The sequence below is a fragment of the Mustela erminea genome, chromosome 1, assembly GCF_009829155.1.
Source record: "Mustela erminea isolate mMusErm1 chromosome 1, mMusErm1.Pri, whole genome shotgun sequence".
NCBI lineage: Eukaryota > Metazoa > Chordata > Mammalia > Carnivora > Mustelidae > Mustela > Mustela erminea.
The window spans coordinates 72629219-72773397 of NC_045614.1; the positions used below are offsets into that span (position 1 = coordinate 72629219).

The 144179-nt window shown below is 44.1% G+C and overlaps 1 protein-coding gene and 1 non-coding gene across 3 annotated transcripts; one reads left to right on the plus strand and one right to left on the minus strand.

Annotated features, from left to right (window-relative positions):
- Positions 1 to 9837: 9837 nt before the first annotated feature.
- On the minus strand, positions 9838 to 114597 carry CMTM8 (CKLF like MARVEL transmembrane domain containing 8). Of its 2 annotated transcripts, XM_032320530.1 has the most exons (4): positions 113676 to 114137; positions 23585 to 23758; positions 11877 to 11993; positions 9838 to 10280 (listed from the first exon to the last, which is right to left on the minus strand). In XM_032320530.1, the coding sequence occupies exons 1-4, from the start codon at positions 113820 to 113822 to the stop codon at positions 10197 to 10199; spliced, it is 522 nt and encodes a 173-aa protein (XP_032176421.1). In that variant the 5' UTR covers positions 113823 to 114137; the 3' UTR covers positions 9838 to 10196. The 2 variants fall into 2 exon arrangements, with proteins under 2 accessions (XP_032176421.1, XP_032176325.1); XM_032320434.1 differs by lacking the exons at positions 9838 to 10280; positions 11877 to 11993 and adding an exon at positions 21801 to 22783 and having other exon boundaries at positions 113676 to 114597.
- Positions 107248 to 107394, plus strand: LOC116581135. The gene has a single exon (XR_004281927.1). It is a non-coding gene; the product is annotated as a U4 spliceosomal RNA (small nuclear RNA).
- Positions 114598 to 144179: the final 29582 nt, after the last annotated feature.

Sequence of the window (144179 nt, forward strand, 5' to 3'; positions counted from 1 at the left end):
GTTATTATTCCAGGAGTGCCTGAGTGGCTCTATCAGTTAAGTGTCTGACTCTTGGTTTGGGCCCAGGTCGTGATCTCATGGGTCATGGCGAGGAGCCCGTCAGGCTCTGAACTCAGCAGTCTGCATGAAGAGTCTCTCTCTCCTCCTCTACCCTCACTCACACACACATGCACACACATGCTCTCTCGAATAAATAAATAAATCTTTTTTTTTTTAATTATTATTTCAAGGGGTGCCTGGCTGGCTCAGTTGGTAGAACATGCAACTTTTGATCTCCAGGCTTTGAGTTTGAGCCCCATGTTGGGTATACAGATTACTTAAAAGTAAAAGAAAAAAGAAAGATAAAGAAAATTCCACGTCCAAAAGGTTGCACTGGAGAGGCCCACCAAATATTCAAAAGTAATTATTCCTTATGCCCTTGTGTATTTAAACAAGAAGACGCCACCACCTGGAGGCTGGGGGACCCCCAGCAGGTTGCTGTTTCCATTAACCATAAGCATCAGAGACCATTTCTAAGGGTGAAATAAAAGACTTCTTGGATCTCTAATAAGATGTCAGACAATCTGAGTAACTGAGAGTTTCTGGGGGAAAATTTCACTGGGAAGGGGAGGAGGGGGAGAAAGAAGATTTACTTAGTTATTTGTGACTCATGTGTCATGACCCTTCCACATGCCAAGCAGAACAATTCATAGAAGAGGAATTCCCTTACCCAGGGAGTTTGTAGCCAGTAACAGTATGGGGGAATGGAGTCAGGTAACAGAGGGAGCTGTGATTGTCAACTCAGGGAAGGCTTTCTGGAGGAGGGGCCATCTTAACCACACACGAAAGGATAATGAGCCGTTAACCAGCCATTGGTAGCTGGAGAAGAGAGTTCAGATAAATACTCAGAGGCATGATGTATCAGAGGACATGAAGTTTATTGAGGCTTGAGCACGGGGGTCCAAAGGAGGGGAAGCCCCATCATGTTAGATGAGGCTGAAGAGGTGGCGAGACAACATGGCAAAGACAGGCAGGTCCCCTCCTGTGTGTGCACCCAGTCCTGCACGTACATTGCAAATGTCTTTGTGCACCACACTTCAGGCTTAGCTCTCTTCCCAGACTGGAAGAGCTTAGCGGGAAGAAATTACTTGTGGAAACTCCGCAGTCAAGGTCATGCTGCCTTGGGTTTGAATCCTAACTCTGCCACCTACTAGTCTGTGAATTTGGGAAGTTTCTGAGGCTCCCTGGGACACTGTTTCCCTATCTGTAAAATGAGGATGAAAACTTGGACCTATGCTTCCTAATCCAGTTATCACCTGTAGCATAGCCAGCAACCCAAAAGGTTAGGGACTTACAGGGGTGCCTGGGTGGCTCAGTGGGTTAAGCCTCTGCCTTTGGCTCAGGTCATGATCCCAGCATCCTGGGATCGAGTCCTGCATCAGGCTCTCTGCTCAGTGGGGAGCCTGCTTCCTCCTCTCTCTCTGCCTACTTCTCTGCCTACTTGTGATCTCTGTCTGTCAAATAAATAAATAAAATCTTAAAAAAAAAAAAAAAAGGTTAGGGACTTACAAACATTCATTACTATCTCATATGGTTCTCATGATTTGACCTGGCTCAGCCGTGCCATTCTCCCTTGGAGTCTCATGCAGTGGGAATCAGATGGGAGTCAGAGCTTGAGTCATGTGAAGGCTCAATTGTGCTGGATGTTCTAGAAGTTTCTCTCCCATGTCTGACAGTTGATGCTGGCTGTGGACAGGGAGCTCAGCTACGGCTGTCACATGGAGTGCCTGCATGTAGCCTCTCCACGTGGCTTGGGCTTCTCAGATCACGACAGCGGGGTTCTGAGAGGGAACACTGCAGCGAACATTCTAAGAGGCAGGGCAAGGACGATGCCAGGCCCATTAAAGGCTACACCTGGGACTGGCACATAATCGATTCCTCCATATTCTACTGGTTAATGAGTTCACAGGACCTGCCCAGATTCTAGAAGTTTGTAAAATAACCTCCACCATTTGATTAGGAAGTTGTACGGTGACATTGCCAAGCCATCTTTTGAAAATACACCCTGCCATGCCTTCCATGAAGATTCGATAAATTAAAGCATGGAAAACTCTCGGCACTATGCTGAGCACACAGCAAGTCCTCTGAAGTACGTAGGCTCTTCTTGGCCTTTATCCTGACACCCCCCAGCACTAATCACAATGCCCGGCACAAAATAGTGCATCTTTATTATTTTTCTATTTGATAGTAGACAAACTACTTACCACTTATTTATGTTTAATTGCTAGGCAGCCCAAGAATAATTGTGATTCTCATTAAACAGGTCAGATCAATTTCACTGTTGTATTCAAGCAAAATCAAGTCTGAACACGCATGCCCCGTCTGCATTCTTCGTTGTGCATACAGAATCATCCTCTACTTGGCAATGGGGAAAAAGTGAGAGAAACTATGTCTAGAGAGTCAAGAAAAGAGCAGCACGGAAAGAGCATTGGACTCAGAGGTAGCTGTCCTTGGTGTCTAGGCGCCTTGGAGCGCTCTGAGCATGAATCTCCGTATCGGCAAAGCGGAGGGCAACGCAGCTTTCCTCCCAAGGCTGCTGTGAGGCTACACTGCAAAATGAGATTATGCTTGTTTGGACATTTGGTACAGGTTAGTGGAATGTGAAACAGGCTGGGATGAAAGCTGGTTGGGGCTGGCAGGTACGGGCACTGGCAAACAGGTGCAAACAGCATTGTAAGCCAGGACCTAGCAAAAGAAAACAAAAGCAAAAACCCAAAAAAACCCCACAAAAACCAAAAAACAAAAACCTCAGGGCTGCCTTTGGTTCATGATTGCCCACTTGCTTATAACCCTCATCCCATTCAGGTGCCTTGTCCCATGTCCTACAGAACACCAAAAGAGAGGTCCGTGCATAACTGAGACAAGAACGACTGCTAGCGCCTGCTGGCCCAGCTGTTTGTCCTCCGTTCCAGCCTGCATTTGAGAATTTGGCTTGAAACTGCACAAGTGGCTTCTCATTCTCTCCCCCTCCTGCACAGCGTGTTTCTAGAAAAGCCACCATATGGTGGGTTGTCATTGAGCAGACTGATAGCCACTGATGTTTGTCTACTCCAATATGATTGGCGAGGTGAGGTCTGCTGTCGGCCAGTGCGCACACGGTGACATTTCACGCATCAGGCAGTGAAGCCTGGTCTGGGAGAGTTTTCTCTCATTTTGTTGATTTCCTATGTGCTTGCCATGCCTCCTTCGTACGGCTGTAACTTACAGACGAGCAGGTTCCCCATGCTTTGCGGCTGTGCATTTTAGGAATGGTCGGGCAGGGGCAGGACACCTTATTTCCTTATGTAGTGGAGGGTCTTCACAAAGCTCCTGGTTTTGTTTGCTTGACCTCTGGAGTAAGGGCATGGGAGTCTGGCTGCTGGTCTGCCCAGAGGTGAGGCTGTCTGAAGGTCAGCGTTTCTCTTTGTTAAGGAGATGGGTACCGCCTGTCTTTGGTAATAAAGTAACATAAAAATACAAGGAATAGTTTGTTTTTCATGCTAATGTTTTCTACCAGAATCACTATTCCTTCTATGAAGTTATCAGGGGGAGGGGGACGGGAGAAGAGGTGGGAGCAGGTGGGAGCATCCTACTTTCTCCATGGAATCTTTCATAAATGAGAGACATGGTGGCCAAAGAGGATTTTGCTTCCCTTCAAATGGAGACGGACGATGCGTATAGTCCCCTGAATGGTTTTCATGCAATTGGTCTGGGGGCCACGGGTCCACCTTCATAACCGGGCGGTGAAGATGTTAATTCTCCCACTAATCATGAGGATCCTGGTTTTTCCAACCCCCTTGAAACCGCTGCCTGCTCTTGTTCTCGATCGAAAAATATTTGCTATTTCCTGATTAAGAATGTATTTCCTGCTCCTTATAGAAAATTTGGAGAGATTCAAAACAACGAAGAAAATGAAAATCACCCCATGATCCCACCACTCTTTATAATTTGGTTTGCTCTGCCTTTTGTCAACTCCAAGTGATACTATCGATGCACTCTAATAAAAATTCCCCAGTTTTCAGTCGCAGCATTGATTTGTGTGTTCATAAAGGACTTATTTTTCTCCATTATGTAATTTTAGAAAGACAGCCCTTTAACAACTGATCTTCAATTTAATAACCAATTTAGCAAGCACAGTTCAGCACAGCTTGCGAAGGGTGTTAAAAATACAAAGTTAAATCATTAATGATGGCGCTAATCAATTCTGGTTTGGAATAAATTTGAGAGGGAGTGGGTTGTAGTGCATTCATTTCTAAAGGCTCATTCAATGGACTTATTTATTTAACCATTCTTCTGTTAGGGTTTTAGGCTAATGCCTTTTTAATTTTTGTTTTTATTTTAAGACAACTGTATGCCACATGCAGAGCTCAAACTCACGACCCTGCAAACAAGAGTTGCATGCTCTACTGACTGAGCCAGTCAGGCACCCTGTAGTTTTTTTTTTTTTTTTCCTGCCATACATAAAGCCAGGATTAACATCTTTGTGCATGAACCTCAGGCTCTTAAGAGAAGCATGCCCAAATCCAAGGGAGAGAGTACTTTTAAGGCTCTACATACATATTGCTAAAGAGATTTTTGGGAATGTTGTACCACCTCATTCCCCCACGCTGTGCCATTTCCACCTTCTTCTTTTCCTCCCACTACTGATTTTTTCAGGTGGCTGGGCTGGGGGAGCTGCAGACTAGGTAAGAAGGCCTGCAAGATGTCAGCCCAGGCTCTTCCAATTACTCGCAGGGTAACCTAGGACAAACCGCGGATACCTAATGAAGTCTCAACTGTCCTTATCAGATAAATGCGGCTGTGGACACCTGCTTTTTCTAAGACACAGATGTTTTGAGGACAACCGACACCTGTATGAAAGCAACTCATCAAGTATAAAATTGTAAGCTGACTCATATGAAATTTCTGTAGGTCAAAGAGTCTAATTTGGCAAGTTCATGAGTTCAACCCCAGGCTGTATCATTAAGTGGTTGGAGATTATTCGGTAATTAGTCATTTATGCCTTCCAGAAACCAATCAGCTTGTTGTGTGTTTTCCCAGGTACCTCGCCCTAACCTAACCAGCCAGTGGCTCTCATGACTAAGTGCTTTCTGACATTAGTTTTCAGGCACCATGGGTGAAGCCACAGATTCAGCTCTTCACCTGCAGGGAGGTCCCTGGCTGCCCACTCAGTGCTGGGCCCCCTGCATGCGCAGAGCACTCACTTGCCCAGCCTCTCCCCTCTCCTGCTCCCACCTCTTCTCCCGCACCATCCCCCACCCCCGATAATTTCACAGAAAGAATGCTGATTCTGGTAGAAAACATTAGCATGAAAATCAAATTATTCCTTATATTTGTAAGTTACTTTATTACCAAAGACAGGTAGTAACCATCCACTTAACACTGACAGCCCCGGCTTCACAGCCACGCTCAGCCTCTTTGTCTTCTAACCTATGGATCCTTCGAGGTCTTCTGGGACTCCGCAGTCATGTCCCAGCATCTTCACTGTGGCCGGCATTTACTGATCATGTACTGTGGTCCACGCAACACGGTGAGCTCCAGAGGGTAGATGGAGATGAAAATGTACTACCTTGCCCATGCAACACATTGCAGACCAGATGGGAGAAAGACAGGAAAAAACCACTCAGCAGTATAGCAGAGGAGGACAGGGGCCTCAGGACATTTCAAAAGGCCCCCTAGTATTTTTCTTTTAAAATTAACTTCACCTTTTTAAAAATAAATATAATGATAATATATAATGTCAATATAAATAATGACAGAGAGAAAGAGAGCACAAGCAGGGGGAGTGGGAGAGGGAGAAGCAGGCTTCCCATCAAGCAGGGAGCCCAACACAGGGCTCCATCCCAGGACCCTGTGATCATGACCTGAGCGAAAGGCAGAGGCTTAACCCACTGAGCCACCCAGGCTCCCACTAACCCTTACTCTTACTGGGTTAGTTTCTTTGGCACTAAGGGCCAACTTACTTCCAGAGAAGGAAGCCATCTCTCGATGGCTAATTAGATGACTATTGTCTTTGAGATGCAACAAAGGAGAGTTTTCATTATAAGTTAAAATGATAGGAGGTCATACTGTTCATGTTTCCTTCATAGGCGGTCTTAATATTGCAATGACCAAAGTCAGGTCAAACTCCTTTGAGTGTCCATTCCCCTGCTGTTCCTCTTCCTAGGATCTTTCCATGTTATCACCATCCTTAAACAACAGCTTTGGAAAGGCCTGAGTCAGTCTCTCAAGCAGATTCTCAAATCTTCCTTTTTCTCCCCCCACCCTTCTTTTAAAGATTTATTTATTTGAGAGCGAGAGAGAGCTTGGGCACATGTGGGGAGGGGCAGAGGGAGAGGGAGAATCCCAAGGAGATCTCCGCTGAGCACGGAGCCCATCCTGGGGCTCAATCTCATGACCCTGAGATCATGACCTCAGCCGAAACCAATAGTCAGACGCTTAACTCACTGTGTCACCCAAGGAGCTCCCTTTTTCTACCTTTCTACTCCTAAATAGTACTGGAACTAACATTGACCTACACCATCACTACTGTCATCTCCTTAGAGCCTGTGGCGACTACTAGAAAGTACATCAGAACGAAGGCGTTACACATTTGCTTGAAAGCCATGTGCCAGGACGTCCTCCTGTGCATTGGTTAGGGTACCTGCTGTTGGAAGTAACAAGAATTAGTTTAAGCAAAGTGAGTATAATTGCTCATGTCATTGCAAAGCTCAGAGTCTGACAGCATGGATTCAGTGGCTCAATGATGTAACCAAGAAGTTTCTTTCCATCCCATTGCCCTTATTTCCAGTCACCTTCATCCTATGACTGGCTCCCCCTTGTGCTCACAAAATATTCACCAACAATTTGCCCACCTACTCATTTCCTCAGCAAGCCCTGAGTCACATGCCCATCCCTGAACCAATCGGTGTGGCCAGGGGGTACAATTAGCTTAGAGCCACACGTCCCCCATTCCAGGGTCCTGGTGGAGTCAGCTTCCCCCAAGAAGCTGGGGCATAAGTGGGTGTGTGTTTACTGAATAAAAAAACCTAAGACGAAAAGAGGATGGAGAAGAGATGTGGGCCAGGCAGTGATGAGGTCCACTACTTCCCGTATTTAGTTACTCTGAATATTCTAGGGAAAAAAAAACCCCTCTGTCATTGACATTCAAGTTTTCTCAAAACATACCTTCCCAACGCAATGTCTCTTCGGTCAACAACTTTCTTGTTGGCCACATTCCTCAGTTTCTAAAGTCATCACCTGTTGGTTGCCAAGCATTTTCCCTCAAGCCCGGTCCTCTTCTGTATAGCAAACACCTAAGTTTACCTACCCTCTAACTTGTAAGCAGATTTGTTCTAATCTTGCCCATTACTCTCAGTCAGCCACATGGGGACAGTCCTCCTATCTTCCTTCACAGGAACCCAAGGTTGGCAGCAGCACACTGCCAGAAATTCCATGTAAGGCCAAGTGAGAAAATGCTTCTTAGGTTGTTGTCCTACAGGGTATGTGCCTGCTCACACGTCCCAGCTTTATACATCTGAATTATTTTTTTCTGCGAAAAATCCATCTTTACAATTAAAATGATAATTATCTAGGGAATAGAAATACAGACTTTAAATTGATTTTCTACCCAAGGCTGTATCTTCCGTTAGTATTTCTGAGTGTCTGTGCTCTATGCAGAGATCAATTTATGTATTTAAATGCTTTTGTGTGCTGATAGCTTGAAGGGATTTTTCTGTGAAAGCAGCAACTTTCAAATGTACAAAAATAATTGATATTGAAAAGTCCTGTCTCTAGGTTTTCTTATAGTTTTCAAATATTGGCTAAATATTTATCCTTTGAGGGCTATGAGTTGGACCTTGCAATGGAGAGAGATTAACTGCCCAAAGTGTGTCACTGATTGGCCATAAGTGAGTAAATACATCAAACTCAAAACCCACCCAACTCCACCAAAGAGGACATGATGGTTTGGGGAGGGTCGCTGGTGAGCACGGACGACCGAGAACAGTTGAGCACATTTTATACTGTGCCTGCGCTAATACTTTTCAAACTCCAGAAACCTATTCTTTTTGTTATGTTGGCTGTATTGCATGTGGCTGTTTGTTTTTCTTTCTTAGGAGAAAAACTGAAGCAGTTCAAAACTTATAGCTTCATCTGAGCAACAGAGAATCATTTTGTCTAAAAACCCACACTTAAAAATTCAAGAACAAAGTCAGTATTCAAAAGAGGAAATAAGAATTTCCTTTCAGTTAAAAAATCGTGTATTTCTGGGTTTTGTTCTGTTTTTGTAGCAAACGTTCAGGACCACACAAATGGTCAAACTCCTGAAAAACCACGAATACAAACACCAAGTGCCTCCGCATGGACACAAACAAGTACTGTTCTCTTGAAATCGATCTCCTTGGTGCTACTGGTTCAAGAAAGACCTATAGCTGTGGTCTCTTTGGAGAACATTTCAAAGTGGTTTATGGAACTTTTCACTGCAGAAGTTACTGCCTATCAATGAGGCCATGATTACAGAAATCACACACACACACACACACCCCACAGCGGGTAGGGAGGACATAACACAGGCTTCTTTCTTGATGGCTGTTTCCAGAAGTTTCCAAAAATAGGCACATCTGGAGGTTACAGTTTGTCTGCCTTGTGTGGAGCTTTGGTTGCAATGTGACATACTTAAAAACACCCAAAGTATATGGAAGACGGATATGCCTTTGTGAGTGAGAGAGAGAGAGAGAGAGAGAGAGAAACAGAGAGGCAGAGCCCACCAATTCTGGCTAGTGATTTCAGCTTTTCTTGCAAAATCAGGCAAGTTGAGAGGGTGTCCTGGTGATGGCTGGGGATGCAGCTTCCCTTGGACTGCAGCCCAGGTCATCTGCACGTTGGACTCAGAGTGGCCCCTTGTATCCCCCCAACACCCATCCACTCCCACCCATCGGGACCCCACACTCACCTTATGCCGGATGCCCCCCCTCCCCACTAGCTATATGGGTCCAGAACTGTGGGTTGGTCTGTGGTGGGTGTTAGTCACTGAAGCAATCTCAACTCTCCTATATAGAGGTAAACAGAACTGGGAGAAGAACTTACACTTAAACAGGAAGACCCACCAAACAACTGACAGGGGAGAGAAACGGCACTGGGAGAGTAGAGGCCATGGGAGTTGTGCCCACAGAGAGCGAGCAACTAAGACTTTGCACTGTCGTCAACTATACTAATGTTTCTGTGGTTTTTTGTTTTTCAACAGAAGCCCACATTGAAAAAAATCACCCAAGATACACTGCCGTGCCAGCAAGAACCACCCTGCTTCAACACGCACCTGCCTAGCTGCCTGGGGTTCTTCCCGTCATCTGACAGTCTCTAACAGTGTGGCCACAAAATGTAAGTTGTGGAGACTGGAGACATCTTGGTCAGGTATTTTCCACAAAGTACGGTACACGTGTCACTGTGGGGTCAGCAGGTACCTTAAGGTACCTGCAAGTATTTATCGGTTTAATGGTTATACACTTATTTTAATATATATTAGGAAACAATAACCACACAGCCCATCAGTCTGGGCACTCGGCAGCATCACTCAGGGGGAGCTTGTTACCGAGCTCCAAGGCCATGTCTCATTAGATGCCTTCTGGGCCAGCTGGTTGGCATGTGGGAATTGTGGCCGCTGATGACCCCCCCCCAGCCTCGGGGAGACGGGTCTCTTCTACTATCCTGGCCTGGTGGCTGTGGACAAGGGTGTCTGGACAATACTACCACTAAGCAGCCTTGTGAGGATAAAGATTTCCCACAGCCCCCAACCCTGGGCTTTGGCAGTAGGTCTCCTTTCTCAAATCAGACACCTTATCCCAGATTTTGAAACATTTAATTCAGAAAAGAATCTGGCATTTTAAAAGTTAAGTTTACAAACTTGACACAGTCTTAACATCAGCAATTTACCTATTTATACATTGTCTAAGAAAATAAGGTCCATGAAGACATCAACAGGATATTTAAGAGTTCATTATAAGCTACAACAATTTGCAAGTAAGTATCCAGTTTAATTGTAACAAGCCACTGTGAGCAAATTTAACTAAGTATATAAAACCATTAGTTAAATACAATTCTCTGGAAATATACATTATACCTACAGTTTGTTGTTGTTGTTGTTTTTTACAGTGAGATTCTTCTTGTTTTCTCCTTTCTTTTAAAATTCTCAAAATGGCAAATCACTGTATGGTCCTGGATCTCCAAGCTATAAAACTGAAATATGTGTTTCCAGCATAGCAGATGGTGACCAAAAAGGCGAAGAACTGGAGAAAACAGAGCATAACAGAAAGAGGGCTTAGGGCACATTCTAATTAGCAGAAGTTATCATTTCACCTCCATTGAATCAGGCACTTATAGCATCCCTTGACTCCAGGCTTTCTTATCTAAAATTGCTTTATTGGTTCAATTACCTTCCTTCTGAAATGATCCCTGGCTATGTTGGTTGTTTCGGGGTTTTTCTGTTTTGGGGCTTTGCTTTTCTTTTTGTCTTTCTTTTTTGGAAACATATCTGGAAAGCTTGTAGTTTTGCTCAAATAACCACAGGGTGTTCACTTCGGGGTAAACATGGTGGTTGTGTATCTGAGAAAAACACATGTATTCCTAATTTAGTACAGACAGTTTTAGACCAGGGCTTAACCTCAGATTGCTATAGGGTCAGTTAAATAAAGGAGTCAAGTGTGTGGGAGGAAGTGATGAATCCACGGGGTATGAATGGTGAGCAGGGAAAATGCAGGCCCTTTGGAAGGGGCAGCCATCAGGCATTTCTGGCTGGTTCTTGCTGCATGATAGCTGGAGCCCAGTGCTGTTAAAGCTTGTGATTTAATTTTTTTTTTTTTAAGTCAGCTCCATTCCCAGCATGGAGCTCAGTGCAGGACTGAACTCACCAGACCCTGAGATCAACACCTGAGCTGAGATCAAGAGTCAGATACTTAACTGACTGAACCATGTGCACCATGCTCTCTACCTTTAAATAGAGGCTTTCAAATATAAATATAAGACTATAAGAAACAGAGGAGGAGGGTTGCCTGGGTGGCTCAGTCAACTGATCGAGCGTCCAGCTCTTGATCTCAGCTCGGGATCATGAGTTCAAGACCCATGTTGGGCTCCACAATGGGCATGGAGCCTACTTTTAAAAAAAAGAAGAAGAATATAATGAACGGTTGTATATCATCAATCAGTTTTAACATGATCATTTTGGTATTCCTGTCTAACCTCCATCCCCCCAACCCCATCCCCACCAATTACTTCTTTTGGGAATGGAATATTTTAAGGCCAATCTTAGAGAAACTTCTAAAACTCATTTTTAAAATCGAACTACAATACACATTTATGGTGTAAATATGCAAAGAGTATGGAAGCACATAGAAAAAAGGCAGAAGCCCCTCAGGCTGCTCCCCCCACCATCCACCCAACCATCTCTGGAAGGAACCTCTGCTGGCGTGTGCTTTCCTAAGCATTCTCATTGCATAAACAAACATCTCCACTTCTTAAGTAAAAATAAAATCATAGTGTGCTCATTTTTTTTTTTTGCAACTGTCTTCCCACTTGAACTGTGGTCAGTAGAATTATTCTCAGACTGTCTCAAATATTTTTTCTTCCTCAAACACTTATCTTGTTCTGCCTATTTGACTTTCACTCAAGCTGGGTCATTTAGCCCCTGCTCACTTCAGGCCATCAGGAGGCCCTAGTAATTTTTGCAGCTTTCCAACCAACAAGATAATTGCCAGAGTGTTAGGAGCACAGGTGAGGCTTTCCTGCCCCCACAGACGGCTCGGTCCTCCTCCTGGATCACCAGCCCCTCTGGGAGGAGAAGACTGTGACCCTGACCACAGGGCAGGTGAAAGGGCTTGGTCACTCACCGATGAGGCTGCCCAGCTGTTGAAATTGTGGCTGTCCCTCTCGGGGGAGACAGAAGATGCATCCACCACAGCTGCCGAGAGGTATAAGACGAAGGCACTGCCATTAAAGCACAGACCCTGGGGGAGACAGGGAGGTGGGGAGGTCAGGGAGCGTGGAAGGTCTGGCACCTCTGGATTGCTCAAGAACTGCACACCAGGTCTGGTAAGAGGTGCATCTGGACACTTGGAGGGGGCAGGGATGAGGGATCTGAGAAGCAGCTTATCTGTGCCTCCGGGCAGAGGGGGCTTCCCACCAGCTTATACACGGCACACCCAGACACCCCTCACCTGTCCCCAAGACCCCCAGGCTGCCTTGTCCTTCGGCCACCTCTCTCCCTTTCAATTTGCTCTTGATCCTTGCTTCATCCAGATTTCAGACTTGGCAACCTACTGGCTGAGGAAGGCCGGAAGCTGGGGGCCTCCCTGTGAGGATGGTGGCCCCAGCTGCCATGGCACTTCAGCACCTGTCCCGGACCCAGAGCTGGGAGACAGCTCTTCCCAAAGCAGCCCCAGCCGATCTTCTATTCCCCTCAGGCTAAGCAGCAATCCTAGCAGCAACTTCTTAAAAATGAAGAGAACACTATACATATTAATAGAGCCCTCTGGAAACTAATCTCACCCTTGGCTTCATCTAATTTTTTCCTATTCTTAGAGAAGAGAGAGATGTAAATCCAAGTAGATATTTGGTTTTCGGTTATAGTTAAACTTCAGGAAATCATACTGTGAAATGTGCAAAACTTGATCCTGTCTGTAGAACAAGGGGGAGAAGTGGGGATGGGATGGGGCAAAGCTGAGGCAGAAAACCAATGCTTTTTACAGGTAGGAAGAGGATGGCTCCTCTCCGAGGTCAGCCACCAAGGGTCTAACAGCTCTCCCTCCGTAATTCAGAGAGACAGGAATGGGTAGGGGTAAGAGGGAAGCACTATCTTTTTCTTTTAGAAGAAAGAAAGGCACGAAGAATTTTCAAGAGGCAGGTCCTCACATTCTGAGGTGGGCTGTGTATCCCTCCGACCACCTCCACACTTTGCTGATATTGTTCTGGGTTAAGGAGATTAACCTTTATGATAAGGGTCAGTCCCAGGATTCAGGCTGCCCATGAAGATCGCCTGCCATGAGAGACGTGCCCCCTGGGGCGTCTGGGTGGCTCAGCTGGCTAAGTGTCGACTCTTGATTTCCACTCAGGTCATGATCTTAGGTATCTGGGATCAAGCCCGGCACTGGGCTCCCCACTAAGCAGGGAGTCTGCTTGAGATTCTCTCTCTCCCTCTCCTCTCCCTCACTCTCCCTAATAAAGAAGTCTTAAAAAAAAAAAAAAAAAAAGTCCCCAGGAAGCCCTGGTTTCCCTGGATGATTCATTATGTTTGCTGGTTGTGGGGTTTTCTTGGTCCAGGAACACATCTGTGCCTTTTTTAAACCTCTAGTGTTTTTTTTTTTCTTTTTTAAATTGCACATTACCTCTAGAGTTTTGCACATATATTATTTGCCAAGTAAAGGACTTCCTTTTTTTTTTTTTCTTAAATGCTGAAACAGTTCGATGTCGTTATCTTTGAGGGGTGTGAGACTTCAGTTTCCATTTTGCAGCATTTTATGGGTAGCAGTTAAGCTTATTCATTTAATAAATTAGCCATGTAGTACATTTAAAACATTAAAATGCATAAGAGAAAAAAAATTAAAAAGTAATGCACGTTCATGGTAACCAAACAAAATCCCGTCTGGACAGAATAATCTGGAGTAGAAAGTCAGTCTACTCCTTTCACCTCAACCCTTTCCTCTGAGGTCTACACAAACACGCACTCTTACACAAACAGAGCCATAGAATCAGGAAACTCAGTGGGGTTTCTCTGTTTCGTTGGGATTTTTTTTTTCTTCATTGAGAAAGATACCAGGGACAATTTCACATGTCAGTACAAACACAGGGACCTCAATTCTTGTCATGACATGAACACCTTCGAATTGAACTTTTCACCTGTTGATAGGCATTTGATGTTCCTAGTTTTCCCAGGATTATAAACACTGCTGTGAAGAATGTCTTTAAACATGGATTTGGGGGCACTCCTGCATGTCCAGTCCCCATACAAGGGGAGAAAAGAGTGAGCGAACTCCTGAGAGGCCAGCCTGGCCAGGACCGCCCTGACACAGGCTCGGGCCCTTGTCCCCGCTGCTGCTCGGCTGCACAGGGAGTGGGAACACGACTCTGTACTAAGTGTGGCCCAATTGATTTTCGCAAGGAAACAAGAAATTCTATTTCCCTTGGAGAGAAGTGGGGAAGAGTTTCCTTCCCCCACACACCACCCCAAAGGGTCCCAACGGGTTCTCACAGCCTCTGTTCGGCTACTTCAGAGCCAAACCTAATGGCTCCCCCCATCTTTCGAGGACTCCCAAAATAAGTATGTCTGGGGGAACACCAGGTGTGGGAAACTAGTGAAAATAGGTGGAGAGAGGAAAGAAAAAAGAAAGGCAAAGAACCTGGATATGAGATTGTTATAGAGGTTGGAAAAAGAGATCTGTGGGACTACAGAAGGGAAGGAGGGCAAGGCAAAGAAAGCTTCAGCGGGTTCTGGAACAGCCCAGAGTGTTTCGGAAACACAGTCCTCCAGAGCAATAGGACCTGAGTTGGAGACTGTTCCAGCTGAACGACCATTGAGCTCCTCCAACTCAAATGACAGTTCTCGCATCCCTGGACCCCAGGGGTCATTGAACAAATACAGTGCCTTCTAAAAGGTTTCCAACTGACAGATGCTGGCGAGGATGCGAAGAAAGGGAAACCCTCCTACACTGTTGGTGGGAATGCAAGCTGGTGCAGCCACTCTGGAAAACAGCATGGAGGTTCCTCACAAAGTTGGAAATAGAGCTACCCTACGACCCAGCAATCACACTACTGGGTATTTACCCTAAAGATACAAATGTAGTGATCTGAAGGGGCATGTGCCCCCGAATATTTATAGCAGCAATGTCCACAATAGCCAAACTATGGAAAGAACCTAGATGTCCATCAACAGATGAATGGATAAAGAAGATGTGGTAGAGATATACAATGGAATACTATGCAGCCATCAAAAGAAATGAAATCTTGCCATTTGCAAAGACGTGGATGGAACTAGAGGGTATTATGCTGAGTGAAATAAGTCAATCAGAGAAAGACAATTATCATATGATCTCCCTGATATGAGGAATTTCAGAGGCAATGTGGGGGATTTGGGGGGGGAGGGAAGGAAAAAATGAAACAAGATGGGATCTGGAGGGATATAAACTATAAGAGACTCTTAATCTCACAAAACAAACTGAGGGTTGCTGGGGGTAGGGGGAAAGGGAGTGGGTGGTTGGGTTATGAACACTGGAGAGGGTATGTGCTATGGTGAGTGCTGTGAAGTGTGTAGGCCTGACAATTCACAGACCTTACCCCTGGGGCTAATAATAATTATATATGAATAAAAAAATTAAAAAAAAAATAAAAGGTTTCCAGCTATTCCCTTTTGGGGAAGGTGGAGGGAGGCTATTCTTTTCTGAAATTTGATCCCTCTTTGGTATAAAATGTCCTCCCCACCCCATAAAGGCACCCATAGATAAAAACCCTCAAACAGCTAGCCCCTTTGTTGACCCTCCACACTGTGTTATTGGGATCTGCCACTGACCAAACCTAACTGTCAAGAATGCTTCATTCCTTCCCAGTAGAGGGGAGGCAGTTTCTTCCAGCGAATTCCTAAAGACTAGAACCAGGGCACTTGTGTCCCCTGGGAGCCAAGCAGACTCCAGGGCTGACAACTGCGGTTGGCCTCCCAGGACCTGCATCCCATTCCTACAAAAATCCTCTAATGTCTCAGTTTCTTTACCCGCCAAACAGAAATAATCCATTCCCTCTTTGCAGTTAGTGGGAGGTGAAACACTTTAAGATCTGAAGGACCCAGCATGACCTCTGGCACTCAGCAGGGATTTCCCAATGATGGCTGCAGTTGCCCACAGCAGGAGGCCACGCCCACCGGCCTCTGCCCTGTGACCCCTGTGGTTCCGAGTGCTTGCAGCGAAGCCAACAGGGGTGAGGTGCAGAGGACGAATCCTCAGAAAAAGCTTTTGTGGAGGTCCTGGTGCTGTGCTCTGAGGACAAACTGTTTTGTTCTGCCTTGAAGTTTGAGCTCAGACCAGATTTGTCAGAAAGCACATTGCAGCCTCTCCGGTAGATGATACTGCCCAGGAGCTCAGAGGTGCTCTCGGGAACCCGCTGTGGTTCCCGCTCCATGTTAAGGAAGGAGACAGTAAATATGCACCTGTATTCTCTTCATATGTGTTAAGGAAAATGCCTATTGTCAAGCCAAGTCCAGTGCAAAGCTCATGCCTTGTCAAGCAAAGAGATATAGGGCGAAACTACCACTCTGTTTTTTGTAGTGTCCCTTGGGAGGTCTCCCAGTCAAGCTTCCAGGGGACTAAAAGGGATCTACTGATCCCTTCTCTGAAATCTTAGATATTCCCCAAATGCTCCAAAAAACCAAAAGTAAATCCCAAAGTCACCTGACAACGAAAACTGTCTAGCATGGACATGGGAGCAATGCAGTCTTTATCATTCCTTTTAGCAGGAAAATGCCTATATTTTGCAGAAATATTAACATGTCTGATTACAGTGCTGCCCCCAGACTCAGGAGGAGGGGTCAACTTATGTAATAAATGCACCAGATTACTTCTTCCTAAAATTTGGAAAAAGAAAAATCGTGATTGCAAACATATCTGGCCTAAAGCTTCCAGGGAAGAGGTGTGGACCCGTATTATCTGTAAACCTGTGTTTTCTACACATTAGGTGCCTAAGAATTATCTGGAAAGCTTATAATAGAGATTTCCAGACCCTCCATAGAGCTTCTGATCCAGTCGGTCTGGGGCAGGGCCAAAGATTTCCAATAAGCTCCCATGTGATGCTACTGGTCCAGGGGCTGCACTTTGAGCAGTCAAATTCTAGAAGGCTCAGTCTGGCACCAGAAGCCTATTGGCTATCTCTGGAAAGTCCCGGTCCGCCTGACCCCTGTCATGCTTCAGTTAGTGTGGGACATACAGTGGGGGCTAGCGAGCGTCCAATCTAGTCTGTTTCTACATGAGCCCCTGCTGGGCGCAGGTAATAAAAGACCTGAGACCTCCACTGTTACACGTGAAAACTTTCTGCAGACCCCACTCAGGATGTCCAGTTAACACTGCTCAACCCACTCGCGATTGCTCGGAGAGGTCGCAAAGGGGCTTCTCAAAGCAGGAAATAGAAACCCCCTCAACCCGAAGTCAGACATGTTTGACCTGTAGCATCTGCCAGTAACAAAATAAGTTTTTAAAATTTGGCTATAAATATTTTAAAATTGAAAGAGTTCACACAAAAGCCCAGATTTCTGGATTGCCTTAGGGAGGGAAATAAACAACAGATCTAACAATTCTGAGAGCCCGTTTGCAATTTATTTCTTTGGGAAGTGAAGAATATTCCCCATTTGGTTAAGATGCCTCCAAACTGTTTCTGGGTGGTGAGAATTCAGCACTCACTGAATTTACACTCACTTGCATAACCCGTCTGGTCTTGGCCCACATGTGAGTGTGCAACCTGTAGGTGGAGGCTGACGGGCTTGCTTGATAAGATGAAGGATTCAACAACTCTAATGGGTCTACAAGTCCTGGTCTCCTGACTGCTGGTTGGGTTCTTATACATTACTCAGGCAGAGGCATGCCTGGAATGGAACAAGATCAGAAAAAAATGCTGGATGGAAATAGAGAGAGATGGACCCCAGCTGTGTGTGCATCTGGGAGAAGTCATGAGGCTCTAAATCTCCATTTTCTGGCTTAAAAAAGGGGGACACACTTCATTATGATGAATTCTGATCAAGCAAATCAAAGCATTTTAAAACTAGGAAGTGCCAGAAGGGAGCATTGTTAATTAAAAAAAAAAAAAAACCAAAAAAACAATATTTGAGGGTGCCTGGGTGGTTGAGCAACTGCCTTCGGCTCTGGTCATGATCCTGGAGTCCCGGGATTAAGTCTCAAATTGGGCTCCCTACTCAGTTGGGGGGGGGGGTGAAGATGTGGAGGGGGGGTGTCTGCTTCTTCCTCTGACCTGCCACCTCTCATGCTCACTCTCTCTCATTCTCTCTCTCAAATACATAAATAAAATCTTGAAAAAAAAAATAAAAGCAATACTTCAATTTTATTTTTTTAATTTTAAATAATCTCTTCACCTAACATGGGGCTCAAATTTACAGACCCAAGATTAAGAGTCTCATGCTCCACTTGATGGAATGAGCACTGGGTGTTAGAGGCAAATGATGAATCACTAAATTCTCTCTCTTAAACTAATAATACAGTACATGTTAACTAATCTGAATGTAAATAAAGAATTTAAAACTTTAAAAATTATATATTTATAGAATTAAAAATATATAATTATATACAATGTATAATTAAATATAATTCATATATTTATATACAAAATTATATATTTATAATATATAAATATGTAATTAATTATATAATCATATAAATATATATATGTGTGTGTATATATATATATGCCAAGCCACTGGTCTGTGGACCATCCAAGCAGGCTCACAGAGAGGCCATGTGTAGGTACTCTGACCCTGGCCAGAGCAGTATCAGCTGCTAGTCATGTGATGACTCCAGCCTCCAGCCACCTTCAAGCCATCCCAGCTGATGAGGGAAGCAGAGCTAGACTGTCCTATTGAGCTCCTCCCAAATCACAAATTTATGAGCAAATCCAATATTGTTATTGCTTAGGGGGGAAACAAAGTCTCATGCTCTACCGACTGAGCTAGAGCATTCTTCTAATTTTTAAATATTTTTAATATTAAAATTATAATTTTTTCAATTTTTATTTTAAATTCTTTTTTTTTTAAGATTTTATTTATTTATTTGACAGACAGAGATCACAAGTAGGCAGAGAGAGAGGGGGAAGCAGGCTCCCCGCTGAGCAGAGAGCCCAATGTGGGGCTCGATCCCAGGACCCTGGGATCATGACCTGAGCTGAAGGCAGAGGCTTTAACCCACTGAGCCACCCAGGCACCCCTCAACTTTTATTTTAAATTTAAATAAATAATTTAAAATTTTAAATTAATTTAAATTTTTATTTTAAATTTAAATAATTAAAATTTGAATTTTTATTTAAAACTTTATTTTTAAATTTCAAAATTTTATTTGAATTTAAAATTTATATTTTATATTTTAAACCACTGGGTAGCTCAGATGGTTAAGCAGCTGACTCCTGATTTCGGCTCAGGTCATGATCTCAAGGTCTTGGGATGAAGCCCCATGTAGGGCTCCATTCTTAGTGGTGAATCTGCTGGGGATTTTCTCTCTCTCTCCCTCTGACCCTTCCCTTGTTCTCTCTCTCTAAAATAAGTAAATAAATCTTTAATTTTAAAAAATTTTAATGTAGTAAGACATTTTAAATATTTTAAAAATATAAAATAATAAATTAATGAAAAATAAATTAAGACAAAAGAAACTATTTTAAAATATTTTGAAATTTAAAATTTTTAATGTAAAAGTCAGTGGAAGTACTTTTGGCTTAGAGAAGAGAGAGACCAGAGATGATATGGAGCAGAAGTCAGCAAACTATGGGCATAGGCCAAATCTGGCCCACAGCCAGTTTGTAGGAATAAAGTTTTACAGGAAAGACTATCACGTTCATTCATTTGCAAATTGTCTACAGCTGATCTCAAGGTGCAAGCAGAGCTGAGTAGTCATGACAGATTGTATAGCCCCCCAAAGAGAAAATACTTACTATCTGGTCCTGTATAGCGGAAGTTTGCCCAGCCCTGATCCAGATAACATCCCTAGGAATTGAGACTCAGCAGGAGTGGAATGCAAGGTACGGCTCATTCCCGCATTTACCCACTTCCTCTCCTGTGACAGTCTCCAAGTTCTCTTCTTCCAAGTTCCAAGCACTTTGCTCAAGACACCCTTTTAAGACCCCTCTTTCTCCATAACAGCATTCCTTACATGCCCTCGCCCCCCTGGGCTGTATGCTCTCCCTGTGACTGCTACTTCAAGGGGCTCCCCTTTTTTGATTCCCCACATCCAAATGAGTCTTTCCTCCCGGTGCCCACCCAGGGAGGCAGGACCCCAAATCCAGCAAGGCTGGTTGTGCTGCCCCAGGTGGCTCCGGGCACATCGACTGGTTTTACTTTCAGAACCACATTTCTGAGAATCGTAGTGGAGAATCCTCCCTTTTGTATTTGGGAAAACCGTCAAGAGGCAGTGACTGTGTTTTGTGAAATCGAATGAGACCTGCTTTCTTGTGGGTTGACTTAGCTCTGAAGGCAGCTCCCAGGAAGAACAAAGCCAGGTACATTTTGAGCAGTGATGGTGCTGTGGGCAAGGCCTGCCAAGTTCATTTCTGTCTACAACCCACAAATACGCTATACTTCAAATCTGGTTTATCAACCAGTTATTGGGAGCTGGATATTTTTCTGATATATTGGTTGAAAATAAAAAGAGAATATCACTCTAGAGGTCTGTTTCATACAGACACATGTGGCACTAAATGGGGTTCTTTTCTTAAATCATGCAGCTACTTCAAATTCCCCAACAAGATTGCAAATGCTCCAAGGCAAGGGAGACCTCACCTTTTATCTCTGTGAGCTCCCCTTAGGATGTGCATGCTCAGTCTTCAAGATGACACTAAATGCTGGCTCCTCCTGGAAGAGTTCCCAGCTGTCCCAGCTAAGATGGTAACTTCCGTCACACTTTCTACAGGGTACCATGATGATGGGATGATTTCGTATGTTAACCTGCCTGGGCCACAGATACACAGATATTTGGTCAAACCTTATTCTGGGTCTATCTGTGAGGGTTTCTGGATGAGACTAACATTTGAATCTACAGAGTGAGTAAAGCAGACTGCCCTCTCTAAGTGGGTGGGCTTCAAATCAGTTGAAGAACTGAATAGAACAAGAAGGCTGAGTAAGTGGGAAGTGCTCCTGCCAGACTGCCTTGAGCTGGGACAGCAGTCTTTTTTCCTGCCTTTAGGCTTGAATTGAAACATCAGGTCTTCTTCAGTCTCAAGCCTGGTGGCTTTCGGACTAGAACTTAGAGCATCCCTAGTTCTCAGGCCTTTGAACTCAGCCGGGAACTACACCATCAGCATTCCTGGGTCTCTGGCTTGTGGACAGCGGATCTTGGGACTTCTCAGTTTCCACAATCATGTGAACCAATTCCTTCTAATAAATCTCTTTATACACACACACAAACTAAAGCCCGTGCTTCTCTAGAGAACTCTGAGTAATACAGAATTTAGAACAAGAGTGGGGTAGAGAGATTTTGGAACCAGGAGTGGGATGTTGCTGTAACAAAGATCTAAAAATATAAAATTGGCTTTGGAACTGGATAATGAGTAAAGGCTGTAGAATTTTGAAGAACATACAAGAACTATGGATGCTGAAGCTGATTAAGACTTTATCTATTTGTCAAAGAGAGAGAGAGCACAAGAAGGGGAAGCAGCAGACAGATGGAGAAGCAGGCTCCCTGCTGAGCAAGGAGTGGATGCAGGACTCGCTCCCAGGACCCTGGGATCACGACCAGATGCTTAAATGACTGAGCCACCGAGGAGTCCCAAAAACTGGATATTTAAATGAGGAGATTTTTTAAGCAAAGTGTTCCTCCTGTTTATAGTAAAATGCACAAGGAAAGAGATGAATTAAAGAAGAAACTGTTGAACTTGAAGGTTTGGAAAGTTCTCAGCCATCCATATTGCAAAAAAAATAAGAAAGCTTGGGGTGCTGGGTGGCACAACTGGTTGAGCATCCAACTCTTCTTGGTTTCAGCTCAGGTTGTAATCTCGGGGTCTTGGGATCGAGCCCCATGTTGGGCTGTGCACACTCAGCATGGAGTCTGCTTAGGACTCTCTCTCCTCCTCTCCCTCCATTCTTCCCCCCAACTCTCTCTCTCTCTAATAAATTTAAAAAAAAAACTACTAAAAGAAAGAAAGAGCTTGCTCCAAAGAGAACAGTACAGGTGTGGCCAAACAACCATTTGATAAAGAGATCATGGATGCAAACCACAGATCTAATCATGTGTCAGCAGAAGCCAGGAACGGCTAAGGGATTATACCTGTGAAACTGCTGCCATTTGAACGAAAAGGGTGGAGATGGGACAAAATAAAGAATTGCTGCCGACTTCGAACCACAGAGCCATTTGGCTGTGAATACATGCCAGTCTTCCAGAAAAAAAAATGAATCACCGAGAGGCTGATGCAGAGATGATCAGGCCCCAGGGAAAAGTTGGTTACTCCTCAGTTTCAAAGGGTTGGCCTGCCTCTCTGGGTTCTGTGTCTCAGGGGCAGGGTCACCCAACAGATGCATAGGGGTGACAATGCCACCCCAGGAGGCCTAATGGCAGAGCACTGAACCAAAGAGACTTATTCTGGAGACTTAAGACCCAATAGAATTTGTCTTGTAAGTTCCGGGTTTGCCTGGGACTCACCTCCCCTTCCTTCTTCTCTATTTCTCCTTTTGGAAAGGGAACATCTATCCTGTGCCTGTCCCACCACTGTATCCTGGAAGTACATAACTTGTCTGGTTTCACAGGCTCGCGGCTGGATAGGAATTCTGCCTGAGGATGAACTGTACCTCCAATCTCATCATACTTGATCTCGATGACATTTAGGCGAAACTTTGGATCTTAGACTTCAGTCGATGCTGGAACGAGTTAAGACTTTTGGGGAGGCTGAGATGGAATGAATGCATTTTGCACATTCGAAGGGCATGATTTTGGGGAGGCAGGGGCAGAATATTATGGACTGAATGTCTGTGTCCCCCCAGGTGCACAGAAGCTCTACTTGACAACATGGTGCTATTTGGAGATGCAGCATCTGAGAGGTAATCCGGGTTCGATGAGCTCTGGAGGGTGGGAAGAGATGAAGGAGAGCTCACACTCTCTTTCTCTTCCATGTGAGGCCCCGGCAAGACAGCAGACACCTGCAACTCAGGAAGGGAGCTCTCACCAGAGACCAGCTCTCCTGACACCTGACTGCATCCTCTAGAAGAGTGAGAAATCCGTTTCTGTCACTTAAGCTACCCAGTCTGTAGTGCTTTGTTATGGTGCTGGAGCCAACTAAGACAGGTGCATTTGCTTATCTATTTCATCCCACACCATGTGTTCCTCTTAGTTTATCCCACACCCAGTACGGCGTCTGAAGCCAACACAAGCATCCAATCATCCTTGACTGCACTTGCTTCCAATTATGAAGACACCCATTTATTTGAACAGCAGTTCATTTTTCGTTCTAATTCTGCACACACTGTGCTCCCCAACATCAAAGAGGTCTGTGTGCAAAAGGCTAAGGTTATGGCCCCAGGAGGGGTTCGAAGGAAGTGAGGTCTGCTGAGGCTGATGCCCTGATGTGCCTGTTTCTAGGTGATGGTGTTTATGGGGAATGAATGAAGAAGTGAACTTCTCTCTTCATTCAGTCTTCCGAGAACCGGTTTGCTATTTTGACTAAAAGAAATTCCTGGATGTTCCAGCATGGCCAGTTTCATACCCAGGTATAAAACACCTGCTGCACTGGGTTCTCCCTGGCTTTGTCCCCTGCTTTGCTGGCAGAGCAACAACCCTGAATTCCAACACTAAGAACTAGGAAGGACTAAGTTCCACCCTACCTAGTGGGCAGTGGACAAGACGACGACCCCTGGCTTCCTTACCACCGTTGTCCAGGGCACCTGGGGAATCCTGGTGTAGGTCATTGTAATGTAGATGATGAGGAAGAAGACGGTGAGGACCCAGTAAAATACAGCTACGAACATGACCCAGCCAAACGCAGGGACCCGGAAGTACTCGGTTCCAGCAATCAGCGTCCACACCAGCAGTCCCAGAACCTGTAAAATGGCAGAGGCAGTTCGAAAGAAAAGGAAGACACAAGAGGAAGGTAAAGAAGGAAGCAGGGAGAGAGAAAAAAAAAATGTTAGGGTGCCATTTACAGCTTTTGTTCATATGCACACACACACATGACTTACGAATACAAAACAGGGGTTGCAGACTCAAGTTTGCAGACTCACGTACCCACAAATGCCAGGGAGGTACAAGAGATGAACGTGGTTGGCTGAACAGAGACCAGAAAACAAGAAAAACTGTATCTGTTGTAAGGGGTGGTCTCTACTTAGCTCCAGCCAACTGCTCTGGGCCAATCTTTTATTAAGTAAACTCTAGCCCCCAAGGTGGGGCTCGAATTCATGACCCCAAGATCAAGAGTTATATTTTCCACTGGCTGGACCAGGCAGGCTCCCCTATTGTGGGTCAGTTTTGCTAGATTGTCATCTTTATTTTCCCCTCAAGAAAACACAGAAAGTCAAGTTTGTACAGGATCATCTTGATTTTTAAATGTTGGCACTAATAAGGAGTTCTGAAGCACTACGAGGGGAGAAGCTACACACACCTGCTCACAGGCTGATGCTTTCAAGGAACAAGACTGCAGGTCCACTTGAGGTGGTCCACGGAACTATCTTCTCTCAAGGGACGAACTTCTGAGGACTCCCCACCTGCCACCGCTGCCCTCTCTGCCCTGTCCCCTGGCAGATGGCAAATAATGCATGGCCTGAGAGAATTTTCAGAAAGGAGAACACCCAAGGGCCCAGTGCAGATGCCGGCATTGAGCATTTTAACATAAGCTGTGCATTTATTCCAGGAAGAGCCATCCAAATCTTCACAGCTGATGAATAAGACCAAGCCCAAAGCCAAATCAATCTCCAATTGACTAAAGGAAGATTTCATCAAGGGAAAGGAAACCGATCTGAACTGTGGGCATCTTTAGTCCTGAACAAAGGAAGGCCAGCACAAAGGATGCATCTCATATTCCAGCACCTTCCAGGGACCAGGACTTTATTCCTAGGTCATGAAAAAGTTAGTATCCCAACCATATCCCCAGGAGTCCAGGGCTGGCTCTAGCTGTTCAGGCTCAGGACAAATTATTTCATTTCTCTTTTAGCTTTCTTTGTGGCATATGGAACAAAATACTACAGGAATTTTAATCACAAATCTAGGAAGATTGTTTTCACTTATTTGTTTATAGCCTTTGAGAGCACTAAACTCTGCCAAAGCTTCCTGCTGTGAGGCCCCAAGGATGGGTGGGACACACATTGAACCAACCCTGTGGTTCATAACTTAAAGTCTAGTGGGGAGAAATATCTGAATAATTGTGATTGTGGAAAATGCTATGAAGGAAAATGAAGTATGAGTGTATAATAGAGAGATACACCCTTGTTGCAGGCATGGGGAGTGTCAGGGAAGGCCATACTGCAGAATATCCTGAAGACCCAGGAAAAGCTAGCGAGACGGACAAGCAAGAAGACAGCAAGGGCAAAGGTCTGGGGGGGGGGGGGGGAAGGGCTTTGCTGTATTCTAGAACCTATAAGAAAGTATACTAAGTTAGGACACTGGTGCAAAATGTTTGAGAGGTCGGAGAGGGTGAGGTTATATGGGCCCAGGAGGCCTAGGGATTTTGTACCTTCTCCTAAGGGTGGTGACAGGTTGGAACAAGACAGTGATAGGACCAGGGTAAAGTTTTAATACTGTCACCAGCTAGACCCCAAGACCTGACCTTTACTGCTCACCTGCTTGTAGCCACTGACCTCTGTCCCACATTTTTCCTTAAGCTCTGCTTTCTAGCTTATCTCTTAACTGAGAAAAAAGACCGAACGGGTACAACATCCTGTGATGAAAACTGAGACTACCCCTCAAGCAACAGCGAATGCTTGGACCCAGAGTTCTGGTGGCCCAGAACCCCCAGAACAGTTTGAACTTAAACCCCACTCATGCCTCTACAGAGAGCCCACAGAGTGACCCAGGGAATGACTGACAGATACCTTTATCTTATTATAATATTACATCTCCAGGCACCTGGGTGGCTCAGTCAGTTAAGCGTCTGCCTTCAGCTCAGGTTGTGACCTCAGGGTCCTGGGATGGAGCCCCGCATTGGGCTCTGTGCTCAGTGGGGAGCCTGCTTCTCCCTCTGCCCCTCTCCCCTGCTCATACTCATTCATGTGCTCTCTCTCACAAGAATAAAAAAATCTTAAAAAAAAAAAAATTTCCCCACAAGCTCCACAGAGGAGCCCCAGCCTCATTTACATAACACACAATGTATGTACAGGCAGGTTTCCTTAGGGCACACACGCAGCCTTACACTCCCCTCTACATGCAGTGACAAATCTAAATATTCATCCTCACCCTAAATAAAAGGAACCCCTTCACCCTTGCCTGGGGAGTTACGGCGTTGGAAGTGATTCCCCGTGATCTCCTTATTTGCTGCACGAGACCTCCGCCTGGTGGGGTTTCCATCCGTGTCTCACCATGGAGAGAACGCACATTAGTTTGGCTACAGTACTACTCTGGCTGCTTGGGGAGGATAGGCACGTGGAAGGGAAGGGGGTATGTGTGAGGAGACAAGCTCACAGACTGTCACAATAGTCCCAGTGGGAGAAGATGATGTATTCAAGACCAAGATGGTGGCAGCGACTATTGGGAAGTGAGGGAATTCCAGACACACATCCCAAGTGGCCAGGGCAGGACCTGAACAAATTTAGTAGGTTAGGACAGAGTGGAAAGATATGCAGAGTCTCTGGAAAGATGTACGGTGTATAAGAGGACTGTCACTTCCTCACCTGAACAATGAAACAAGAACAGGTGAAGGGGCGGATCTACACCACAGCTTCAGAGCTCCGTTTTCAACCAACCCAGCCTGAGGCGGGCAGGACCTCCAGATAAGGATGACAAGTGGATGCTGCAGGGACAAGGGTGCAGGCCCCTCTTTTCAGAAGGAAACTTACTGTGAGGTCATGAAGCCCGCAGACAGGTTTCCGAGGGACACTGCCCACTGCTCACTGTGAGGAGACCACCTATCTGCTACAGTTTGGATGCTGTGCCAGGGAGTTCAAGACAGACTCTCAGTGTTGCTGCTTCCCCTTTGGAGGTGAAAGCTGCGGTTCCTTTTATCCATTTGATACTGTATATGATTCCAAAGCAATGCTTAATGGAGACGTGTTTTTACGCTTCCATTCGTGGCAGCAGAATTGATCAAAAGTGAAGACGTGCAAAATGAGACAGAATTCCAGAAAGTGCTAAGCCTCACACGGACGGGGTTTCGGCCTGAATTCATCATAACTGACAGGTAATCTACACACAGAGAGATCCTCATCGGATCAGTGAGACTGATAATAGATGTAATCCAGCACGGTGGGGTCTGAAATAACATCACGGGATTCCTGATTCCAACTGAAGGAGTCAGAACAGCCTTTTGTTGGTGATGCACAGAAGAAACATCACTGTGTGAAGAAACACAGCAAACAGGGTCAGGTTGTCCCCCAAGGGGAGTGCAAGGGTTTAAAAGTCTCCAGCATGAGCCTGTGTCCAGGTCGACCGGCTCCGCTAACAGCTCTTGGCTCTGAATGCAAAGACGTTTTTCATTATTAAAGCAAGCAGGGCCCACTGTCCAGAGACGCTTTGTTTAACAGGCTAGCAGTGCTCATCTTTTACACACGGGGACAATTTCGTTAACTGAGTCATCTCTTTAAAAGCAGGAATACCTGACCCATGACCTCACCCACACAGTTAAAAGAATGCCCCCGTCAAGAAAAGAATTCTACCCAAGTGAATTTCCTAGATAACAGAAACAAGAAGCAAGCCTTTCGTCTACCACTATACCAATACTGACGAAAATCACTCTACAAAAATGTTAGTCCTCCCCTGCTGGCTGTGCATGTGTGTATTTAAGACAAACTCTAGATCTCTAGATCTTTATTTGCTTAAGACAAACACTAAATCTTTATTTGCTTAGACTACAAAAATACTGTTTGTTTTTTTCACTGATGAGCATTTTTTTTAAGGCTAAGACTTTTTTGAATAGTAAAGCTAGGACTTAAAAAAAAAAAGAATTCCCAAAGTGATCAATGCAGGTAAAAATTTAAAAAATATAGAAAGTATATATAAAATATACAAACAAGCAACAACCCCCAACCACTTACAAATTTCAAAAGAAACCAATACAAAAAATTTAAATCTACTTTTCTTAACTTCTTTTCCTTGCATCTGTAACTACCACCTGAACATCCTTTTCTTTCTCTCTTGAAAATATGGATCAGGCTGTACACGGGGCTTGTGACTGGCTTCTCTCTGTGAATAATATCATGGGGGACCTCCTTTCACGCCACTACATACAGATCTACACCAATTTTGACAGTTGCCCAGTTTTCTATAACTCGTGTAACCAGTTCCCGATGGAGAGAAATTGAAGTTATCTCCTTTACGCTTGTATAAAAATGCCCAGGGAACATTCTTATAATATACACCTGAATTCCAGGAAGGATTCTGAGAGGCAGAATTTCTAGGCTATTTTAAGTATTAGAGATACTGCCAAATTACTCATCAAGGCCTTGTGCTAACTGTACTTATACTAAAGCATGCTTTTCCCTTCAACCCCAGGTACCCATGTTTTAAATAATTTAAAACCCAATTTAAAAAAAGAGATCATTGGTCGAGCCCCGCATCGGGCTCCCTGCTCCGCAGGAAGCCTGCTTCCCTCTCTCTCTCTCTCTCTGCCTGCCTCTCTGCCTACTTGTGATCTCTGTCTGTCAAATAAATAAATAAAATCTTAAAAAAATAAATAAATAAATAAAAATAAAAATAAAAAAAGAGATCATTGAGGCATCTGGCTGGCTCAGTTGGTACAGCATGCAACTCTTGATCTCGGGGTCATGAGTTTGAGCCCCATATGAGGCATAAAGAGGACTTAAAAATCTTTAAAAAAAAGAGAGAGAGAAAGATCTCATGTTTAACCTTGCCCTGCTTCACTGAATTGCAGCATAGAGAAAAATGTACAAATCCACAATGAACAACTCAACGAATTTTCACAAACTGCACAAACCTGTAGAACCAGCATCCACGCCAAGAAACAGAACGTGACCAGTGCCTGGAAGCTTCATTCTCACTTCTAGTTACTCCTGCCCTCCTCTAAGGGTAACAATCATCCTGATTCCTAACACCTGAGTGGTGCATGTTTTTGAACTTCATATACATGGAATCCTACAGTAGGTATTCTTGTGGTTTGGTTTCTTTCACTGAGCATGGTGCGATTCAAGCATGACACTGAATGTCACTGGTTCATTCTCCTGGTTACGTGGAATCACTGGCCCGGCTTGTGAAACCACAGAGGGCTGGGACCCAGTCTCTGAGATTTTTCCGTAGGTCAGCAAGTCCCAGGTGGTGCCAATGCTGCCAGTCCAGAGTCCACACATTAAGAATTGCTGGTGTATGGGGTGCCTCGGTGGCTCAGTGGGTTAAGCCTCTGCCTTCGGCTCGGGTCGTGGTCCCAGGGTCCTGGGATCGAGCCTGACCCTGCCTCTCTGCCTACTTGTGACCTCTGTCTGCCAAATAAATAAATAAAATCTTAAAAAAAAAAAAAAAGAATTGCTGGTGTATGGGGTTGTGGGGGGGGGTAGGGAGAGGGTGGTGGGGTTATGGACATTGGGGAGGGCATGTGCTATGGTGATTGCTGTGAAGTGTGTAAACCTGGTGATTCCCAGACCGGTACCCCTGGGGCTAATAATATATGTTAATAAAAATTTTTTAAAAATCGCTGGTGTACAGCACTCTTTTTGTTTTAGCTTACGTTTTCCTGATTAGTGGTGAGGGTGTGATAGCACTTTTTCAAATGCTTATTAGCCATCTCGAGTTCCTTCCTTATTTATTTATTTATTTATTTTATTATTTTTTTTTTAAGATTTTATTTATTTTTTTGACAGAGAGTGATTACAAGTAGGCAGAGAGGCAGGCAGAGAGAGAGAGGAGGAAGCAGGCTCCCTGCTGAGCAGAGAGCCCGATGCGGGACTCGATCCCAGGACCCTGAGATCATGACCTGAGCCGAAGGCAGCGGCTCAACCCACTGAGCCACCCAGGCACCCCCTTCCTTATTTATTGATATGTTTTTAAAAAATCACTTTCTTCCTGATTTGTAAAGGTTTTTAGAGAAGAGGCATGGTAACGCCACATGTGGCAATATTTTCCCCACCCAAGTTTGTTTTTTAACGGTTTTGTAACAGTCTTTTGTCTTGCGGAAGTGTTAACCTCTTATGTAGTTAATGGGTCCCCCTTTAAGCCTTCTTCTATTCCCACCTTAGGAAGGTCTTCCTCAACCCAGGATTACGCAAATATTCTCCTGTATTTTCTTACAGCTTGTATACAGGTTTAGGTCTTTAATCCAACTAGAATTGTGTTCTCTATATGGGGCAAGGAAAGGCCAATTTTATTTTTTCTAGCAACTAGTCGATTGATCTGTTACCACATATTGGTGACTTTTCATATATTGGGTTAGTTTCTGGAATCTTTATTCTCTTCCACCCATCTGGGAGACGGCGGTACCAGTGCCAGCATGGTAGCTTCAGCATGTATTTTAGGCTTCTGGATAAAGATGTCAAATTGAACACACGAGTCTAATTTTGCTCCTTCCCCAAACCCTTCTAAAATTATCACGAGAATGGGATGATTAGGAAAGGAGACAAAAGCGACACAGTTTCAGCAGCTTGGAACACGTGGATGAGGGATAACGGACTTGGCCACTGTGAGAAAGCTGGGGTCTAACTAAGCTGGTTCATGGGGAAAGGCAAGAACCAAACCATGGTCGCTGCAAGGTCTGAAAAGACTCAGGCACCTCTGGGACTAGAACAGCGACTGAGAGAGAAGGGGGGAAGGCTAAAGTCGTGGAGTTGCAGAAAGCTGTTTTAAAGTAGCTGGGTCCTAGACTGCTTTAAAAAAAGGGGGCGGGGCACTTGGGTGGCTCAGTGGGTTAAACCTCTGCCTTCAGGTCATGATCTCAGGGTCCTGGGATCGAGCCCTGCCTGCATCGGGTTCTCTGCTCAGCGGGGAGCCTGCTTCCCTTCCTCTCTATCTGCCTGCCTCTATGCCTACTTGTGATCTGTCTCTCTCTGTTAAATAAATAAATAAAATATTTTAAAAAGGCGGGGGGGGGGGCACCTGGCTGGCTTGGTCAGTGGAGCGTGTGACTCTTGATCTTGGGGTCATGAGTTCGAGACCAAAATTGGGCACAGAGGGAAGAAGGGGAAGGGAAGGGAGGGGAGGGGAAGGAAGGGCTGAAATGACTCTTCAGTGTGAAGACTTCCCCATCCTTCCACTCCCTAACATTTTCCCCTCCACTGGGTTCTTAGGGCACTGGCAGTGAAGCCTTCACTCACCCAAGAGAAAAGACCTTGGGGATTCACCAACACACAGCTTGGCCCGGCCAGTCCACAACGGAGTTCCAAGTTGATAAGCCCCACCTATGTGCTTAGAGCATCCGAACAGCTTTGCATTTTCAAAACGCAGGCAGACAACCAAGGTTACCAGATCTATGATGACAAAAAAGCCGTATAATGGGGCAGGGAGCTGAGACCAAAACACAAACTGGAAGAAAGTAACTTTGAAGAGGGAGAGAGAAAAAAAAATCGGTATCCTCAGGGAGAAAAGATATTACAGTAGTGAAGCAGAAATAGGTTATAGGAAGGACACAAACAGTCCTGTGGGAAGAAAATTCGCTTTTGAAATTACAAATAGGCTAGCAGAAATTAAAAACGCCTGAAAGTGGGACATAAAATTGAGAAAATCTTCTAGAAAAGATGGCAAAAAAGACAAAAAGATGAAGGAAAAAAACAAACAAACAGGAAAAGAGGACAATTAGAGGACGGGTTCAGGAGGTCAGGTGTCTGAATGATACATTCCAGGAACAGAGACAGGAGACAAAGGAGGGAAAGAAGTCAACCACAAGATAACTCAAGAAACCTCAAAATTTAGGACATGAATTTCTACATAAAAGAACTCCCCTGAGAAGCCAGCAGAATGGATGAAAATAGACACAAATGGAAAAGGTACAACATGAAATTTCAGGATATCAGGTACAAAGATTTTTTAAACGACCAAAGAACAAACAGGTCACCTATAGACCTGAATAGCGTCAGAAAGAAGAACAGCTTTTTTTTTTTTTCTTTTTTTTTAAGAATAGCTTTTGAACTTTACTAAAAGCAATAGGATACTAGGATATTAGAAGACACAGGCAAATGCTTTCAAATCGGAAAATGACTCCTAACCCAGAAACTACCCAGAAAAATTATCAATGAAGAACAAGAGGAGAATACATTTTTCCCCCCAGACATGCAGTGTTGGCTATGACTCACCAAAACGAGGGCACAAACTCTAAAAAAGGAAACGTGTAGGCTGACCTGTAGACTTAGAGTTAACACAGGAGGGAGGTAAGGGCAATCCCCGAGAGGAGCGGAAATCAAGCAGGACAGGCGCCCCGGGCCAGGCTGGTACGGTGACTCAGAAGACAGGCATTACAGATGTGATCATCTCCTGCTTTATGTCACTTTATTTTCTTTTTAACCTGGCAAGGCAGCTAGGAAACGAGCTCCCTGAAAATAAGGGAGGAAAATAAGAAACAGGAAGTGAAGTGATGCCAGGAAACAAAAAATTCAGCCCAACCCAAAGGCAGAGGGAATTCCAAAGTGAAGGAAGATCCCCGGGAGAAATTCATCCAGGATAAAAATTAAACTGTGATGATCTGATGTGACTGCCCTAGGGGGAAACCTTCCTGAGAGGCTGTTATAGGAAAAATTGGGGCAAATTAGCTACCAAAAAAACGCCCTAAGCAAACAGAAACAGCAAGAGAGACAACAGTACTACTATTAACTTCGGTAAAAAACAAAAGAAACTACAAAAGTTGTTTGTAGTTAGATGTTCACTACAATACTCCATCCTAAATGATATTTGCATAGAGATAATAGTAAACACTAAACATTGACTTAAATGAATTATAATACGGAGAAGGGAAACAATGGGAGTGGTGCACTGGACGGACTTGTGTCCCCCTGCCAAAATTCCTATGTTGAAGCCCTGACCCTCAATGTGATAGTATTTGGAGATGGGGGCCTTTAAGAGGTACTTAGGTCTAGCTGAGGTCATGAGGGCAGGGTCCTCAATGATGGGATCAGTGCTTATAAGAAAAGGTACCAGAAAGCACCCCCAACCCCACCTGCCTCTGCTATGCACTGAAGAAAAGTCATGCAAGGACTCAGGACGAAGGCAGCTGTCTTACAACCCAAGGAGAAAGGTCTCACCAGACACCAACCCCACCAGCACCTTGATCATGGAATTCTGGATACTGGAAGCTACCCAGTCTACGGTCTATTGTTATGGTGGCCCAAGCTAAGGCAGATGGCAACAGATAGTTACCAGTTAACTTGTAACATTGAGTCAGAAGATGGCACTGCCCACATTATTTGCAGCTATGGATATGAGTAAAGGCAGAGGTGTCCCAAGTGGCAGTCTCTGGGGAGGGAGACCCTGGAGTAAGTAGGTATGGTGGTGAGAATGTTTGTTATAAGCCCTTCTGATCTCAACTGCTTCCCTAGAATTTTCTGGCTAAGCCATCTACAATAACCAGTTTTGATGTTCTCCAATATTTCCATTACTTGTCTTTCTTGTGTTGCATTAACTGGAATCTCCAGAGCCATCTTCTACCACATGATAGTGACCATCCTTTTTATTCTACTTTGTTGTTCATTTGATGTTTACATTTGTACAAGGTCTGTTTTTGACAGTGGATGTATATACCCTTGGTCAAGCTGAAGAGTTTCATTTTTTTAGCAAACTAAGGTTTCTTCTCCAACCTCCCCCATGAACAAGAGGGCAATGCACTCAGTTTAATGGATTTTTTGTATCTCCCTTTTACAATTAAGTGGAGTATTCCTAACACAGCTAAACCTTTTAATGACCCAACCCAGGTCGTTAAGAGCACTATTTTGATTACTGCCTTGTGCTTTGGCATGAGCTTACCCATCTCGACTCTAAATGGTACCAGACACCTGTGATTTATTTTCATTGAAATCATCAATGATTACCTCTTGAGGCTCTCAGTGAGCTGATTCCAACAGCCCCTCCCCTGCCCTTCATTTGTACATGCCCACACGTTATCTTTATTGAAATATCCTATGAACCCAAGAAAACAGATGCCGTAGACTTTAAAAAATCACACCGAGGGGCGCCTGGGTGGCTCAGTGGGTTAAGCCTCTGCCTTCGGCTCAGGTCATGATCTCAGGGTCCTGGGATTGAGTCCCGCATCCGGCTCTCTGCTTGGCAGGGAGCCTGCTTCCTCCCCCTCTCTCTCTGCCAGCCTCTCTGCCTACTTGTGATCTCTCTCTGTCAAATAAATAAAATCTTTAAAAAAAAAATCACACCGAAAGGCAAAATAAAGTTTGTGAGGCTTCTCCTGTGAAGTCAAGTCTACAAAGCCTGTGAACGTTGGGACAGCCATTCTGCCACTCAGAGGAATTACCGGATGGTGACGCTAACGGCTTCCATTTATTCAAATGTCCACTGGGCATCTAAGATGAGCTGGGTTTCTCTAGCGCCTCTAGTAGGGCAGGACTACATAGGGGCACAGGTGGCGGGATTTATTTCTGCAATCAGTCTTGACTGGTACAAGCACCATCACTGCGTCTGTATTCAGCCTCGAAGGCAGATAGGTGACTTCTGATGATTAAGGAAGCTACCCTAGGAGCAAGGTACTGGTTGTTTCCGGCTGGCTCTGCCCTAGAGGGACTGCCTTGCTCCAGGCGTGAGCTCAGCACACCTGTGCTACACCTTGCTGCGCTTTCAATCATTTACCATTTTAATTCCTTGCAATGGAGTGGCACTGGAAATCTGCTATTGTCCATCCACCCCCTGCCCCCAGAGTAGATGCCTCCGTGAGTATTTAACTACAAACTGTGTGAGTCCTATATAACAAAGGAGGCTGATACAGCAATGTCAAAGCCTAAGGACCCAGCCAAGCCTGCACGGTCAGAGGAGATCTGACACTGATCAGTGAATGGGAGTCAGCCAGGCAAAAATGTGTGGGGTAGAGGGCATGTGAACACGGAGACAGCCACCCCAGCTGGCCTGGCGCTGCGAATCTCCCAGAGCGTCTGTCCGAAAGCAGGAATATCAGCGGGAGGTCCAGCTCCAGAGCCAGCTGACCTGGGGCCCAGCACTTGGATAGCAGTCTCCTCCAGACAGCACCCTTTCTCAAAGTCAAGGCTCATTCTGAGTCTGCGGGCCAAAGAACGTTTGCGCTGGAAGAGAAGCGTAGGAGGCGCTCAGAAGCAACGAGCTTACGATCACAAAGCTAGGCAGCAGTCAAAGCAGAACCAGCATTCAGTTGGGACTTCCGGTCCAATGATGCTTTAAATTAATTGTACTGTGAGGTCTTGATTTCTTTATTCTCCCACTTCTTCCTTCTCCTTCCCCATTGTTAGAGTGACGCTACCACTCGTGGTAATTCAGACTGAGAGGCAGAGTACCTCAGTAAGGGAATCATGGACTCCGGAGTCAGCCAACTGACGTGGAGAACCAAGGCCAAAGAAAAAAAATTAAATCTCCTTACACTTTACAATCCGCTGACAAGTCCTGAGACAGGCGGAGTGACCTTCCTTTAAGAGCTCAATTGCCTCAATGTTGATCTTTGCTAAGGGCAAAAGGCAATCTTAGCTTAACATTAGCCTGACTTCCGGGATCCTCTAAGTCTTCTTTAACATATAAAAATTCCTTTGGGAAACTTCATCTCCTCCTCCCCCTCCAAGATACCTGTTGGCAATCATGCCCCAAGCATGTGACCCACTGATACATATCTGAAAGGTCTCATAACTCAGGTTTTACTAGGCAGTAGTAAATGACCTTTTCCTAACAACAGTGAGATCCTGGTCCAGAAATCTTGCTTCCAAATTCCTTAGAGACTTACGCTGTCCCTGACCCCCTCCCACCTTGGAAGTATATATAATCTGACACTCCTTACAGCCCCACTGCAGCTCTTTCTACCCATGGGTCCTGCCCCCATGCTTTAATAAAACCACCCTTTTTGCACTGAAGACTCCTCAAGAATTCCCTCTTGACCATTTGCTCCAAACCCCAACATTTTCACATCACTAACCAGAGCCTCAGTTTTCTAATCGATAAAATGGGGATACAGAAACACGCCTCACAGAGGGTGAGAAGACAAAAGATTTAAGTAATACCCACACAACAGTGCTTGGTACAAGCTAGGTGTTGTGTCTGTTATAGCTATTATGCGAGCATTATTAGGAGGTTTACAAAGACTCAGGAGTGCCACCTCTCTTCCATTCTTAGGCAAGAAGCAGCTTTTTCTCTGTAATTCAGGATCTTTACACTTGCATGGAGCCAAGGAGCCCTATCTCTCTTCCAGCTCCCTGGATGTATGGCTTGAACTTGAGCGCTCTCCCATAAGCACAAATACCAACAAGATGGCAGGCTAAGTGGACTCCAGCTCTGTCCTCCCTGTCCAGTGTGGACACCTTCAGTGTCACCATTACTGTGTCCTGTGCGGTTCACTAGTATGATGCCATGGCTGTCTGGCCTGGTAGAAAGATTCAGGCTTTGAATTCTTACCAGCTGTATGACTGTGCAAATTAATTTATTTACCCAGTATGTATGGAGCAGTTACTCTATGCCGGTCCCCCCCCCCCCCGCCCGCAGGAGTGCCATCATGAGGTTGGCACGGAGCTGGTCAAGATCAGGCCTTTTTATCTACTTAGTCTCACATGGGACACCTTGGCTCATCTTAAAGAAGGAAAAGTAGGAAGAAAATAGGGATGGCAGCAAATCCTATTTGCTCTGATGGTTTAAACCCCCAATTCAAAGAGTGTGCTTTTAACTCAATGAATTCCAAGAAATCCTGGAAGAAAGTTGCTACCCCACAGAGGTCGACAAAAGAGCCAGCTTGGGTCAGCAAATGTGCTCTGAGCCCTTATTACGTGCCAGACCCAGTGCTGGGTGGAGGGTCCAAAGGTGGGCAAGGCACGCAATCACTGCCCCTGAGCAATGTACCATCTAGCGTGAGACAAACACAGCTCAGTACACTCTTCTTCACCAGGGCGTTGAGAACTATGGCCTGTGGCCTCATGCCCCCCACCCCGATGTGTGCAAGACTTCAACACAGCCATGCTCTTTAACCTCCATGTTACCTATGGCTGTTTTCGTGCTATGATGGCAGAGTACCATATGTGGTCCTTGGCTGCAAAGCCTAAAGTATTCAAATTTGGCCTTTTATAGGAAAAAAACAAAAACAAAGAACGAAAAAACCTAGACACTCCTGTTGACCAGCACCCACACCACCCTCTGCCCAGGAAAGATACATGCACTTAACAGTTTTGGTTCCTGCACTGTTTCAAATAAACAAGATTATTACTATGTTGAGCCAGCAGAGACGATAGGATAAAAGCCTGTACCCTTTCCTGCATCATCAAAGAATGACATTACCCTCAAGCTGACTGCTGCCTACACCTGCTCAGTATTTTCTTTATGGAGTCAAAGGTATCTTTAACCCAGGCATTTCCATGCCCCCTCCAGATTATAATCTGCCTCCAAAAAGCAAACTCTTCTGTTCAGCAAGCATGTGATCTTCTCCATTTATCCACTAGAGGGTGGCCAGACACTGCTTATGAAAGATGAAGGCGCTACGCTGCCTGTTCCTCGGAGAGCCAGCCAAGTCACCATCAGTCTGCATGAGTCCCTACACTGACAGCACATTCCAGAGGTGGCAGGACTTGGAAGAATAAACATGGTCTGGTACTCACCCATTAGAACCAGACGTTGCCTGGAAACAGATCTGACAAGAAATGTAGCCACCCAAATGAGATACAGATTAATTAGTCAAAGACTCAGAAGGACAAATCCACCAGCTCATGGCCTTCTTCGTATCCCCTGGAGATTCTACACACAGTGTGTTTATTATTCTCCAGGAGGAACTGTGGGAAGTACTCGCTAGTGCCGCCAAGGGGGCTCAAACTCTGCTGCTTTCTCCAGGAAGAAACTTGGCCTCTCTGGGCTTCTTCTTTCCAATCAGGGAAATGGGAAGAATGGGATAAGAAAAGCAGCTTTTCCATGGGAGTGGGGAGGCCAGCATGGAGGAGGAGCATATCTGAATCACCTGGGGGACTTCACAGCACGTGGTCTTCTTCCTACTTTCACACACACCATCGGAGAGTCTCCTTCTGGCCCTCCTTGAGCCTTCCTCAAGTAGCATGGTAGGAAATCCCTGGGTGCTCCAGAGCAAATCAAAGCTTGAGACCTAGGTGTGGCTAAGATTTGGTGACTTGACCTTGCTCTTACTTAGAACTTCATTCTATGATCAACTAGACCTGCCTAGAGATAAGAACTCAGGACCCCAATATTCCCAGCAGGCAACGGAATGGAAATCTGCAAACCAGGCTGGCTTTCAAATACAACCACCAATTTTTTGACACACCCCTAGAGTGTAGGCTCCTCTTGAACGTAGTGACTTGCTTCTGATGAACAATGCATAGTAGACATGATGCTATGTGACTTGGGGGCGCTAAGTCATCAGCTGCCCCCTGTGGTCTCAGTCTCAGAGAGTGTGCTCTACAGAAGCTAGCAGTCACGCCAGGAGGACACTCAGGCAGCCCTGTGGGCAGGCCCACGTGGAGAGGAACTGAGGCCTCCCACCAACAGCCAGCACCTACGTGCCCCCCAGGTGAGTGAGTCGCCTTGGAAGGGGATCCTCCAGGTCCAGCCAAGCCTTCAAAGACTTCCACCCTAGATGACATCCGACTGAGCCTTAGGAGAACACCTGAGCCAGAATGGCCCAGCCACACTGATCTCGAATTCCTGACCCATGATAAAATGTGAGCCGTAATAAATATCTACTGCTCTTTAAAGCTAAGTTTGGGGGTAACTGTTACAGTATTAGATGACTAATACCCCAAGTTAAGTGCAATTTGGGCTCACACGCAAGAGGCAGTGTGGTAGGCAGAAAGGACAGAAAACTTAAGTTTGTCACTAACTTGCTATGTGAACACAGGTAAGCCATTTCTCCTCTGGGCCTCAGTGTGCCCCTCCATAGGATGGGTACAGCACCAGCTAGGTTTTTGCGGGATCTCGAGGTGTTTTGTGATATGCAAAGATCTAGGTGAACAGCAGTGACTACTAGTCTCATGGTTTTTCTTCCAGGAACTATGACTTCATGGTCAGGATCCCTGGCAACCTGACAGTGAGGGACCTAGAGCACTAAACCACTGAAGGGGATGGGGGGGCCCGGGCCTGTAACCAGAACCAGGGTACTCAGTGTACTGAGGGGACTGCTAGCGCAGGAGTTGGCAGACTTTTTCTGTAAAGGGCCAAATAGTAAATATTTTTGGCTTTGTAGGCCATATGGTCTCTGTCCCCACCACTCAATCCCACCACTGTAGCAGGAAAGCCACCACAGACAATATGCAAATGGATGGAAGTAACTGTATCACTAGAACTGTATTTACAAAAACAGGACGGGCAGGATTTGGTAGGCAGGCTATCATTTGCCAGCCTTTGCCTCACGAAGTGTGTGGTCCCCGCAGCGGCAGGATCAGCATCGCCAGGAGCTTGCCAGAAAGGCCGACACTCGGGCCCACCCAGCTCTGCCGAATCAGCCTTCGTGGGGAGGTGGCCACCCAATGGGTTTTCCCAAGCACCCCCAGCAGCTCAAGTTTGAGAAGCCCTAGCTCCCATCCCTGCTTTCTGCCTGGAGCTCCAGGCACCAGGGACTTCAGAGGACTCTCAGATGGCAATGACCTGACCAAAGATCTTTTCCAGTCTCACCAAGAACACAAAATATCTCAATATTCTCCACGAATCACTGAAAAATATTCATGGTCCCGGGGCCACCAAAGCAAGGCAGAAGCCAATCCTAGCTGAACAGCTTAGTCTTCAAGGAGCCAGAACAAGCTGTGGGGTGGAGACACTCTGGAGGCCAGGGGATGGGAAGTGGTGATGGGTCAAGGTCGTCTCTGACCCCATGACCTGGAGGCAGCCCTTTGTGGTCAGGTGTCAACCTGGCTCCCCGCCCAACTCGCTTCTTTAGGCAAATTTAGGGGAAGGCTGGTTTCCTTCTGTTTCAGTGAAGTGTGGGGATATTAAAGGCAAAGAGGGAAAGGACAAAGGATGTCTTTTAAGGAACAGGAGATGAAAGGTTGACAGGAAAGAAGCAACAGGAAGGGGGATGAGCGGGAAACCAGGGCAAGTAGAGCCATTGTAACATCACATCTTTCATTCTCACGTGGGAGATGCTGGATCCCAGGACTCTCACCGTCTTGCCTCCGAGCACTGGATCTACCTAAAGTATGTTACACACTCTCATCCCATTTAGACACACAGCCGCCCCATGATGTATACAGTCACTGTCTCCATTAGGGCTCTGGGGCTCGGCAGTGATGGGCCATGTCCAACACCATACTCCACACAGCGGGTGGCGCCCTGGGTCAAAGCCAGGTCCAAAGACTCCTTTCTGAGACAGAACCTCCCGGCACTGCCCACAGGCCCACAGCTCCCTCGTAGGTCAAGGAGAACGCTTACAGGCACACACCTTGATCTGTGCCGCACGCACTCCATCACAGGTGCCCTGCAGGGACGGCTGGCAGGGTGAGCCTGCTTCCACCGGGGACAGCTCCACCCCTGGCCTTACCTTTAGGCACCAGGGAAGGAGGAGATCAGACCGAAAGGTTCAGAGGCAGAGTTAAACAGTATGATATCAGAAGTCACACAGCCACACTTTCAAGTTGATCTCAAAAGGACTGAAATAAAAATCAAACAGGGAGGACTAGAATATGCTTCCCTGCACCAAAGATGCTGGGTGTGAAGGGCCAAGCCCTCAAGTGGAGAACTACCGTACCCCAGGCAGGAGGCTCTCTAGCCCTCTCTGTCTGGGCTGCTGTTGTCTGGGCTCCGCTCACCCCCAGCCCTTTAACCGTCTCTGAGTGTGGAATAGAAGATGGTTCTTCTTCGAGTGACAGTTCTGGTTTCCTGTCCTGCAAGCCTCCTTGCCTCCATGGAGCTGAAAGGGCTCTAGCCAACACGCTTTCCTCTCAGGAGTCTACACTCCTTTGTTGTGTCCGTTCTTCTTAATTCTGTGCTTCCTGGATTAGCAGGCCTTTCTGTTTCAAACAGCAGGAAATGTAGGCAGCCCTAAACCATATGGTCTGCCCAGGAAACACCTGGAAACAGGCCATCTTCAACACATCTGTGCCATCCATCTCTGCCCCAATGGCAGCAGAAGCAGCAAGCTCAGTGGGGCCAAGGGCATGTGCAGTTATGTCACAGCAGATATGGAGAAAGGTAGCCATCTGGCTCTCCAAAACAGGTTTAGAAATGTCAAGGTGTGGATTAAGGTGAGTCTGACCTCCGTATTTTTATACAGCTGGTTTGCTTCTGATGGGAGGGCCCCACTCCTTGTCAGCTTATGCTCCTGACCCCAAAGTAATAGAACAGTCCTCCCTTGTCTACACCTGTCAGAAGGTAGGCACAAAACACACAGGTGGGGAGAATGGCATCTACAGGAAGGTATCACACCACCCCAGCTCTCCCAGAAAAGGCATGGTGTAGAGGGCACAGCCCAGTCAGACAGACCCGCGGGTGGCCCTGGAGACCAAGGCAGGCCCTTCCCTTCCATCACAGACAGAGAAGCCCTGAAAAGATGGAGGTCATGCCCCTGGCTAGGCCTCCACCCTCCTGACAAGCATGGAGTGTGGCAGGGGTAAGCTCTTGCCTGGGAATCATGCAGGCACTTAAGGAAAGATGGAGTCTCCAAATGGGGCACTTAAAGAGACACATAGCCCCCAGATGGGCCAGCAGACTTTCCTTATCCTCCCCCTTGCTCCCCAGATAACCCAGGGGCTGCCAGGGGATCGGGGTGATTCTTCTTGGAATGTTTGGTAGAATTCTCCAGTGAAGCCATTGGGCCCTAGACTTTATTTTTGTTGGGAGGTTTTTGATTATTGACTTAATCTCCTCACTAGTCACAGGTCTGTTCAGGTTTTTAATTTCTTCATAATCCAGTCTTGGAAGGCTGTGTGTTCCTAGAAACATATCCATTTCTAGGTTATCCTAAACGTGTTGACATACCATGGTCCTGTCATCCTTTTCATTTCTGTGGCTTGTTTTAATGTCTCCTCTTTCATTTCTGACGGTTTTATTCGAGTCTTTCCTCTTTTTTCTTAAGTCTAGCTAAGGGTTTATCACTTTTGTTGAACTTTTCAAAACACTAATTAGGTGCTGCTTTCTTGATGGCAAAGATCACATGCCTTTATAACACAGTTATCTGTACATACCCACAGGTTCTAATGTTCGGGCAGGAGAGAATTGCCACGAGAAATCAGAATCTGTGTGGAGAAGGTGGCCAATTTGCCATATTACTGAAGACTGCCCAGGCAGTTTCCCGTAGTCATATATTCCACACTTCAGTCTTTTTGACCTGCCATAAAAAATGCGATTTCTACCTTCATTAAGGAAGGCTAGGAGAGGCTTCGGTATGGTTTACACCATTTTGTAGTTCAGAATGAAACCCCCCAGTTGCCCTTCAAAAACACCTCATGTGCCAAATCTTCTAATTTGCAACTAAGAAAAACTCAGTTGGGGGCACCTGGGTGGCTCAGTGGGTTAAAGCCTCTGCCTTCTGCTCAGGTCGTGATCCCCGGGTCCTGGGATTGAGCCCCATATCAGGCTCCCTCCTCAGCTGGGAGCCTGCTTCCTCCTCTCTCTCTGCCTGCCTCTCTGCCTGCTTGTGATCTCTGTCTGTCAAATAAATAAATAAAACCTTAAAAAAAAAAAAAAAAAAAACTCAGTGGGGTAATTTTGGCAGTTTTTCCTGAGAGTCTCAAATTCAAACTTCAGGGGTGCCTGGGTGGCTCAGTCTGTTGAGTGTCTGCCTTCAGCTTCGGTCATGATCCCAGAGTCCCGGGATCGAGTCCCATGTCAGGCTCCTTGCTTAGTGAGGAGTCTGCTTCTCCTTCTGCCTCTGCCACTCCCCCAGCTTATGCTCTCTCTCTTTCTCAAATAAAATCTTAAAAAAATATATATATATCAAACTTCACTCCCAGAGTGAAAAATCAAACCCTTCAGGCATTCAAAACAAAACAAAACAAAACAAAACAAAACAAAAAGTCAAAGTAAGACAACCTCCTTAAAGATAAAATTCTCCTTGGCAGATAATGAATTCTAAAATAAGCAGGCAGCTTTTCACATTCAGACAAATGGTTCCCCTACATACTACTTCCCGGAAGCAACTAGAGACAAAATTCTATCTTCTATGGCTCCCGCTGTTGCAGGAGGGGACTGCCAACAAGAAACTGAATAGCCACGGGCTGAGGAGGGGACCCACCACGATGGCGGGCACCACTGGATTCTCAAGGTGAAGGGTAGCATGACACTTGACGGAGGAGGCATTCGCCCCCAGCACATAGACTGGTGAGAGCCCCAGGCGAGAGGCCCACCTTTCCCCATGCTCTATACTCCAGCCAGCATTCGGAAGTTCAGACAAGCCACAGCTCTGCAGTGAGAAGCCAACAGAGCCTCCACCAGGAAAGGAACATCTCCCACAGCGGCGTCTTCCGGATTCAACACTGTCCTGATTACAGACTGGCTTGGTTTCTCTCTGCTGGGACCTCGACTGGCCGTGAGCCCCAGGATCTTGTCAGGGAGGGCTTCTCCGGCTGGCCATTTTGTCAGACTCAGCACGTGCACCCCAACAACTTGTGTGAGTTTGGGAACTTTGTTTTTACTTAGAAGGGAGGCAGGCGATGATACGGTAGAAAACTTGGAAAATCGAGGAAAGCATTAAGAAAACAAAAACTAATCTTCCATAAACTTTTTGAGTCGGAGAACACTCTGGAAAAGGCACTTCAAATGCTTGAGAATGTTTCCAATAGGGAACATTAGGAGCATAATACTTAGCGCCACTCTGAGAGGTTAAGGGCTGGTATTTGTAAGGCTCTTGGGAACCACGCCCAGTATGGCCACTTGCTGGGAGATAATGGGGGCATTATTAGAAATGCAGATATCTGGGTACACCCCAAACCACCAAAGCAGCATTTCTGAAGGCCTGGGCATCTGTATCTTTTTTTTATCATGTTTCTTCCCTTTATCATCCTAACAATCAGTTGAGTTGAAGCGTTCAGCATTCAGGCTGCTACTGGAAGCTACTGTTGGCAGCTTCCTAACGAAGTCCTTTATCTAAAAATGCCTATTTTGCCTTTATACTGCAGTTACAATCTGGCTGGGTAGAGAATATATTTTGCCCCCAATAACAGCTTTGAGCTACAATTCACATAACACAGCACACAACTAAAAGGAGCCTACAATCCAATGCAGTTTCGTATATTCACAGAGCTGTGTCAGCAGCACCACAACCGATTTTAGATCGTTTTCTAAAAGGAAATCCTGTGGCCACGAGCAGTCCCCCCCCGTGGCCCCTCAACCACACTCCATCCCAGCCCCCAGTCAACTTTCAATCTACTATCTCCACCCATTGGCCTGTTCTGAACCTTTGTCCACATGGTAGCATGTAGCACTACTTTCCTCCTTTTTATTCAAGAACATTCTCCCCCACCCCCATGGACATGCCACATGTCATATATCCATTTACAGACAGCTGATGGACACTTGGGTGGTTTCCTCATTTTGGCTATTAGGCGTAATGCTGCTATGAATATTTGTGTGTACGTGTTTCAATGTGGACAAATGTTTTCAATTCCCTTGAGCATGTGCCCAGGAATGGAATTGTTGGTCATTAGTAAGTAACTCTATATTTAACCTTTAGTGGTAACGAAAGTCTGTTTCCCAAAGTGCCTGCAGCGTTCTACATTCCTACCCCAGTCAGTGGAGGGCTCTCATTTCTCTCCATCCTTGCCAACACCTGTTGTCTTTTTGATTCTGGCCATCATAGCGGGTGTGAGTGCGATCTCACCATGGCTTTAATCTGCTGTTCTCTGATGGCTAAAGATGCGAACACTCATCCTTTCATGTGTGTTACCGGCCATTTGTTTATCTTTGGAGAAAGGACTCAGGTCCTCTTCCCATTTTGTAGTTGGATTGTCTTTTTATTATTGAGTTGTAAGAGTTTATTTTTAAATTGAATGGTCATTAACATTTTCCTCCTAATACCTTTCAAAGATGCGCCAACAGCTAGGTTTTAAATATAGGGGAGCCCCAACCTTTTAAGAGCATTTTTCCTCGAAGATGTTTACAGGTTGCTGTAAATCAAAATTTATTTTTAAAAGCCTTAGTGAAGTGTTATTCACAAGAGGATGCATAAAATCCTGTTTGGGAGAATAACTGCCTTTCTAATTTAGCTCCTATGTAAATTCAAATTTTCCTGGATGGCATCTATTTATAGCACATCTGCATAAAACTCTATTTTTCATTCTCCCAGCAGCTGAAAGGAGGTCACAGAGGTTACCAGACACCGGGAGAGCCAAAGAGACAGGCCCTGCACGTGGGCTGGGCACTTGAGAAAGAGGACATGGCTCTTTCCCTTGAAGAATGCTCAGTGTGGTCAGGGAGATAAACAGAAAACATACCTCACCTGTGGCACAGCCAATGGTAAGGATCAAAGAAGTACAATCATGTCATGAAATGCGGGATGATTCCTTCAAGGGGAGCAGAAGAGCAATAAATATTCTGGGTACTCCGAGGGGACTAAGGGCATCAAGGAGGACAGACCTCACAGGAGTAGCTGCTCTCTAGGCAGGGGTGAAGCTGGGAGGTACCTATCTGCTTTAAAGATATGGGAAAAAGACCAGAGGGTTGGCGACACTTGGGAGGGCAGTAGGAGTTGTAGACGGAGAGGGTGGTGGGGGTCACCCTATGGAGAGCTTGGAATGGCAGCTTAAGGAGTTCAGAATTCATTAACCAGAAAGGCATGATGGACCAGAGGCAATTTTTTGAAATGGGTATTTCTGGCATCAGCTTTTCAGAATTAGCACATCTTTAAAGGTTTTATTTGAGAGGCAAAGAGAGAACCATGAGCACAGGGGGTGGGGCAGAGGGAGAAGCAGACTCCCCACTGAGCAGGGAACCCAGCATGGGGCTCGATCCCAGGACTCTGGGATCACAATCTGAGGCAAAGGCAGATGCCTAACCGATCGAGCCACCCAGTCGCCCCGGCACGTCTTTAAAATCTTCTTTGGCAATGGAAGAACCAGTCACGTGACTGAGGGTGGGCTAGTCCTCAGGAGGCTTTGTTTTCATGCCATGCTGCCTAGAGGGCCAATGGATGGGCAGAGTGTGGAGCGGGAGCTCTGCCAGGCTGGCCTCTAGACTTCTCCTGGCTGCCTCTGCAGACATGAATTCCTGAGAGAAGGTTCTAAGCCAGATGTCCCAGGTTGGCTCATTTCACAGGTCCCAGTAAGGGTCTCCACCCTAGTACAGGTCACGCTCCTGGGGAAGTAACACTCCTCCGTCTGGTGGGTTCAGATGCTCAATCGAGCATTTTATCATGAGCCCCCGGTCTCTAGAGACTTCCCCAGAGACTGGGTGATGAGAAGGAAGAGCGTGCAGCACACAGCTAACCTTTGGGAAGGACCTGACAATTTGCTGGGAGTATGGGAAGCCACATCAGCTTAATCCAAAGATCTGGGGGTGTGATGGGGAAGAAGTACCATCGCAGATAAATCCCTCCACAGCATCTCCTCAGATGGGATCTCTGTGCTTCTCTAATAGTCCCAAGTGGATGCCTAATCCCCAGCAGGACAGTGCTTGGAGCTGGGGCCTTCAGAAGGTGATTAGGCTCCACCCACGTGAATGGGATTAGCGTCCTTGTAAAAAAAGAGGCCCTAGGAAGCTCTACTCTCCCCTTCTGCCCACAAGGACACAGTGAGAAGATGGCAAACATGAACCAGGAAGTAGGCCCTTTTTAGACACCAAATCTGCCTTCCTATTGGACTTCCCGGGCTCCAGAACTGGGAGAGGGACATTTCTGTTGTTGGGTGCCTGGCTGGCTCAGTGGGTAGAGCATGCTACTCTTGATCTCAGGGTTGTGAGTTCGAGCCCCAAGTTGGGTGCAGAAGCTACTTCAAAATTTAAAAAAAAAAAATCTTTTTTTTTTTTTTTTAAGATTTTATTTATTTATTTGTCAGAGAGAGAGAGAGAGAGAGAGAGCGAGCGAGCACAGGCAGACAGAGTGGCAGAGGGAGAAGCAGGCTCCCTACAGAACAAGGAGCCCGATGTGGGACTCGATCCCAGGACACTGGGATCATGACCTGAGCCGAAGGCAGCCACTTAACGAACTGAGCCACCCAAGAGTCCCTAAAAAAAAAAAAAAAATCTTAAAAAAAAATATTCTGTGGTTTATAAGCAACCCAGTGCATGGAATTCTGTTACAGCAGCCCAGACTAAGGGCCTCTTCATTGGAAATCAAAACCAGAAATATTGCCGAGGCAAAGACTGCTCACAAGAATTTAAAAATAAAATACCAACTCCCTTCCCAAGATTTTACCTGGGCAGCTTCGGGCCTCATCGTCAGATCCCTGAGAGAATGAGTTCACTCTCAGAGGTTTGGGATATTTTGGTTGAAAACCGTGATTAAACCCAGGCTTACAGAAACAAGACTCGTTAATTTAGACACCTGCTGTGACATTTTTCTCCCACTGAATGTGGAGAGAAGACAAGCCCCCTCTCCGACTGTAGGAGCAAGCTTATTATTCATGGCTCAGCACAGACTTTTCTCAGAAGAACAGGCGATCGTGGGGGCTTTTTCAAGCTTGCCAATGACAATGCATCTCTATTATTGGAACTTCTTTCTCCCCCTGTGACTGAGTTACACCTCAACACCCCTGGCTCTGCTTCACAATTTAAATAGGCATGTAATGACCCACTGGGGATGATCATAAATCAGTGCTCCCATTAAAGCTGGGACAAGATGCTGCCGCCAGCTGGGCTGAGATTTTAAACGATTTGCTAAACTCCTTCCTGGGCAACACAGTGGGGGAGACCCCAGTCTCCTTTGCCTTAGATAAGTTTAACAATAAGAATTCCCTAAAGGAGGGAGTAAGTCCCGAAATGAGACTGCTATCTTCTTCCTCCGTCTCTGAGAAGCGTGGGGCACAGCTCTGTGTCAGAGAAGGGCCACCCCACAATGAGCCAGCAAACTCGAGATGACTACACTAAACGGTGGCTTGCCCACTGGAGGCAGAGGATTCTAACAAATACATAAAGCAAATACATTTAATGCTGTTGTACTTCAGAACACACGAAGTACAGGTACAGCTCCCAGACTGGAAACAATAGTTTTATGTTATAAGCAAACAGCTTTACAACCAGACTCCGGACACCATACTTTATTGTTCTTTGTTTTTTTATTTTTAAAGATTTTATTTATTTATTTGACAGACAGAGATCACAAGTAGGCAGAGAGGCAGGCAGAGGGAGAGGAGGAAGCAGGCTCCCTGCTGAGCAGAGAGCCCGATGCGGGGCTCGATCTCAGGACCTGAGATCACGACCCGAGCTGAAGGCAGAGGCTTAACCCACTGAACCACTCAGGTGCCCCAATACTTTATTGTTCTTAATGGTGCAATGCGCGTTGTTGCAAACCACCGGTGAAATCAGAAGTCTGGTCATTGTAAACAATACAGACATGAAGGGAAGCAACAAGGGGGCTGGCATATCAATCAAAGTTTGCCAGAAATCCTCAAAATTCACTTCACAGTTTTCAAAGTCATTCGTGACTGCATCCACCTAAATGTTTGCAACTAGCAAAACTGGTCAGCCTTGGCCTTGGCCTGCCTCATTCTATAGAGGAGGAAAAAAGAAACAGCTAGCTATTCCCTGAGTCCATACCATGAACTGAGGATTTCCAAGTATCACCACCACTTACTGCAAGAGCTTGACAATGTGGGTAATTTTGTCCACATTTTAAACATGGAGATGCAGAGGCAAAATTGGCAATTTGCCCAAAGCCAGCAAAGGTGGAGGATCTGCACCTGATTTTTCTGACCTCTAAAGGCCATACTCACGTAGAAGATCTTTGACCACCTCTTCTCAGTTATGCTCAAAAGCCAGAAAGGGATATAGCAGTGTAGACTTCTTGGGTAACAGACACCATTCAGGGCAAACTCAAGCAGGAAGGGGGCTCTTGCCACAAAGCTCTCAGAGTCTCTGGGTTATAGAGCAAAGCTTGGGATAACTTGGTCTCTGGTTCAGGAACAACAGGGAACTATTTACATGCAAGCATGATTAGGAATAAAAGCCATAGGGGGCACCTGGGTGGCTCAGTCAGTTGAACATCTGCCTTCGGCTCATGATCCCAGGGTCCTGGGACTGAGCCCTACACTGGGCTCCTTGCTCAGTGGGGAGCCCGCTTCTCCCTCTCCCTCTGTCTGCTGCTTCTCCTGCTTGTGTTCTGTCAGATAAATAGATACAATATTTAAAAAAAAAAAAAAAAAAAAAAAAAAAAGAAATAAAAGCCACAGGCCTACATTACGGACAAAAGCTACCAAGTTTGAGAGTCAAAGTCTGGCCATGCTGACAGTAACTCAAAAATTCATTTTATACACCTAAACATAAACAAGCTTGTTTTTATGAATTACCTAAGATAGAGATGGAGAATCGGGGGGACATGGGGAAATGGTTGTTTCATCACTGCTGTTTACTCCTGGAAATCCATGACCGCATCTCCAGGAAGCAAATGAGCCAGGAGGCCTGACCGACAAGTGGCTGGTGGAAAGCTCTCAGGGCTGGCCCACAACAGCCACCCAGCTGTCCCTATCACTCCTGCTCACACATGCTGGCTTCGGGAGCTCAGAAGCTGCCAGACATGCAGCCAGAAGGACTCCCCTCTCAATCTTCCGACCAGACCATCTGAACACCCTCTGTCTTGGCTTGAGCATCTCCGGGCCACTTGAAAATCACTTCGCTGGAACTCACTGACTCCCTGCTTATAGGAAAGCTCAGGGCTGGCACCTGGACCAACATCTTTGGTGAGAGCGCACGAAGTTCTCCACGAGGTCTAACCCCACCCAGCACCCAGAATGTCTAGACTGGAGAAGTAGGAACCAAGATCTACCAAGATGCTGTGGGGAACACAAGACGCTCCCTCTACTGTCTCTGCCTTGGGATTTCTCTGTACCCCAGCCACACGGAAGAAAAAGGCCACCTGACTTGTCAAGGTCAGGGCTCTAGCCACTTAGGGAGAAACTACAGCAACAGTCTCAAGTTCAAATTCCTGGGGCACACTGTAATTGGCCCAGCCTGGGTCAGGGGCCTGCCCCTCCACCATAAAACTGTAGCCTGGGCTGGGGCAGGATCTGTGGGGGGATATCACAGTAAGTGAATGTGGCTGTTCCTGCTACCACCCTGTGAAAAGAGAAGAACTGACAACTCCTAGAGACTCTATGAGCAAAGAACTCAACAGGTTTCCATGACCAGGACAGCATCAAAAGTGGCCCAGACAAGAAGCTATTTACCTACCTATGAGGAGGTTAAAATCCTTATGGGAAAATAGTAAACTTGGGTCATACAAAATTTAAATTATTCTCATACCAGCCAGCACAGACTCCAAATGCTCCCAGTAAATGATAAGCACACTACTAAAGAATCTTTGTAAGATGACCAAATACTTGCCTTCCAGACCACTCCACAAAGGGAACCCTAAGAAACCTTCTGATTAATACAGAGCTAGTATGCCATGTTGGAGTAAAAATGGATTGCAGGCTGACTTGGGTTCTTGAACCCCTAGCTGTAGAGCTCTGAGACCTGTGGGTTTTTTGGTTTTTTTTCTCTCAAACACATATTAGGCTCACGTTCTAAGTACCATGAATAAAGCCCTGTTCCCCAGGAGAAGGGAATTCTGGCTTTTAACACTGAGGTCAGCAAACTTATTCTGTAAGGGGCCAGATAGTAAATATTTTAGGCTTTGCAAGACAGACAGTTGCAATAACTCATCTCCACGGTGGAGGCCTGAAAGCAGCCAATGTGTAAACAAATGGGCATGGCTGGGTTTGAACAAGAACTTCTGAAAACAGGCAGTGGGCCAGACCTGGCCCCTAGGCTGTAGTTTGCTGACTCCTGATCTAGCAGATTCCAGTCTCCCTATATCCCATGAGAAGTTGGGGATAATGCGGTGGGGCTCCCTCCCCCAGGAAGGCACATTCCTCCTCACAGCAGCATTTCAGGGAAGAAGTCAGGACTTGCCTCTCTTTATTCCTCCCAAGGCTCTGGAGAGGGGCCTGTCCTCATATTCCATCCACACTCACACACACTCATGTGGTACACACACTCATGTGGTACACGCACACTTTTGCCAGCTCTGTTTGTCCCTCTCCTCCTACACTGGTCTTCTGTTTTTGGCCAATTTTCCAGTGGGCATGCTGCTGTATGACCCGAGCCTCATGCAGGTCCCCAATGTTTAAACAGCGCCACTGCGTTTTCCTGGGAAACCATGCTGGCGTGGTGGCTCTTTCACCAGCAGGAAACTACCCCTTTGACCTGAGCGTTGTTTTTACACCCTTCCTTCTGGTTGGGCCTTATAAATAAAAGGGTCCATCCTCAGCAGATACCAGTACTGGTTTTTGAAGACCAAAGCAATTTCCAATGCAGGAAAACTCCAGAAAAGGACAGTCATTGGCTGTCACCCAAGAAGGATAATGATGCTTTAAAGTAAGTTTGGCGGGGGTAGGGGTGGGTAGAGAAGGAAGGAAGTTATTATCTGCTAAAGGAACTCTCATAACCCCCGATGAAGGACTGGAAGTAAAATAAGATGCTGGGGTCAAATAAAGTCACTACTGTTTTCCAGGTGATCTTTCTGGGAGAGAAACTAAGTTTACAAGGAGTTTTAAAGGTGAAAGGAAACCACACCTCCTCCCTCACCCCGGGAATGCACCACACCCAACTCCAGGAAAAAACAAAGACAAATGCCAAGAGGCAGATCCAGGTACAACTTGAGGCATGGCAGTACGTTAGTCAGATCCTACGTTTATAACAGCTTTACTGAGATACGACTGACACCTCATAAAAGTCACCCATGTAAAGGCTACAACTGAACGGATTTTAGTGTCTCCTCAGAACTGTACCATCATCACCACAGCTGTGGAACATTTTTATCACCTGTAGAAAGCCCTGACCTGCCAGCAGCCACTCTACATTACCCTGCCCCTCCACCAGCCCCCCATCACCACCCTTGGCCCTAAGCAACCAATCATCTGTCTCTGTGGATATGCCTATTCTGGGCACTTCATGGAAGTGGCATCAGGGGACACACAGCCCTTTGTGTTGGGTCCCCTTCGTGTAGCATAATGCCTCCAAGGTTCGTTTGTGTTGTGGCAGGTGTCAGTGGTATGGATTCTTTGATGGCTGAGTGACACTCCATTGTAGGATGTACTGCATTGTGTTTGTCTCCTCAGCTGACGGACGTCTGGATTATTTCCCTATTTTGGCTTCTGTGAATAATGCTGCTCTGAACCTTCACGTTCACGTTTTTGTGGGAGCATACATGTTCATTTCTCTTAAATCCAATCGTATTTCAGATATATGAGAGAAGCTTGCTGAGGATCTGAGGGAGTGGCCTGCTGGAGTCCGTTTAGATTTTTAGGTAACAGGTTTGCTGGACCTCTAATCAGAAGGAGCAGAAGTTTTTCTGGGCACCCCCTCTCCCACACAGCTGCTCGGAGCAGAGCAGAACTATAGGAGGAAATACACAGGGGCCTCAACTTTCAAGTTCAATTTTTGCACGTTACTGACTGCAACCCTCAAACGCTTTCAATGGTAAGCGTCCTGACATCAGCTGACAAACCAATATTTCCACTGAGGGTTGTTTTTTCAAGGGTGGTCTGACAGCTCTGTCATGCCTACTTTTACAGCAGAACTAGTCTGCACCAATATCTGAACATTTCATAGTCTTTTACCCTTACTAGATTTTTTTAAGCAGGTGGGAAGTGGAAAATTGGAATTGCTGGTGCTAGTGATAGTATTGTTAACTACTCATTCATAGGATGAAAGCTACCACACGGGTCAACTGAGAAGGACAAGCCTAACATGTAGGAGATGTGGAAAGTCACTCTCTGAAGAGCGTCTGAAATGTAAAGCAGAGTAATGGATAAAGTGGTGAAAACTTTAAAAGTCCGGGTTAAGGATTCATATTTCAAAAAATAATCCGGCATGGTCCATTTTCAGATTTAGATTTTAGAATGATTTTATGTATGATGAGGGGGAGGAGAGAGAAAACTAATTTTAAAAATTCACAGCATTTAAAATATAACATTTACAAAATATTAAAAGAAAATTCCTGCCTTTTAGAGCAACATACTAAAATATTTATAGATGAAATGACATGTCATCTAGGATTTCCTGCAAAATCCCCATGAAGGAAGAATGCGTAGAATATAGATCAAACAGAGGCGCCTGGGTGGCTCAGTGGTTAAAGCCTCTGCCTTCGGCTCAGGTCATGATCCCAGGATCCTCGGATCGATCCCCGCATCTGGCTCTCTGCTCCTCGGAGAGCCTGCTTCCTCCTATCTCTGCCTGCCTCCCTGCCTACTTGTGATCTCTCTCTCTGTCAAATAAATAAATACAATCTTAAAAAATATATAGAGAGATCAAACAATATTGACCATAAATTGGTAATTACTGAAACTGGGCAGTGGCAGATGGGAGTTTATTATGTGCAGTTTGAAATTTCTTATAAATAAGTAAAATAGAACCACATATTCCTGAGACCTAAATGCAGAGAGAAACTCCCAGAGTCTTGGCACCGCTAACAGGGAAACAGTTCACTGCAGACACCCTGTTATCAAAGGAGGAAGACTAGGGTTCGAAATCTTCATGATTATTCAAATTCTTTCAATAGGTAATATACTGATATGGCTCAGAAATTAAAAACTTGAAGAACTTAGACTGTGAGAAGTCTATCACCAATCTCTTTGTGGGTTTCTCTCTTGCCACGGCTTTCCATCCTTAACCCACTGAGGCAAACCCTGTTAGGAGTTTCCGGTGAATCTTTCCAAAATTTTACTTAACTTCTTCCCCCTTGCTATCCCAGCTTAATGCATTTTGGAGACCTGTTGTAAGAACCTAGAAAGCATCCTTATTTCTCACTCAACTGCTACATAATATTCCCGATAATATACAGCGTCTCTGCTAGTTCCCTGCTGGTCTACATTTTGGTTGCTTCCAGTCTCATGCTATTGCAAACAGTGCTGCAAAGATCACCTTGTACAGATACTATTTTGTATGCGTTCAGGTTTGCTGTTGGCAAGTTTATACCGAAGTGGAACTGCATTTTCCTTGTGACAGCTATTGTTAAAATGGCCCTTCATAGTAGTTAGACTTTCATTTACTTCTGTGTATTTTGCCACCAACAATACGTAAGTTTAAAAATAAAACGTGCACAGCGTTATGACCATCTCCTGCCTCCTCTTCAGCAGCAAGTCCTTCTTCCAAAACGAACATTTACTTTCCTAATGTCATTTCAAGTAAGATGGACCAAGTTAGACATGAAGAACGCACTTCAGAAAAGTAATTCCAACTGACCATACAGTTTAATCTATGTTTTAAGTACTCACATAAAAAATAAATTAACATTTACTGAGCAGCCCCTAAGGGCCAGGCAGTGCTCTGAGCTGAATCCTTACACTGTCTTGAGGTCAATTCTATTGCCAACCTCAATTCAGATGAGGAAAGAAGCCCAGGCGTGAGTAAGTGTCCCAGGTCACACAGCTTGTGAGCAACAAGCTGATGTCAGGGGCACCGCACACTCTCCCTCCGTTGCCTGTCTGTGCACAACCCCCTAGAGACTCAGAAAACTTCCAAATTTAGATCTCAGGCCACTTCCCAATAGTTAGGTCTCTTACAGTAATATGGAAGTCTGGTGTGTTCAATCTTCAAACACTGGTTTGTCCTACATTTTTAGGAATAAATTAAACACAAAAGCATTTTCTTATCCTAGGAAATTATCTACCATATTGGCAAACGGACCTTCAAATCTGGGCTCGCAGTCAGTCAGGGATTTGATCCCAGCGTTAAGCCCTGAAATATTTATAAATGGAAAATGTTTCACAGAAAAAAAAAAAAAAAACACAACACAACAGTCCGAATATTCTATGACTTAGAAAAAGAAAAAAGTTAGCCCTGAGGAGTTCTCTTGCCATAAAACCAACTGGTTTCTGAAAACTTTATGGAAAAATTCAGCTTTCAACTCAATCATTCAACTTGTCTTCCCACCTCAACCCCAAACATTATGCCCTTTGAATACACTTTGAGTCTCAACATGCTGCTTGTCTTAGAAAAAAGAACCCCAGAATTAGCAAGCAGGCACTCCTCTATTCAGCTTTCATTTCGTATTCAGATAGTGTAGCTATCGACAAATAATTCAGAGTCTCCATAAGGCCTTACACATTTAGCCACAAACCTTCTAACAATAAAGGTCACATTCTTGTCATGCCTTCTGTTACCCGTCTTCTAGGTTGCTCTGAAGAAGCTGCCCATCTGTCAAGTCTTGAGACCCAACATGTAAACACTGGGCATCTGGAAAAGTCTGAGTTAATCTCAGAGGAATTCTCTTTTCAAAGACAATGGCCAAAACTTTATCAAATCTGCTTCACCAGCTGATGGACCTGAGCAAGTAAAGAGGCAGAATCACAGAAGTTTCAGATTTCAGCGATTTCCTTTTGGAACATCCCAGAGGATGCCTAGTTATTTCAAGGAATGTCAACAGATTCTCAAAATAGAGTTAATTCATTTTTAAAAAAGAGAGAGACTGAGAAGCATTTGGCTTTCTTAAAAGGAATGAAGCACAGGTTGTCAATTCCAGATAATTTAGGAATTAGTATCTGATGCCAAAAGCCACCAAAAAATATGTCACTTGCTCCATAAGCCACCATGTTTCAAAGTATGTTCTCAAAGGTCCTCCAGGAAAACAGGTATATAGTTAGATCCATTTGGGAAAAGAAGACTCTAGCCGTCTCTTAGAAATGTAGTAGATTAAAGGGTCTGAAGAGACTCACAGTAATAAAATTAACTTTGTCTAACCTGGCCTCTTCCTTACTTATGTGGTCGTGGGACCCCTTTCACTTGAAACCCAACACTCTAAGAATTCTCAGTGTGCGGAGTCCTCCTGGAGCATCCGGCCAGTCACACCTCTGTTCTACCACTTTCTTCGCCCTGCCTGTTGGTCATGGTCACTGTCCACATCTCTTTCCCCTTGAAAACTGTAAAGTTTTGAAAGTAAGACTATGGTTGAGCTGCATGTGTTTTCCCCACAGCACTCGGTTTACCACTGAATGACCCCTGAGGCTCACTGCAGCACTCAAAAGTCAGGAAGCATCAACAGAGAATCCAGAGAGCTGGAATGGGGATTTCTAGCACTTACTAAAGTGTTAAGCTATGCTCCCTAGAACACACAATTCAAGATCTCTGTAAAAGGCTGTCAATATCCCTATCGGCAATGCCTCAAACAAATCCACAAAGCCCACTCCAGACCATTCTCCCTCCTTACCCATAATGAAAAGAAAGAAAAAGAACATATTAAGAAAAAAGCTCCCATCTGACTCTTCTTACCCACGCTCCCCCTGAACCAGACCTGTCCTCACACTGCCAGGCCCTGAAGACTCATTCTGACTGTCCCTCAACTTTGAACAGAGTGACTGTGGGTCAGGTGCCCCCAGAAAAGCACCTCGCTCATCCCCTTCCTCCCCAGGCATCCCAAATACAGTGTTGCCTCTCACCCCCTGCACAGCCATAGAATAACAAAGCTGCCACTTTCTTCACTTGAATCCACTGCTCTCCCTTCTCCAGAGGGGCTACTAGCTGATGCAGAACAAAGCATTAAGGCTCTGCTTCCGTGGGGCTGGCTGCTCCTGCAGCTGTACCAGGCTCCAAGATGAGAAATAAATCCTGTAGAACCTTCTGCAGGAACTAGCCTCAGGAGCACCTCTGAGATTGAACTGCCCTCCTTTAAAAAGGTGATGCTTAAAAAGAAAAAAAAAAAAAAAAAAAAAAAAAAAAGGCGATGCTTACACTACCAGCACACAAATGTCTTGGTGAGTTTGTTAAAAATGCGGGTGCCTGGGCTCCATCCCAGAACTCCTGTGTAGAATCTCTGGGTGGGTGTTGGGGCCAGGGTGGGGTTGGGGGGGCAGAGTGCTCAACAATCTACATTTGACAGCTTAAGTGTGAGTGATGGATGCATGGGACTTTGAACACTGCTGCTTTGAAAGACTACGCGAAGAGGGAAAAGTGGGAGAAGGGATGATTTTGTGGTTAGAAGAGTAATGGCCTCCAAGAAGCATCCACATCCTAGTCCCCAGAACCTGGGGCTGTTCGCTCACAGGGCAGGTGTGATTAAGTTAAGGGTCCTGAGACAGGGAGGTTATCCTGGATTATAGGATGGGCCCAAGGGTCCACAAGGGCCCCTAAAGGTGAAAAACAGAGGCAGGGGAGTCAGAGAGAAAGATCTGGAGATAGCTCTAAAGATGGAGGAAGGAACCATGAGCCAAGGACTCAGATTCTCCCTCTGAGCAACCAGAAGGAACCAGCCCCACCAGCCCCTTAACATTAGCCCAGTGAGACTGATTTTGGACTTCTGACCTCCAGAACTGTAAGAAAATAAATCTGTGTTGCTCTAAGCCACTAAGTCCATCAGAGTTCGTTATAGAATCGACAGGAAACTAACACACACACACACACAAATGAGAAACCCAAAAAAACCCAGCACTGCGCTAAGCCTGTAGCCCAGACATCAAATATATCTCCTCCCTAAGAGGCAGATATTTTAAGTGAAAAATGCCAGCTGGCAAATGCATCTAAATGCTTCTGCCCCAAAAGCGGAGGAGGAAGACTGAGGCAGGAACAGCTTGTGGAGTGTGGCAGGGGCACGCTGATGGCGGTAAGCTCCCGTGGGTTCTTGCTCCATGGCAGGAGCTGTCCTCAGCTCTCACATCTGTGACATTGCTTCTTCCCCATTCCCTCAGGCAGTTTCCGCTGGGCAGGGCAGGAGACCACCTCACCAAGAGGAAAAGGGAGGTGTGATGGACGGAGGCAGTGACAGGGACCTCAGGGTCCCAAGGGGTGGGCGGGGCTAGCAAAGCGAGGAGGGGCAGCAGGGACCCAGGGAGGAGAGGGAGTTGCTGAGATGGAGGTGCCAGTGGGGAGCGAGGAGGTCAGAGGTCTAGGTCAGGGAAGCTGCAGACAGCAGGGGGTGGAGTTCAACCTAGCTGCCCAGAGAGTGGAGGGGACAGTCGGGTCAGACATGGAAGGCACAGGTAGGAAGGGGGCAGAGCCACCTTGACTGGCCACCAAGCAGAAAATTCTAGGATGGCTCTGAGGACTTAAGGGCCACATGCCCAGACTCAGCCAGACTCCTCTTCAGCTGGAAAGCAAAGCTGCGGTGTGGGGCCTGAGTGCCTTGGGGGACAATCATGGATTTGGATTCAGGAAAGCAACTTTTGAAAGCATCATCCTAAGTTAGGAGACAAACTTCCTTCCTCCAGCACTGACCCAGGAATGGGCGCAAAAGAATGAATATATTACAAATACCTTCAAAAATGATGTGCTTTATCATCCCAACTGCAGAAAATGTTTATACATCTGTATAAAGAGGAAGGAACTCAAAATTTAGAGTTACTGAATTACCACAGGAGTGGGGAGATTTGGAGTCAATTTTTTTTTCACAACTTCACTGAAGTACAATTTACATACAATAAATGACACCGACTTAAAGTACACAGCTTTATAAGTTTTGCCAAATATATATATCACCACAAGATACCACCACACTCAGAACTCATATTTCCTCTGCCCTCAAAGTTCCCTGGGGCTTATTTCCAGTTCCACCTTCCAGCAGCCTACTGGTCTGTTTTCCACCCTATTGATTAGTCTGTATTTGAATTTCATATGGATAGAATCATACAGCACAGGGGCCACAACAGCTTTTTCTGTAAAGGGCCAGACAGTAACTATTTTAGGCTCTGTGGCCCGTACAGTCTGTCACAACCAGCCAATCTGTCTGAAGAGCACAAAAGCAGCCGTAGACAGTACAAAAATGACGCGTGGCTGTGTTCCAATAAAGCTAGATTTGTGGACACAAATTTGAATTTCATGTCATTTTTACATTTCACAAGATAGCATTCTTGTCTTAATTTTTTCCCCCAACCACTTAAAAAAAAAAAAAAAAAGGAAACGTCACTCTCGGTGTTTTTGTAAAGACAGGCAGTGGGCCCAATTTGGCCTCTAGACAGGGGTCTGCCAACCCCTGGTACAGTGTAGACTCTATTGCGTCTGGATTCTCTTATTCAGTGTAATGTCTGAAATTCATTTGTATTGTTGTATGTAACATTAATGCAGATTATTACGCAGTATCCCAGTGTATGGTTATGCCACGGCGGTTTATTCGTTTACCGGTAGATAAAGAGGCCCGACTACTTACATCTTATTGAACATGATTTCTTAAACCATTAAGAACATACCCTACAAAATGTTCAGGATGAAAAGCGTACAAGCATAGGTATTTCCTTTTTTTTTTTTTTTCCTGATTTCTAAATTTCTATAACTTTTTTCCAAATTTCTAACTTGTATAACTTAAGAATGCAAATCAGGGGCTGGCTCAGTTGGTAGCGGGCGTGACTCTTGATCTCAGGGTCGTGAGTTCAAGACCCACACTGGGTATAGAGCCTACTTAACTAAAGTAAAAATAAAAATGAGATCAAATAAAAAAATGAGGAAGAATGCAAACCAATCTTATAAATTGAGTCAGAGTATTTCTTAAATAGTCTGCAGGCTCAGAGGCACACCTGGTACCTGGCGTTGCTTGAGGCCTGTGCCTTGATTATGAGGTGATGATAAAGGATTACCAACACATAATCCTAGGCAGCTAAATTCTCAGGCTCACAACGGCAGTGTTTCCCCAGCCCTATGATTTCTTCCTCTGGTTGCAGGAAAATAACCCTAGAAGAAATAACCCCAGAAGAAAGTGGTAAAGGGCTACCTTCAACTTCAACCTGTTTTCATTAAACTCATTTCTTCCTTTGGCACCCTTCACAGGCAAGGACAAAGCCTCCTAATAAGAGGTTACTTATTAGAGGCTCCCGGCTGGCTCAGTTGATGAAGTGTGTAACTCTTCATCTGGGGTTGTGAGTTCGAGCCCCATGTTGGGTGTAAAGATAACTTAAAAATAAAATCTAAAAAAAAAAAAAAAAAAAAGATGCTATTTATTGGATGAGAGATCTCTAAAGAGCCTCCAGACAGCATTTCTGCAGCTCAGGTATAATTTTCCTTGGAACAGAAACACAGCTGGGCTGTAAATTCGAGCTGCAGCCTAACAGTGCTAGCAGAATTCCTCTGCTCCGCAGCTGCTGTGAGAGCTTTCTGATGGGCCCTTCCTCGCAAAGAGACCATCTCCAGAACCTTCCCCCACAGATGAGTGCAGATGTGGCTTCTTCAAATCTACCCGTCTACTTGACATGCTTGAGTTATTCAGGGGGGAAAAAACCCACAAAATTTACAAAACCATGCATAACTCCCCCACTCTTTTCCACATGTGTAACTTGCACGGTAAACATTGGGGGGATGAGTTTCCTGCTCTATCTTGGCTTCGTCCTGTTTTGAATGCCATTTGCTTGCTTCCTCTTTTCCCTTCTGAACACTGGGCTAGGAATCAAAAGACCGGCTCTGAGAATCTCAGATAATCCTGCAGAAAGCAGAGCCAACCAAGCACAGTCCCCGGCAACCGAAGGCCATCATCGGATGCCCAGGAGAGCAAACACATTCTTCTGTCATGGACACCAAGAGCCCACGGTGGGTGTGGGGTCACCTGCAAAGCTCCCATGCCCTGTTGTGAGCTGGGAACTCACAGAGCCCAGAGCACACAGACAAGGTTAGCATGGGATCTGAACATCCATTCTGCACTTCCTAATGGACCAACGGTTCAGTTCAAAGAGCTGAATGACTCAAAAACTCTCACGGGGCTGGCCTTTTAAGGAAATTGAGATACCAGATGCCCTAAGTTTGGGACATTTTGTGGGCACATGAGTCCCCATGAAGGCAAAAGAAGAAACTGGTTTTCAGCTTAGGCACGCATGAGCCTTTCCAAGTTTGAACTCAAATTAGCTGGTCTTGCTGCTGTACCAGGAGAAGATGAGACAGGCCTAGGCAATGCTTTGGAACCACTCAACATTTCAGTGGGTCAGCAGAGGGTTAAAAATGTTTGTTTAGAAATAAGCAACTCAGTACATATGACCAAGACACAGGTACTCCCCAGCACACACAGCTGTCCTGTCTATGAAATATTCAAACGTCCTAAATCCTCCCACCCCCCTAAGGCCATCACCCGGAAGGCCTTGGCTATTCCTGGGTGGGGGTCACTCATCTCTAGTCATTGTTGGTTAAAGAGCTATCAGGACAACTTCTCAGCAGACAGTATATGGACAAAAGAGCTCTCTAATTGACGGGGCTGCTGGGATCCCAAACTGTGAAAGTTCTGAACCCTAGATTCCTAAAGTTGCTGCCACCTTATTTCCCTAACAGTTTACACCATGCGATCTAACAGAAAACAAACTACAATTCATTAAGACACACTGTGTCTATCAACCCACATTAAAATATAATCAAGGATCATGTTGATTTTAAGTACTTACTATGTGCCTGGCAGTGTTCTAAGGACTGTATACATATTCTCATCTGATCGTCACCAGCACTGTCAGGTAGGTACCATGATCAGCCTCACTGTACAGATGAGGAAACCGAGGCACACAGATTAATACCAAGGTCATGCACAAAGAGTCTAGCTCTTCCCGCATCCCTTCCACTGTTCCACCCAGTGCTCTCCGGCTCCGCTCTGGGGAAGAAGCTGTGGGGTGGAAATGCCCACCGGGTATGCTAAAGAGCTCTCTTGCAAATTCCTTTGGTTTCCATTAAGCAAATACACACATAGATGGGGCGGGAGAGTTAATATGTTTATTTTCTCTTATATTGAAAACTCAATGTACTACCCTTTACAATCTATCTCTAATGGCCCTGGCAATCTATAGTCACCAAGCTGCTTCTGTTTTCCGATGCTGCAGGGGGCAGGGTCGTTTAACACAAAGGTCCCCTCGCACCCATGCCCCCGTGCGGCAGTGGGGTAGTGTCTGAGGCAGGAGTGACTCTTCACCTGGTTCTTAATTTTTCTTAAAAAGATGCTTAGGTGTCTTCCATCCTAAAATAATGTTACTACGAATAAAAATGAAAAGGCAAGGAAAATGTGCTTCTTACCTTCCCTTTTTCTATGCCCCTCTCTTCCTTTTGAATTGAGATGCTAAAATGAATGGCCTTAAGGTGCAGCTCAGTTCCTTATTAAAACACTATTCTCTGGTCTTCTAAGGGCTCACACTGTCTCAGGTTCCTCTGAGGGCTTTGTAGGGTTTTTGTGGGGTTTTTTTTGCCCCTTCTTTGACCATGAGCTCCCTGGCCTTTCTCCATGCGTGCTCTTGCTCTGCACTGTCCTCAGACGGTGGTCCCCAGACCAGCAGCAGCATCACTTGGAAGCATGTCACTCTGGCTTCCCTCCCCACCCACTGAATTAAAAATCTCTGGTGGTGGGATCCAGTGGCGTGTGATTTAGCCATCTTCTAGGTGATTCTGACGCATGTGAAAGGTTGAGAACCACTGCCTTTGACGAACCCACGCCTGGCAGGCACCTGCCCCCACTGTCTGGTGATTCCCAGTCCTTCACCCTGAACCCCAGCTTATTCTCCAGCTGCACATCCACCCAAGTGCACACGCTCTCCAGACATCCTGGCCTTGCCACTCCGTAGGCTTTTAAACTTAACGCTGTCCCAAAAGGACTTCTCTTCTCCCCTAGGGTCTGTGCATTCTCCCATGTTTCCCAACAACTCATGCCAACACCGCATCCCTCCCATCCAAGACAGATTCCACCAAGACATGCTTTTTAGACCCTGCTTTCCCTTCACCTCCCCGCTCTGACCAACTAGCAGGTCAGGTGGATGCACCTGCCCTCTTCCTTTCTGTGGCCTCCCCTTGGGACCATATCATTTCTCAGCTGAACTAAACCAGCTTCCAATGAGACATCCTGTGCCTACTAGTGGAGTATCTGTCCCTTCGGATCCCTTCATACTGTCAAGAGGACCCCTCTAGAAAAAGAGCCTAAAGGCAAAGGCCTCACCTCCAACCTCGGGCTGTCCGCTGCCCTCAGCACTGAGTCCCCACCTGTCAACAAGGGAGTCTTGTTTCAGTCCCTAGCCTTGCTTCCTGCTGGTCCTGCAGCCATACCAAAGAGATGTCACCATGTCACCACCGGCCACACATGGCTTCTCTCCTCCGTGTCTCTGCCCAGGAAGTTGGCGGGCTAACAGGCATGGGAAGAGATGTCCCCACTCAGTCATCAGGGCAATGCACAACAGATCACGGCAACCAGATACCACTTCACGCATAGTAAGCCAGCCAACATCTCAGAGTTGGGCAGTGCTAGGAGTCGGCTGCGGTGTGGAAGTAGAGCAGCCCTGAGCAGTACTGGTGGCAGGGAGGACCACAGCAGGCGTCTGGGAGGAAGTCAGTGTAAAGTAAGGACAGCCGTGGACAATGCCTTAGCAGTACTATTCTTGGAAATAAATCCCCACGGTTTTTACTTAGGTCCATAAGGTCCATCCTTGACACATACAAGGATGTTTGTCACAGAATCCAGTAACTGGAAGCAATATGGACAGGTGTCATTGGGAGGCTGGACAGGTGAAAGTCGGCGGATGCAAGCCTTGGGTGACTACTTATATCAATGGCCCCAGTGAACTTCCCCATAACCACACCCTTTGCAATGTGACATTTCAGTCTATACCATCAAGAGGCAGAATCTTTCCCCCAACACTCCAAATCTGGGTCAGACCTGTGATTTGTTTCAGCCAATAGAGTACGAGAGAAATGACTGTGTGTAGGTTCCAAGTCCCAACTCATGCATTTTCCCTCTCTTGGACTCTTGCCTTGCTACTGTGTGACCAAGTTTGGGCTGGCCTGATGCATGACATCAACGTGCCAAAGCCCTCTTCAATTATCCCGCCCCTAGCAGATAAATGAGCGACATCAGCTGAAATGAGCAGAACCACACACAGATCAGCCAAACCACTTCACCAATGACGATGACACATGAAAAATGAATGACTGCTATTTTAAGCCACTTCATTTGGGGTGGTTTATTGCGAAGCGTAACTAACAGATACACACCCCAAGGAGTACTATGCAGCAATTAGAGGTAACAGGATAGATGGGTCCATGGCAACATGAATTGGTTTTTCACAGCATAGAGCTAACTGGAAAAGAAACGGAATGAGATAATTTATACAAATGTAACTGTGTTAAGGTAGCCACACAAAGCAGTAATGCCTATTTTATTTTTAAAAAACCATGCAAAATTAAAGATTCACGTTTAACCCATAGACATGGTTGCCAGTGGTTTGGTGGGACAGGAGGGGCAGGTGGGGAAACAACACAAGGCCCATGATCGCAGTGTGAACTGAGGAATTCAACTTCTCCACTGTCCACACCTAGTAACGCCCGCTCCTCTGGTAAGCTCCAGCCCAAGTGAGGCTTCTCTTTGGGGCTGGCTGCATCATTGTCTCTCAAATAGTGAAGAAAGCTTGTAGAAGAATGAGAAAGTGCATTTACCAGTCTTGTGATTGTCTACAGGTCTGTTTTCCTAACGAGATGGTCACTTTGAGTGTAGAGCCCTAGTTTTCCTGGAACACCCAGTGCCCACACAGCAAGACACTGCACACACTGGTGACTGAAAGAACTCTATCATTCTGTAAATGAGAGTCTTCAGCCTTGGAATGACTGACATTTGGGACTTGAAATTTCTGTCACAGACAGTGGTGTATGTGTGGAGGGGGCACCATTCTGTGTCCTGCAGGCTGTGAAGCCTCCCTGTCTCCTCTCACTAGATGCCACTAGTGCCCTCCCACGTTGTGACCATCAGAAATGTCTCCCAACATTGCCGTCTGTTCCCTGATGGCCCAAATCACTCCCTGATTGGGGAGCACTGACTTAAAGGATTGGGCTACACGAGGCTGCAATTCTGAGATGGCACTTGAGAAACACTGAACAAGTCGGACAGAGACATTGTTAGAGTTTATAACTCTAATTACATCATTCTTCATATAGCAGCTTTCAGGGAGGACTGGGATGACCAGCGCGGTTCCTCCTTGCACGGTTCTCACCCACCAGCCCGAAGCAGTTTTAGCTCACTACCCTACAGGGAAAGACCAAATACAGAATTCATGTGAGTCTTCCCATCCACACAGAAATGTTTCTCCTCGGGAGTTTTAGTCAAACCCTTGTTTTGCCAAGTTTAAATCTGTGTCTTTAAGTCCATGAGCGACGCTGCTAAGTTTTCTCTGTGACGCACAGGCTGTTCATCGGCTGAGGCCGCTGAAGCAGACCTTCCTGTTCCGTGTTATTAACTAAAACCTGAAAACCAATGTGTAACCAAGCTAAAAGAATTCTGGCTTATTGGTCTTGTGTGTGCCACTAGGGCAAACATCAGGCATTTTAATAAGATCATTCAGACCATCAGTAATCACTGTAGGCTACTGACTCCAGACAAGTATTTGCCTTGGAGGCCTCTCTGTAGACAGACAGAGCTGAACTACACTTCTTTTGTTCATGGAGGTGGAGGGTAACAAAGGAAAATACAGAGCACTCCCATGCTACATCACTCCTTGCAATGCTACAAGTCAGGATGGTTCTACAAAGATCTGAGTGGGTCCTCTTCCTTTATTATTTTCACATTACTCCTCTGCCACCTCCAACTTTAAATTACAATGATGCTAAGATCATCAATGGATGCCTAAATCAGTGGGTAAAATGGTGTTGGCAAAAAGTACACTTACATGGTCTCAAAACTGGTCCCCACTGACTTATTAAAAGGATCCCTTTTATAAGATCCGGCCCATATCACTGTAACCAAGTGACCAAATGGTGACGCCAATATGGAAGCAACCTGCTAACGTCTGCCTCCTGGTGTAATAGGATCAGAAATGTCCTGCACTGCCGAGGTTGTCTGTTGTCCAAACTGTCTAATGTGAACCTCATCGTAAGGAAAGAGACAAACCAGGCTGTGAAACATTCTAGAAGAAACTGGCCTGGACTCTTCTAAGATGTCAATATCATAAGGCAAGAAAAGGCTGGGGACTTTCCCAGATTAAAAGTGACTAAAAAGACATGGTGACCAAATGGAATTTCTAGATCCTGACTGGATCCTTGAACAAAAAGCGGGGGCAAAGGACATTTTGGGAAATCTGAATAGGGGCTGTACTACGTACCATTAAATCAATGATAAATTCCTTCAGTGTGATGGAGGTACCGTGATTATATAAGAGAGCATCTTTGTTCTCGGGAGATATAAACTGAAGTATTTAGAGAGTAAATGTCATGTATGCAATTTACCTCATAGTGATGTAGCAACAACAAAAATAAGTGAACACACACATACACACAGGGAAATAGAGCAAATGTGGCAAAACATTAGCTGGCAAAGGCAAACGGAGGAGTCTACAGAATTTAAGTGAGGGAGAATTAATTGTTCTTTCAGTTTTCCCACAGATTTGAAATTTCTCAAAATTAAAGTTGGCCGGGCAGAGAACACTAGGTACAGATCTATTACTATGATATATAATCAAGCCAGAATGTTTCAGAGATGCACTGCCCAGGGGAAAAGGCATCAAAAACCAATTATTAGGGGTGTCTGGGTAGCTCAGTTGGTTAAGCATCTGCCTTTGGCTCAGGTTATGTTCCCAGAGTCCTGGGATGGAGTCCGCACCAGGCTCTTTGCTCAGTGGGGAGTCTGCTTCTCCCTCTCCCTCGGTCATTGCTCACATTCTCTCTCTCGTTCACTCTCTCAAATAAATATAATCTTTAAAAAAATTAAAAATAAAATTATTTCAAAAAGAATCCCACATCATATTCTGCCTCAAATCTGAAGTAACCTGAGTTAATTTGTTTGGAAGTGTAAGGTTTAAAAAAAAAATCTCTGAATCCAATCCAACATGTTTTGACTCTTGTTGTCACATTAACAGTGAGGGGAAATCAGAAGTTTTGATGAATCAGAGCTCTTAAAAACCCTAGAAATTTCTCATCAATATGATAATGGGCTTGAAGATTTATGCACACACCAAATGAATCCCAGGCAAAGATTAAAGTAACCTTTGTAATTTGTTAACGCAAATGCTCTCAAGAGAATATAGAGACAAACCAGGAAAGGCCAGGAAAGGCCTGTGCTTCCAGCAAACAGTAACAATCAGCAACTTAGAATAAAATGACAAAGATTTTTGTTAGTACACCTTACTTCTTCAAGACCCGAATTCATTTTTTTTTAAGATTTTATTTATTTGACAGACAGAGATCACAAGCAGGCAGAGAGGCAGGCAGAGAGAGAGGGAAGCAGGCTCCCTGCTGAGCAGAGAGTCCGATGCGGGGCTCGATTCCATGACCCTGGGATCATGACCTGAGCCGAAGGCAGAGGCTTTAACCCACTCTGAACCACCCAGGCGCCCCACGACCCAAATTCATTTATTTTTGGATTTTGGACTTGTGCAATTTGGGCATTCAGTTTAGAGTTCATGTAAGAGTCAACAAGAACAGTTTGCTGCAAAAAGGAGAAAGCTGCACAATCAAGCATGTGCTTGTTTGCAAGGGGGTTAGAGAGAAAAAATTAGCTTAATATTTTAAGAAAGCCACTTGGGTGTTAAAACTTTGAGGCCAGGTCCTTCTTCAAAGACAAGTTTCTACACCAAATGCTCTGATCCCTTTGTTCAAATTTAGCGAGCCATCTCTTTGTGTCTGGGAGCTCAAAAGAAGATCATGAAGTTAAGAGAAAACTCGGTGGGGATGTGGGGGTGGGACTGGGCGGTGGGGGGAGTGGGGAGACACATGCATATGAGCACATGTTTATGAGAAAGGGGACTTTTGCTTTCCGCAGTTCTCAACAGATCCCTGACCTCCCAAACAGGTGAGAGCTAGTGCCTTTTGAGATATGCGGTAATCTCTTCGCAGGGCTTGAAACACCAGGGAATTTCAAGCATCCGCATGTGTACTTTTACATTCAAAGGGGCCTTGGATCCCTTATCTTCTATTTCCATCTCTTTCACCAATGTGCTGGCCTGTCAGGATGCCAACCCTGCTATTCTGGAGCTCTGTTTCATTGTTTCCACCCTTGGCCAAGGAAATCTTTGCTCTCAGACATAAAACCAACTTTGCACAGGGAAGTGACCCTAAAGTCTAAGTAACAGAAGGGTCCTGTTGGAGGCACTTGGCACCATAAACTGAATAGCAAACAAAGGCAAGCGATTCACTCTGTACTTTTCCACCACAATTTGTTCCAAGGAGAGAATTAACTTGAAAGTGGTTATCTTTCCTATACCATTTTACTCTATATGATTATTTTATTTTTTATGAGAAGTCTTTAATAGGTTTTATTAAACAAAAAAAAAGTCAAATCTGGAAATCTAGATTCTGAAAATAGACTATTCTTATTTAGGAAAAAAAAAATAAGAATCAGTGACCACTCAATTCCACCAAATGGAATTTGAGTCTACTTTTGGTTGTGACATTTCAGCACCAGAAAAAATGTCAGTGACTAGAGAGTGTAAGCTGTTCATTTTACATATGCAAAAATAAAAGTCCTATGATACCCAATGTCATACAGTTAGTTGGTCACAGACTCCAAACTCCAAAACTCTTGACACTTAGTCCAATGTTCTTGGGGACCTCACCTGGCTTCTTCACATTAATGCATTCTGCAAGAAAAAATTCCCTTTCTTCTTCTTTCTAAAAATATATCAGTAGATAAGAACCTCTCACTGGAAACCAAAATTGTTCCAGAAAATTGTATGAGATGTCAAGCGTCCACAGTGCATTGCCTCCACTCTGCCTGGAGTAGCAACGCTATGACTCCACCTAGTCCAAGTGGGAACAAGAGGGGACCCCACCTTCCGTCTCTGCCCCCCTTCAGCCACCTTCACCCTCCCTCGATGACTTCCTGCATTTAATTGACAGGAGGGAAGATGAGGTGTAAACCTTCTACACTTATACTGAATGATTCATAGAATTGCCCTGTTCTTAGTTCTAAATATCAATGAACTGAAATCTATATGTTTTTCAAAACGTTCCACAAGTTTTTGTATATGTGGCTGTCTAACTCTCATATTTAAAAAGTTAAACATTTTTCTCTCATATAAATGTATAGAGGCACACGACAGATTTATTTAACTTACTAGTGATGGCATCAACAGGATGTCAAAACTGGCTCAAAGGGGGTTACAAACACCTATGTGAAGTAAAGAACCTGTGGAAAAAATAAATGCTTAAGAAGACTGGAAACTGTGTCACACAATTAATGCAGGGCATAAAGTAATACCTGTCGTGGTCCTTTTCTACCTGGGAGAAATCAACTGTATCTCAACGGGGAAAAAATCATTTGCAACTTATTAATATCAGCCATCTGTTTTCATGGCCCCTGTGAGTGAAGACGGATTTTTGTATTTTTAAATGGCTGAAATTTTTTAAAAGATATTTCACAATGCATGAAAATCATATTAGATCCCAATGTCAATGCCCATGAATAAAGTTCATGTCACATGCATTTGCTGATGCTTTACCTAGGGCTGCTTTCACAATACAATGGAGGAGTTGAGTAGTTACCACAGAGACCATATGACCTACAAAGCCTAAAGTATTTACTATCTGGCACCTTAAAAAAAAATTTCTGGGGTGCCTGGGTGGCTCAGTGGGTTAAGCCGCTGCCTTCGGCTCAGGTCATGATCTCAGAGTCCTGGGATCGAGTCCTGGGATCGAGTCCCGCATCGGGCTCTCTGCTCAGCAGGGAGCCTGCTTCCTCCTCTCTCTCTCTGCCTGCCTCTCTGCCTACTTGTGATCTCTCTCTGTCAAATAAATAAATAAAATCTTTAAAAAAAAAAAAATTTCTGATTTCTGCCCCAGAATATCAGGTGATCTTTGGTGAACTTGTTAAACAATGTTCTGGTAGAATACTAAAAGGGCACTCAGAAATCTTTTCTTGCCTTATTTCCAACACTGACATAATTTAAAAAAAAAAAAAAAGCCTCTCTATCAATTTATGTGTGCTTTTCCCCTTGAGTCATTGACTCCTATGGAAGGGAAACCCATCTGCAGAGTAGGGAGAGCGGAGGAAACAGAAGTCTGGCATTCCAACATGTTTACAAAATACAGGGTAACCTAAGCCAATATTTTCATCGATTCAAATCAACGTTCTCTTTTGAATTCTTCTCCAAAAAGGAGGAGGTAGAGAGAAAAACATTTACATTTAGAAATGGTGCCTTGACATTTCTCTCCCTTCATATGATATGTCCAGGTCCACAGAATGTTCCACACAGGAACAGCACTCTCTGAGATGCTGAACCTCATCTGATGAGGGGCTGGATGGTAGGAGAGCAAATAAAATACGCAATCAGGGTTGTTTTAATATAATAAGTGGAAGCTGAATGTAAGGAAAATTCCTAGCTATGGTCTCCCTAGAAACACACCAAGAGTTCTTATTCTGAAAAAAATTTTTAAGAGAATAAAAGATTTCAAAAAGCAAAAAGTCACGTGTCTATAGCTTTCTCCTACTTTAGATAGTCTAATATCCACAGAAAGCTTGTAGTCAGTTAGGAGATTATAAAGATTTTGTTGGAATTCTATGAGCAATGAACACCGCTAATGACCATGAACCCTGCTGGAGAACACAAACCAGACTTCTTTGCCCTTGAGTTTCTCACCATCTTGACTTTTAAAATGTTATTCTTATCCAGAGCTCTTTCATAAACAAACACTTCAAGTCCTTAAATTAGTCCTTGAACGATTTCCCCAAATCCTTCCCACATACAGATCTTATTTTCCTACACACAGGCCTTTATTTTCAACTGCCAAATCCCCCTCCCCCCAACAACGAGTTTAAGAATTTTATTTTTCCTTAACTCCCACAGCTGGTAATTAAACGTTCCTCCAGATAAGGCTGGTGAACAATAGAAGAAATTGTTATCTTTCACCGTTTTGCACAAGATGCTGTGATGATACTGGTGGGCTTAAGACAGAGCAGCCTCCAGTGTCTGTCCTAGCAGCAGACTGGGCTGACACAGACTGGGGGCATTCTCTGTGTGAGGCCACCATGTACTCTACAAGGGGAGGTTTGGTCACAGACTGCTGGCTCACAGAAGAGAATGGCTTAGTACAAATTTAGGTAGACTGCATCCACTCAAGGTGAGGAAATAGTGTGATCCCTCTTCAAAAATCCTCTTCTTACATTAACACATAATAGGAGGATTTATTCTCTCTGTTCGGTGGCTAGACCACAGATCTGCCAGGAAAACAACCATGTTTTGGAAGCAAACTAACACAGAGGGTGAGTTGAAAAGATAACCTCATGATAGCTTATCAAAATAATTAAAATGTAAGGGGCAACTTGGGCAGCTCGGTCAGTTAAGTGTCTGACTCATGATGTTAGTTCAGGTCTTGATGGCAGGGTCATGAGTTTGCGCCCCACCTTGGGCTCCACGCTGTGTATGGAGCCTACTTAGAAAAAAAAAAGGATCATCCTTATAAAGAAAACAATTACCTGAGCACCTGGGTGGCTCAGTCGGTTAAGCACCTTCCTTTGGCTCAGGTCATGATCCCAGAGTCCCAGGATCAAGCCCCACATGGGGCTCCCTGCTCAGCAGAGAGCCTGCTTCTCCCTCTGCCCCTCACCCTACTCATGTTCTCGCTCTGAAATAAATAAAATCTTAAAAAATTAAAAGAAAAGAAAAAGTTAAAATGTGGACATTACTGTGGGCTGTTCAGGTTCAGGATCAACAGTTACACAAAGGCCCACCCAGGGGTGCACACACACGTCCCTCCTGTGTTTGAATTAGGCACTGGTTTTCCTGAAAAAGAAATTAAAAACAAAAACAAACAAACAAAAAAAACCTAGGTGGGAAAGGCAGAGGCCTGACCTATGGAACCTCAAATCCGGCAGGAACATGTGAAGCAACACAGCAGATTATGCAACCCTAAGGACACCATTCCCATGGAACGTAATGTCAACAGAGCTCTCAGAGTTAAGCAACACTACAGCCCCAGCTGGTCATTTAATAAAGACTGCAGAAGAATAAGTGATCTCTCAAGGGTCATCAGACCAGTAATAGGGCCAGAAGCAGAACATGTTGCCTATCTCAAGGGAGTGGCAAAGAAAAACCAGCTTCCCACAAAGGAAAACAGGTTCCAACCGGGCTGACTTGAATAAGACAAGTTAGAACACGTATCCATGGCCCATTCTAGGCTTCAACTATCCATCCGTCCATTCAACTCATCATCAGGCACTCACTGTGGACATACTAAGAGATGAGAGACGAACACGTCCCTACTCCCGGGGGGCTTCACAATTAGAGGGACTGAGACAAGGAAACAGGCAATTTCAAAAATAAGGCTGTGGAAGTCTGCAGAGAAGGAAATCCTGGTTATTACTAAAACACGAGCCTGGCATGTGACCCAGACTGGGGGGTGGGGAGATGAAGAATAGCTTCCCGAAGGAAGTGACATCTAATGGAGACCAGGACAACACTGGCAAGGAAACTACTCCAGGCAAATGGAACGGCACACACAAAGTGGCAGATGTGAGACAGCATGGGGCATTCTAAAACATAGAGGTCCAGGGGAGCTGAAGCCTGTACCGGGCTTAGGCGCAGGCAAACTGGTAGGTAATAGACAAGACTGAAAAGCAGGCAGGCCCCAGAAGGAGGATGGATGGCATTGCTTTGGAGGGGTTTAAGCAGAGGACAGAAATGAATAGATTTGGGTTTGGGTTTCTTCCATCAGACCAGGCCCCAAGGAGGTTCTGCCAAAAGCAGTAATCATTCCTGCCCCCAAGCACCTTACCATGAAATGAAGAAGAAATGAGTAATTCTTGACGCAGTTAACACAAAGATGGTGCTACAGGATTTCAGAAATGTTATCAAGTAGGTGTATCTGTATTTACTATGTACCATTCACTTCTGTTAATTGTTTGTCACCACAACTGAATGTAAACCACACAGGAAGGGATCTTGTCTCTTTTCACTGCTCAATCCTCAGTTCTGAGATCAATGCCTGGAACACAGGAATACATGGAAAACACCGTAGAAGAGAAATGGATGGATCTGCTTTCCAGGTAGGTCGGAGGCAGGGTGCTGGCATTTATTAAATGCCTGTGTGCTGCTGCAGACTTCATGTGGGTTTTCTGGTTGCTCTTTCCCATAATTTTAGAAGGAAGCATGGTTCCCATTTTACAGACCTGGAAAGGGAGGTTCAGGATTTTTTTTTTTTTTTTTAAGATTATTTTATTTATTTGACAGAGAGAGAGAGAGAGAGAGAGAGAGAGCACAGCAGGGGGCGCTGCAGAGGGAGAGAGAGTGGACTGGGAGTCCACTGTGGGACTCGATCCCAGAGCCCTCGGAACATGAGCTGAGCCGAAGGCAGATGCTTAACCACCTGAGCCACCCAGGCGCCCCAAGTGAGGCCCTGCGTTAAGAAATGTGAACAAAGACATATAGATGGTAAGTGGCAAAGCTGGAATTCAAAACCGGACCTGTCTGATGTTGGAATCCCCCCAGACTCTGAGCAACATGACAGCCTTGTGGTGGGCAAGCACAAGGCAACTGTGGGAAGCCAGAGGGGATGGGGGGGAGGGGAGGAGGAAGAGAAGCAGGAGGAGGAGGAGGAAGAAATGACTGCAAAGTGGGGTAGGGAGCAGAATCAGGAAGTTTCTCAGGGGAGACAGGACTTGGAAGCCTCAAAGAACAGTGAAAAATTGGAAAGTAAAGAGGAAGAGCGTTCCTGGTGGAGGGCATGGCAAGGGCAGAGGCCCTAAAACAGACCAATTTAGGGCATTTGCCACTCAGGGGAAAGCAGAGAAGGCTGAGTTTCACTGAGGTCCTGCTCAGAATGAATAAGACTATCAAAATAAATGTGCTGGTCTATTAGGAAACAACAAGGCATTTCTCACCTACAGAACTGGCAAGAATACAAAGGCCTCATAACGTGTCTGGTGAGGCCCTGCGGACACAGGCCTCTCCATCATTGCTGATAGGAGTATCAAAGGTCATGGCCCTTGGGAAGGGGAAATCCGCCAACAGTGCATTTACACTTGATCCAGAAACTCTGCCTCGGGGAGTCTATCCCACAGATGCCCCTGCGCAAGCCAAGCACAGATGAATGACAGCAGACTGGACGGAAGTGCCCAACAACAGGGCACTGGCTGAATCAATGGCATCTCCGCAGCAGGAAATGTCATGAAGCTGCCAAAGTGAGGACAGCCTCCGTGGACTGACCGGGGATCCCTAGAACATCTATACATGTAAAAGGAAAGAATACAGGTCGGCACTTCAGGAAGAAGAGCTGTGTACAGCTGACCCCTGAACAATGCGGGGGTTCAGGGCCCCCACCCCTGACACAGCAAAAAAATCTGTCTGGAACTTGTGACCCCCTAAAACTTAACTACTAATAGCCTACTGTTGACCAGAAGCCATACTGATAACATATACATCCTGTTAACATATATTTTCTATGTTCTACAGATTCTATACTCTATTCTCACGTTAAAGGTAGAAAAAAATGTTATTGAGAAAATCATAAGAAAAATACATTCACTGTACTGTACTGTATTTATCGAAATAAGTCTGAGTATAAGTGGACCCACATCAAACCCGTGTTGTTCAAGGGTGAACTGCACACAGACTGCCACCTTTAAATGAAAAAGGGGTGGGAAATAAAGATAGATATATATATCTATATATTCACATTTGCTTCTATTTGCCTAAAGCAGTGGTTCTCAACCAAGGACAGGTTTGCTCTCCAAGGAGTATCTGGCGGTGTCTGGAGGCATTTGTGATTGTCACTGCTGGGGGAAGGAGGGTGGAAAGGAGCCTACTAATATTTGGTGTGTAGAGGCCAAGGATGGTAAGCTCCCCACAGTGCCCAGGACAGCCGCCGACAACACGGAGTTACCCATCCCCGAATGTCAGGAGTGCTCAGAGAAACCCTGGCCTACAGAAACAACAGCAGGATAAACAAGAAACTCAAAGCTGACCTGTGTAAGGGGGCAGGTTAATGGGGCAGGGAGGGGAGGAACAAGAAGATATCTGTGTCTCTTTTCCAAATCTCACCTTTTGAACCATGTAGACATAGTACCTAGTATATACCTATTTGGAAATTAAGGTGAAGAGAGAAGAACCCCAAAGCGGTGATCTATGAGCATCAGGAGAGCTCCGGGACTAGGAGTCAGGAGCCCGGGCTAGGGATCCAACTCTCAGAAACAGGCAGTGTGCCCACCTCCAGACCCCAGCCTCCTCAACTGTGAAGTGCAGCATCTTTATATGAGAAGCTAACGGTCTCCTCAAAACCCGCTCCGATTTCAGGCTGCCCCCCCCACACACGAAGGGGGCGGGGGTCACAATGCAAGGTGATGTGGGTTGAAGGAGGGAGGCAGGCCTTTCTGCCACACACAACCTCAAGCACAGGAATGTTTTCTGAATATTTCCCCCAATAATCGCCTTGAAAGACACAGAACATTCTCGGTTTCCAGACGAGATTGCTAAAAATCAACCACGAGATCAATCTGGGTACAACAGAATGCTGGAGAGGCTGGAGAATAAATACATAGTGTTACCTGATTTATTCTTCCAACATCCAAGAAACAGTTTATATCCTGTGTTCAATCACCAAGTATGGGCTGGGAATCTCATCTCCTACTGGCCGTTCCGGTAGGAGCAGAGGCTGCCTCTGCTCCTCTAAAAGTAAATGCACAGGAGAGGAATGTGGGCTAAGGAGCGGAGTTCAAGGAGCACGCCTCACAGAGCCGGGGTCACTGGCTGGACTCATCCCACACCAGGCAGGTGCTGGGTACCTCAGATCTTTATGTGGGGGAAGGAAAATTTAAGATAGAACATTTCCAGATTCATTCCCTTCTCTGGATCCAGCTGTGACTGTCCCCATGAGGTCACAATTCATCCCTGTATGGTCATTTAGTAGAAAAAGGACACAGTCGGAACTGACATTCTATTCACTTCACTTCTAGCTCTGTAGCTCTGGTCACTTAATTTTTCTGAGTCTCCGTTTCCCCATTTGTAATTTTTGCCAAAAAAAAAAAAAAAAGAGGAAATTAAGTCACAGGATTGATTCAAGGAGATTAAATGAAATGCCTCAACCTGTCAATAGTTGACCTTGAGCGAATGAATATTCTTCTCTACCCGAACTTTCTTTGCCTCTCACCTCCCCTCTACCCTGCAAAATGCCAGCAGAGTAACACAAATAAAATCTATATCCTACCCCAGCCCTGCTCAGCCTATTCCAGTATTTTTCAAACTTGAATAGTGCATGGGCCTCTTTAAAGTGAAAATAATTTTTTTAAAGATTTTATTTGACAGAGAGAAAAATCGCAAGTAGTAGGCAGAGAGGCGAGGGGCGGGGGTGGGGTGGGGTGGGGAAGGGGAGCAGGCTCCCTGCTGAGCAGAAAGCCTGATGCAGGGCTTGATCCCAGGACCCTGAGATCATGACCTGAGCCAAAGCAGAGGCTTAATTCACTGAGCCACCCAGGCACCCCTAAAGTGGAAATAATTCTTGAAACAACCTTCAGTCAAGGCTAAATCATGGAGGGTCAGTAGGAACAAGACCTAAATGTACATACTTTACTTACCGTTCACAATGATAAAAACAAATCAAATCTGCAGATTAAATAGAACAAAACCATAAATCTGATGAAATTCAAATCAACATTAGGAATTATTAGGTAGTAAGGCTTTTATGAAACTGGACCACTATTTGCAACTCAAATATGGTACAGACAGCAGTCATCCTTTGTGTTAACTATACCAGTATCATCTAACATATCCTATGTGATATGAATTCTTCAATCGGACACCTGGGTGGCTCAGTCAGTTAAGTGTCTGCCTTCAATTCATATTGTGATCCCAGGGTCTGGGATTGAGTCCCATGTTGGGCTCCCTCCTCAGCAGGGAGTCTGCTTCTCCTTCTCCCGCCCCCCTGCTTGTGCTCTGTCTCTCTGCCAAATAAATAAATAAAATCTTAAAAAAAAAAAAAAAAAAAAGGATTAGTCAATCACTTTTTTCTAGTGGCTGCAAGCCCCTTACTGGACGGTCACCCTATAAGGCTACACTTGGTCTAACCAGACACTTCCATAATCAGTCCATTTGTTCTTTTCTCCTTAGCCTAGGACATATTCCTATAACAGCACCAAGCTGAGTATAAACATAACTGTCTGCCCTGAAGTCACCTGGAGGCCCTTGGGAAAATTCGGAATGTCCAGAATTTGCTTATCATGTCAAAATAACACAATTTTTTAAATCCCTGAAAATACAGTGACCCCAGCCTAAGAAACACTGACATTTAACGTTCAGATCAGACCTAAATTCCATCTTCTGGCAACAAAGTCCTCTAAATTTGGCTTCAGACTGCTTCACATACAACACATTTTAGAAACAGCTTACATTACACACCCTTATAATTACCACAGAAAATTTTTGTGACCTGAGTTATAATTACTTTGAATGTATTTATTTGGGGAAGAATTGGCATCTTTATAATATTTATGGTTCTCATTCATAAACATGGTATAGCCTTCCATTTATTTAGATCTTTAGCTTTCATAGTTTTGCTCCATAAAGACCATATCTGTTTTAAAAATCATACATGCAAACCATTTGCTGCTTGTATTCAGAAATGCAATTGACTTTTGTATTATACTCTCCTATCAAGCAACCTTCTGAACACTGTAATTCCAATCACTTGTACATTTTCTTTGTAGACAATTAATGACTATGAATAATGACAGCTTGATTTCTTTCTTTTCAATCCTTACATTTGCTATTTCTTTTTCTTGTTCTACCACACTGGTTAAGGCTTTGAATATATGGTTATGATATATATAGGGCTATGAATATGCTGGTTAGGGCCATGAATATAAATGTAATAATGAACACACTTATGCTCCTGATTTCAGATTACAATGTTTTTAAAGTTTCATCACTGACTATGCGGCTTGCTCAATGTTTTTGGTTGTGAGCCCCACATTCTCCATGCACCCATTTCAATCAGAGTGGCTTTCCTGCTACTATGGCATTAAGAGCATACTGGCACCACTGTTGGTATTATTCCTCTGGCTAATATTTTGAGTGTCATGGTGCTCAGCACTTACTGTACAACCTCTCTCCTTTCGTAGTACCTCTCCTAACCTGGAAAGACCTCTCCCTCTTTCTTACTATCCATCCTTAAAGCCCTCTTTCAGATTCCACCTCTTGAGAAAGGCGTCCCTGATGCCATGGCTGTCTGAAGCTTCCTGACTTCCTACTTATTTGGGGTAATAAAATCAGAGTTTATCTTAGAGGCCACAGAGAATATAGCAGACTTCATTCTCAAACTTAAAGACCAATGGCCAAATCTGTTTAGCACACATAATGTTTTTCCAGAGTGTTGTTTTTTTTACCACCATTAAAAAAAATTGTGGTAAAACACACACCATCTGAAATTTACCATCTTAAGCATTTTTAAGTTAACAGTTCAGTACTGAATACATTCACATTGCTGTGAAGCCATCACCACCATCCATCTCCAGAACTCTCCTCATTGTGTGAACCTGAACTCCATACCCATTAAATACTAATCCCCATTCCCCCTTCCCACAGTTCCTGGCAACCACTATCCTAACTTTCTGTCTGTATTATTTAACTACTTCATCTAAATGGAATCATACAGTACTTATCTTTTTGTAAGTGGCTTACTTCACTCAGCATGAGGTCCTCAAGGTTCATCCACATTGTATGCAGCACATCAGAATTTCTTTCCTTTTTAAAGCTACATGATATTTCACTGTATGCACATATCACATTTTGCTTATCCATTCACCCGTCAATGGACACATGGGTTGCTTCCATGTTTTAGCTACTGTGACTAATGCTGCTATCCAAGTATCTCCTTGAGACCCTGCTTTCAATTCTTTCAGGATTAAACCCAGAAGTGCAGGATCATATGGTAGTTCTTTTTTAATTTTTTTAAAAAAGATTCTATTTATTTATTTATTTATTTATTTATTTGAGAGAGAGGCAGAAAGAACACAAACTGGAGTGGGTGGAGAGCCTCTGGCAGAGGGAGAGAGAAAAGCAGACTCCCCACTGAGCACAGAGCCTAATGCAGAGCTCGATCTCACAACCCTGAGATCATGACCTAAGCCAAAATCAAGAGGTAGATGCTTACCCAACTGAGCCACCAGGTGCCCCTATTTTTAATTTTTTGAGGAACTGCCCGCTATACTGTTTTTCACAGTGGCTGTACCATTTTACATTCTCACCAACAAATACAGTGGTTTGATAATTTTTTAAAAGAAGGTTGGTAAGAAATTTTATATGAAAATTCAGACTACGGCTTCTCTGGAAAATCAGCAGGTCGGCTACTGCTAAGCCTTTCCTTTCTCTGCAGCAACAATCAGCTACAGCCCAGACACAGTGTCCGCAGATGCAGGGTGTGATTCCCCCAGCTCACCACAAACCCACCGCTCCGTGCTGCCTGAGGACCAGCCTGCTTTGTTCGTTAATGCTGCCTGTCTGGCTCCCGTTTGCAGCCGCTTTTAAGACTGCTGGTAGGAAGGCAACTGTGAGAGACAGAGGATCAGAACTCCAGCTGTCGCTTGCTGGTATGACCTTGGGTCAGTCACTAATTCTTTGAGTTTTGGTCTCCACACCAGGAAAAAATGAGCTAAGGGCACAGGTCTCGGTTAATTTATAAATGCAGGAAATTCAAATGCGATAGCCTGTTTGGAAAAATTAAAAAGGGGGGGGCTTTAGAAATTATAGTCAAATTGTCATCTTGTTACCATCATGCACGAAAGTCAGTTCCTCAGCTAAATTCTTGGCCCCTTGAGGGGGGGCAGGGATTCTGTTATCTATTGTCTTGTGGTCACAGACTCCTGGACACAGAGATGTTGAAAAAAGATCATGAGTTGTTCAGTCTGGCTGCGTGGCTAACTATTATCTGGAAAGTGACTTCATCTTTTGGAACCTCAGTTTTATCATCCACAATAAAATGTGTCATGTCAAGTGAATAGTATAGATCACGTGAGTTAAGATTTCATAAATATTTTTTTTTAAAAGGCCCTGGACAGACTATCTCTTTCATTGCCAAACCTCAAGCCCAGAACACTGTCGCTTGGTGAACATCAGCTGGCACATAAGTATATTTCCAGCTTCTCTCGTGGTTTTCTCTATAATCCTATCCACAGCCTCCAGGTGATTTTCACATCTCTTTCACTCATAACCAAACTCTGAGTCAACAGACTTGTGCCATCCTTTTTGATTTGGCTGTCTCTGTAAGGTTGAGGGAACATGTGACATAATGTAGATTTTTATTTAACCAATAATTTTCAAAAATATTTGTTCTATCAATCTAATCATCCTTTAAAAGCCTTCCAAGAGACATTTATATATTCCACTAAACTATTATTTCCCTAATGTTCTAATTTAACTTTATTCTGAATTGGCAAAAAAACACTATAATTCCTAGCATACACAAAAACAAAATAATACCTTTACTAGTGAAAATAATTCAGCTAGGGGTGCCTGGGTGGCTCAGTCAGTTAGGCATTTGACCCCTGATTTCTGCTCAGGTCATGATCTCAGTGTTGGGAGACTGAACTCCTCATTGGGCTTGATACTGGGAATGGGGCCTGCTTGGGATTCTCCCTCTCTTTCTGCCCCTCCCCCAGTCTCTCCCATTCTCTCTCTCTCAAAAAAAAAAGAAAAGAATTCAGCCAGTAATAATAGTATTAACAGCTAAAGTGTTTCATGATTTTTTAAAGAAGATCTTATTTATTTGAGAGCGAGAGAGACAGAGACAGAAAGTATAAGCAGGGGGGAGGGGCAAAAGGACAGGGAGATGCAGACTCCCCACGGAGCAGGGAGCCTGATGTGGGGCTTGATCCCAGGACCCTGAGATCATGATCAGAACCAAGGCAGATACTTAACTGACTGAGTCACCCAGGCACTCCAGTGTTTCATGATTTTAAGAGTAAAAGCAATATCACGTTGGTATTCAGGAACAAAATATCTGAGAGGTTTAAGTAAAACTTTGAAAAAAAAATTATGACTACCTGTCAAGCTAATTCTGATAAAGACAAAATACTGAAGAAACCCTTTAAACTGAGAGACCTGAGTAGCTCTGTGTGGGAGTGTCTAAAGAATAGAGACAATCTTACCTTATTCCATCCTAGGTAGGCAGTCCCTTACATTATCTGGGTTTAAATATTACAGAAGGTGCCCAATGAACACGGTGGGTTAAGTGTTTAGTACCTTAGTATATTGTTTTGTGCCAGATCTCAAACAACCTTATAATGTGCTGGGTGAACAGAACTACTTTAGGCAGAAAAGGAATTTAAGGGATATGACCCAGCCCAAAATACAAGATGGGAAGCGGCCACAAAGAGGACATGACTACACATCGGCATTCTGATTTTTAACTAGAGACAGGCGAGTTTCAGAGTAACCTGCCCAAGCTCATGGAGCTGAAAAGGCTGTTCCAGCAGGGTCTGAGCCCAAATCTACTCGACCTTTCCACTAGACAAGGTCACGTGGAGAATACTCTAGCATGCCCAGAGCAAGAGGGTTTTTAAGAATCCACGTGGGAAACGGAGCTTCCGGAGTACAATGCAGGCTGGGTTGATTCAGGCCACGGAAGCAGCCCAGAGGTGACCCAGGACATAGACCCCTTTTTGGGAGGGAACACTAACTTTGCCACCACAGTGTCTGATTTCCCCAGCATGTGTGTGCCTGTGGCCAGCAATACAGGGAACAGACTTGCCCGAAAGCATGGTGTCTGTCCTACTGAGCGAGCTGGGGCCCATAGGCCCGATGGAGCCCACAGCCTAGTTCTGTGTGGCCCTTGAGCAAAGGGTGGTTTTTATATTTTTTAAATGGCTGCCAGGGGCGGGGGGAGGGGGTGCGGGGAAGAATACCTCATGATGTGAAAACTATATGAAATTCAAATCTCAGTGTTCACAAATAAGATTTCATTGGGCCACGGCCACATTCGCTATTCACATAGTGTTTATGACTGCTTTCGTGCTGCAGGGGCGAGGGGAGTAGGGACAGCAGTGACGAGGCTGTGTTGCCTGCAAAACTTAGCAGGCGGCCTGTCTGGTCCTCTACAGAAAGTCTGCTGACCCCTGGAGTTGAGCATCTGCCCTCCAGCGGGCCCTGAGCTTTACCAGTGTTACATACACGTAACTCATACATGTAATTCTCCCGAGATCCTGAGGAAGTGGCATTGTTCTCACTGTAACAAGGACAGAACAGTCTCACAGAGTTTACATCAGCAGTGCTAACTACACTCAACCATCTGAACACCAAAAAATGGGTGCCAGGCCCCATGGTAGGTACTGGAGAATTCAGCAGTGAACAAAACAGACCCACTTCTCCTTTCCAGGAGTTCATATTCCAAGGGAAGAAGGGCAAAGAGCAAATATGCAGTTTCCAGGCGTGGGGAATGCTAAGACAAGAGTCTCCACTCAGCATGGGGTAGTATGGGACTGAACCCGGCTCTGTTGTTGGTGACCGGGAGCCCAGCGGGGTGCTTGATCCCAGGACCCTGAGATCACGACCTGAGCCGAAATCAAGAGTCGTTCACCTAACCGACTGAGCTACCCAGGAGCCCCGTGACCCCACTTTTTAAAAAATGTTTCAATTTGAATTGATCGTAAACACACAAGAAGGTGTAAAAAATAGGACAGAAGTCCATGGCCAGGCTTCTCCCAACAGGGGCATCTTATATAACAACAGCACTTTGCCAAAACCCAGACACAGATAACTGCACAGTGTACTTAACTAGTCTATGCAGTTTACGGATCTCACCCACTTTCGCATATAGTCTTTTTTGGGAGGATGGGGGTGTAGATCTAAGTCTGTGCAAGGTGCCTGCTCTTCACTGCTATGTTGCATAACCTCAAAGAGAACCACCTCCGGTGTGTACACCACCGTGCTGGAAGCCGCATATTTAAGGACGGCTCTCCAACCCCCCTACGGGCTCTAAGCTTCATTCCTGGATCAGGGCAGAAAGACCAGAAGATACGTGCCAACTCAGATTGCCTTAGCTGGGGCCTCTGAGACTCTCCTCCATTAAATCCATTAAACTGCCCTTCCGTGTCAGCCCTTCAACTTCCCTTCTATGAGTCAAGGCCACATGAATTCTGAGAAGCTTCTCCCAAGTTTTCCTGAGAACAAGACTCAGGACACCCTTTAATGTTCTTGTTATAACTGCTCACACGAGGGGCGCCCGGCTGATGCAGTCAGTGGAGCGTGTGACTCTTGATCTCGGGGTTATGAGTTCAAGTCCCCTGCTGGGTGTAGAGATTACTTAAAAAATAGAATCTTCAAAAAACAGGAGTAACTGCCCACATGGAAAACTCTCAGAATAGACCTAGGGGTGAGGGGAGGGTGGGGAACAACTCTTTCTCAAACACTCGACTGGTTTCTTCTTTTCCAGTAAGGAGAACTGTAACACCATTCATTTATTTAATAAAATATTTATTGAGTTCCTCCTGTCTTCCAGGTACTGGAGTACAAAGAGGAATAGACACAGTCTGTGGCCTCTGGGAGCAGTGATCACCAGCCGGTGTTGAAGACAGACACAAATTGTCTAGAATGTCTACTTAAATGCTTAGATCCACTTTTAAAATAAGGTTATAGGATCAGTTACTTAGGTTTTTCAATTAAAAAAAAAAAAAATGGGCGGGGCAGGGGCACCTGGCTGGCTCAGTGGGTGGAGCATGCAACTTTTGATGTCAGGGCCATGAGTTCAAGTCCTACATTGGAGTGTAGAGCTTACTTAATTTTAAAAAAATACAATGTGATAAATAAAATAATTACAGGCATCATGAGGAAAGGGATAGTGGCCGCGGAGGGGTGGACCCCCCAGCTCGTATCCCTGGGCAGGTGTGGTAGGCAGAATGTGGTCCTCCCCCAGAGGCCCTGTCCCAGCCCGAGGGCTCACTTTCCTGCTTCCTCCTGTTGGCTCAAATTCTTTTTTCCACTTCTATTTTGTTAAATCTAAGTGTCTACGTGCATGGGGGTTTATATGTACGCATAAACACTTTTAATCCTTTTTAGAAAGAAGTGGGCTGCACTGACAAATTATTACGAATGGCTTCAGAGAAGATACCAGAGGCACCTCAACATAGCCAGAGCATCGTTTTCTGGCCACAAACTCATAGTGCATTTGAGTCTCCAAACGGATTGCCTTCATTTCTTCCTTATTCCTCCTTTGCTGCCTCAGCTCCCAAAGTTGGGGGGATGTGTGCCCATGGGTGACACACTGAAGATGTCTTTGGTGTCGAGATAAATCCTGGGAGCCCAGAGATGCTAAAAATCCTGCCCTGGAGGAGACAGTCCCATACAACAGCCAACTGCCTAGCCTAAAATGCCAAGTGCCCCATGGATTTTGGCACCTCAGTAAACTCCCCCAGTTACTGCTCCACATGCTCCAGTTCACATATGGGGAAGAAAGCAAATGGCCCTACTGTGCGCTGCACGTCTCATATACACCTACTACGGGTGGGAGCCTTGTCTCTGCAAATCTGAGACTTCTCCAGAGGGCAAAGCATGCCAACGTCTCCTGCAGTTCCCCATGGCGACTAGTAGAATATTAGCCATACCAGAAGAGCTCAAGGGGTTGTGGTTCTGTCCAAAAAGAAGAAATTCAAATGGCCTTTCCCCAGTGAGAGGCACTTAGCAAAACTCTGCTGTCCGACAATTAGACATCATAGATAAAACAACACAGATTGTCCCAATGATGGGAGAAGAGGAAAGAAAGATTCAGGAACAAGAGCAGGCCTTGGATAATCATGTCCTTCGTCGTGGCTTGGGCTAAGGCCTTGATTTTCAACCTTTTTTCCCTTATTTCCCCTCATGTCCAAGGAACGTTTGCAAAACCATTTTTTCCCTAATGCCCGGCACTCCTCTTCCCATGAAATTTTTTTTCCTTAAACAAATATTTACTTAGTGCCTATTATGTGCAATGAGCTATTTTAAGCCCTGGGGTTACAGTAATGAACAATAGAGTCTACTCTCACATAGCTCACATTCTAGGGGAAGTAGCAGAACAAAAAGGTTGGGGGGATTGTCAGATGGTGATAAATGGTATGGAGAAAAGTAAAGCAGACTGGAGGAGGCCAGAGTGGCTGGAGGGGCTGATTCAGGAGGGGAGTGAGGCATGGGGTCTTGCAGATTGAACAGAGTTGGGGTCTGACTTCAAATGAGCAGAAAGTGGCATAATATGACATACCTTAGAGAACAGACTGGGGGGCTGGAGATGGGGGCACAAGCAAGGAGGTCAGTTAAGAGGGCACAGTTGATTAAGCATCTCTTTTTCTTTTTTTTAATTTAAAAATCTATTAATTAACATAGAAGCATCTGATTCTTGATTTCAGCTCCAGTCACGGTCTCAGGGTCCTGGGATCCAGAGATCCAGTACTACCCCCCGACAGGCTCTGTGCTCGGTGGGGAGTCTGCTTGTCTCCCTCTCCCTCTGCCCCTCCTGCTGCTTGCTCACTCTGTCTCTCAAATAAATAAATCTTTTTAAAAAAGAGGCAATTGCCAAAATAAAACAAGAGAGGATCTTGGTTTGGCCAAGGGTGGAAATACTGGAGGTGGTAAGTACTGATAACATTCTGGGTACATTTTTTTGGAACTTTTTTTCTCACAAAACCAAATCACTGTCACAGCTAGGGAAAAAAAAAAAAAACACAACAATATTTAACTTCAATACATATCAATATTCAAATATCCCCAACTGTCTCATAATTTCTTTACCATTTGTTTGTTTTAATCAACATCCAAATAAGGGCTATATATTGTATATTGCAACTGACTGACATTTATCTCTTAAGTCTCCCTCATCAGTAGGTTTCTCCGCCATTACACCTTTCTGGTTTTTAGTTTAACATTGGGTTTTTCGTGTGTTTTTTGTTGTTATTGTTGTTTTTAGGGAAATTGTCCTAGTGACACAGTTTGGATTTTGCTGATTGCATTCTCATGGGTCCTTTTCCATGTTTCTCTGTCCTCTAAATTTCCTGCAAATTGGTACTTACAGTTGAGCTGCCTGTGAGACACCCAAAGAGAGACGGTGTGCAGACAATTACAAATCTGGGACTCAGGGGAGAGGTCCAGGCTGGAGGTAGGAACTAGGAGTCCTGGACAGAGAGCATGTAAAGTCATGATTCTGGGGAGCACTGTGGGAATGAGGCTGGACAGAGAACTGAAAGGCTGGAAGGCCTGAGCCCTGGCACTCCCAGGCTTACAGCTAGGGAGATGAGTGCATCCAGTCAGATAAAAGAAAAGAAGTTTAAGCCAGTGACCCTAATGGCAAGAAAAGAAGGTACTTGAGGAGAGAGTGGTTAACTATATCAGTGTAGTCCACAGGTTCAGTGATGAGGATGGAAAGTTTACCATTGGGTTTGGCAAAGTGGACACCACTGCTGGTCTTGGAAGAGCCGGCTGGGTGGGTAACTGACAGACTGATGGGGAGGGTTCAAGAGCAAATGGTTGAAGAGAAAGAGACAGGAAACAATGACAAGTGTGTCAAGAAATTTTGCCTCAAAGGGGAGCAGAGAAAGGAGGGGACCAAACATGACATAGCCTCCGCATGCAAGTTTAACACTACAAACCACACATTCATATACTATACATATATATGTACTTTATACACAAAAAGGATAAGATTTTTCTTGTCCTCTCCCCAAGAATCAGTTTTGCTTCCTTGAGGGCAGTATCCCACGTGCTAAAGGAACCAAAATGCTTGAAGAGAAGAGAAGAATCCAGCTACCCAACTCCTCCCACTCTCGTCAACGTGAACGAAATTCTGCTGGCCAACGAAATGTTTTCAGGCACAGCCACTGCAGGTGTTATGGGGAAAACAGAGCTCACAGCTACATCTGTATTTCTACATAAAACCCTGCCCTGGTGGAGCTACGAGATCTTTCCATATTTTGACTGCTACACACAGGAGCATCAAACCTCAGAGTTTTCCCCACACAGAGACAGGAGTTCGAGCATCATTCATTCCAGAAAAAGCTGAGGGCGGTAAATGAAGAACCTAGTACCTACCACCTGGTGTCAGAAAGACCTGGTTCGATTCCTACCTCTGCTACTTCCTGGTCTGACCTTAGGTCACCACCCTTCTTTTAGCCTCAGGCACCATATCTGTAAATGGGATAGTGACAGTTCCAAGTGTAGCAGGCTCATGTTTCTGTAATGTAATTTGAGCAGGGCTGACTCCACACCCTGGTACCAGAAGGAGACAGATGATCCAAGTATGACTAGTGTCCTCTATCTCCCTGGTCCTGCCGAATGGACTAGGAATGGCCATGGGACCTGAGCCAGGTCAGTGAGGGGCTTCCTCCAGCACTTGGCCACCACAACGAAGGAATGGATTCACGTTCTTTTTTTCCTGGAATCAGTAAACTATAAGGATAATACAGAATTATGAGTGGCATCTTTACTATCATGCAGAAAAAGTTTTCCTGAGGACAACGTCTATAAAGAAGAAACATGACCAAGAGATGGAAAGAGATCTAGTGCTATCATTGGCGCTCCTGGTCCCAGACATACCCAAAGCTAGACCCACATCTCCACTTGTCAGAGATATGAACTAACAAGGGCCCCTCCTTTCTGGCTGCTGCTCAAACTGTCTGGGCCACATTTTCATCATCTACACCTGCAAAAGCCACAACTAACACACAATTTCACTGTAGGGTATGAAAAATAAAGTTTATAAAGGTTTGAGAATGGGTCTTTGAGAAAGAGTCAGTACCATTTCTCTGGTCAGTAAATGGTACTGATCATTAGTCTTTTATGTGCCAAGTGCTTTGCCAGGCACTTGGTATACTGAATATATAAAGGTAAAGAAACTAAAAGGTATTATATAAAAACGAGCATTTGTGTATTAGGATGAGACAACAGAGAAAGAAGTCATTTTGGGAAGGGAAAGAAGGGGCCACGTTATCCTGAGGAAGAGTCTGCCAGGCCTGAAGGGGAGGGAAGGGAATTCTAAGCAGAGGCAGCAGAAAGTAAAGAGGAACACACACACCCAGGAATATTACTCAGTCATCAAAAAGAATGAAATCTTGCCATGCTTAATGACTTGGCTGGAACTAGAGGGAATTATGCTAAGTGAAATAAGTCAGTTAGAGAAAGACAAATACCACATGATCTCACTCAGATGTGCAATTTAAGAAACAAAACAGATGAACATAGGGGAATGGAAAGAAAAATAAAATAAGGTTACAACAGAGAGGGAGACAAACCATAGAGACTCTTAACTCTAGGAAATGAAAGGAGTGTTGCTGGAAGGGATCGGGTAAGTGGGTGATGGGCATTAAGGAGGGCATGTAATGTAATGAGCACTGGGTGTTACATGCAATTGAGAAATCACTAAATTCTACCCCAGAAACTAATAATACAGTATATGTTAACTAAATTGAATTTTTTAAAAAGATTTTATTTATTTATTTGACAGAGAGATTGAAAACATAAGTAGGCAGAATGGCAAGCAGAAGCAGGCTCCCCACCGAGCAGGGAGCCCAACCCAGGGCTTGATCCCAGGACCCTAAACTGAATTTAAGTAATTTTTTTTTAAAGCACGGAAGTGTCCTGCCTGAGAGTATCAGGGCAGAGCTGAGAATGGAACCTTGACTGTCTACAGGGACCAAAAAGGTAACATCAATGAATGAAACACATCAGATATAAAGCAATGAATGGCCATGACTCTTGGCCGGTGGTGGCACAGAACACCAGCGGTCCATGACACCAGCTCTCACCCTCTCCCTTTAATGAGAACTGGATTTAAGCTAGCACATGGCCATAGACATGGAGACCACACTTCCCCAGCCTTATCTGCCACCAGATGTGGTCACACCAGGACATTCTGCCCAAGGGGTGGGGGAAGAAGTGATCCGTGCAACTTCCAGGCTAGGGCTTGAAGGCAGGCATCCTCCACTTCCCCCTGCCTACTATTCCGACTGGAGCGGACGTGATGGTGGGGAAACAAAGCACAGGGGCCACAAAATGGAACCCAATGTGCATGAAACAGAGAAAACAAGACAGAAGCAGCTGGAAATCTGGCACCACGGAGTCATCCTCTCTGCCCTGGACAATTGTTGCTTTAACTTTCAAAGGAGAGAAAAACAAGTTCCTATCTTGTTTAAGCCACTTATTTCGATCTTGGTCACAAGAGTCAAACACGCATCTTGACCTACACTCTTTTTTTTTTTTTTAAGATTTTATTTATTTATTTGACAGACAGATGACAAGTAGGCAGAGAGGCAGGCAGAGAGAGGGGGAAGCAGGCTCCCTGCTGGGCAGAGACCCCAATGTGGGGCTTGATCCCACGACCCTGGTATCATGACCTGAGCCAAAGGCAGAGGCTTTAACCCATGAGCCACCCAGGAGCTCCTTGACTAACACTTATATGCAGATGGCAGCCACTGCTTGGTTCCAAAGGATTATCACCCTGAGGGATTATGGGTCCAATGCTGCACATTTGTCCAATTTTCCAAGAGAAAAGAAAATGTAAATTTCCTTAAGATATCCGACTTTTACATACTGGCAAGTAACTCTGATTTCCAACACTATACAAGCCAAAGGAAAAAAAAAAAAAAAAACAGTCGAGAGGCCATGGTCATTTCTGTTCTGCAGGCTTTTCTGAAATGAAGACTTTTTACGGGAACGAACAACATAATTTAGGGTGATAATACCGACAAGATATTCAGAGTCCTGAAAGCTTGGGCAAAACAAGAGTGTTCCGACAAAAACTCACCACCTTCAAATATGGTCTCCCTGGTGGCTCCATTCTCTGGAGAACTGACTGCCCAGGCCTGTAAGGCAGCAGCAGTGACAGCCATCAGGTCTTACCTGCCCGCAGCCCACTACACAGCCTCCCTGGAGACCAGTGCCCTTTATCAGGCTGAACATGGTCCCTTCCCCCTCCTTTTCAAGATTAAGGAATTTCTCACGAGATGGGGATAGACAACAGTACCAGGAAAGTGTCACCCATCCGTGCAAAACAAAATCGAAGGTGAGAAAGGCATCCCTCCGTTTCATATGGAAGGTCTGGCAGCCTCACCAAACAAGTTCACCCAGACAAACCACTCCCTGGAGAAGGAGTGCACAGTGACAGAAGACACAGAGGATGCGACATCCAATGCTCATTCAGGGGGGACCTGTCGACGAGACAGGTAACAAGAAAATACCCTAGGTGGCCTCATCACTCTGCAGGGTCCCAGCTTACACTCGCTTCTAAAAAAGGAAGATCCCATGTGAGGCAACTTCAGCTGAGCCCATCTTTCCGCTGGAATTCCGGTTTAAATGTCTATGCAAACGTCCATGGCTAGCCACAGGCGACTGATCGCCCCAACTGCCAGCAGGGCTCCATGAAGATTCTCCCCATACAGGTCAAACCACCCACTGTCGTCACAAGCCGATTGAAAGATAAGAGAAATACTGTGGCATCACTGTTGCACAAGCAGCACAATGAACAGACGCCAAAGATCGTGTTCCAGGAAAAGAGGTGCCTTCTCATCAAACCACCTGCCTTCTAGGGAGCTGGGGTCCAGGTGGGTGCTAAGCCTTTGTGGTGCTCCCGCCGGGTAAGAGACACAAATTTGGAGGTAGGAGCTGGAGAGTTTCCCCGAATGGAGGGAGAAGGATTTGGATTTGGAGGTGAGGAGGATGAGTAATCTGGGAGGGAAGGTGACAAAATGACGGGGAGGAGAATGGAGTGGGATGTCTGTGTGCATGTGCCAAGAGCCTCTTGCCCATCATCAGTCAATGCCTAAAACTAACCCAAAAGTCAGGCAAGTGGGCTTCTTAGGGGCACTGGAGATGTGCCATAGCAAGGGGGCGAGGAGGTGGGTGAGAAAGCAGAGAAGACCAAGAGAACACTGGCTCTCTGAGAATTAAAGAGTGTAGGAGGCTTGTGGGCTCCTTTACTGAGGTTCTGAGTAATTTCACCAATACCCTCGAGGGCCAGGGAGGCTCCTAAGACACTGAGGTAACATCGCCTCTCCCAAAACAAGAGTTAGGAGTTCCTCCTGTGCCAGTCACCGTGCTCAACAACTTACACGAATTTGCATTGGATTTTCCAATAGTCTCAAGAAGTAGGTGTTATGGGACTTGTTTTACAGGTGGCTTTAAAATGTTATATATTTTGCTTATGATCAGAGAGCTAACACCTGCTAGGTCAAGACTGAAAGCTGGATCTGTTTGATTCCAAATTCTGCCATTTCTGCTCTGAAATATGCCATGTTTAGCGTTCAGAAAAGGACTCGGGTTAGATTCACTCATCACTAGATGCAGTGCAATCCCGTGCCTCCCGCTACGCTGCACCTGGAAAGACACACATCATGTCGGTGGTATTTCTGACAACGTAACCGGAATCTACGGAGGGATCCCCAGACAAGCCCAATTCGAGAGCATTCCACAAAAGCAACTCCCTTGATTCTTCATAATTGCCAAAGTCGTGAAAGGTAGAAAGACTGAGCAAATCTTCTAGGTTAAAAGACACTAAAGAGACAGGACAGCTAATGTAACACATGATCCTGGAGTACATCCTGATAGGGAAAAAAGTGAATAAATATAAAGGGCATTACTAGGACAAATGGTAAAATTTAAATATGAACTGTCTTTGTATCAACGGTACATTTGTTGAACTTGACAGTTATATGGTGGTTCCACAGGAGAATATTCTTGTTCTTGGGAGACACATCCAAAATACCTGGGGTATCTGGGGTTGTGAATTTTGTAACCTAGTCTAAAACAGTTCCACAAAAAATATTAAGTAGACAGACAGGGAGGAAGGATGAAGTAGGATATTTACATTTGAGAAATCACACTGAAGGGAGGAGGAAATTCTTTATATTGTTCTTAATAATTTTCCTCAGCAACTTGAACTTTTTTAAAATTAAAAAATTAAAAAGATTCTGCCTTCACTTTCTAGTGGTGTGACAGGTTTCCCAAATGAGACAAATACAGATAAAACATAAAACATTCTAAATCATGTTGCTGAGCTGGCATGAAAAGAAAGAACCCTAAGAGGCCAAAATGGAAATAAAACAGGAATCCTGGGGAATCATCAAATGCCAAAGCCAGTTTTCATGCTGACAGTTTGTTGAAACTCGTGGGGACCCTGAGCTTCCTTTTTTTTTTTTTTTAACAGTTTTTTTGAGATCCAATTTGTACACCATATAATTTAGCTTTTCAAATGTAGGAGTCAGTATTGTTTTTTGGGTTTTTTTTTTTTAAGTATATTCACAAAGCTGTGCAACTATCACCAGTATCTAATGTCAGAACATTTTATTATCCCCAGAAGAAACCCCATTCCCACTAGCGGTCACTCCCTCCTCATTCCCCCACCGCCCCTCCAGGGCCAGGCTCCAACAGGGTTCATCTGCTTTCTGTTCTATGGAGTCACCCATTCTGGATACTTCATATAAACGGAATTCTACAATATGTCGCGTCCTGTGTCTGGCTTCTGTCATTGAGCATAATGGTTTCAGTGGTCATCCATGATGTAGTCTGGATCAGTGCTTCATTCCTTTTTATTGCTAAATTAATAATCCATTCTATGGAGCGAAATGGGTGGCTTAGTCAGTTAAGCATCCGACTTTTGGTTTCAGCTCAGGTGATGAGCTCAGGTCTGCTCTAGATTTTCTCCCTCTCCTTCCCTGTCTGCCCCTCCCCCCACTGGGTCCTTTCTTGCTTGCTTTCCTGCTCTCTTGCTCTCTCACTCTTTCTTTTTCTTTCCTTACCCAGAGAGAGACTGAGAGAGCACACGCAGGGAGAACAGCAGGCAGAGGGAGAAGCAGGCCGCCCGCTGGGCAAGGAGCCCAGTGCAAGATCTGATCGCAGGACCCTGGGCTCATAACCTGAGCTGAAGGCAAACACTTAACCTAATGAGCCACCCAGGTGCCCATGTTCAAATTTTTTTTAACAGAAGCTTGTTTTATTAAATTATTTTGACCATATGCCTGGAAATGGAATTGTTGGGTGATACAACTCTGTTTTTCCATTGAAGAATTGCCAAATTGTTTTCCAAAGTAGCTGTACCATTTCACAATCCTAACAGCAGCACATAGGGGTTCCAATTTCTCCACATCCTCACCAAACCTTGTTATTGCCTGTCCTTTTAGTTATAGCCATCTTACTGGCTGTGCACAGGGATCTCACTGTGCTTTTCCCAAAAGACCAAGGAGAAAAAGTATCTTTTCATGTGCTTATTGGCCTTTTGTATACTTTCTTTGAGAAACTGCTATTCAGATCCTTTGCCAAGCTTCCATCTTGGTGCTAGATGGCAGAAGATAATTAAAGCCAAGGGGCCACCCAAGGTGTAAAGTCTAAAGGGAAATAACCTCCCACCCCCACTCCACGTAGAGCTGGAATCTTAGAGGACCATCCCTTCAATGTCAAGGTAGATAAGAATTAACTCACTGCCCAAAGGAACCAGCAAGGTAACAGCTATCTCAGTCTTGGCAATGGGTAGAGAGCAAAAAATACCTTCTTTCAATTCAGAGCCACACTCAGTCTCTCATTTGGGTTGGGTCTGAGTCTATGCAGCCACTAAAGAACACAGGAGATCTGAAAAAGTTAAGGAATTTCTAGAAATGTAAAGAATTGAATTTAAAAGTTGAATGTATGGATTAAACAGCTAAAAAAGAATTATTAAAATAGAAGATATAATACATACATACATACATACATACAGGCCAGGAACACAGAGTCGGAAACTATCAATTTTAAAAATAGAAGACAGAGCCTGGGGATCTAATACATATTTAATTAGAGTTTCAGAATGAGATGAAATAAAATAAGACAAATATTTCCAACATTTTAAGAGATAATGGCTGAGAATTTTCCGATATTGTTGAAAGATGGAAAATTGGATCCAAGAATCCTGTTAAACCCAAGGATAAATAAAAAGAAATTCTCAGATATACAAGGAGATTGCTGCATACAAAGACAAAAACAATTTTAAAAGAAAAAGAAGCCAAATTAAAAAGGAGGCAAATTGCAATTTGACTGCCAACTTCAACAGCAGCCATGGAAACCAGTAAGACAAAAAAATGACACCTCTAATGAATGGAGACAAAAAGGACTGACAGCTTAGAATTCTATAATCTGTGCAATTATCTTTCAAGAATGAGGAGGAGAAAGATTTTTGTAAAAACAAAAGCAGATGGTGGGCCTGAGTTATTAAAAAAAAAAAAAAACAATGAGCAAAGAAATTGGGCAACCATGTGGGTTGTGGGTAAAACAAAACTGTTGACTGTATACAATAATTATAATGCCTAACATGTAGGTGGAAAAGAGTACAATATTATAAATTGTGAGGGATGTCATCTGAATTAGAGTTCTGAGGTCTTCTTTTTTTTTTCCTGCTTAGGAGCACGTTAAAAATACTTATTAATTTCAACCCGTATACCAGACTAAGTATGAATGTTAAGATAGCTAAGGAATCCACAAAGGATAGTTAGAGCTGAACTTCCAAACAAACAGAAGAAAGTGGATAAGAAATACAAAATGGAACACCAAATCATTCCAAAACATGGCAATCCAGGAGGTCATCAACATAGAAGGGGCCAATGGGGGATACACGTTTCTCTAACAGAAGCAGCAAATAACAGAAGGTATCACCTGATTGTGTATTCGGTAAAGTTCAAAATGAGTCAAGGCTAAACAATGGCTGGAACACTTTGAACTTTATAAGATACAAAGCCAGGACAGCGTTACCTCTGGGAAGTAGACAGGGCACACATGGGGCCTCTAAGATACGGTAGAGTTCTAATTCTTAAGCTGAGTGATTGGCATATACTTTTTTTTTCCTACCAAAAAATACTTTATTATTATTATTATTTAATTTTTTTTAATTATTCTTTACTTTTATAATTTTTCTTTAAATCATATATAAGTTTAGTACCATATGACATTTCACATACAAAAATGTTTTAAGGAATCTTAGTTCTGGGGGCATGGTACAAGTCTGCAGAAGACACTACTCCCCAGCTAATGCACGTAAGCCACTGAACTACTGTGGCCCAACCTTTTCAAATCCTCCAAGGAACAGGAAACACAAATGCCACCTCCCATCTGAGCTCCCTTTCCACAGGCTAGCAGCTAAGCCAGCCTGGTATTAACCAGTGACTTAGTTCACTGCGCTTTGGTTTTCCACCTTTCACTAAATGAACCTAGCCACATAGAGGGAAGTTAAAAAAAAAAAAAAAAAAACAACCAACATTAGCATCCCAGGGCAGGAACAACGTAAGCTCTTGATCCGAAATGTGAATGAAAAGGAAAACCACTCAAGATTCATCATGTCACAGTTAAAGGAACCTGAGACATGATTTCCAAAGTATAAGCTAGTAGAATATTAAATACAGCAACTACATAGGTCTCCTCTAATGTCTCCATCTCTAAGGAAATTTCTGGGTTCATGAAACCAGAAGGAGGCCAGAGACTCAAAGCACACAAATCTTTTTTCCCCCTAAAGTAAACCTAGAGTTGAAGGCAGATGAGCTGACAAGTCCTGGATATCTTCTCCTCTTGACCACCACACAGAGTAGTGTCAAGGAAACACAACTGTTTTCTGTCTCTAAAGAGTCTATTCAAGAATGCCCCTTCAGGGAGACCTGAGTGGCTCAGTGGGTCAAAGTCTCTGCCTTTGGCTAAGGTCATGGTCTCAGGGTCCTGGGATCGAGCCCCGCATCAGGCTCTGTGCTCAGCGGGGAGCCTGCTTTCTCCTCTCTTGCTTCCTGCCTCTCTGCCTGTCAAATAAATAAATAATTAATTTAAAAAAAAAAAAAAAAAAAGAATGCCCCTTCAAGTCTGCTCACAGTTTAGTGATTATGACAAAGTTCTTCTCTTTCTGAAGTGATCTTTGAAGCCTGTCAATCCTTGTTGATAAAGATTATATAGATTCTTTTTTTTTAAGGTTTTATTTATTTACTTGATAGAGAACACGAGTAGGGACACAGGCAAAGGGAAAAGCAGGCTCCCCACCTAGCAGGGAGCCCAATGCTGGGCTCAATCCCAGGACCCTGAGATCATGACCTGAGCTGAACACAGATGCTCAACCAACTGAGCCACCCAGGCTCCCCTAAAACCACAATTAAAAGACATCTGTCCCACCACCAGTCCTCTCTGGAAACAAGGCAGGTTACAAATCAACAATAAAGATGTCTTTCTCCTCTGAATTATTTTCCCCCCAGAAAGTGGCATTGTTTATAAATAGGTTTTAGATAGAAGAAGGAAAGAAACGAAAGGCAAGATAAGAAGGTCGGAACTTTGCATGTTTTTCCAAAACAGGCCATTAAACTCAGGCCTCCGGAAAACTGACCTACCTTATAACTTCTTAGACCTTTATTGAATAGAGTTTACACAGGAACATAAATGGATGAAATGTTTCCACTGCACCAACAAAGCTGGCATCATTCATAATTGTAGCTAGGTCATTCTTCTACTCATAGTCTAAGTGAACTGATCATGTTAAAAGGTAAAATACATGGGTCTTCGTAGTTCTCACTGTAGCCTTTAAGGTTTCTTTAGTCAGAAGTATCATCATAGTCCTAACCTCAGCATACCACAGAAGCTCAATTCTATGTTCATGCTCATTGCTGGGTACAAAAAATTCACCAGAAGCTAAGATAGGACCATCCATTCTCAATGCAGCCCTGTCCAACTGGGATTAATCTATATAATCTGGATCTACTGAAGGAAGAAAGACAGAAAGAAATCTATATTTAGCCAGGAAATAAACCAATGTTTACCTCTGGGACAGGGCTTACATGTAGCTCATTTCATCTTCCGCTCTCTCTCTGCTAAGTCATCATCACCCTTCTCATTATTATAGATGGAAGTTCAGGAAACATTAGGTCAGTCATACAAGGACACAGAGCTAGAAATTGAATGCATGTCTGAACTAAAAAGGGGCAAGTCCTTTGAATGTCCCAGAAGTGTGACAAGTTACAGGTCTTTCACTTCCAACACAATGAGCCTAGTAGAATCCAATGAAAGTGGCTGTGGTAAGTACAGCACATAGACCCACTCACTCCACTCAGTTCCCCTTGCAGTATGTCTTACTGCTCACCAGAGGCTGGAAACCAGATTATAGTCCAGGTTCCATGCACGGTGTAGCTTGGGCAGACACACTCATATGAACAAGGCTTGGAAAGCAAAAGACAACACCATGGGGCTAGAAGATATGCTTTTCCTGCTTCTGTGTTCCCACTGCAAACCAAGGAGTGATTTCCTTGTGGCCACTATACTGAAATCCTAGTGTCCTGTCCCTTGCTTTATAGTGTTGAGAGAAAAGTCAGGGGGAAGCCTTTGAGGCCGTGTGTCACAATGGAGGCAATGGAGCCCTAGGATCCAGCAGTTGTGAGAGTAAATCCTACTTCTTTATGTTTTTACCCATGACAGTGGAGTTCTCAGGGTGATTCTGAAAGGTTGTGCCAAAAGCTTCGCTTAAAGTCTGCTCTTCCAGCCCTACAAAAAATTTTGGAAGTCGTCTAATGATGCTTAATAAACCTCTTGCTGCTTCAGCCAGCTAGAATGGATATTGTCATCTGCGACTGAACCATGACCAAGACAAATGGATATCCTGCTTTCCCACTAAAAGGAGATTTTACTGACAGGCTAGCATGAACTGATGGGTGGGTATGGAAGAGGGAGAAGCAATCAGGTGAGATTTGTTTCAACCTGTCTCTCCACAAGTATGGCTGACTCATTCGTGTATTATTTAGGAACCGTTTCCTCAAATCAATGCTCAACTAGAAAGTAAAGGTAAGAGGATTCCCCAAAACTTGGACTGGCTTAATATCAATTGAGATAATAAGAGTGAAAATTCATTTTATTTTATTTTATTTTATTAAAAGATTTTATTCATTTAACAGACAGAGATCACAAGTAGGCAGAGAGGCAGGCAGAGAGAGTGGGGGGGAAGCAGGCTCCCTGCTGAGCAGAGAGCTGGATGCGGGGCTTGATCGCAGGACCCTGGGATCATGACCTGATCTGAAGGCAGAGGCTTAACCCACTGAGCCACCCAGGCGCTCCCATCACCAGCCCTTCTAAGAAATAGAAAAAAGCAAGGAATACCTAGAAGGCTTGTTTGTATCAACCAGCTAAGCATTTAATAATTCAGATGGAAATATGGACATTTAAATGTCACCATAGACAGCCTATAGGTTTTTTTGTCTTTGCTTTTGTTTTTAAGATTTTATTTATTTATTTGACAGAGATCTCAAGTAGGTAGCGAGGCAGGCAGAGAGAGAGAGAGGAGGAAGCAGGCTCCCTGCTGATCAGAGAGCCCGATCCATGTGGGGCTCGATCCCAGGACCCTGGGATCATGACCTGAGCTGAAGGCAGAGGCTTTAGCCCACTGAGCCACCCAGGTGCCCCCAAATTCATTTCATTTTAAATGAAAATTACTGATGGGGCGCCTGGTGACTCAGTCAGTTAAGTGTCTGCCTTGAGCTCAGGTCATGATCTCAGGGTCCTAGGATGGAGCCCCTCATTGGGCTCTGCTCAGCACGGAATCTGCCTCTCCCACTCCCTCTGCCCCTCCACTTTGTTCATGCTCTCTCACTCCCTCTCTCTCAAATGAATAAAATCTTAAAAAAAAAAAAAAAACATTTTAAATGAAAATTAATGGTGGGGTGCTTGGATGGCTCAGTTGGTTAAGCATCTGACTCTTGATTTCAGCTCAGGTTGTGATCTCATGGTCGTGAGATAGAGCCCCATGGCTGGTTCTGTGCTCAGTCGGGAGTCTGCTTGAGATTCTCTCTCCCCCTTCTCCCTTTGCCCCTCTCCCCACAAACAAGTAAATAAATCTAAAAGAAAGTAAGAGAGAGAGAGAGGAATTAATAGTAAAATACTCATCTAACGAAAAGTACTGCTACCTTCCTGGGCATAGTTCTAGTCATAAATCTTAGCAAAAAAACAAACAAACTATAATTTGTATCTTTTATATTTTAGATTTTGAGATGAATAATGGACCAAAGGCCTACAAGGAATAAATGCCTTTTGAATTTCAGCTCAAACTTGAAAATTTGAAGCTTTAAACTCTCCTTCAGTACCTCCCTAAGCGTATTTTCTTTTTATGTCTTACATCCTATTACTGATCATTTGTTATAATAAAAATAGAAAGGTGCTATTTACCACCACATTCTAAATGCCAGATACAGATTCTGGCACACAATAAATATCCACATACCTGATGACTGAATACATAAGAGATGCATTATTAACTTACACTGGAAAATACCTTGAAGAGCGGGACAATCAATCCTAACATATCACTGAAGACAAGGGAATGGTTGAGAAGTCGTCTTTTCAGGAACTAATGTAAATCCTTTGTCCCAAAATTAATCTATGCATTATATAAAAATTTAATCAAAGTGCAAAACAGTTTGACAAGAGAGAGGGGACACAGCAGTGCAGGGCTTTAAAAAAAATTCTGAAAGTTCTATCTGAGGTGGTTTACCCTAGCAGATGTTAAAATGTTATGGTAAAAAATGGGAACGGAGACTGGAATAGAGTGGAAAGTACAGAGTTGAAGGTAAGAAGATACAAGAATTAGTTAAGTGAAACAAAGAAGCAACCCAGATTAGTGAAGGAAGAATAGAGTTGTCAATAGATCATGCTGGGACAACTGAACAGACATTTGAAAACAAAGTTAGAGCTCAAATTTATACCTTCTACTACAGTAAATTTCAATATGAAGATTAAACATCAAAAAGTCTTAAAAGAAAAAAGTTAAATACAATGTATTTGGGTTTTGTTAGTGAGGTACAAACTTCAAAGCATGATGGCAAACGTGGGGTCAAAATGAGATGAATCAAAGATAAACTTTGGATTTTGTAAATAAAATCAACATAAATAAAATTATGGTGTGATAGGGCAGAAAAAAAAACTGCAATACAGAAAGAAGGTCAATATTCCTTCTGTACATCAAAAATACCTCTAAGTAACAAAACAGCTGAACTTCTCTTTCAAAGTAGCTGACCAGACCTGCACGCTTACCTCTTCATCCTCCCTATATCCCACTGAAATAACTGAAAAACAAACAAACAAACAAACAAACAAAACCCCCAAGTAATTTCAAAACACTGAGTAGTGCAGGGGCACCTGGGTGGCTCAGTTGGCTAAGCCTCTGCCTTCAGCTCAGGTCACGATCCCAGCGTCCCAGGATTGAGGCCCACATGGGGGCTCCCTGCTCAGTGAGGACCCTGGCTTCTCTCTCTACCTTTGCCTGCTGCTTCCCTGCTTGTGCATACGCTCTATCTCTTTCTGTCAAATAAATAAATAATCTGAAAAAAAAAAGTACAGGGTAGTGCTGAAAAGCTGGATAGAGCAGCAGCCGGTGCCTAGAGTAGTGAGGGATCCCTGGGAGGGACGTGGGAACAAACTAATGACAAACATGCAGTTTCTAACCTATAGCTCTAGAAAGGAAAATTGAGGACCTATCAAAAAAAGGTGAGCTTCCAAACAGACCCTCAGAAAAATCCAGACTAGAGTTAACAACAGAAGTGGGAGAAGGAATAAGCCAAGAGTAATCTGCTAAGTATGAATTTGAAGGCTTAGAAGCTGCCAAGTTAATCATCATCTCCCCGATTCCCTCCAGCAGTTACTTCTGGAAATAGCCCCCAAGACAAAGCTTCAAGACAGCCAGATCCTTCAGGAAGCTAGGTGCACACCTCATAGAAAAGTCCACACAGGTACACTGTTCCTTAATGTCCCCCCTTCACCGGATTAATATGTCTCTTCCTCTGGAAACAAAACAAAACAAAACAAAACCCACTAGGTCTAGGTCATGTGATGAAAACCCATGTTCACTGCCAGAGGCACAGGATTCTCACTCACACTAAGCAAATACTCTCCAGCCATCTCATCTACAATTACAAACCGACAAATATGAATCACCAAATGATTGAGGAAATCAGCCGGAGAAGGAGCCAACAGATTCAACAAGCAGACAAGGTCTCTCTGCAAACGAAGTGTAAATACACCAAAGGGTCCTAAAATGATTGAATTAAAAAAAAAAAAAAAAAAGAAATGATCAGGCTACAAATGAAAAAGAATGATAAACTGTCGTGAATTAAAAATATCAAAGCCCAAAAAACCATACTCCACAGAAAATCTGAATTGGGGCTGGAACTGTTATTTCCCAAAACTCTGCAAAAGAACAAAGAGAAGGAAAGTTTGGGTGAGGCGGGGAGAGGGGGGTGAAGCAAGGAGATACTGAAGACAGTTTAATCTCTCCTGGAACTTCTGGATTGAATAAAGAGTTTTGGGGGAGGAAATGGAACAGATGCAGGAAATAGAAAAAAGTTCTCTGTGCTAAAGAGAGATTTCATTATTATTTATATAGGGTCCCATGAAGGCTGATAAATAAGGAATGCTTTTCTAGACACACAGTGGTAAAGTATATGGTCTCTACAGATTTATAAACATAGGGAGAAAATTCCAAAAGCTTCTAAGGAGATTTTTAAAAAACACCATTTGGTTGTTTAAAAGGAAACACGAACATTATTCCCACCGAGAAGTGGGTTTATAACCTAGGACAAACAAGCTCTCTGACTTAAATATTACAAAGGTTCTATTCTGCAAGAGATGCAAAGGACATAGTCTCAGCAGGGATCACCAGGGGCCATCAGTCTAGAACCACCCTGAGAGAGGACCTTCAAGTCCTCTCCATCCATCCCAGGTTGGGGCAACAGCATTCTGTCTGCCCAGGGAGAGAAGCCATCAGGACTCAGGAAACTCCAAGTGAGGGTTTAACAATCTTTAATTCCCAACCATAACAATCTGAAGGCCTACTATAATTACCAGATATGGCCGCAAAATGACCTTTCACAAACCATTTCACCCCAATGAAACATTCCACCCCCAAGTTCTTGCTATACCACCAATGCCATCTTTCTACATTTTCCTGCAATGTGCAAGTCACTTCATGAAAGGCTGTGCTGCAATGAAGTCTGTGGGAATGCACAATCATGAATGGACAAGACCTGGGAGGGACTAAACTTCATGGCCTGTCTAGGGTCTACCAGACCACCAGGTCTCTTATTAACAGTACTAGATGCTTGAAGACAATGAAAGGTCTTCAAAGAATTAACGAAAAGAAGTGTTAAGACCTATAATTTTATACTGAATTATTATTCAAGTATGAAGATAAAAGAAAAATGTTTTTTGATGTGCAATAATTTAAAACGTTTACCATCTTCCCACTTACTAAAACAATTACTCAAGGAGTTATCTGGAAATTGAAAAATAAGAAAGTAAATGACACAAAAAAATTGACAAAAGAGTGAAAAAAATCTAAACTTGTTAAGTTTAAATAGTTGTTCAGTGATATGGGCGGGAAGCTTCAGACAACCAGCAAGAAACAATTCCTAAGGGGCATCTGGGTAGCTCAGTGGGTTAAAGCCTCTGCCTTCAGCTCAGGTCATGATCCCAGGGTCCTGGGATTGAGCCCTGCATCGGGCTCTCTGCTCAGTGGGAAGCCTGCTTCCCTCTCTCTCTCTCTGCCTGCCACTCTGCCTACTTGTGATCTCTGTCAAATAAATAAATAAAATCTTAAAAAAAAAAAAGAATAAATAAGGAGGACAGTATTGTTTTTTTAATGGTTTTGAGGTTAAACATCTTAATTTTCTGGGTGGTTAGAAAGATATGTTTAGGTACTTTAAGGAAAACTTAAAAACTAAACTCTAAACAAAACAATTTATAATTTCGTTCATTAGAGGAAAAAATAAGGAAAACTAAAAATACTGAGTAAGTTATCACAATAAATGTAAATGTGATAACATTTCCATGTGGAAAACAAGTTCTCAGACTGGGTGTATAAATAAAATTTAGCTATACGATGGGTATAGAAGATGTACTTATAATAAGAAGAAAAAAGTGAAAAATAAAGGAAGGATTTCCTTTTGGGAAGATTAAATGTTTTGGAACTACACAGAAGTGGTGATTGTATAACACTGTGAATGTGCTAAATGCCATTCAATTGTTCACTTTAAAATACTCAATTTTATTTCAGCCATATGTGGAATTTGAGAAGTAAAACAAATAAGCAAAGGGGGGAGAAAAGAGCATGAGACAAAATAAGAAAAAGACTCTTAACTAGAGAGAACAAATTCATGGTCACCAGAAGGGAAGGGGGTGACAGGATGGGTGAAGTGGATGATGGGGCTTGGGGCAGGCACTTACTCTGATGGGTACTAGGCAATATGTGAAATTGCTGAATCACTACATTGTACACCTGAAACTAATATAACACTGTATGTTAACTGGAATTAAAATAAAAACTTAAATAGTTAATTTTATCTTTTGTGACTTTCACTTCAATTCAAAATAAAGGGACAAGAACGTAACAGATAAACGTTAGCCAGAAAGCTTGTATGGCAATATTAAAATCAAACAAAATGGATCACAGCAAATGAATCAAAGAGGCTGGTCTTACATGAGTGTAGAAACAATCAGATAGAATATTAACAAATAAAATTAAAGAGTAAAAAAAGTTTTAAAATAAAATAGAATATTAAAAGAATATATTATAACAAAGTAGAGATTTATTCCAAGATCACAAGAATGATTCCATGTTGGATTTCCTAATATAACTCACTCCATTAGCGAATTAAGGGAAATAAAATTCTGGTGATCACACTGACAAACACTCCTCCCCCCAAATCCTATCTTCTAAATTCAACAATAGTTTTTGATTCGAAGTACAAGTTAAACTTCCCTTCTTTAACTCAACAAAGAATATCTACCAGAACCTATAGTTAAACCTGTACTATCATTGATACATTAGAAAGCGCCCAACTAAAGTTATGAGCCAGCCAAAGACACTCATACCATCCCAATCATTCAACATTATACTGGTAGTCCCAACACATGCAATAATGGAAAAAAGAAAAAGTATAAATATAAAAAGGAAAAGAAAAGAATCTAAGGTGCCTGGATGGCTCAGTTGGTTAAGCATCTGCCTTTGGCTCAGGTCATGATCCTGGGGTCCTGGGACTGAGCCTCACATTGGGCTCCTCATTCAGCAGTGAGTCTGCTTCTCCCTTTGCCCCCTCCCCTTCTTGTGCTCTCTCTCTCATGTTCTCTATCTAATAAATAAATAAAATCTTTAAAAAGCAAAAATAGAAAACAATCCTCATTCACAGACAGTACTCTAATTTACTTATAAAAGAAATAAAACTGTTAAAACTAGTAATGTAAATATGATAGCTAAACACAAGATAGAAATAAGAAAAATAATAGCTTCCTTATAAACCACAAATAATTAGAAATTGATAAATCCTATTAATTTTTATAAATATCCCTTATCAAAACGAGAATTCCTAAATCTAGTAAGAAATACATAAAGGGTGCCTGCGTCTCTCAGTTGATTAGGCGTCTGCCTTCCACTGAGGTCATGATCCCAAGGTCCTGGGATTGAGCCCCGAATGTTGGTCTCCCTGCTCAGTGGGGAATCTGTTTGTCCCTCTCCTTCTGCCCCTCCCCCAACTCATGCTTTCCTTTGATCACTCTATCTCTTGAATAAATAAATAAAATCTTAAAAAAAATATTAGATTCATCTGGAAAAAACTTAGGACTTCAAGAGCATAAACTGACCCAAATAAATAGAAGGGTACAATATCCCTAGATTGTAAGATTCAATATATCAATTTATAATATTAATTATATTAATTTATACATTATTGAATTATCAAGTTAATTTATAAATTTAATACAACTCAATCAAAGTTGTAAAGGGGTTTAAAGAACACTGATTCTGAAAATCACTTAGTGTAAATATACAAGAACAGCAAAGAAATACAATTCTGTAAGACTTACTCTCCTGGATATTAAAATTCACGATGAAGCTACAGTAATTAAAAGGTTATAAAGCTAACTCAGGAATAGAACAGATTAGGGTCAAGAAATAGTTACACATATATGGGGATATGATATGATTAATGGAGAGACAACTACATATCCATTTGAGGAAAAAAGTGAAATCACATTCTTACACATACAAAAGGAACTTATGGCTTAAGACAGTAAATACTTTTAACACTAAAAAAAATTATCCTATATTTCCTTCAAATATCTGCATAATCCCGAGGGTAGGGAAGCCATGTTTAAGCAAAGCAAACCCTAGAAGGCTAAATAAAGATAACAGGCTTAAAGATTCTATTTATTTATTTATTTAGAGAACATGCAAGCAGAGGGAGGGGCTGAGAGAGAGGGAGAGAACTCAAGCAGACTCCGCCCTGAGCAATGAGCCCAGTGCAGAGCGTGCTCTCACGACCCTGAGATCATGACCTGAGCAGAAATCAAGAGTCCAACACTTAACCAACTGAGCCAGCCAGGTGCTTCAAAGATAACAAGTTTATACTGTGCAAATCAGAAAATTATTTTAGTGAAAATGGCATGATTGATGCTATTAACAAGTGACAGAGGAAAATTAATAACCCTTAGTATATAGGAAACTTATAAATCAATAAAGAAGAACATAGAAAAATATTAAGATATTATTAAATGATGAAGCAGTTGCAGAATGTATGTAATATACTCATTCATGTATGTGCAGCATACTGTATGTTCGCATGTACACAGAAAAAGGTCTGGGAGAAATGTGAATGGTAAGTACATCAAAGCAGACGGGTAGATGAGGGACGGAATGAAGGACGTATGTTAGCAGAGACTTTCAGTTTTCATTCTATATATAAATGATATGAAATTTACCTTTACAGTGAGCACTTATGACTTTGTTGTAGGCTTCTTTAATTCCATTAACTCATAAATATATCCTTGTTATAGAAAAATGTAAACCTATAAAAAGATAAGCAGCTACAAAGCAAACAACCCATTCAAACACATTCCCCATACCAACCTTATCTCTCTCCTGGGAGGTAATTTTCATTTAAGCTTTCTCTCTCTCTCTTTTATATCTTTTAAACATTTTCTTAAAGAAAGAAAGAGCCCATGTTTTAAATGAAGAGGAAAAAATTACTAGTTATCAAGAGAAGAAATAAATGGCTAATGAGCATATTTAAAATATTCAACTTTAATAATCAGAGAAATGCAAATAAAAACAATTTGTTCTTTTTCACATGTCCAGGGTTCCCCTAAATATTAGCTGATGTTCTTTCTGACTAGTGTTGTCTATGCCAAACTAGTTTTTTTTATTTTGAGTATCTCCCACTCTAACAGAGCTGGCAAATATTAAAACAAAGTTTGAGTATTTGTAGAAACAAACCCTGTTACACACTGAAATACCACTAGAGGAAATGTAAATTGGTATAAACTCTGTAAAACTTGGCAGCAGAATCAAAAGTCTTAAAAACACATATGCCAAACCACGAAAAAAAAAAAAACTATTAGAATCAATATATGAGGTCATCAAAATTGCAGGATACAAGATCAAAGATACAAAACTCAATTGGATTTCTATGATCTAACAATGAAGAGTCTGAAAATGAAATTAAGAAAATAATTCCATTTGCAAGAGCATCAGAGAGAATAAAATACTTAGGAATAAATTTAACAAAAGAAAAATAAGACCTGTGTGCTGAAAACTATAAAACATGTTGCAAGAAATTAGAGAAAACCTAATGGAAAGCCATCCCATGTTTATGAACTGGAAAATTTAATTTTGTTAAAGATGGCAATACTCCCCAAATTGACCTACAGATTCAACATAATCCATATTGAAATTTCAGCTGCCCCTTTTTATAGAAACTGACAAACTAATACTAAAAATCTATAAGGAAATGCAAAGGACCCAGGATAGCCAAAAAACAATTTTGAAAAAAGAAAAACAAATTTGGCACACTCACAACTTCAGACTTCAAAACTTTCTACAAAGCTACAATAATCAGTACAGTGTGGTACTGGCATTAAGAACACAGAAATCAATGGACTAGAACTGAGAATCCAGAAATAAGCTCTTATAATACTACATTAGATTTTTGAAAAGGGTGTCAAGACAATTCAATGGGAGAAAAAGTCTTTTCAACAAATGGTGCTGGGACAACTAGATATCCATATGGAAAAGAATCAACTTAGACCCCTATTTCATACTGTATAAAAGTAACTCAAAATGCATCACAGACTCAAAGATAAGACAAAACTATACAACTTTTAGGAGAATACATAAACGTAAATCTTCATGACTTCGGATTAAGAAAGTCTTCTCATATATGATATCAAAAGCATATGCCATGAAAGAAAATACATACATAAATTGCATTTTACCGAATTAAGAATCTTCGCACTTCAAAGGACGCCATCGCATAAAGTGAAAAGACAACTCATAGAATGGAAGAAAATTATTTGCAAGTCATATATCTGATAAAAGACTTGTATCCAGAATATGTAAAGAGATCTTCCAACTCAACAATAATTTTTTTAAACGATAAGGGATTTGAAGCTTTGCGCAGTGGCAGTATCGTAGCCAATGAGGTTTATCCGAGGCGCGATTATTGCTAATTGATAAGGGATTTGAATACACATTTCCCCAAAGAAGATACACAAATGACCAATAAATACATGAAGAGCTACTCAACATCACTAGTTGTTAGAGAAATACAAACCCAAACCACAATGAGATACCACTTCAAACCCTGTAGGATACCCAGAATCAAAAAGAGAGAAAATAAACAATCTTAGCGAAAATACAGAGAAAATGGAACTCGGATTGCTGGCTGGATTGCAGGGCAGTGCAGGCACTTTGAAAAGTCTAGCAGTACTTCAAGCTCTTAAACAAAGAGTTACCCTGTGACTCAGCCATTCCATTCCTGGGTAACTGCCCAAGTGAAAACATATGTCCATAAAAATACTTTGTTCATGAAGGTTCATAGCAGCATTATTCATAATAGCCAAAATGTGGAAACAACCCAAATGTCCATCAATTGATGAATACACAAAATTAAATACATAACGGACTATTCTTTGGCAAAAAAGGAATTGAGTATTGATATATACTACAGCATGGATGGCCCCTGAAAGCATTAGGCTAAGTAAAAGAAACAAGACAGAAAGAGCCACATATTATAGGGCCATTTTTTGAGATGTCCAGAATAGACAAATTAGAGAGACAGAAAGCAGACTAGTGGTTACCGAGGGCTGAAAGGAGGGGAGAATAGAAGTAACTGTTAAGAGGTATGGGGTTTCTTTCTGAGGTGACAAATATGTTCTAAAATAGTGGTACAGCTCTGTGAGCATCCTAAAAATCTCAAATTGTACATGTTAAAAAGGTCAATTTTAGGATCTGAATATCTCCATATAGCTGCATTTTAGGAATGCACATGCTAAAACTCACAGAACTCTACACTAAAAAGGGTGAGTTTTACTGGATACCTCAAAATTGACTTAAAAGAAAATTCAATGACCTTTTATTCACTTCTAAGTACTCACTCTTAGTAAACATTAAAGAACCACCAGAAAGAATCAGCATAAAGGAAGCTTGTTACATTTTTAAAGGAAAGAAACATAACCTGAAGAGTAGGAGCCTGAATATTTATGGAATACTATGTGGCCATTAAGAATGTCATAAGAAATTAATTAATGAGGAAAGGTGATTTATCAGGACTCAGCAGGACACCCGGCACTTTCAGATTGGGTAATCCCAGATGAGTTTAATAAAGGTGTTATTTATAAAGCAGGGTGCAGGGAAACCACAGTGATAGTGCAGGGCCTGGCAGTGGAGAGCAGCTGGGAGGGAACGGCTGGCTCTGAGAGCCAGGGAAAACAGCTGGGTGCGGAGCGTTGCCAGACAGCCTTCCTTCCACCGAGAGAGTCAACCTGCTCAGAGTCAGCAGGCAGGAATCCCAGGGACTGAAAACCCAGAACCTGCTCTCCTCTCACCGCCAGCCTCCTGCGGTTATCACTTCTGGATGAATCCAGTGAAACATCAGAGGGGAGCTCCTTGAGACTGTCCAAGCAAGTCAGCCTTCAGGGTGGAGGACAGAGTGGGGAGTGGGTCTGGAGGACAAATGGGAGATATCCAGCGCAGATGGCCATAGCAGTAAACGAAAGAATAGTTTGTAAGTGACTGCATCCAAAAAAAAAAATACAGATAAATGATACATAACCACCTGAACAATTCTGGAGTGGTTTTTTCCAAGTGCTAAATAGTGATTCACTCAGCGTTCTTTAACAGTGGTGCTGTTGGCAAATGGTAAAGCAATTCGTTGTTGGGGACTGTCTCGTGCACTTCAGGACATTTAGTGACCCTGACCCCCAGGGCACAAAACACCAGTAGACGCTTCAATATTACAATAACCAATTTTTTTTTTCAATTTTAAATCCTATCCCCTCCTAGTACCATGCCCATTAGCAACCACCATGGGAGCTAGAATTACAGGGGGGTTTTCTTAACTGCATTTTTCTATATTTTTCTACAAAGACTAGGTATTGTTTTGTGAACTGGGAACTATGGTCACTGAGTTTTTCTTTTTTAAAGAATTCAACAGGATAATATGATTTACATTCCAGCTCTCGGTAAATTCTACTCATCCCTCCCCACCCAAGTCTGCTTATGACAGTAAGCATATGAAAGGTGACCTGACATTATTACCCGGATGCTGTAATTCATTTTGAAGTCACCAATAACAGGAAGGGTGCAATTAGCTCAGCTTCTGACAAACCACTTTAATTCTTCAAGTACTCGTAATTATTATAAGATCACAGCATCCTACAATTCACGGGTCAGGTACTGGATTGCTTCTAGCTTGTTATAAAACTTTAAACGGAAGGAAATGACTACAATTTGGTTTCAACACAATGTTACACTGGCACAGCCCAGTGTTTGAGTAGGTTAGCTACAACCACTTGCTCCTGTGGGAAAGCCAGGGCTAGCGAATTTGACAACAGATTTGGGGAAACATTTTGTTTTGTTCTCTACTACTTCATTTCTCCCAGATTCAAGCAGGAAGTCAAAGTCTTAGCAATTCTTTGTCCCGGTATTTGGTGTTTATTTTTCGAGGCAGAAAATAACATCCTTCTCGGGACAGGTCTATCTGAATGCCAGGGTGGGGAAAGCAATGGTTGGAAACCTGCTCCCCTCACAACCACCCCCCATAAAGACTCAGTGGTACCATATTGCTTTACCTCTAAGAAACCATCGACAATAAGCCACATCCTGATTTAGACATTAAAACACGAACCAGAAATATCTTAGATCAATAAAGCATATATCATTTAAGATTTTTCAGATTTTTATTTTAGAAATTCTCCTAACTTAAAAAAAAAAGTATTTTTAGTTTGATAGGTTCACACTACTGATAATAATTTAAGCCAGCAGAATTTTGTGGAAAGATAATTTCAGAATATGTAACAAACTTTTAATTTTGTGCACTCTTTGACACAAAACTGTACTTTAAAGAACTTTCTCTTGAGAAAATCACTGCATAAATGTGGAAAGAGGGACAAAGAAGGAAAATTGCTATAACACTGGCTATACTAGTAAAACCTAGAAACATGTTAATTTTTTTTTTTTAACTTTTATTTCTTTTTCTTTTGAGAGAGAGGGAGCATGTGGGCATGTGAAGCAGGTGGGGAGTAGGGCAGTGAGGGAGAGAGAAAGAATTCCAAGCTGACTCCACACCCAGCACAGAGCCCAGTGCAGGCTTGATCCCACAACCCTGAGATCATGACCAGAGCCAAAATCAAGGGGCAGACATTCAACCAAATGAACCACTCAGTCACCCCGAAACATGAAAACGGAGGAAATCAAATACGGTACTTCCTTACAACAGAAAACTATAATAATTGAGAGATCCGAGATCCTGAGAAATGCTTAGGGCATGGTAAGTGAACACAGCATGTCACAAACCCATGAGTAAAATTCTAAGAAAATACATGTATAAACAAAAATAAGGGATAAACGGAGTTTCAGAAGAAAAAAAAAAAAAACCAGAAAGGTAAAAATCACTTTTAAAAAATCTCCTTACACATACATGAGCTTTCCTGACAGAGAAGACATGAGGTCCCCTGTATAACGGAAGAAAAATGGACTCAGAAGGCGGCACATTAGGATGAACTGAAAGATTTTTGAGGGAAAAGATCCAGAAGGTAAAGAAAAAAAAGGATGAAGAATTAAAATTTATGAAAACAAAAAACAGAACAGCTCAAAGAGAGTGGACGACTACTTTCAAAATGCTGAAGGAAAACAATTTCCAATCTAACATTCTTTACCTAGACAAACTATTAATTATGTGTAAGAGTTAAATCAAGATATTCTGAAAGATGTAAATCTCTATTCACACATATATCCCTTCTCAGGAAACGACTAAAGTCTGTACGGTTCCCCCACAGTAAACTACAATAGTAATAATAAAAAGGTTTTTGTAAGGCAAAACAGAGAGGAATACTGGTCAGGAGAAGCAGGAGACCAAACCCAGAAGAGAAGGGGAGAAAAAGAATCTCCAGAGTCTTGCTGTAGGAGACCCCATGCTGTCACCTGTGCCAAGGTGAGAGGCCTGGTGGGAGCAGGGCGGAGGCTCCCAGAAAGGGTCGGTCGTGAGATGACTTTGACAGACTCCCAGATGTCTCTCACTTGCCTGATGGGAGATTTTGACAATGAAGGTAAAATTAGTGCTAAACAGCTAGAGAATGAAGAAATGGAAAAAGAAAATTACTAATTCCAGGGAAATAAAGGAAAAGTCCTCACAGACCACTCTCGCTCAACTGTGAACAGCATTTACGGTGTCGTAAGGTCAACTCTGGTCCTTAGTCTAACCTAAAATACTGTGAGAGACAGGAGGAATATATGTATAACAAGGGGTGGGGTGTGATGGGTAAAAGGTGGTCTGAGAGGGCTAAAGCCTCATCTCTCAGAGGGGGAAGCCAGTGGATAACACTTACAACTGGGAAAAAAAAAAAAAATCAAGGAACAGATTATAAACATTAATGGCTCTAAGAGATTTGAAAGTGAGGAGACGGTGGGGCAAACTTAAAACTCTGCCTGTAAGACTGATAAACATGTATATATAGCCAAAAATAAAAACTGGGGGCGCCTGAGTCGCTCAGTCGTGAGGCGTCTGCCTTCTGCTCGGTGTCATGATCCCACAGTCCTGGGATGGGGCCACACATCGGGTTCCTTGCTCCATGGGAAGTCTGCTTCCCCATCTCTTACTCCCCCTGCTTGTGTTCCCTCTTTCACTGTGTCTCTCTCTGTCAAACAAATTTTTTAAAATCTTTTTTAAAAATAAATAAATAAAAATTTTAAAAAATAAAAATTGAACTATTATAGTGGTATGAGTAATTTTTCTCACCTATTTTTCCACCTTAAAAAAAATTATTGAAATCTAAAAAGATAATATGCCAAAATATCAATGACTCATGGTTATTTCTAGGGATGGGATTGTGGGCCATTTACATTTTGTCCTTCACTTTTCTATTTTCTGAAAAAGCATGGAACAGGAGAAGCAGTCCCCATCTCTGACTTCAGCTTTGTTTGTTTTGCTGGAGCAGGGGAGCCTGCCAACTACTTCATTCACACAGCAAATATTTGTTGAATTCCTATAAGCCAGGCCCTGCAAGGTGAGTCCAATACCGTAATCTTTTTTATTGGTTCTCCTGAAGTCCTCTCAGTACCAGCTGAGGGAACCAGCTGCGGGGGGGGGGGGGGGGGGGGGGGGGGGCGCTGGGCTGGGCTGAGCCAACGTTTCTCAGACTTTAGGTGCTAGGAAATCCATTCCCTAGATCTGGAGTGGGGTCTGAGACTTCCCAGGAGCAGGGAAACTGCTTGATGTACACAGGTTTTGTTGGGGGCTTCTCAGAGAAAGCATCTGCGTCTTCTGCCATGTCTTTACCACCATAGCCCACATTCTCTTACCCCATAAAAGCTAGATTTCAACTCCATCAATGTGTAAATGAATGTGTGTGACATATGATGGAGAGGGGACTGGTTAGACAGCCAAAATATCAGTATCACCCCTCTGCAGTGAAGAGCAGGGCCCTAGAGTCAGGCTGACCCACCACCCCCAGGTGGGACTGACTTCCCCTCTCTACACCTCAGTTTCTTCCCATGGAAAGTGGAATTAACTGAAGACACCTTCACAGGGTAGGGCTGTTGTGTGGGTTACAGGAGGGCACAAAGGCATCTAAAGGTCTTGAGGGAACCCCAGCCCCAGCCCATGGACCCTCATGGAACCCTCATGTCCCATGAGGACAATAAACAGTACCCACTACTAGCCCTGTGAACAGGGCTCCAGACAAGGACTGGCTGGGACTTCAGAAGAAATTGCTTGATCTCTCAGCCTCCATGTGCTGTGAAGAGGAGAAGGCACAAGCCAGGCCTCCTGTCCAGGAATGTTCTGAGCCTCAACCAGGATGTGCACTGCACCAGGCAGGAAGCCTTCCAGTCCTCAACGGGGCTGAGCTCCTCAGATTTTACTCAGTAAAAGTTTCTTCATTCACCTCAATTTTACTGCCACGGAGATCAATCAGCAAAGAAAAAAGTCTCCTCCGCTCCGACTTTTAGAAAGCTTTGCTTTTAGGGAGGAGGCCATCCACGTGGAGGTCAGGCAAGGGAGGCATCAGGTGTCCGTGACACTCATTAACACAAACTCAACGCCCCCCAAGCATTCCGCTCCCAAGGGACGCCAGGACCACCGAGAGGGCCCAACGAGTCGGGTCTCTGCCCGAGTAGACACCCTGGGTGAGGGTCAGGACCCTCTTTCCGAAGAGAGCGCCAGGTGATCGGACCTCGCTCAGAGAGGCGGTCTCTGAGTTTTGCACTCTGGGAAGGAGGCGAGACGGAGCCAAAAGGGTTCCCTGGAAGCGGATCTGCGGAGGCACGACGCCCGGGTCCACCAGCGCCTCCCCGCCCCCCCGCGCGCCCGGCACTCACGATCTCCGCCACGATGAGGAGCCCGGGCAGGGTGCGGAGGAACTCCCGGTCGTAGGCGAAGCTGCTGCTGCTCGTGGAGAAGTTCTCGGCGAAGGAGCTGGCAGTGGTGGTGACGGTATGTGAGCGCGCGCGCTGCGGCTCCTCCATCGCCGCGCCAAGGCCGGGCTGGCCCCTCCTCGGGGACCCCCCGCGCGTCTGGGGCTGGACGCGCGGCTCGGAGTCCTGGGGACACCCGCGGGGGGGAGGGGAGCGCGGCGGGCTCGGGGAGGGAGGCGCGCCGGGGGCGCCCCCCGGGGCCGGTCCCGCCGCGGCGCGTGTCGTACGAGTGCGCGGCGCCCCCAGCTCCTCCGCGCGGGGCTCTCGGCTGCGCTGGGGCCCAGGAGGAGGAGGAGACCGCGCGAGGGGAGACCGCCGGGCGGCCGAGCTAGGCGGCTGAGGCCGGGAGGAGAGGAGGGGGCGTGGAGAGGGGCGGGCGCGAGGCGGGCGGGAGAAGGACCGCCCCGGGGAGGTGCCGCGGACCGGCGGCCTCTTCACCTGTTGCCGGGGGCCGTGCGGCAGAGAGGGCGCTGGTTGGCGGTGGGGGTCGCGGGGCTGGCTCCCCGGCGGGCAGCGCGGAGGAGGGGGCGCGAGGGTCCCGGGCGCCTGCCGCAGCCGGCCCGCGCAGCCTCCGCCAGGCCCCGCCTTCTCGTGCGGGCGGCTCCGCTGACCTGTCTCCTTCCACCTGGCGGCTGGGCCAGGGCTGCGGGGCCCCCGGGAAAGCGCGAACTCTGGGGGCTCCGCGGCCCCAGGAGTCCGCCCGCTCCGCGATAACAGAGGCCAGGGGTCCGGGGGTCCCGGGGTCGGGGGTGGGGGTGTGACTCGAATGGGAGAAAGAACGGCCGGAACTCTGACCCGGCCGGACCTTAGACCGGAGATCGATGGGAGGCCGCCAGGACTGCCCAGGAGCCGGCCAGAGCTTCTCCCCCTCCCTCTGCGGCCGCCACCGAGGGCGGGCGTTGTTTCCTGCCCCTCCGGTTGGGAACAATTTGAGGAACCGACTTAATCGCTGGGCTTCGAGGGCGAGACTCTTACAGGCGCTCGCACTGGCTCTATCTGCGATTCGTGGAGTCTGAGTGACGGCGCCTGGCCGGGAGACGGGATGGGGGAGTGATTCGGCGTCACTGGTCGAGATGAATCAGTGCGACCATCCCGTGGTACTCGGAAGGAAAGCTCGAAAGGTGTGGATTATGCAAAGCGAAGTTTATGACCAACGGGCTATGCTTTCCTGGGATGGGGGAGGGGATGAGGGTGCCGGTGAGTGAGACAGCTTGTTACAGGGTCAAGTTAGACCTGAGCTCCAACAGGGCACTTCCATTTTTCACCTGCGTGACCACGAGCCAATGGCTCCACCCCTTTCGGCCTCAGTGGGGCCACCTGTAAAATGCAGGCTCTGAGAGACTGGTCCTCTTGCCAGAAAGGGGATCTTCTGGGTGGTCCCTCCCTCTCTTTTGTAAAAGGCTGGCAAGAAACGAGTTTTATTGGGAAACCACCAAAAGGAAAGGAGTAGTAATTTAGTCACAAAGGGCTGCTTCCAGGTCACTGGAAAGGCCTTCCCTCTGATCAGCTGCAAGACAGATCAAAAAAGAGGTCAGAAGGGACCTTTTATTCACCATGTCCTGTCAGGTGAGAAGAAGGCAAAACTGTATCTAATAAAATGGGGAGTTCGATTCTTTGTAAGTCTAGGGTCTAGTCAGGATCACCTCAGGTAGTAAAAGTTAAGGCTTCAACAGCATTATAAAGATGAGGATTTGGAGAAATTCCATCCATGAGCATTTACTAAGCCCCTTGTGCTGGTAGGTAAATACAACAAAAATTGAAATAATGGCACTCTTCCCTAGAGCAATGGTTCTCTCACCCTAGGAATCTGTCAGAAATACAAGTTCTCGAGCCCCACCCTAGATCCACTGAGGCAGAAACTCTTGAAGACAGCCCAGGAAGCTGTGTTTGAACAGGCCCTCCAAGGGGCTCCATACACACTTTGGTTTGAGAACTTCTGCTTTAAAGAACCTGGCCGTGCAGCTGGGGAGTTCAGGGGTGCACATACGAAGTGGCTGGGAAAAAGACTATGGCATCATGCACGACATTTAGGGAATGCAGGAAGACAGGAAGGAAGTCTAGACAACTCTATTTTTGTAATACAAAGGACAATTCTTCTCAAAAAACAAAAACAAAAACAAAACCCTTGGGCCCACTTGGATTTCAAAATTCAGATTTTTTTTTTTTTAAATTTAAAAAGGTAAAATATACACAGACCATATATACTACATAACACCCTCAGTGAGGTCTAGAGTGGCACTTTTGTCCAACGCAGTCATGTTCTGCAATAAAATATATGTATATATGACATAAGTGTGTGTTTGGGTGATCTATGGCAATGTAATAAACACTCCCCAAACGTGAGTGGTGTAAAATAACCATCTTATTTGCTCCTGAATCTGTGGGTCAGGAATTTGGGCAGGGTTCCGCTGACAGTTTCTTCTGCTCCATGTGGTGTTGCTTGGAGTCATTCATGCAGCAGCTTTCAGCTGGCGGCTGGACAGGCCTGAGAGTCCGAAGAGGCTTCACTGACGTTCTGTTGGCTTCCATTATGGCACTTCAGTGCTCCTCTGTGTAGTCTTTCTCTTCATGAAAACTGGGTGTCCTCACAGTATGCTGGGCTTAGAGTAGCTGGACTTCTACATGACAACTGTCTTCCAAGACATTCTAAGAAGGCCAAAAGCTGAAGTTGTTGATGTCTTTTTTTTTTTTTTAAGATTTTATTGATTTATTTGACAGAGAAAGATCACAAGTAGGCAGAGAGGCAGGCAAAGAGAGAGAGAGGAGGAAGCAGTCTCCCAGCCAGGCAGAGAACCTGATGCAGGACTTGATCCCAGGACCCCAGGATCATGACCTGAGCTGAAGGCAGAGGCTTAACCCACTGAGCTACCCAGGCACCCCTGAAGTTGATGTCTTAAAGCTCAGCCTTGAGAGCTACACAGAATCATTTCCAGCACATTCTACCAGTTAAGGCCAATGACAAGAGCAGGCTGGATCTGCATGGGGGCGGGGAATAGAAGCAAAAAAGAATGTTGGCCATCTTTTAATCCATGAAGTAGGATAAATGAAAACCATAGATAGCATCATATCAGTTTGGGTCAGGTTTTCCATAAAATAAATTTTCTGCAAACTTTAGCAGACACTATTAGTTTTTAGCCTTTTAGTTTCCAGATTTGCAAAGAAGCAATTGTACAACAGATGCTGACAAAATGGCTGCCCCTTTCCAAATGCTGCGTAAGGTGCTCTTCTTAGGTTCAAGTGCTCCTCTTCTGCCTGGAACCATCCTGATCGGTATTCCTTCCTGTAATAATACCATTATCCAAACTCCCCTCCTTCTTCCTGCCTGAAATCCCAGGCTCAAAACTGGGTTCACGTCCCTCTGTGCACATTGTAAGGGCCTCTATAGGGTGTCTCAACCTGTCTCTTCCCAGTCTAGAATGCTTTCCTTTCTAGCCCCAGATACATTTTCTTATGTCTCTGTAGGTGAGACCACTTTAAAACCAGCTTGACTCTCAGCCTAGAAAGCTTCTGACTTTTACCCACAGCTCAAATCTGCATCCTTCAAAATCCAGTTCAAATACCTCCTTTTCTGTGATTTCCTCTGGAGATCCATAAATCTTCTTTTCTTCTTTGCCACAGAATTCATTAATTGTGTACATTTCTCTTTTCTACATCTTGAGGGTCTATGAATGAACCTTTTGTTGGCTCTCTCCCGCCATAGGAGGTACTAAATGAATATTGAAACCCAACTTTATTCATTAAGTGCAGAAAAATAACAAGGAAAGAAAAGATAAGCCCTACCCTCCCATAAAAGACTTCATGCAGAGCAAAGCTGTGAGTGGGGACTTGTGGGAAGCATATAACTGATAAAAATGGAGGAGAAGGAGCCTGCAGGAACAGCCCAAGTGACAGCACAGTGCCAGGATGAGCCAGCATGTGCACAAAGATACAGAAGAATCTAAGGGGATCTCTTCACATGGAATGAGGGAGATATGTGAAGTGTAACACGGTAGAGGGCATATACAGAGTCTGAGATACAGTTTCCACAGGACTGTATCACCCAACAAGCGTGTTTTGAGACCTACACTTCCAAGGGTCTGTGGAGCCCAGGCCATTCCGTGAGGACCCAAGGCTCATCAATGATTTAATAAGTGGACACCTTGTGATTTCTACCTGCTGTCTCAGAGAGGAGCAAGGGCATTCTCATTTATAAAGTCATTTTCTGGGTGCCTGGGTGGCTCAGTGGGTTAAGCCGTTGCATTCGGCTCAGGTCATGATCTCAGGGTCCTGGGATCGAGTCCCGCATTGGGCTCTCTGCTCAGCAGGGAGCCTGCTTCCTCCTCTCTCTCTGCCTGCCTCTTTGCCTACTTATGATCTCTCTCTGTCAAATAAATAAATAAAATCTTTAAAAAAAATAATAAAGTCATTTTCTGTTTTTTATTACTATTAAAGTACAGCTGATAAACCGTTCTATATTAGTTTCAAGTGTACCACATAGTGATTTGACACTTCTGTCCATTACTGCGTGCTCATCATGGTAAGTGTAGTCACCATCTGTCATTGCACAACATTCTCACAGTATTATTAACTATGTTCCCTACGCTGTACTTTTCATTTTCGTGACCTCTTTATAACTAGAAGTCTGGGCCTCTTAATCCCCTTTACCTATTTTGCCCATCGTCCCACCCATCTCGCTCTGGCAACCACCAGGGTGTTCTCGGTATTTAAGAGTCTGTTTCTTTCTGTTTGTTCTTTTGTTTTTTAGATTCCCCATATAAGTGAAATCATATGGTATGTGTCTTTCTCTGTCTGAATTTTGCTTAGCATAATTCCTTCTAAGTTCATCATATGGCAAATAGCAAACTTTTGTTCTTTTTTATGGCTAAGCAATATTCTGTCCATATCTATTCATCTATCTATGGACATTTGGCCTGCTTCCATGTCTTGGCTATCATAAATAATGCTGCAATAAACACTATATCTTCAATTAGTGTTTTTGTTTTCTTTGTATAAATACCCAGTAGTGGAATTATTGGATCATATGATAACTCTATTTTTAATTTTTTGAGGAACCTCCATACTGGTTCCACAGCAGCTGCACCAATTTACATTCTCACCAACAGTGTGTGAGGGTTCTCTTTTCTCCACATCCTCACCAACACTAGTTGTTTCTTGTCTTTTTTTTTTTTTTTAAGATTTTAAAAAATTTTATTTTAGAGAGAGTACATAGTGGGGCAGGAGGAGGCAGAGGGGAAAAGAATCTCAAGCAGACTCTATGCCCAGTGCAGAGCCTGACATGGGGCCTGACACATGGCCCGAGATCATGACCTGAGCTAAAACCAAGAATCAGATGCTTAACCAGCTAAGCCACCCAGATGCCCCTTTATTGTCTTTTTTATCATAGCCACTCTGACTCATGTGAGATAATATTTCTTTGAGGTCCTTATTTGCATTTCCCTGATGATTTAGTGATACTGGATATTTTATTGTGTGTCTCTTGGCCATCTCTATGTCTTCTTGGAAAAATGTCTGTTCAGATTTTCTGTCCATTTTTGAACCAAATTATTTAGGGTGTATATGTGTTGTAGAAGTTTTTTTAAATATATATTTTGGATATTAATCCCTTATCAGATATATTATTTGCAAATATCTTTTTGCATTCAGTAAATTGCCTTTCTGTTTTGTTGATGGTTTCCTTCACTGCGCAGAAGCCTTTATTTTGTTGTAATCTCAATAGTTTACTTTTGCTTTTGTTTCCCTTGTCTGAGGACACATATCTATAACTATGTTGCTAAGGCTGATGCCCAGAAGATTACCGTCTTTCAGGAGTTTATGGTTTCAGGTCTCACATTTAGAACTTTATTCCATTTGAGTTTATTTTTGTGGATAGTTTTAAGAAAGTGGTCCAGCTTCATTCTTTTGCAAGTAGCTGTCCAGTTTAACCAATACCATTTATTGAAAAAAATCTGTCTTTTCCCCAGAGTATACTCTTGTCTCCCTTTGTTGTAGATTAATTGACCATATAAGTATAAGTTAATTTCTGGGCTCTTCATCCTGTTTTGTTGATCTATGTGTCTCTTTTTGTGCCAGGACCATACTGTTCTGATGACTACAGCTTATATGGTATGTCTTGACATCCAGGATTGTGATACCCTCAGCTTTGTTCTTCTTTCTCAAGATTGCTTTGGCTCGGGCGCCTGGGTGGCTCAGTGGGTTAAAGCCTCTGCCTTTGGCTCAGGACATGATCCCAGGATCCTGGGATCGAGCCCCACATCGGGCTCTCTGCTCCGCGGGGAGCCTGCTTCTCCTCTCTCTCTGCCTGCTTCTCTTCCTGCTTGTACTTTCTCTCTCTGTCAAATAAATAAATAAAATCTTTAAAAAAAAAAAAAAAAGATTGCTTTGGCTCTTTGGGGTCTTTTGTGATTCCCTGCATATTTTAGGATTTTTTTTTTTTAAGATTTTATTTACTTATTTGACAGACAGAGATCACAAGTAGGCAGAGAGGCAGGCAGAGATAGAGGGGGAAGCAGGCTCCCTGCTGAGCAGAGAGCCTGATGCAGGGCTCGATCCCAGGACCCTGGGATCATGACCTGAGCTGAAGGCAGAGGCTTTAACCCACTGAGCCATCCAGGTGCCCCTATTTTAGTAGTATTTGTTCTAGTTCTGTGAAAAGTGTCTTATGTATTTGATAAGGATTGCATTGAATCTAGGTTGCTTTGGGTATACACTATGTTTTCATAAATTCTCCAAAAGATACTATTTTCCCATTGTAATTCATAAGTAACCATGCAGTGGAGAAACCTGTGGGACACCACCAGACATCAAAGGTACCCCAGACAGCATGAACATCCTGATATAATGCATTGAAAAGAATGCATCAGTTTTGTGATACTCTTACCAAAATGAATAACCGAAATTTAATCATGAGGAAAGAACAGACAGAACAAAATTGAGGGACATTTTAAAATTAAATGTCAAAAAAATTTTTTAATTAAATTAAATGTCAAGGTCATGAAAGACAATGGAACACAAAGGAACTGTTCCACATTACTAGAAACTAAGGAGACCTGACAGTTAAATGCAATGGGAAATCCTAGACTGGATCCTCGTTCAGAAAAAGGATATTAGCAAGACTTTTGGTAAAATCTGAATAAACTTTGTATATTAGATAACATATTTGTACCGATGTGAATTCTATGGCTCTAATCCTGGTACTCTTGTTGTATAAAATGTTAACATTTGAGGACTCTGGGTGAAAGTTTACAGCAAATCTTTATTCATTCATTTATTTATTTTGCAATTTTTTTGTTAGTCTGAAATAGTTTCAAAGGAAAAGTTAAGTTAAAAATAATTTTAATTTATGGTTAATTAAGAATAAAGGTTTTTTTTTTAAGATTTTACTTATTTATTTGACAGACAGAGATCACAAGTAGGCAGAGAGGCAGGCAGAGAGGGAGAAGGGAAAGCAAGCTCCCCGCTGAGCAGAGAGCCCAATGCAGGGCTCCATCCCAGGACCCTGAGATCATGACCTGAGCCGAAGGCAGAGGCTTAACCCACTGAGCCAGCCAGGTGCCCCAAGAATAGAGTTCTGTAATTCCAACTGTAGTTCACATTTTCCAAACACGTTTGATTTTGTGGTTTATCCACCCTACAACTTCCTGCCTCCGCTCCTCTTCTGAGCACATCCTGTAGGGAAACCAGGAGCTTGGCTGAGAAGTAAGAATGTACTTTCCACTCCAGTCCAGAAGCTACCAAGCAGTCTGGTCTTCAGACTTCAGTTTAGAAAACCAGTGGAGGTAGGGCCCAAATCCGTTTGCCAATGAATCTCTGGGTCTGAGGTTTGTTTGCGTTCCAAAAGGGTCTATCAGTAAGGGCAGAGGTTTTAAATCCCCTGGGGCTAGGAGATAAGGTAAGATAAGTGAATCAGGCTAGATTTGTTTCAGAATGGCTTCTTGAATTGTATTCTTCTAAACCAGACACTGTTGAGCTTAAATATTAACTTTGTAGAGGGTTCTTCAGTCGTACAAAGGAGTGTATTCACTCCCATGTTTTCTGAAATACATGAACTCCTGGGTTGTACTTTCATTTTTCTGCTTTAGTGCAGGAAACACACAGGAACCAGAAAGATTTCATTTTCCTCTCACCAGAAAGCAACATTTGGGAACCTGGGAATGCATTAAAATCATTTTTCAAATGATTTCCCCAACTTTCAAACTCAGTTGTGGAGGATACAGTAGGGAGTTGTGGGGGTCTGTGGTGGAAAAGAGTTCTAATGTTCTGAAGGGGCCAGCCGGGTTTCTGCTCCATCTAATTGTTACCGTGTCAGAATTTGGGCCCTGGTATCATTAGAAATCCTGATTTTTACATATGGGCAGGTAATGTACATTATTTTGAAACTGTATATGCCAACCTCTGTGGGCTAAACAGACATATCTGAGAACAATCCGCTGGTCCCATCTGATTCAGGCAACGAGAGAAGGGCCCCTTCTCCCTCTCCCTGCCCTTCAGACCCCCAGCTTCCTCTGGGAGGCCCTATAGAGGCCTGGGGCATTCAGAGTTTAAGTAGAGAGGGTGACTCTAAGAGCAGAGTCACTGGAGGGAACTCCAAGGAGAACGGTGAGTGAAATGTGAAATAAAAGGAATGGTGCTCAGGGCAGAAAAGGGTTTTCTGAAGCCAAAGAAGGTTAAGATTGGGAGAAGGTAAAAGGATGCTAAGACTCAGCTTATTTAGAAGTACGGGTTCCTGAAAGATAATAGTAATAACTAAATAGTCACTAACTTATTATTGGCCTATTTTGTGTCATTCATTGACTCAACTCCTTAAATAATTCTGTGAAGTCATTGATTTAAAAAACAAACAAACAAACAAAAAAAAAAAAACTTAGGGGTCTTGATCTCAATGAGAAAGATGGGCTCCCCAAAGATTCTGACTGTGTTTTGGGCTCAAGAAATATTCATCCACTGTCTATGAGTCGCCATGCACTAGTGCATTACATAGTTCAGTAAGACACTGTCCCTTCCCTTAGTGACTATGTAATCAGGAGCCAGGGAGTAAGCAGGGTGGGATCCCCACCAGGCCAGGGATAGGCCTGGGGGACAACCAGCACAGGAGGAGGGCAGCAAAGTCAGACTGGGTCCCAGAGACATTTTCCTCCAAGAGTGCACATTTTAGCTATTTGTAAGGACCCTTGAAATTTAGCTAAGCAAAGAATAAGGGGATAGAGAAGGAAATTCCAGAAGCAGAGATGCAACTCCCCCCAACCCCCCATCAGGAAGCACTGGACCTGTGTGTTTGCTGAGAGAGGTGGCTAGAGGTACTTGGGAGTCCTCCAGGCCTTCCAGGATAGAGAACAATGGGTTCTTCCTGCTCCTTCTCCATTTGATCAAAAAGCATCTATCAAACTGCATGTGGCAAAGTGGAAGCTATGGAGAAATGCCATCAGTGAGCATTTATGCATCTGGAGGTCACACTATACCCACTCCTATGTGAGATACGGAGAGGTACAGGGCTGTGTGTGTGTGTGTGTGTGCGTGTGTGCTTGTGTATGCATATATAATCTTTTTAGGGAGTGAATGAAGTCAAGATCAGATACTTGAGGCTCTTTTGGTCTGCAGATTCTTTACTTTTTTAGCAATTTCTTTTATTACCCAGTAGAAAATTAAATGATGATACATACACTATTTTCACAAAACCAAAAATCAGTAAGGGGGGGGTGGAGGGGTGGGTATCCATTAATGTTCTCCCCTAAGGCAGCCTAGTTGACCCCCATGCCAGACTGCAGAGTGGAAAATAACAGGTTTTTTGGAGGAAGGGCCAGCTTTCCTGCAACGCATCTCGCGGGGGCCTGTTTATCACATTCAAACAAGGAAACAGACAGCAAGGATCACGAGCAGACGGAAACCCACCAGTGAACTGTGCCTGAAGATGAGGCCCAGGAGACATGGACATTGGTTTCAGAGAGAGATTCGCTGAATTCGGAGAAGCTGCCTTAGAAGTTCCAAAGAATGGTGGGAAATGGGAAGGCAGCAGCTGCTACAAGTATCTTGTGCTTGTTAATAACACCTTGTCAAGATTCCATGGGCCAGGGGAACCTGGGTGGCTCGGTGGGTTAAGGCCTCTGCCTTTGGCTCAGGTCATGATCCCAGGGTCCTGGGGTCGAGCCCTGCATGGGGCTCTCTGCTCCGCGGGGAGCCTGCTTCCCTTCCTCTCTCTCTGCCTGATTGTGAGCTCTATCTGTCAAATAAATAAAATCTTAAAAAAAAAAAAAGATTCCACAGGCCAAAACCTACAAGTTTGATTTGTAGGACTGAAAAAATTCTAAGCAATTGTAACAATTTGAAACAGAGGTGAATTTGAAGGTCCTAATACCCTTTATACATTAGCATTAATTAGGCACCCATGTGCAAATTCTTCTGCCCAAGATATTGTATGAGCAAAGACCTTCCCTTTCAAAGTTGACTACACCCAAAGAAGTGCCAGGAATCTTCCAAAGTGAAGGCAGAATTGCACTGAAAAAATTAGACAGCAGAGATGAAAAGCAGAGCAATTATACCCATCATGTGTCTCACCAGAAGATTATGAGAGGAACACATTAAGCAAGGAATTTAGGTTGGGACGCCTGAGCGGCTCAGTCAGTTAAGCATCCAACTCTTGATTTCAGCTCAAGTCATGATCTCGGGGTCATGAGATGGAGCCTTGCATGGGGCTCTGTGAAAGGTGGGGAGTTGGCTCGAGATTCTCTCCCTCTCCCTCTGCCCCTCCTCCTGCTCCAGCACAAGCGTGCTCTCTCAAATAAATACATGTTTTTAAAAAGCACAGAATCTAGGGAGTGGATGTTTGCTTACTAAGTGGTTCTGCTTTAGGAAGAATCAATTGGAGAGTTTGCTTATTGATGACTAACTATTTGAGGAGAGATGATGGAGCAGAGAAATGTAAAGGTAGACCCTAGCTACCTAGAGTCCAAGAAGCACCAAAAAACACCAGGTTTGTACCAAGAGATACATTCTCGAAGACTCACGGGCCAATAAAATGTAAACTGTATGGTAGGTTTGCTCTAGAAATTCTATCACTTCTACAACACCGAATATCACCTTTTTAGGTTTTTAATGCCTGTGGTCAGATCTGCTTTGCTCAAAAGTTAGTAACTGTCCCTCTGGTCCAGGCATGGGGCCTGAGCCAGGGAGGGGCTCTGAGCGTGGATAGTTCTGCCTCCTTCATAGTAGCATCAAATGTATTGCTAGATGACAAACTGCACTCTGGCTCCTCCCCTCCCTTGGCCTGGTGAATGTGTGACCAAGCCACTTCTGGCATGCTCAGAGGTGGGGGCTGCTGGAGAAGGAGCAGTGCATCTGTGCTCTTCAGAGTGGGGGATTCTGGTGACTTGCCCGCAGAATGCTCAAAACATATCATAAATGTGAGAGAATGATGGCAGTGCCACGAAGATGGAGTCCACCGTGGACACCTAGCCCGGGGCTGGCAGAGGCGAAGCCCTCCACAAAATCTGAGGAGAGAATGGAGTAAAAAGGAGTGGTACTTTTCATAAAACCAGAGTAATATGGGACCTGTCAACAGGCCACCACGGATGACAGAGATGCAGCATGGCACAGAGCCTCAAGCGTTGTTATGTTTAATATTGTTTCCATCTCTGTAATGGATCATAGCCATTCCATCGCATGAGGAGTTTATGTGGCTGTTTTTAGATCCACATTAGAAATTTCAATTACTTTTCATCTGTAGTCCTTTTTGTTATTTTGGCAACTCTTACATAACAGAGACTCAAGTTGTCTCCAAATGTCCCCTCTCCCCTCTTTCCTCTACTAACAGAGCTTCAGAGTATTAGCTGGGCGCACAGCCACCTGCTAAAGGACATTTCCCAGCCTCCCTCGTAGTTAGATATGGCCAAGTGGCTAAACAAATAAAAATAATAGCCTACCCTCTTATATGTGACAGGGACCACACAATCACAGGTAGTGTTAGGAAACAGGTGCAAAGACTATGTGACAGAGCAAGTCCACAGGGAAAGCAAGTGCTAGAGCTGGGACTGCAGCCCCAAAAGTGGGGCTCCTGAGTTTGCATTCCACCCCACATTCAGCCCAGTGAAATGGGAGTGAAAATTGCAGGTCATGGACTCAAAGGGGAAAGGCTTGTTCCTATTGCCCCCTCTCTCCTTGCTGCTAGCTGGAAATCAGCATCTTAAACTACAGGATGGAAGTCGCATGTCGAGGATGTCAGGACAAGATAGAAGGAGACTGTGTGCCCACTATCATATCAGCCTAGATTGCCCATGCTCGGTTGTTACAGAAGAAAGACTTCATCTGATTTTAACCACAGTTACTTGGGGAAGGATGGGTAGTTAATATATCCTAACATATCCTAATAAACCAAAGGTCTACCTTTGTTAAATAGTGAGGTCATGGAGGGAAGGAAAGAGGTCTCTAAGCACCTACTATGTATCCAGTCTTCACACTCTGTCTTATACACTCCCCACAAGGTTCTGCAAATAGGTGCTGTGAGCCAGTATCTGCAGTGAGCAAGCTGAGGCTGAGTGGTTAAGTAGTTTGCCCAAGATCACAAAGCCGGTACGTAGATTGGCTGGTATTTCAACAAACCTTCTCCAAAGGTCTCTTTTTCATTCTTCTACAGCAATGATCTGGGGAAAGGTGACTCATTCATAAGAGGCATTTCTACAACATCTATATCATGATTCATAACCCTTCTATTAGTTACTCCTCAAAGCAATCTGATCAGATCGGTACTCTTCATTCCATTTTGTAGAAGAGAAAACAGACAAGACAAGCATTTATACCACCAAAGTCAACAGAAGGTGTAGAGTTAGTCAACACAGCTGCAGAAATTCAGGGCTGATGACTCCTCTCCAAATACAACCGATGTGAGAACCCAGAGTTCTTATTCATCAAACTTACAGAGTGTCTTCTCATTTTCATGAATCTTAACAATGGAAGGAGGAAAGCCGATTGCTGACAGCACAGATATATTCTGTTTAATCTGAGTTTTAGAAGGTTTTCCTGAAGGGTTGACTATGTTCCAGGTTTGTTGGTCACATTAGACCTTCCAGGTTGCAGGGGATGGTTGCATAAATTCTCCTAACCTGGAAATTGGTCCTCTTCTAGAGACAAAGACAGTGGTCACTGGGGTCCTCATCTGCTCTCTCCATGTATAGCTTCAAGATGGAAGACCTGGAACCCCCAAGCCCAAAGCACTGTTGAACTCTTTCTTTTCCTGCAGGAGACCAACTTTCTTGGTTCCTGGTCTACTGGGGAGAAAATGTTCAAACTCCCCACCTCATGTTTCCTGGCTTAACACAGGCAGCCAGACAAAGCCGGAATCTGCATTGCCTCCCTCCAGATTCCCAGGGAAGGGAATTAACAAGAGTTTAAGCCCCTTGCCTACCACCTCATCCAATCAACAATGATAGGTGTCCTGCAACCATGTGGGTTTGGCGAGAAAACCATTCCCATAGAAGCAGTAGACCAGATGACTTAGGATGGTGGTCCTCAACTCTAGCTACACATCAGTGTCACCAGGGGAAACTTAAATCACCAAAGTCCAAGCCCTGCCCCTAGCGACTATGATTTAATTGGTCTAGATGGGATGGAACCCTGGCCTTGATGACTCGGGAAGTTCCCCAGATGATTCTTTGCAGGCCATGCTAAGTTGCTTGCAATGCGTTTAACAGCAAAGAAGAACTTTTTCAGAAGGATTTTAAGCACAAAGTGTGTTCTGAAAGGCTGTCCCATTTGCTCTATGGCTTGTCACTTCTTGCATTAAAGAAACATCTGACAATCTTGCTGCTTGAAGAGTGGTTCCCATACTGGCACCATTAGCATCACTTGGGAACTTCCTAGAACTGCACAATCTCAGCCCCGCATCCCACTCACATCTGGGAAACTAGAATCTGCATTTTAATGAGATCAAAGGGTGCCCTGTGTACACATTGGAATTTGAGAAGCTCTGCCCAAAGACCCTGGTTTTCAAACATAGTTGCACATTGGAGTCATCTGGGGAACTTTTAAAACTACTGAGGCTAGGTCCCACTCACAGGGGATCTGATTTAATTGGTGTAGAGTCTGGATATTGGGGTTTTTAAGAACTCCCCAGATGACCGTTGTAGGCAACAAAATTTCAGAACCGTGGCCGTAATAGTCTTTCCTTCCCAAACACCCCTCTCCTCAACCAAAAAATAGATAAATAAATAATTTAGAGAAGCCAACGTTGCAAATCTCACCTCCTTCAGGCTGGTGAATCAATTATGAGAAAGTAGTTATTCCTATTTGTGATATTTGATTTAGACTTAAGGATGGTAAATAACTCCAGGCAAAATATAGCCCCAAAGATTCAACTTAAATCTTTATGAGTATTGATTTGGAAAGCGTATGCCTAATCCGCTAGCCCTTTCCTCCCTAGAGCTGCACCCCAGGGATCAGCCTGGGACTCTCTCCAAGCGACTTTCTGAAGGTAGAGAAAAGGGAAGACATTTTGAAGCTCACTTCCCTGTCCACAGCCCAGAATGCCATTTTTTCTTGTTTTGATGTCTCAGCACAAGAGTTTTCATTTTATCTAGAGCTTGGCCCTCTGGGCTGCTCAATTTATGCTTTGCCCCCGGTCTGGGCTGCTAAGCTGAAAAGCACTCCAGAGCCCATCATGTTTTTGTTTTTGTTTTGTTTTTGTTTTTGTTTTTGTTTTTGTTTTTTCCCTTCTGCCAGATAGCATCAGAGGGAAGTAATTGAAAACTACAGTGGAGGGCGCCTGGGTGGCTCAGTGGGTTAAGCCGCTGCCTTCGGCTCAGGTCATGATCTCAGGGTCCTGGGATCGAGTCCCGCATCGGGCTCTCTGCTCAGCAGGGAGCCTGCTTCCTCCTCTCTCTCTGCCTACTTGTGATCTCTCTCTGTCAAATAAATAAATAAAATCTTAAAAAAAAAAAAAGAAAAAAGAAAACTACAGTGGAACAATTGTCTTTTTATACAAGGTGACTTTTACTGGGAGAGGGTACCCCTTAGCTTTGTTATCCTCAAAAGTAGCCTCACAGCATAGGGTCTGTGCTCTCCCCTGAATGGCCATCATCATCCAGTCCTGGGCTTTTCATTGTCACCTTTCAGCCTTCTCAACTCCCTTTTTCCACCCTGAGGAAGAATCATGTTTCCTAAAATGGGTTGAGGCAGATACTGAAACTCAAAACCAGAGAACTTAAATCTGCGGGAGGTAGGCAGCAATCAGTGACTCCAGCCATCACTGGCTAATGAAGTATGGTGCAGCCAGAGATAGAAGACTGAATGAACCAGGAGCTTGGTCATCTCCCCAAATCTGGTTCAAATGATCAGGCATCTGGAACTATGAAAATATGCCACGGTTCCTTAGATCTTCTTGAACCAGCTCTTGAAGTTGAAGGATGAGTACGTGTATAACAGGATGGGTTGGGTGGACATTGAGGTTACGGCTCCAACGTTTATCATATCCCCCATCATTATGGATGGCCACAGTGGGAGAAAGAGTTTGATTCCGCTCATGGCCCATTGGCTGGACCCTGATTGTTTCAAGACAATTGGGAGAATCCTACCTCCCTTTGGCATCCCAATGGATTTGAAGGGAAGTTGGACTGTGGGAGGAAGACTGAGCTGAAAAACAGAGAAGCAGCCCTCAGGGATGGCTCTCAGGAATCAGAGTATACATACCTCAGCTCCTGTGCCCCAGGGATGGGAGAATTTTGAGTCATATGTTGCATACCATTTCTTGGAGCTTCCTTGAGGGACTAAGCTTCAGATGTTCAGAGTCTATAACTAATTTAACAATGCCCTCTTTATTGGCTACCATCCCTTCCCCTTATCACTTCCCAGTTCTCTTCTCATGTTCCATTCAGATGCCAAACTAGACTATTCATGCTCAATTTCTTCTCTCAGGTCTGCTTCTGGGGGAGATCTAAACTAAGATAGTTGTGCTCAAGTTGAATTTTTAGGCCAAATGCATGGTTTTCTCTTTATGGGTACTGTGGTACTTGTTGACCCTCTAACTGGATGCCTTTGCTTCCTAGTCTCTGCCAGGCAGCTCCTATTCAGGCTTCAAGACCCTGCCCCAGGGTCTGCCCCACCTGAGAGTTAGTCATGGCCTCCCTTATGCCATCATTAGACTGTGTACCAGTCAACAATACTCTACAACAATACTGTATTGTTGGAATGACCTTGTCAGAATTAGGCGTTCACCTGGCAGTCTTTCTTCTGTACTGAGTGCCTTGAGGACAGGTATCTCTGTTCCCCTAGGGATTAACACAGACCTTGGTCATAGCTGGCACTCAGTAAATATTGGTTGAATCAATATATGAATAATCTAACTAGTGACTCATGTCTAACTAGCATCTAACTAGAGATAGGCATTCAGCTCTCTAGAAGTTAGAGGTTAGATTTCCTGGTTATTTAAACTGTCATTCTATTTTTTAAAAAATTTTTAAATTTATTTATTTGACAGAGAGAGACACAGTGAGAGAGGGAACTTAAGTATGGGCAGTGGGAGAGGGGGAAGCAGGCTTCCCACGAGTAGGGATCCTAATGAGGGGCTCGATCCCAGGATCCCAGGATCATGACCTGAGCCAAAGGCAGATGCTTAATGACTGAGCCACCCAGGTACCCTAAACCGTCATTCTAAACAGAAGTTCTTAACCTACACAGATTTTGGGGACCTGGAGCCCCCCAGAAGTTGTCTGCAGAATCATGCATGTCTCAGCATTAATCTGCAGAGATCTTTGCTGTCATCAAATTTTTCAAGAGAGTTTTTGGCTCCATTCATTCAACAACATTGGTAATAATTGTGTGCAAATTACACACCAAGAACTGTGCCAGATGCTGTAGGTAAAACAGTGAACAAAACAGACAAAATCGGGGCACCTGGATGGCTCAGTGGGTTAAGCCTCTGCCTTCAGCTCAGGTCATGATCTCAGGGTCCTGGGATCGAGTCCCACATCTGCTCGGCAGGGAGCCTGCTTCCTCCTCTCTCTCTCTCTCTCTGCTTGCCTTTCTCTGTCAGATAAATAAAATCTTTAAAAAACAACAACAACAACAGACAAAATCTCTACCCTCATAGAACTTACATACTGGAGTGGGAGACAGAAAATAAATTATGACTGGGGATCAGTGAGGTGTAGAAAAATAATGGAGGAAAGAGGAAAAGAAGTGCATGCTGTTCAGCTAAGGTGGCCAGAGAGGGCCTCTTGGGAATGGCAGCACCTACCTCAAAGATCTGAGATCAAAGATCATGGGACTCGTGACCACAGGAGGGTGTGGGAGAGGGAGCCCCATAGGTAGAGAGGACAGCAAGAGCAAAGGCCCTAAGGAGAAGCATCTCAGGACAGAAAGGATGCTGATGAGGCTGAAAAAGGGAAACAGAAGGAATGAAGTCCAAGTGGTGCTGGGGACAAATCCCAGTCTTCTAGATCATAGTGAGGACCTTGGAATTTGTTCTGAGTGAGATGAAGAAGCCACTGCAGGGTTTCAAGCAGAGGAGGAGAACATTCAGATGTGGATTGTACAAGGGCCAGTTGTGTGAATTGACTATAGGGGGCAGAAAGCAAGGAGACCAGTGAGGAGGTGACCCTCATAACCTAGCAGAGCGATAATGGGGGCTTTGATGCTGGTGGTTGCAGTGGAAGAGGTGGGAAGTTGTTGGATTCTGGATGTATTTTCAAAATAGAGCCAACAGGGTTTGCTGTCGGTTAGCTGGGGTGTGAGAAAAAGAAGGAATTATGGTGACTCCAAGATTTCAGTCTGAGCATCACGAAGGATGGAATTGCCATCAACGGAGTGGGAAGTCAGTCTGTGGGAGGGCAATGAAGGAGAGTTCCATCCCTGCCCCCATCTGGTGGCGATAAACCTGTTGCTCTCTTCAGCTGCTTCCTGTTCTTCATGAAACCCAGGGAAGTATAAAGAATAAACACTTCTCTAAGACCTTTCCTTGGCTGAAGCCAGAGAAGTGAGTACTGGAGTCTAGCGCTAGAACCATGGGGAAGAGGTATTTGTTTTTGTAACTAATAATCTTTGAACAAGCCTGGTCCAGACCAGAGCACGAGGGTGGCATCCTACAGCATCTTTAGCATTCTGCAGTTTTTAAAATCCAAATTTGTTCTCACCCTCTAGAAGCAGTGTGTGACAATAAAGGAACAGGGATTGCTTGCTAAAAAGATCGGGGTTATAGCCCCAGTTATTAGCTGGGCAGTGCTAGATGAGTTATTTAATGTCTCCTCCCCTGGTTTCCTAATCTAGAAGCAGTAGTGGTTGCCATATGGATTATGTGAAATAAAGGTATGTGTTCCTGTGACTATTGCTATGTAACAAGCTACCCCAACACTAAGTGACTGAAAGCAACCACTACTTTTTTTTTTTTTTTTTTTTTAACCCCAGATTCTGTGGACCATGAGGAAGACTTGGCTGGGTGATTTCTTTGATCTTTGTTGTGTCAGTTGAGTTTGCTCTGCTGGTGGATGGACTGGTCTGGAGCATCCAAGATGGCGTCCCTCACATCTGATGTCTTGGCTACGGTTGAATTTGGGTTCCACTATGGTGATGGTTTAAAAACACAGCTCCAAATTTATTGATCCTCCTATCAAGAAGAGTTTATGTCCCCTCATCTATGTCCTACCTTTGAATGTGCATGGAAGTGATAATATGTGACTTGGACACTTAGGTCAAGAAAGGTTATGTAGTTTCTACCTTTTTCCTGAGAATACTCACTTTTGAAGCCCGGAGCTACCATGTAGGAATTTTGACTATTTTGAGACCTCCAGGTGTGAGGAGGCCTAAGCCCCACGAAGAGGCCATGTTTAGACAGTCTGGACTACCGTTCTAGGTGAGCCCAACCTTGAAGATACCTCAGCCCAGAGGCCAGACATATGAGTGAGAACTCTCAGGTTATTCTAGCTCCAACTGCCAAGTCTTCCCAGACATTATAGAGCAAAAACAATTCAGCTCTGTACTGTCCTGTCTGAATTCCTGATCCTTGGAATCCTGGATATGATAAAATGGTGATTATTTTCCACCACTGGCTGTTGGGATAGTTTGCTACATGGCAATAGAGAACCAGAACAGCCACTATTAACTTTTTTACCTTGTGCATGCTGCTTAAACTTTCAGGGCCTCATCTGAAAAATGGGAATAATAATGGTACTTCCTTTCTAATTGGTTTTTGGTGAGTATAGGTAAGAGACTTGCATCTGGCATGTAGCAAATACCCGAGAAATGTTTTCACTATAGCTCTCCTGGGCATGGTCAAGCATTCAGGGCTGTGACCTTGCAAGTTTTGTTTTGTTTTGTTGGTGTGTTTGGAGAAATCTCCATACTGTTTTTATAATGGCTGTACCAATGTTTATATTCTCACCAACAGTATATAAAGGTTTCCTTTCTCTACATCCTTGCCAATACTTATCGTTTCCTGTCTCTTTTGAGAAAAGCCACCCTAACAGGTGTGAGGTTTTGGTGGTGCATTGCCCTGAGGGTGAACAATCTTGAACACATTTCCATGTACCTGTTGGCCATCTGCATGTCTTCTTTGGAAAAATGTCTGTTCAGGCCCATTTTTTAACCGGATTATTTGTTTGTTTTGATGTTGAGTTGTATGAGTTCTTTATATATTTTAAATATTAACCCCTTATCAGATAGATGGTTTGCAAATATTTATGGATGGGCTTTTTGTGAGGGGTCAGTCAGGGAAGGGTCTACAAAGCTCCTTTCTAAAAACTGACTTGTTACTAACTCCTACTTCAAAACGTGAACATTTTTTATCTTAATGATGCTAACTTAATAAAGCAGATGGGTTATTCCATTAATCATGAACTTATGTATGTGGTGTTACTTGTAGAATTATCTAATAACCAATAGTGTTGTCTTTCAGCTGAGGTTCTAAGACTAATCCTTCTCCCAAAGACCCAGTGCCTCATCTGCCTCAGGTGGTAGGAATTTAGGCTGTAGGAGGCAGGAGCTTGTGGCCGCTATGCACCCACTCCCCTGCCTCTCTCTTCCTCACCCAGGGCCAAGATGGCTCATTTCAGCTGCCAGCAGGAGGAACAATCTTCCAAATTCCCTTTCTCCCCACTGCAGGGACCATGCTGAAAACTGATGGCACACTCAGATTGGGTACTTTGGGAAGAGTTAGGCAAAGAACTATTTATGAAGTTGTGACGAGAATGGGAAACCGCATGGGAGGGTGCAGTTCCCCAGGGTGAGGACCAGGTGGCGCTGTGACTGCTCCTGGGCCTGGGGGAGGGAGGCCAGGAGAGACTGAGTGATGGGGGTGGGAGGTTTTTGTCCTAGAAAGCTGAGGCAGCCAGCCTCTGCCACCGTCAGGGCAGGGAAGACGCTGGAAGAATAACACCCTGACCTCCTGTCCACCACCCCCCCTTCCCTCCTCCAGCCACCTGCGGAGGCTCCCTATTGCCTGTGCAAGGCAGCCTGGTGCCAGAGCAGGATGGGAAAGGGTCAGGGGAGATCCAGAGGGCAACCAACGAGAATCGTCCCCCCCAGTGGTATTGTCCCGATTGACTTTTTCAGTGGGAAATGAATAAAGGCTCACGAAAGATTAAATAACTTCCCAAAACGCAAGGAAATGGATAACTCCTGGAGGGATGGCCCAGGCATTCCTCTTTATAAATACGTCTTGAATCCAAGTTCCTTGATATTGTCAGAGCCAGGTTTTTCTTTGGTGGTGGTGGTGGTGGTGGAGGGAGTGGGACATAACCTAAATATATTACAATCTGATTTTAAAATCTATTTATGTCAAGTAACATCACTGGGAAAGTGTTCCTCTCACCAGGCTGGGCCCTGGCCGACTAAGAGTAGGAGGGTGCGGGGGTGGTGGCGACACAACCCTGGAAGGCACCATCCTGGAATGGGAAGACACCCCACATTTCCCCCCACCTCTTTTCTAAGGAGGTTTACAGTGTGACTTCCACTTAGTTCTCACTTCTCTCTCATGTTTCAGCTGCGACTGAAAGGGCTAAGCTGAGACACATTTGTCTCCTTTGCTGGGAGGTAGTCAATATTTGTGGTATCCAAGGTGTGTGTACCGTAGGCAAAATGCAAGAGGCTTGGACTGAATGGAGACATGAACAAAAGCTGGCCTATTTTCAATACCGCTGGTCGCTGGAGCTCTCCGGGCCTCATCTGCAAGAATCATGGATTCTGAAGCCAGAATACGTGGCTTTGAATCTCAGCTCTGCCATTTCTAACCATGTGACCATTGGCAATTGATTTTACTGCTCTGTGCCTTGCATTCCTCATTGGGAAACCAAGGATCTTAATAAAAGCATTTGCCTTGGGGTACCTGGGTGGCTCAGTGGCTTAAGTCTTGGCCTTCGGCTCAGGTCATGATCCCAGGGTTCTGGGATCGATCCCTGCATTGGGATCCCTGCTCAACAGGGAGCCTGCTTCCCCACCGCCCCCCCGCGCCCCGCTGCCTGCCTCTCTGCCTACTTGTGATGTCTCTCTGTCAAATACATAAATAAAATCTTTTAAAATAATAATACTACTTTTTTTAGAAAAGCACTTATCTTTTAGGGCTCATGTCAGAATTCTATTAATACCATCAAGCACAGAGAATAGCCACCGGGCGCCAACTAACAATGACTGTGGGCCATTATGATCTCATGGCGTCATGGCAAGGATCCAATAAGCTCATACATGTAAAATACTCAGCATTGTTCCTGGACATAGGATGTTAGATAGCACATTCTCCCTTGGTTCATTTGTGCAACAAGTACTTGGCAACCACTGTGTGCGAGCCCTGGTCTGGGCGTGGCGGGGGAGTACAGGAGAGCAGAGGGGAAGATGGTAGACTAATATCCCTACCCTTCTGGAGCTTACGTTCTAAGGTTATTCATAGCGCCCAGCAGAGGTAGACTCGCCATAAAGATGCTTATGCTCTAAGCTCCTGAGCTGCACAGATCCTTCCAAAAGCTCTATGAGGGCCCCTGCCAATGCCTTTACATTTCTTGCCGAATTTTGTATTTATCAGTGTGTATTATCTTTCCTCAAGATGGCCCACCGGACTGCAAAAGCTGGGGCACCTGGATGGCTCAGTTGGTTAAGCAACTACCTTTAGTTCAGGTCATGATCCCGGAGTCCTGGGATCAAGTCCCGCTTTGGGCTCCCCACTCATCGGGGAGTCTGCTTCTCCCTCTGACCCTCTCTCCTCTCATGCTCTGTCTCACTCTTTTCAAATAAATAAATAAAATCTTTAAAAAAAAAAAAGGATTTGCAAAAGCTTCTGACCCCATTAGACCTGAATTTGCCTTCTTAAAATTTATTATCAGTGGAATAATTACTATTATTTGGGTAATAATAATCATGATTATTTGTTGGGAAATGAGGCAATGCTGTAGGTGACTTTGGAGGTTTTATATTATTACCCTGAATCTCTGTGCTATAAGTATCCCACAGAAGGTCAACCTGCTGAACCCACAGGCGGGGGGCAGAGCCTTGTGTGTCCAGATAGGGGTAATGACATCTCCTCTTTTACCCCATCCCCCTGTCCTCTTTTTCTAATGTCCACCTTGCGCCTTCTAGTAAGCCCGAAAGCCCTCCTGAAAAGAAAATGGCTCGCATAAGCTGCTCCCAGGGACATGTTTTCTCAAGGCTGTGGACTGGCCTAGGAAGGTGGGAGGGAAGCTTAGCACCCATGGAGCCCCAACCCCTCAAGTCACAGCTGCAAGAGCAGCCCAGTGGGTGAGTGCCCAGAGCTAGGACAGGAACACAGCACTCTTCCCTCTAGCAGACTGGGTCCCGCCTCTAGGTCAGGAACAACCCACCTTTGTCCAAATATCAGGTAATGTGTATCAGGTTGTTTTTCCACAATGGACCTACTGCTCGGGTATCTGCAACACACATGCAAATGTCACTTCCAGGCCGCCTGCTGGATGGCAAACTAGACTTTGCTCCCTCTGAATGCCTCTGTATACAGAGTATCCCAGCCTCCTTTCCCCGCGCAGCTGATTTGGGGAAACAAACGAATCTATTGATAGGCACAGCCATTAAAGACAGACGCAGAAAAGTTACTTTACAGGGTTCTGGCTAAGTCTCTCTAGAAAACCTTTTGCTTTTTGGACTGGAAATATCCCAACAAGTAAGCTTTACAGGGTTTGATATAATAACTATAGCAAGGTGTGGTTTCGTATCCGTGTCTTGTACTATTTATTGCCATTTTGGAAAAATAAAGTAGAATTGCCTCTCAAATCGATCTTTGGGGGGAATTACATGCAAAATAAATTTACTCCTTAAACCAGAGAAGCATAGATAATTGTCTGCTGTGCCTGGGCTTGCGGTTTTTAAAGAATGCTGGGAACAGCGACAGGTGAAAAAGGGATTTGGATGGGAGCTTTCAAATAATTACTCCATTAGAGTTGGTTTATTAACTTTTGGTATGAAATGAATAGATCTATGGCATACTTGTTCCAAGGAACAAATTACCTTTAACCTTCTCGATATATCCAAAGGACCATACAACTTTCAAGAATGACGCTGGGCAGCCTTGCTTTTAAAATGCCTTTCATTCTCCCTCTGCCTCTGCCTGCCTTTCTGTCTGCCTGTGCTCACTCTCTCTAACAAATAAATAAATAAAATCTTAAAAAAAAAAAAAAAAGGGACGCCTGGGTGGCTCAGTTGGTTAAGCAGCTGCCTTCGGCTCAGGTCATGATCCCAGCACCCTGGAATCGAGTCCCACATCGGGCTCCTTGCTCGGCAGGGAGCCTGCTTCTCCCTCTGCCTCTGCCTGCTTCTCTGTCTGCCTGTGCTCACTCTCTCTGACAAATATATAAATAAAATCTTTTAAAAATAAATAAATAAAATAAAATGCCTTTCATACAACAGTCATTTGAATGAAGTCTTTACAAGTTAAATAACCTAGCTGACTTGATTGTTCAGAGCACAGCTTTACAGTACTGGGGGATCCGACATGGGTGGTGATTTTTATTCCAGTCTGATTTTTCAGTTGGTTCCTTCCTTTTCATATTTTTCTAACATGTTGTACAAAATTCCATTAGAACCAGGGACAGTCTGAATCTACGTGTCTTGCCTGGATGCTATATTATTTGTGTCCCCTCTGACTCTCAACGCTGTCTTGGAGGATATATTCCCTAGTCTCCCCAATTACTGTGCAGGCCACACTGGGTTCTGGTGTCTCCCTGTGGAGATCCCCATCCTTTTATTTCCATCCTTGTTTCCTCAATGCCTACAAGGGGCTCTGACACATGGTAGGTACTCAGGAAATGTTTACTGAAGTATAGAGAACCAGTCACTAAAGGATCACTATTTCTTATCGAGATACATTGATTAAGCCCAGTCTTAGCGATTTCATTCTATTTACTGAATTATGCTTGAGACTATCAGCTAATCAGCAATTGGCCATTATTATGGTGGGGAAAGAAAAAGTGCATGATAGAGTTAGAATAACTTACTAGGCAGAAGGAAATGAAGAATGATCAAAAGCCAGGGAGTGTTCCAAATACAGCAGTGATTCCAGAATCTTTTTGTTTAACAAGATCAGCCACTCCAAGACCAGTTTGGGAAAATGCAATATTCCATGCAGTCAAAAATTATTAAGATCTTTCAATATTTACTGTGCTATCATATGCTGGAAAGATAAAATTATTTATGGTGTACGGCTTGCCTGTGGCTGTATTTGATATATTTTGATCTTTAAAATATAAAAATGTTACTTTATGAAATTATAATGACTGTCTAATCCTTCATGAAGAGATCTAGAATACTTAGGGAAATGCATGCTAAGATTCAGCTTTAATTTAGCAGTTTACTTTTACTTAGCAGTGGCAGAAGTAGTACTTTAGATGTTTAAAATCTATTCCCTTGCTGAAATTATTGCCAAAACATAACTCTCAGAAGCACTGAAAATGGAGTAAGATTTCCTTCTGATAATGAAGAATATTCAGGAACATTTTGATTGAGTTATTTGAGTCTTGTTGCTGTTTAAGGAAATGTCCAGTGTAAGCACTCCATGCCCCCAAATTATAAAAGCAATAAAACTTTATGTATAACATTCCGTCATTAAAGAGGCGCAAAAAATGAAAATTATTTCTTTCCCAGGTCACCCCCCCCCCCGAGAAGTAACCTTCACTTTCATTTTCAGTGTAAGCAGGACTTAAAAAGAGATCTTTGATGGGCACCTGGGTGGCTCAGTCTGTTAAATCTCTTGATTTCAGCTTATATCATGATCTCAGGGCTTTGGGATCGAGCCCGGCACTGGGCTCCATGCTGAGCATGGAGCCTGCTTAAGATTCTCTCCCTCTCCCATCTCCCTTTTTCCTTCCCCATTTGCACCTGCATTCTCTCCAAAGAAAGAAAGAAAGAAAGGAAAAAAGAAAGAAAAAAAGAAAAAGTCTTCACAATTATAAATAGATATGCTAACATCAATGCAGGGGTACTTTTACCCAGAGGGCAATATCTCTTTACTTTTTAAATGGTGTATAAATCACTTTCCAGCCATAAGATCTACCAGTCCAAAAGATCATTTATTTTTTTTTAAAAAAGTCTTATTTTGAGATGCTGATAGTCTTGTTATGGACTGAATATTTGTGCTCCTCCCCCCAAATTCATAAGTTGCAGCCCAAATCCCCAAGGTAATGGTATCTGGAGACGATCAAGGTCATAAGAATAGAACCTGCATGACCAGGATCAGTGCCCTTGTGAGAAGAGGTCAGCACGCCAGCTTGCTCTCTTTCCAGCATGTAAGGTTACAGCCTAGAGAAGGGCTCTTACCAGAACCTGAACATACCAGCACCCTGATCTTGGACTTGTAGCCTCCAGAACTGTGAGAAATCATTTCTCTTGTTTATAAGCCACCTACTCTATGGTACTTTGTTATAGCAGCCCACACTGACTAAGAAAAGTCTCAGAAGTTGTAAAATCAGTAGAGCGGTCCCAGGTGCCCTTCACCCAGCTTCCCCTAATGGTTACATCTGATAACTATAGTATACTAGCTAAGCCAGGAAACTGACAAGGTCATTTCTTTTTGAAACATCCAAGTATTTTGAGAAAGTTCTGCTGTTTATATTATAAATAATCCCTAGGATTATTTATGCCCCAATAAAATTATTCTACAAAGTATCTATATCGTGGAACACATTTTATCATTACATGTAATCTGATGTCAAGTCACAGACCGGACAGATGTCAATACAGAATAGGTAATGGGCTTTGGTGGACTATATGTCGGTTTAAATTCTGTGCCATCCTAGTTTCAAGAACCTGAGTTGAAAGTCATAAATGACATTAGTGGGTCAACACGTGTATACCTAGCGGTAATTTTGGAAGTAAGTTTTTCTTTACAATACACCAGTGTCTTAGCTGTAACATAAAATCCGTCTCTAAGGCTGCACTGAGCATAAGTTTCTCAAAAGCTCTGGGTTTTAATTTATTTGAGAAACACCTACACTGAATGCCTCATTTCCTTCACTCTTTTTTTTTTAAATTTAATTTAATTTATTTATTTGTCAGAGAGAGAGAGAGAAAGAGAGGGAGAACAAGCAGGCAGAGCGGCAGGCAGAGGCAGAGAGAGAAGCAGGCTCCCGGCTGAACAAGAAGCCCGACTTGGGACTTGATCCCAGGATCCTGGGATCATGACCTGAGCCAAAGGCAGTGGCTTAACCAACTGAGCTACCCAGGCGCCCCTCCTTCACTCTTGAGATTGCATTTAGCAAAGTCCAATGAAATGGATGATAGGGTCATGTGGGTATCGCCACAATGCACTTTTGTAATTGTGAAGCAGGTGGTTCGAGGCTTGGAAAACATGAGAGTGTATTTTTATAGGCCAGAACTACTGAACAGAGGAAAATAGTGGATCAAAGGAATCTTTAAAATTAAAAAAAAAAAAATCTATTTTTTCAAGAAATACTTACTAAAGATCACCTGGTCAGCAGGTACAGGCCCGAGCACTGGGTACATAATGCTGCATTAGACTTGTTTTTCTTCATGTTTTGACATCTCAGATGTAGAAGGTAACTAAAGGCTAATAGTGCCTAATGGATGAGACATTTTTTTTTCATATTTGACGTCTCAGAAATAGACCGCTTAAAAATCACTGTTGGCCATATGACAGTTGTGATGAACTTGTCACTGCCTACACGTTTGTGAATTTAGCTATAATTCCTGGGTGTAAAACTGGTGGATGGCCACCCTTCAGAGGCTCAGTCAAAAACTCATCTAGGACGCATTTGAAGAAGGACTATGAGTCCTAGCTGTTGTCTGAAAATCTTCCATTGACCCTTCTAGTAAGATTTAGAAAGCACCAATACCAAAGCTTGCAAAATGGGGTCAGGGCATTGAAAAAAAGTCCTGGAGACAGTAGAGGAATACTCTCTTAAGAGAGCCTGAATATATACTTGATATCTTAGAGAACAGTATCAGATATAAATATCATTTACATGATAACTCTAGGTTGAAAAGTGATTCAGAAGAATAAGGCTATATTTGAATTTATCACAACTATGTTAGTATGCACACATTATGCATGTGTGTACTATGTATCATATAATACATTATATATAAAAAATATATGTATGAACAGATATGTTTTCCTTCTGCCTATATGTAAGAGAGACAAATTATAAAAATCTGTGTCTCTATAAGTTTATAAAAATTCAAAGCAATCCAATAGGGAAAGAAATTTTTTCAACAAATGGTGCTGGAATAATGGATGTCTATAAAAAAAAGAAGAAAAAAATCCCAGCCCCTACTTCACACCATGCATAAAAATTAATTTGGAACCTTAAGATGTAGATATATGGGTATAAAATTGTTTTACTTTTATAATTGAAAGGTTTCAAAATAAAATGATGAAAAAATAAAAATTAAGTAAATTTAAAAGAGTCTACTGATAAATATGAAATAAAAAATTCTAGGGGCGCCTGGGTGGCTCAGTGGGTTAAAGCCTCTGCCTTCAGCTCAGGTCATGGTCCCAGGATCCTGAGATCAAGCCCCGCATCGGGCTCTCTGCTCCGCAGGGAGCCTGCTTCTCCTCTCTCTCTGCCTGCCTCTCTGCCTACTTGTGATCTCTGTCTGTCAAATAAATAAATAAATAATCTTAAAAAAAAATTCTAAATGATGAGTCATTATCTCCTAGTTTAGCTGACAGAGTTGTTTTTCCTTCCTTCCTTCCTTCCTTTTTAAAGATTTTTATTTTTTTAAAGTGCTTTCTACACCCAACACAGGGCTAAACTCACAACCCCAAGATCAAGAGTCCCATGCAAAATTTTTTATAAAAGTGGAACCATCGGTTCCAATGAATGAATGAATGAGTCCGTAAAGAAACTGGGGCCCAAAAAGATTAATTATCCAGGATTAGCCAGCTAGTAAGGGCGCAGTATAAGACTTGGGTCTTCTGACGATGCTTCTTTCCAAACCGTTTATCTTTGGTTGGGATCCCCAGAAGCAGAGCGGAGCCAAGGATTCTCATGGTGCAAGTGATTTTTTGGTCCATAATCACTGTGCAAGTGATTTTTTGAGGTTGTTTTCTCAGAAAAATCCTGTAAGGATGAAGGGAGGCAGGATAGAGCCAGGAATTAAAGCAACGGGAAGACGTGAATTCAGCCAGAGTCCAGCCTCAACCTTGATCTCAAAGGAACCCTGCAGAGGCAGTTCCCCACCCTAGTCTAAGAGGACTGGGCTTATGTACTCCTACATCAGTCTATCAATGGATTTATGTACCCCCACCTTCTCCTTCAGGGGGTAGGCATCTCTGAGCAAAGTGGCTCTGAGGTCAGTCCTCTGGAGAAGGTGAGCTGGGACCTGTTAGCCATCAACACTCAACAGTGGCTTAGGGCATGGGTGCCCTAGCCAGGTAAAGGGTGGGACAGTATTGGCCTGCACTACACCATCGCTGTTCTCAATATTATCAGCATCATGGCCTAACACACTTTGTCAGGGGCGGCGTTTTGAGATATTGAGTTCTCTGGCTAATGTGTTCCCTGTGAGATATTGCAAGCCAGTAGCATTTAGCTACAAGGATTGTTCCCATGTTAGACAAAGTTTACTGCAAAACACAGTTAAAGAGATATTCCAAGGAATGCTTTATCCACATACTATAGAGTTCATGAACTGGTAATCAATGGGTGCCTCCATTTTTTCATGAGTGAGAAAAGTTATATTATATCTCATAGTTATGGGAGTGATCATATTATAACTGGTGTTATAATAGTACTCTCCTCATGGGGCTGTTGGGATAATGAAGTGAAATCAAGTAGATAAAGAGCTTGGCACGGTGCCGAGAATGTAGTGATAGATCAGTAAATGTCACCACTATGATTATTAGAAAGGAATGTGAGGCATGAGAGGGGAACTGACGAGGGGCCCTAACCCAGGACGGATTCAGAAGGGGTTGGGGAAGACAGATGATCCAGGGAGCTTCACTGTGGGGGATCCTCCTGCTCAGCTTTGCAGATGTCCTTCGAGTTAACCAGATGTTGCCCAGCTCAACTGAGAGGGAAAAGGACTGGAATGGGGTGGAGAGTGGAAGGGTGTTTAGGAAGAAGGAATAGCCTGTGCAAAGGATAAAGGGCATGAATCAACATGACATGTTCTGGGGCACTGCGCTCCAGCTCATTTGCCTGGAGAATCTCAGAAGTGGCAGGAAATGAGCCTGGCAAAGTACTTGAGGGTCATATTTATGCAGAATGTTAGGGAAAAGTATAGAAAACCTATGAATCGGGCCAAGTAGATTACTGCACATGCTTTCAATGTCCTACTGAAGCCACAAGTAAGAGGTCCACCCAAGGATCACGCAGTTGTCCAGGCAACTGTAGTGTTGTGTGATCTGGCTACATACTATTATTAACTATTAATTAAGGACTCAGACTTCAGGAAGTTCCATGAAAATTAGTAGATTTGTGTCTAGCAGAGATGCAAATAAATTCTGTCTGCTAGAAAAGATCATCTCAAAGGTTGCATTTTATTGCCTTGTAGGACCCTGGGATCATGACCTGAGCCAAAGGCAGGTACTTAACCTACTGAGCCACCCAGGCACCCCTCCTCAGTTTCTTTTTCTTTTTCTTTTTCTTTTTTAAGATTTTATTTATTTATTTGACAGAGAGAAATCACAAGTAGACTGAGAGGCAGGCGGAGAGAGAGGGAAGCAGGCCCCCTGCCAAGCAGAGAGCCCGATGCGGGACTCGATCCCAGGACCCTGAGATCATGACCCGAGCCGAAGGCAGCAGCTTAACCCACTGAGCCACCTAGGCGCCCCCTCCTCAGATGTTTCTTAAACCAGATTTATTTTCTTACTGGTTTCCTCACTAATGAAGTCAACAAATTGTAGCATTTTTCTGTATTTTTAAGTTTTAAAAATTATGCTGAGAGTTACTGATTTTAACCTGAAACAAGTAGGAAAAAATTAAAGGATTTTATGCAGGGGAATGATGTATTTATAGCAGT

What these genes read in the sequence shown, in the direction of transcription:
- CMTM8 (XM_032320434.1), bottom strand. Translation starts at nt 113,822, where the DNA reads ATGGAGGAGCCGCAGCGCGCGCGCTCACATACCGTCACCACCACTGCC. An exon ending in TCCTCATCGTGGCGGAGATC is followed by an intron (nt 23,759 to 113,675) that starts GTGAGTGCCGGG and finishes GCCATTTTACAG; the next exon opens with GTTCTGGGACTGCTGGTGTG. An exon ending in AGGTGCCCTGGACAACGGTG is followed by an intron (nt 22,784 to 23,584) that starts GTAAGGAAGCCA and finishes CCCACCCTCCAG; the next exon opens with AGCTCATCGAACCCGGATTA.